Here is a 144,179-nt window from a genome sequence, read left to right as displayed (position 1 = left end):
CCCCTTTTCAAACACTGATTAGCTCCTCAAGAGACTAAAAGTCATGAAACAGCAACATCAACACAACAGCTCAGTGCTACAAACGTCAAATGTTTTCTCTTTCCATCTTTATCAGCAAATAACACATATTTTTATCAAAATTCAGCTACAGATAAAACACAATTTTAGTAATACCTTTTCACTTTTATAACCAAAGTCATGTTTACACAAAGTCGACCATGACAATGATTTTATGGGACATCTGTGTAAGGCTCATGCCTGGTGCAGTGGAGCGGTTTCATGGCTTTCAGATTTTAAAGAAACAGGTTAAATTACCTGTCATCAAGCCACCTGTACTTCCAACTGTGAAATAGTGACCCCTGGGTAATTATTCTCTCAGCTCCTGCGGCGCGTCAGACAATGGCTTTACGGCATGTGGTGAACGGCGTTCTTCTGGGCATGCCAGCATTAGATTAAGCTGTGATTTAACGTGTGGCAAGAGCAGATGAACTGTTTAGGCCCTTATTGAGAGCTCATTTACCCATGAGTTTTAAACTCATTGAAAAACAAAATCAATGAGCAATCAGTCTTTTTTTTATTTGCTTCTTAAAGAGTTAAATAACTATTTATTGGGATTTTAGGAGCTGAAGAGACATTTCTTGTTAACAGGTACATGCTCAAATGTCTGTTAGGATTTGTTAGAAACATACACGTTGATTGCATCACAGATAAACTCAGTGGTTAGGATTACGGACCACTGATTCCATTAGACCAACATGCTAACCTCATTGCTTGAAATATTTCTGCCGTTTCTGTGTAAACATACACAGCTTTTGGAACGTCGCCTTCGTTAGCTTCGCTCAACTGGACTGAGTAATGTCATGGAGGTGACTGTCTATTCGGCTGCACTCTATGAGACTCACAGATTTCATACGGCAGCATCCACATCAAAATGACTGACGGGAAGTTGTTTTGCTTGCCACGCCATTCATCAGGGCGTCACTTTGTGCCAGACATTCTTGCTATCTGAGGGGACAATATCATCTGTGATTGCTGAAATTCCATTTACTTATGGTTAGGGCTGGGTACCATTTGATATTTTTCGGGTACAAGTACTTTTTCGATACCTCACGTACGGTTCCGGTTCCTGAACGATACTTTTTTCGGTACCTGCCTTCACGGCGCACAGACGACGCCATGACTGCATTTGCACTTCATGCCACGAGGTGTGCTGTTTGCATGTTCAACCTTATTTTACACAGACACCACAGAGGAAGAAGGGCGCCGCAGCCGCTGCAGGCTCTCTCTGCATGTTGTTAGAAAAAGAGTGGGAGCCGGCAAGACGTGGTAATATGTTCAATGATGCGATGCAGCGTTTTTTCAGTAAAAGAGAAGAACTGAACGATCATTTCCACACGGGGATTGGGACAAATAGTTGGGGGAAAAAACAGATGCCAGGCTCCCAGCCTGTTTTTTAACCGCTTTAAGAACCAAAACTGATACCCGCACCCACGTCTCTTGTTCGGTACCGGTATATACCGAAGTTTGTCGGTCGGTACCACTGAGGTACCGTTAAACGGTACCCAGCCCTACTTGCAGTTATGTATAGCTACGCCACATCTCACACATTTCGACTCTGAATGCTTCCAGCAACGTGTGTGTGTGTGTGTATCCAGTAGTGAGGCCACCCACTGCCCCCGCAGCTTGACAAGGCAGACTGAAGGGATCCACCCCCTCAGAATTACAGCTCAGAGCAATTGGCCTACTGCATATAATTAAAAGCAAAAGACGGCCTGCCTTGATATAAAAATACCCGGCTCGAAGTAATTACAAGTAAGGAAGTTTGTATACGAGCCAGCAGTCTTTTTGAAGTTCTGTGACTCAGAGGACCCCCCCCAAAAAAAAAAAAAATGCCTCAGCCGATGAAGATCAGCACAATTATCGAACGGGGATTTTTAGAACATGAATTTACATCAAGCGGCGAGGGCTCCTTTCTGTACAAGTCAGTGACAAGAGTGTTTTAGCACTCAGAAACTTCAAAGGGGTTATGTTGCGCATGCACCCCGCTATTTCCTCTGTGTTTCATCAGATAAAGTCCTCAGGTTTCTCTTCATTAAGTTTGGGACATGCTGTGTTGCTGCATACTGTTTGTCAGCATCTTTCTGATGGTCTTCTGGTTGCCTTTGTTGAATCCAGCCAGGAAACACACTCATCATAAATAGCGCGGCCACCGAACAGCACTGGCTGGTTGCGTTGCTGCCATTGCATCACCTTGACTTCCTCACTTTAGACTATTTAATTGCTGCTCGTGCTTGGACTATGAATAAGTGCAGTGGGAATCGATGGCTGCTGTACCATTCTCTCTCCAGGACCAGTCAACACAGCCACCTTCGTACGTACATAACTCAAAGAATGAGAGGACGACTTCAGGGGGTATATGGGCATTTTTATTGTGAAGTGGAGTTGGGCTTTGTTCTTTCAGAGTGGCCAGCTGTTTTAGCGCACATCCCAAGGTAAAGCTGACAGAAACCTGTCATTTGGATGATCTCCCCCGTCTCCCTGTTAGTACTTGTGTCTGTCCTAAGTGTGCTGTACAGCTATCGATCCTGGTGAAATGGCCTTTGACTAGAAGGTGGCGCTGAACCAGCAGCGCATCACTACCCTGTATTGATCCCAATTCCTGCCCTACAGATTCTTTCCATGCTTGTTTATTTAGGGCCTCTGGTGTGTTGACAGAGCAAGGCAATAACTGGCCCGGCACACACTAAAAGCATGTCAAGCCAGGTGGAGAGAGAGCCCAGAGACCCCGGGAGTGATTAAATGTGATTCATTCACTCTTGTCTGGTATTGATTGCTCATGAGGATTGGAGGATAATGCCATAAATAAGTAGCGAAGAGATTAAAAAGATAAATAAAATATGAAATTGCTGAACAAACATTAATAATTTACTCTGGCTGCCATTTGGGTTCAATTAAAGTTGAGCTTAAAAAAGCCAAAATGTAAGTCAGGCTAGGTTGGGTAAAATACCACAGATTAATTCTCAAGTTAGGGGAAAAACAATCAATTCAACAATGTCTGAGTCACTTTACATTTCCTGTGCAGGGAGCATGTGACATGAGTTGTTTATCATCTGTGAAATATACTCGAGTCCAGCCACATGGCTCCTGTCAAGTCGTCACTCATTAATTCATTATCTTCACTTAACCAGTGTAATCTGCTTTTAACTATGCTCTTCCAGCAACTGCTTCCCAGGGAGTCCTTAGCACAGTGCATTACACTGTGATGTGAGGACTGACACTTTGTATGCTACACGCTTCAGATTTCATTCTTTACATTGATAAAAGATAGATGTTCTGACCTACTTCTGCAGCCATGGAATACCCAGCCTAATTTGATGTATATTTTACCTACAGCTGGATTTTCTGTTTCCCCTCAGAGACAGACGAGGCGAGCTCCCTTCCATGATTCCGGTCATGGATTTTGCCGCCTAACGTTTCAACCTGACAGGGATTGTGTGATTCATTCTGAACGCTCAATGTGCTCCTTTCACTCCCAGAAATCCTCATTTCGAGACGTGTCTCACCAGCAGGTGCTTTTCTAAGTTGTCACCGGTGCTGTCAGGAATTGTGACATTCAATTACTCCTTCAGCGCCTCCCATCACAAAAGTGCCTCCACCGGGGCAGAGGAGGTCATTCCATCCTACAACTGATTGGCTGATTTGGCCTGGTCAAGAGAGCAAGTTCTGCCGCCTGAAACGAGACACTGAGAGCATCTGACAGGGATCATAACACACGACTTGCTTTCTCACAATTCTTTCAGTTTGGCGGGAGAAGGTATTGCATGTGGATCAAGTTGAGTGTCGCACATTCAGCCTTTGTAGGTTTCCGGACAAGTCCTATTTTTTAATGGTCGTAGGAGTAAATAACCCCTCCTACACAACGGTCCGTGGTCGCTACATCCTGAACATTTCAAAAGTCTGCCTTTAATCCGTTCAACCATTGTGTCAAATAAACCTCATTCTGTCTTTTTTGTTGTAGTAACCTTCTTCCCTGGAGGTGCTGTGTTTCTTGTCATTCTCTCATCCAAATTCCTGTGTCTGTTTCTCCAAATCAAATAAGTTTTTACAAGTAAATATCAAAGGACGGCGCTTTTTCACAGACTCACAGGCTCACACACTGACCAACAGGAATCTTGGCTACATCTGTACAGTGAAAATGAACTACACTGCTACTCTTTTCAAGTGTCACAAACCAAAAAAGCTTGGAACAGTAGAGCTTTGACTTCAAGCATGTTAAAAACAATAACACGTTTAGTCAGGCCTCAGGTTTGCAGAACAGATTCTGTTGGATGTAGTAGTACTGTCTCCGAGTCCTGCACCGGGCTGAGGAGTGTTGTGGATTTTTACTGATTCAGTGTACATCCCATGTGATTTCTCCGTTTTCAGCTCCCGTAGTCATGTGACTTTGTGCGTCACTCATATTTGTCTTCGAGCTATGAATCCATTCGGAGTCTTGGAGTCCCAGACCACCCCAGACCAGTGTTGGAATCTCTAAACGTTTTGATGTTGTCAGGTCCAGGACCAGTAAATCTGTCGCAGCTCACAACAGATTTCTTGTCCGGGACAATCCGTCCCGATTCGCTCTGTAAGCGATATGCTTTAACAAACTGAAACCATTTCAGAAGAATGGCATTAATGTAAAGTAAAACAGCGAGACTGTTAAAATTTACATTGTATGAGAGAATCACAAGGAATATGAATGTATGTATTTGGTTTGGCGTTCTAGTTTTAAAGTCTGTTTTCCTTGTTGAAAATCTGTTGACAATTTGCTGAACATTTATTAGATAGAAACTTAAACTTGTGAAGTTTTTTTTTTTTAAAAAAACATTCTTTAACAATTTCAGTCAATATCATAAGAGCTTTTATTTCTTTAATATTTTGTATAAGCTGAGCTGGTTCAAGCCAACAAACTCACTGATGTATGACTGACAAAGTGCACAATTTGTTCCCTTGTGTTTAAAATCAAAGTTCACTGTGTTTGCTTTTTGTGGTGGTTTCAACTTTCTAATTGGTAAAATGAGTTAGAGAAACAAACGGTGGAATTCCTTGTTGAGTTGCCAGCTAATGCCATGTGTGAAATTGTGGCTTTGAACTGATGACACATTGATGAAACCGCTTTCCAAGTTTCTGACCTTTGCAAATGTCTCATCCTTGTGGTTTGTATTTGTGTGTGTGTGTGTTAGTGTGCTTTTCGACCATCTTTATAGGGACCAGTTTTAGACCTTCAGTACATGTCACTGAAAGTTAAAACCCAAGCCAGAAATCTTGGTGTGACCCAGACCTGAATTTTTATGGCCGTTCTAAATCTGCCTGTTATTACCTGAAAAACATAGAATAAAGTGGTAAACTTTAAGCTGATCACATCACGCTGGTCCTCGGAACACTACACTGGCTTCCTGTGAGTATAGGGATGGATTTGCAAACATTAATGCTTGTCTATAAAGCACCGACTGGTCTTGGACCGAAATGGTCTTACTCTGTGTTCCCAGAACCAGATCCAAACAAGGTGAAGCAGCATTTAGTTTCCAGGCTCCTCACCTGTGGAAAAAGCGTCCCAAACACCTGAGATCTGCTCAAACTGTTGGCTTATTTAAATCAGGCCTGAAAATTTTTCACTGTTGTAAATTCATTTTTATCAGCTTAATTGAGATTCTTGTCCACTTATTCGCTTGTTGTAATTTCCCATTGTCTTTTAAATAAACCTTTTTTTGTTTTATTGCTATGATTTTAATGTATTTCTATGTATTTCTTTGTTTTTGTGAAGCACTTTTAAACTGTCTTCGGTATGAATGGTGCGATACCCATTCCTGGTCCTGGAGGTCGGGTGTCCTGCGTGTTGTAGGTTTCCCTTATAACACACCTGATTGCAATGAGGGCTCGTTACTGATCATCAACATCAAACATCAGAAAGATGTTTTCTGAACAAGGGAGAGAGCTAAAACATCCCAGACACCAGACCTCGAGGACCATTGAGTAGTCCTGTTCTATACTAATAAACTTGCCTTGCCTTTAGCGCAGCAAATTATTAGGGACCGAGCCCGGAGGGCATGGTGGCCGCAGGCCACCATGCCCGGAGGGCAAGGTCTCTATTGTTCTTCGTTCGTTTGTCGTTCTCGTTCTCCTCTATTATTATACTTACGCCCAAACAAACGCGAATTTGACCCCCTAAACATGCACGAAAACTCACCAAATTTGGCACACACATCGTGACCGGCGAAAAATTTCATAAAATCGAAAAATTTACCTCATCTGCTCTCTAGCGCCACCTAGAAACAGTAAAATTGTCGCCATGGCCCGGAGGAATGTCGTAGAGAGATCAAACCAACGTTGACGCATTCGTCTCACCGACATCTAGAATTCACGCGCTGAAACCCCTGACCTAAATCCAACAGGAAGTCTGCTATTTCCCTTTCAAAGTACAATTTTGATCAAAATCACTCCTCACGAAAAAATTATCTCCTCCGAGACCGTTTGTCGTACAGACATATGAGTCACACGACGTGAAAGAGGACAAATTTCTCTACAAAAGTTGTGAACAACTTTGTCAAAAGTCTAACGGTGTGGATTTTATTAGCGTTCAAAGTTGGAAGTCTGAAATCCTGCCTTGCTCCGGCCCTCATCCGTTATAATAGGGAAAAAAGGAAAAAAGTCGCCTTTTTTCAGCACCTCGAACAAGTGGCGACTGCGGCTAAACCGTGACTCCTATCAACAAACCGAGCACACGCAAAGTTCCAGCAGCTTCTCCCGAACAAGATGTTGTAACATAAGTGGGGAAAATATCAGGTTATATGTATGTTTTCACAGGTATAAGTTGGTGTGCGCTCTGCATTTTTTCCCCTCTCAGTTATAATGGAGCCGGATGGGGAAAAATCTCGCGCTTCTCACAAACTGAGGCCTCTGCAGTCCAAACTAAACGTCTGACTTCTCTGAAAGCCTCACCAACGGAAAGACGACAAATTTTCCTATCAAACGTGATATTTTTTGTTCAGTTTTGCCAAACAGGAAAGGAACAAGGAGCAGTTGTTTCCCCAAAAAAGACTTTTATTTTCTCCTCTCTCCACTCTAACTGAAATGACCATATATGGGCATACATTGCAGTTACACAGCTGACAGCAGCTGTCAATCAAACTCTGCCACTGATTGCCTTCATTCAGTGACTCCCAAAAGCAGCTGGGAGAAGCTAACAACTCCATGTTAGTGGATGGAACATGCTAACAACTCCATGTTAGTGGATGACTGATGCCACCAGCTCCATGTTAATGGATGGAACATGCTAAGAACTCCATCTTAGTGGATGGGAGATGCTAGCTACTTCATGTTACTGGAAGGGAGATGCTAAATACTCCATGTTAGTGGATGAGAGATGCTAACTACTCCATGTTAGTGGATGGGAGATGCTAACGACTCCATGTTAGTGGATGGGACATGCTAACTACTCCATGTTAGTGGATGGGAGATGCTAACAGCTCCATGTTAGTGGATGGGAGATGCTAACAGCTCCATGTTAGTGGATGGGAGATGCTAACTACTCCATGTTAGCGGATGGAAGATGCTAACAATTCCATGTTAGTGGATAGGAGATGCTAACTACTCCATGTTAGTGGATGGGAGAAGCTAACAACTCCATGTTAGTGGATGACTGATGCCACCAGCTCCATGTTAATGGATGGAACATGCTAACAACTCAATGTTAGTGGATGGGAGACGCTAACTACTCCATGTTAGTGGATGGGAGATGCTAACTACTCCATGTTAGTGGATAGGAGATGCTAACTACTCCATGTTAGTGGATGGGAGATGCTAACAGCTCCATGTTAGTGGATGGGAGATGCTAACTACTCCATGTTAGTGGATGGAAGATGCTAACAACTCCATGTAAGTGGATGGCAGACACTAACTACTCAATGTTAGTGGATGGGACATGCTAACTACTCCATGTTAGTGGATGGGACATGCTAACTACTCCATGTTAGTGGATGGGACATGCTAACTACTCCATGTTAGTGGATGGGAGATGCTAATTACTCCATGTTCGTGGATGACTGATGCCACCAGCTCCATGTTAATGGATGGAACATGCTAACAACTCATTGTTAGTGGATGGGAGATGCGAACTACTCTATGTTAGTGGATGGGAGATGCTAACTACTCCATGTTAGTGGATGGGAGATGCTAACTACTCCATGTTAGTGGATAGGAGATGCTAACTACTCAATGTTAGTGGATGGGAGATGCTAACTACTCCATGTTAGCGGATGGAAGATGCTAACAATTCCATGTTAGTGGATGGGAGATGCTAACTACTCCATGTTCGTGGATGGGAGATGCTAACAACTCCATGTTAGTGGATTACAGATGCTAACAGCTACATGTTAGTGAATGGGACATGCTAAAAACTCCATGTTAGTGGATGACAGATGCTAACAGCTCCATGTTAGTGGACTGGGCATGCTAACAACTCCATGTTAGTGGATGACAGATGCTAACAACTCCCATGTTAGTGTATGGACGTCTCAGTCGTGGGCTGGCGCGGAGGCTCGGTCCCGACCAATGCCGCTTGCGGCTTTAATTATTATTATTATTTTTTTTTTTGGTTTTAATATTTCATTATTTTGTGACCAGATTTGTTGAAAGTAAAGGTTCTTGAGTTCTTTACCTTGTTCTGATGTTTTACGGGTGTACGATAGTAAAGGTGTAGCACTTCCAGTTAAGGGCCAATCCCAATTCTTCCACTTACCCCTACCCCTCTGCCCTTGGCCCTACCCCTATCATTCTCCTACCCCTTTTAGAACAGGCCTGAGGGCTAGGGCTATCTTTGCAGCGCTATGAATTGGGATACCCCTTGGCCCTCATCAGAAATCGGGTTTCATCGGGGGTCCCTGTGTCAAACATATCACGTTAAAAACATGATAAAAGATTATGTTAATACAGTGATTAGTGCTCTTCAGAAGTTACAAATTTACAGGGTTTCCGCCAGACCTTTTTAGTCTGGGCGCCCCGCCCGCGCTAAATTCTGCAGCGCCCGGACAATGGACAGGAAAAAAATAATAATAATAGCGCCGCGTTTGCAGCTAATTAGCAGTTGCGCTCAATCGATTGAGCTGGACGGTCCGCTACGAGTGAGCACCGTGGAGCAGCAGCGGCGCGCTATGATTGAGCGCCGTCGGCATTGCTCGGCTTCGCTCCCCCCCGGGCCAAACCTTTATCCTGCAGGAAACACTGATCTATGATCGGAAACGGTGCTATGCACTGTCACGCTAGTATATCTATAAATTTTTGTGAAGCAAATGCACTTTTTATAGCTTTTTAAATAGTATACAGAAATCAAGCTTATATTTGTGCGACTCCTTGGTGGGCGCTATGTTGTTTTTTTTTTCTGGCCTCCGCCTACCCCTATTGAGAATAGGGAGCATCAATGCAGACTTCTCTGAAAGGGGTGAAATAGCCCTCCCCCTCTCCCCTACCCCTATTCAAAAAGTAGAATTGGGATAGCCCTTAAGCCTTGTGAACGAGAATATCATAGGGGTAGGACTGAGGGGGAGGGGAAAGGGGTAGAATTGGGATTGGCCCTTAAAGCTGGTGTCCGGAGTTTTGAAAGAGAGAGGTTTTTTTTAATCCAAAGTCTCAGGTTCCGCCCTCCCTCTGCTTTCATGAGCGACCAAGCCACGCCCCCTTAATTGTGCACGCTATTATCTGTCGGGTGAAAATGAGAGCCTCCGAGTCCTACAGCATCCTCCATGTTTAGCTGTTTACGCTGGATGTTCAGCAGACCATGGATATATCCGAGGTAAGCGTGGCGGCTGCTGTGTAGCTAACTCACCTCTGCCTGGACGAGCGGCCGTGCTCTCTGGCTGCGCGCACACGATGACTGACAGCACGAGAATGCGGAAGCTCGAAATCTATTGGCTGACGCTGACCAGCGCTTTTTCGGATAACATGGGGGTCTATGAGACGAAGGCGGGGCTCATAAATAAATTTTTATATTGCTTCATGCTAATATTATATTGTAGTATCGAACCAGACTGACACATTTAAGCTCTGTTGAAAAATGATACATACGTTGGAAACGAAGGGAAACTCCGGACACGAGCTTTAATGTACTCACAGAACCTGCATTGTTTTCAAAATGCATGAAGGGACGTGACCTGTGGGTGTGTTCTTGTTCTTCTACACTGGTGTTGACAGCGACTTTATTCCAACTTGGCACATGTACAATTGAGGTCCCCTTGGGAGCCAAAAGAATGTGGAGGTTCCTATACATAAATGTATGGGTTCTGTAATGTTTTTCGGTTCGATAAGGGTGAGCGGTAGGGTTAGGAAAGTAGTGGTTAGGGCTATGAATGAGTCCTGGGTCAGGGTTTGTCTGAGTTTACAATGTTAGAAATTAATATAAGTCCATGTATAGTTCATGAAGAAGGATGATCATAAGTATTTCAGTATATGTTAATTCAAACATGTCTCCGTATATCTTGGAAACATGCATGTTGGGACTTGAAGACAACAGCATTGACCTCGCCACACTGATTTATTTGTGATTCTTATACTGAGTCGAGCCAGCTGTATGCCGCGAGTGTGTTCTCCATTAAAAGAACGTAACAAGGTATCAGACTTTTTGAGATAAATTATCCTGCATTAGTTTGAAATGAATTTGGTTGAATATAATTCCTAAAACTGCAACAACCCACTGCCATGCTGTTAGCGGTTACAATGCTTTCATGAGCCAAACTGCTGTTGTGTTTGCAACACAATTTTGGGTTTCAATAACTAGTTGAGCCAAGAATAATCAAGATTAATGAAATGTGATGCAACAACGGGATAAGGTGTTCCCAACAGTAAGGCAGATTTAATGTTATTTTTATGTTCTCTATAGCGCGAGACACACATTGTTCCAAACATGAAATAACATAACAGAGAACTCCATCGCACCAGTCCATTGAGCTCTAGCTGAGGAGAACCAGCATGATGTGGCTTTGTGACACATTCGGTCCAATTATAAAAATGTAAATTTGTGAGCCTAGATCCGATGCGATTGGCTAGATTTGTGAGCTGGGCTGTGTCAGAAATAGACTTCAATCAAACCAAAAATACAGCTCCAGCTGATATCACATGGCATGCAACGCTTGTCAACACCTGACATGTTCAGGGACTCAATCTTTCTGATAGGTTATCATGTGCTGCTGCTGCAAGTCACCGCGGGCATGCAGCTGTCATTCAGTTTTTCCTCTTTTTATTTCAGTGCTTCAGTTCACAACATGCTGTCCATCTGTGTGGAATGAAGCTTCAGATTGGCCAAACCTCAAATCAGATTACTTCAGGCTGGACCTCAGATCGCACGAAGACTGCACTGGTCTGAAGGAACTGTTCCGTTGCTCCCATAGCAGTGAAGATGATATCTCAGTAAAGGATATGGAAAAGTGGTGACAGGTTTGGACTTTTTTTTTCTTTTCTTTTTGCTTTTTCCGCTAGATGAAAAACATAAAAAATGCTGTCAACATGTCCCAAACGACTGAATTGAAAACAAAGAAAATTCAATGAAAAAACAATTTCCAGCAAAGCTGCTCATATTATTTTGTCATTGTAGTCACATGTTAGATTGCTGTGATTTGAGCAGGTGAATTCTTTTGTCATTTCTTTGTTAAATTATAGCGTGATAATGGCATTTAATTGAGCAATTCATGCTGTCAAACAGAAAAAAACGTATTTCTCCTGCCAACTCATTCAGATTTTACACCTAAAGCAACAAATTTCAGCTTAATGGTTGTCATTTTCAAAGAGTATTCTGTTATTTTTTTTGTTTGTAAACTTCTCAGTCACTTTGTGATCACGTTTGAAGTTCCTATCTGATAGGATTACACGAGGAAACCTTTGACCTTTGCCAACCTTAAGTCGCCATGAGCCTTATTGATAAAGATCATGTAAAGTAGGCTGAGTTGCATGTTTAGCAAATAAATTGCACTATATGTACTGAGAACAATACTACGGCACGTGCATTCCTACTTCTGCTCACCAGCTGAAGAGACTTGACCAATCGCACGCATTTATCTTCAGGGCAGCATGTATGACTGCACCAAAATCCGCCGCAATCAAACAGTTGTTGAGACACGAGCCACAACAAAACCGGGTCACAGACTCGGCCATTTGTGGAGAGATATTCTTCAGCTAACCATCCATGCATGCATCCGTCCATCTGCTGCGCCCATTTGATTCAAGTGTGTGTTGCCGACCCGAAGAAAAGTTCTTTTCAGCAGTGGTTGGGTGCAGTTGTCTCCCTTTACTTACCGCTTCCTCCTGGACTAATTTAGATTGTGCTCTTCTCTCTCTTCCTCGAGGCTCCTGAAGACGGAGCTATGTGTCTAAAACGAGGTAAACAAAAGTTTATCTAAATAGAGAAACTCTCCAGCAAACAAGAACTTTTACTCAGAGCAAAAGCTATGAGAGGAGCCAGAGCTGCCAAGCATTTAATAGTGTTGTGTAGGTTTTGAAAAAAAAAAAAAACAAACAAACAAAACAAAAACAAATATATAAATGAAAAATGCATGGCGCTGTGTTTAGCATCGTAATTATCTAAATTCGAGGATAGCTTCTTTCAAAGTTTAAGCCCAAACTCATTTTAGACTTTTGATTAGCCACCCCGAAGCCGACTGTCACAGTCTAATTTTGTCAGTTTAATTGCTTTTCTTTGGCAAGGTTACCTCTTATGTTTGAATAAAAGATTGATTCTTTAAGCTGTTATTACAGCAATGCCCAAAAAATGATAATCCCCTGTAAAGTTGCAGACACTTTGCCACAGCCGGCTGTATCTCCTCAATGCAGATAGCCCAGCATGACAAAATTAAGTGCATCCATTGCAATTTTGTGCATTAAAAGTCTCTTGACATTATGGGGCTTAAGAAGGGGAATTTCCACGCTAATAGCGGCTCTCCAGACTGCCCACTGTTATGTTGACAAACTGTCCAGCCTACAATGTAATTACTCTCTTCCAAACACCAATTTTACAGTTCAAATTGTATATGCAGAGGTCCAGTTGGGCATGTGGGTGATACTTATTAAGTCAATTTGAAGACGACTGACTGGTGGCTTGTTCTCTAGCTGTGTGTGAAAGGGGGCAGGCGGGCGGCGGGGGATTTTAATGGATGACGTGAATGTAGACTGTGACAGGAAAGTGTGGGAAACATATGCATCATGGTCACTGGCACCAACTGGCTCAACGTTCCCCAGAATGCTTTCAATCTGCTCGCAATTATTTAATATGTTTGATGAGAAATTGTGATAATAGCAGCGTAGTGAGTCGAGATAAGCTATTGGTGCAGAACCATCGCTGGAACTGTTGCAGTGACTGCAAGCTGTGTGACTCCCAGCAGGCTTTGTTCCACCACACCCGACGACAGTGCTGTTATTCATGGAGACACTTGTTTTCTTTGGATTGCTTGGTGAAAGGGAGGTGTAGATTCCTCTCACCATCACACCAATGTCGATATTTAAAGTTCTTTTGAAGAAATGTTATTGATTTTTTTTTACTCAATGGTAGGTGGGTGGGAATCACTTTTTGCTTATTTTTGTTTTTCAGTTCTTTCTTTCTTTTTTTAATTTTTTTTGGTGGGGGGTGGTAAGTGAGAGCAGGAGTTATTGAATGGTACTGGAATATTTTCATTGGATGTTTTGTGGTCTTCTTCATCTCCTTTGGAAGAGTGATTGAATTCACCTGTGAGCAGCTCAGCCAATCAGGAGCACTGGGGGATAAATGAACTATGGATGAATGAAGTGGTTTGGGGAGGTTGTCAGTTGTCTTTGCAGAGGCAGTGAGAAGAGACTAGTTGATGCTGTTGAAAGTTTTTTTTTTTTTGGCCATTTTCCAAACATGGAATCCAGGAAATAAGTTTTGAAACCTTGCCCACTCACTGCATACTGTCAATCAAGAAATCCCAGACAACTACAGACAAAAACATTCCTGTAAATTCTTTGAAGATATTAGACAGCGGTCTTCGCTGTGGAGACATGGTAATTCAGCACAACGAATGCGCTGCAGTTCTGAGCATGCTCAATGCATTTAATGCTATTTATAGAGTGCTGTAGCATGATTTCATCACCCGGGGTCAAACCGGCAATGTTGATTTTCTACTGTGACGCTCTGAGTGTCCGTGGGAGATCAGTCAGTGCAAACAATCTGGACAATTTGACCCGCAGCACCACGGCAATCATTGGCGCTCCATCATGATGACCGGGAACACCTGCTCACCGTGCACTGAAGAAAATATATCCCAGACACACCATGCGGTCTGCAGTCTGTGGCTCCACTGGTTCAGAAGTTTCTTCTAATTTCAGATCAGGTTGTTTTTTGACTGACTCAGTGTGAATGGCACTTGATACCCGATGGCTGTATTTCCTGGGATGACTCTAAGATGAAAAGCTGTATTAACTTTACTTCCAACAGGTTTGGTTTTGGTCTTTACTGACTCAATACAGCCACACACTGGTGCAGACTTTGCTGGTATGAAACTAGATTAAGCACAGGGGCTTCTGTATGTTGTGAATATGTCGGTTTTCTTCCGTGTTTACTGACCTGTGTTGGGTCCAGCAGCATGAAGACCTTCAGTTGGATAAAGCATGAGAGAAGGTGGATTAATGAAAACAGCTGCAGCAACCAAGGGAATAACACTTGTTAATAATGCATTTTTGGCCATTTTACATTTAATAAAGTAAATAATATAAAAAAAAAGTGTAATGCCATGATATATTTTACCAATTATTTAATAAAAATGTTTCATTCCTCTCACAACTTTGGACATTTTTTTTGTTTTGTATTGAATTGTTTTATTTCAATGTATATAAATAAGATAAAAATAAACTAACATTCCTGGTTTGCTACACAGTTTTTGTAGCTCTTCAAAAAAACAACCATTGCAAAATTGTGAAAAGAAATATTTAGCTGCATTGCACTGATACTCTACAGAGCTAAATATAGAAGCTTTGGGGCGTGATCCAGCCTGACTGCAATTCTTCACTTTTTCTGTGAGACATTTCTGAATCCTTTAACAGTAAAATGGTAAATTACTGTTTAATCTTGTGTTGTCAGAAGAGACAGCTGAGGTGAGTCAAGTAGGACCGTATCTATTCCGCCTGACAGTCAGCTGAACTGCTTTCTATGTAGACACAGCTTTTAAAAGCCAATTTGACCCTGCTCCTTAACTTAAAGCAACCATTTGTGATCTCTTTTTCCATCTGTCAGTCTTTATAACCCGGCTGTTCATGCTCATCTGCGCCATGCTCGGTGTACAAATATCTTTAGCAACCAACACTGTTGTATTTCAGCGCTGTGTGCCAACCCGAGACAATCCTCTGGCTGTAGCAGAGTTATGTATGCCTTTAGAGTCTTGGAGCCACTCGAGAAATCAACCTTCTAATCGCAAAACTACCTGAGAGGCGATTTTAGATAAATGGCATGAGGTGCCTAATAAGAAAACAACATCCATTTGTTTGTCTTCTACACAGTTTGATTGAATTTCATGTGATGAGTTGTTTGAGCTGATCCCAGCTGTCGATGGGCGAAGGCAGGGTACAACCCGAACAGGGCATCGTTTCATCACACGGCAACTTAAAGACAGGAAATGGCCTCAAATGCATATTTTGGGACTGTGGGAGGAAATTGAGGTACCTAGATAAAACCCATGCATGAACTCTTTGTCTGAGAGAGGCCCCTATATGAAATGAGGACAAGAACGGATGTCTCAAAAAGCCTAAAAATAAAATACTTCAGACATTTCTTTGCTACTATCTTCCTGAACCCAGTACTCTAAAGCTCAGAGGTCCACTAATCGGACTATGAAGATGCTCCAATGCTTCAAGCATGTGCCAGTGGGTGCACTTGCATGTTCACCCTGTGCATTCAGGGTTTATACAGACACCTGGTTTCCTCCATCACCATGCATTTGAGGTTCATTGACGACTCTGAATTGCTGGATGTGTGTCTGTGGTTTTCTGTTTCTCAGTATTGGACTGTTGACCCGTCCAGGGTGTACACCGAGTTTATCCACAGTCAGCTGCGATTGATCCAGCTTCACGGAGAACGGACAGATGGATAGATGTTTGGCGATGGCACCTTTATTGATTATTTATGCGGAAACAAAATCCACATGTAGGCATAATGAGCAGCTGGGCCATCAAATCAGAAGACCTACGAAAATAACTGTTACACGGAGGATTTTCTTTCTTCAGAAAACACTCTTAATGTTGATTAATTAATTAATTAATTAATTAATTAATTAATTTATTTATTTATTTACCTTTGTAAATCAACCAAAGGAAAGCAAGTGTAAGGAATCCAATGTAGTAGGCCCAGCAGATTCCCATTTTAATTAGCTGGCAAACTGGCAATCTCAAAATATCTTGTTGTATTCAAACTACAGCTAATGGATGAGTCAGTACTTCTTCTGGTGTAAGGGCCGTTCAAAACACGAGCACTGAGATGTGTTAAGAACAGTATGTTGTATCTAATTCTGCTCAATATGCATAAATCCTAGCATTAGCACGAGCTTCTGCTTCTACATTCATACATTTTGTTTTTAACGTGTTTTGACTGCATTTTGCCACTTTAAAAGGAAAACTAAATCAGGGATTTATGCCGACACACTTTATTCTGGTTTCACTGATCACTTCCAGGCCAGGCGGGGAAAACGAAAGGGCCACATGTGGCCCAAAGCCCTTACAGGCTACTATAGAAGGTATTCAGAATTTTATTGCATTTGTTCTTGCTCACCGTTTTATGTATCAATCCCTGCCTTAAATATTTTCTACTGAATCTTCCTCTAGGAAATTCCATGCCACCACATTTGCAGCCATGCTTTGGTAAGGTCCCATTTTTATAATGGTTTCACAGTGTCATGTGTGCTAAGAACGTTACGCTAAAAATATTAACTCATTGACTGTCTTTAGCTGTCAATCTAATCCCAAGCGCTCACTGCTCATGACGTCTTTAGATTCACAACTTTGCTATTTTTACATAAATCAGCGTGAATACGCTGTGTTCAATATGATCTGATCGGAACTACCCATATGGCAGCTCTGAGACAGCAGCTCTAGTGGTGATGATACATTCATTTGTGAAAACTTTCAAAATATGTGCGTTTGCTGGTGAAATTAACATTTAAAGTATGATGAGAAGTTTATCACCCTTGGTGTTCCAGACACTTCCGATGATAATGTGCAGTGTGCAGACGCCAGAATAGCAAACAGCGAAGAAAACTGAGTTTTAAAAAGGCTTGATTATGTTAAATCTGCCTAAGGTGAAATAGGGTTGAAGTGTTCGTCTCGATATGATGCTAGAAAACAAACAAAGTTTTTTCGTTGTCAATCTGAGTCTTTGAGGGAGAAATATAGTCAAGTGTACACCTGTATCTCACCGAAGGACACCTTTGAAATTGTGTTGGCCATGGAAAACATTGCAAAAACACTGCCAAAACAGAGAAAGAGGGAACGAGTCAGTGGAAAGAGGAGTTGTGAATCTGTTGGGGTCAGAGGAAAAATGCTTGTTTTGAAGGTTCTGCTTCCCTTGATGTGTTGCACATCTACAATTTTCTCACTGCTTCACTTGACTTGAAACAAGCCCAGTGACCTTGGCTTCGACTTAACTGGAATCAAAGTGAAACAATGAAATATGGAAGGAAGGCTCTGCTGACTGTTCTCGTCTGCTGAAGTTTGTAAGCTGCTGGAAAGATTGTTGCTTCACCAGTCAACATGTCTGGTGTTTTTATGAGACTGAGAAGAGATGGCATTGAAGTTCTGCACAGCCCTGTCTGAAGTGTTCTGTCCCGGTTGGGCTCTTCACGGTTTGTTGTTCTCACTAGTTCCCACAGTTTCATGTTGTTGTGATTAATGTTTCCAGGCTGTTATTATTGCATTTTTCTCTCTAGACCCAGTCACATCATGTTTTTGTTCGTCTTCCTGAGTGTGGTCTTGGCGTATTTCACATGTGCCATTGTTGCTGATGCTCCTGCTGGTTTAGTCTTAATGCACCTGTACGTGTGTGAGTCCCTGTTAGCGGTGCTCAGAGCCACTGGAGCCGAAACTTGTAAACTTTAAAATTGAATTTTTAGTTATGGTTTGGATATTCTCAACCTCCAGTCATAAGAAAACACTAACCTTGAACAAATTGTTGTATGTCTCAGCCATTAAAATAAAAGAACTTAAAGCTAGGGTAGACGATGTTGTCCAAAAGCACTTTTTGTCATACTGAGTGAAATGCTCCTTGCTCTCTGGGAGAAGTCAATACATTATGTGGACGGAAAAAGTTGCGGAAAAAAATCTGACAACTGTAGCGGCCAAAGGACAGTAAAAACTCCGACCAATCGTACGGCGCGGACCGCTCTTAAGAAACCAATCAAATCCCTTCGCCGTTCTACCAGCCCCCTGCACGTTCATTTCAATGGCGTGCACTGGCCCTGGTTCAGTGCACGTGTTGCCAAGGAGCTCTCGGCGCTCGCGGCTCGCGTGAAAAATAGAACGAAGCAGCGTGGGCGCGCTGCGCTCCTATGCGCGTTGTGTGTGGGCAGTCAGAAAGGTTAATGACATTGGAGGCAATCACAAACTCTGTGCGCGTGGCGCTCCCGCGTCCAGTGCGTTCGCTCCCAACGGGAGCTCCTCCAATGGGGTGGGAGCTGGGCGGAGCATTGGGAGATGCTACATTTGTGCTACATGCTAGTTTTCCAAGATTGCAGACCCTAGCTTTAAATGGGATGTAACTGTGTATGTGGTTATCTGGACATTCATAGCATTTTATAGTAATTTATTTTAATCAACATATTTCAGTAGACTGTCGTACATTAGGAATTAAATGGGAACTTCATCAGCACTAATTTGCAGCTGTGATTTCGGAGAGATGTACTGCGGTGGTAGAGATGCTTCAAAAATTCACATCATCATTTCTTGGTAGCTGAGAGGAACAGAAAAAAAAGATGTAGACTTTGACTATGTGAAAATGAATGGGTTTTTTTTTCAGTTTTAGTTTACACAGAAATGTTTTGAAAATGAAATATTTAACCATAGTTAACTCAATAACATTAAAAACACACAAATAACAGAAGCAGTAATGATAGCAGAGATGCTAATAATACCACAAACAAAACCAACAATAACAAAAACTGTAACAATAAAGATGACAATCAATCAATCAATCAATCAATCAAATTTTATTTATAAAGCGCCTTCCAACCGCCAAAAGGAGCACAAGGCGCTTAACAGAGTAAAATAAAATAAATAAGTGAAAACACTTTAAGAAGCACACAGTTACTCTTAATGAAGCGTTATCTGATAAATTGGGTTGTGAGCACAAATATAAAGCAGGAGTTGACACACTTGTTGGGAGAGGAGCAAATATAAATCCATAATATATGAATTATGTTTACTGCAGGAGGAGAAATACGATGTGCCATTAATTTGTTCAGACAAAACTATGAGAGCAGCGGAAAAAACAACCCCGCTCAGCTTTCTTCATTATACGAAGACGGTATCTGTGTGACTACGTAACCGAACATTATAAATAAAAGAACAAACATAATGCAAGTTATTACTTTTGAAAGAGGCTTTAATTTCGGAACCTTCCTTGTGTGCAATGTGATTGTGTAACTCTTTTTAGTCAGATTCTCATATTTGTCAATGAAAAATCAATTATTAGTCCTATATACAGTCATATGATTTCCTCAATTACTTGAAAAATAAATACTGAGCTCACTGTAGCAGATGATTAAATTGCTGTCAACTTTCCATATGAACATTTATTACTCAACTCCTCTAGTTTTTTGTCATTATATCATAATCACAAAATTCTTGTGGCGATAAATCAAACTCAACGATAATCCCCCCGTTGTGTCCAATCTTCAGTTCACGGATGCAATATGCAGCAGGGCCATGGGGAAAACCGTGAGAAAAACTCACACAAACACTCTCAATCGGAGATATGAAACAGCCTCTTATTAATGCAGAGGAATAATGCAGGAACATGAGGCGCACAAGCATTCATTATATCTGTTGTTGACACGTGCATTAATAGCAAAGGGGAGCTGTTTGTCACACAAATTAACATAGAAAGCACTACATCATTCTTGTGCGGGTCTCATTAACACCTTCGCGGACATGTACTCACCAGAATCCAGTCCGAGCACGGCTTACGTAAAGGTTCATCAGGTTCGTGAAGACACGGCGAGGACGTGTTTTCTCTTTCTCTCAGCCAGTTAGTGTCTGTCTTAGACGTTTGTGGAGCGTCTCATGTTGTCTCTGCCGTCGCGCACTCTTCAAACCCAATCCATTTTCTGTCAAGTCGTCAAGGTAAAACGGCCATATTCTGGATTTAAATTGATCCTCAGTTTGTTTTTCATTAATTCTTATCTAAGTTCCCCGAAGAAACTCTTGAAGGTCTCCGCCACCGTAGACAGCTCTGTAACGCTCTGTTCTCAATTCTCAAAGTAAAGCCTGAAAAAAAGTAAACAAGCTGCACAAAACTGGCGAGAGCAATAATACAATAAAATCAAGGATTTATGTGTTCAATTTGATGCATTTTTAACTATTTTATGATCGGCACTTTGATATCCACAGAATAAATGTTTTAGAACAGAATAAAATGTCATTATTTTCGTTATTCATATAATGAATGAATTCTTCACAGTGCAAATAAACTAAATGCAGCAAACAAAACTGCAATTTGATAATTAATGTGGACTTCTTTATTTGTAAATCTATTTCTTTCTGTCAATTTTTTCAGCTGTAATCAATTCATTAGATTACTTGAAATTGTTAGTATTGAATTAGTTGTAAATATCATTAATATAATAGCTCATTTACTTCTCCATGTGAAAGTATAAAGACTTACCTACATGAAAAAAAAACATTTTACACAAACTTGTGCTTGATGGCTCAAACTTAAAGTCAATACATTCCATCCTCTGTGTTAAATCAGCAGGAAAAACTCTCCTACATCCTTGTTTTTGAAGCATTTGATCACAATTTGGCACCCTGTTATTGAAGATCACATTGTCACACCCCCCACAATGATCAAAGATGTCCATTTCTGCTTCATTATACTCAACTGTTTCGGCCGTGCTTCAGTCTCCACTGTTATCTTTATAGCTTTGGATACTTCTCTGTGTGTGTATTCTTGTGCAAACCAGCTGAAAGCAATTATCTGTCAAGCACATGAGAGGAAAGTTGCTTTATAAATGGAGAAGCATTGATGGAGTGTGAGCTCTGTGGGCCGCGGTCACTTGAAGTTTCCATTCAGCGTGAGGGCGACTGCGCCGTTCAGTCGAGCTACAATCAAACTGCTTGGTGCCGACATTTCTCCTCTCTCCTTTTACCGATTGAAATCCTTATGCCGGGCCTTGCAAATGAGGAGGTGTTTGTTTGCGAGTGTGGCACGGCCGCGCTCAGCAGGCACTGGGAGGTGAGAGATATGGCATAGCGGGTGGAAATCAAAACCAATTACAGCTTTTGGTATTGGTCTCCGAGGTTTTACAGGTGGCAGCAGCAAGTGGGAAAGAGATGGCAGACGAAAAGGGGGCTGGATGGAGGGACCAAGTGATGATGTAGATGACAGAAGAGGGAGTGAGCTTCTCGAGGTGCCTGTGAAAATCGGCGGCCCCCTGGGAGACCAGCTGAGCTCAATTACCAGGAGAATACAGTTGCAAGGGGAAGCCGAAAGGATACAGCATCGATCTGTCACACAGTGACAGCAGGGAAGAGAGCGCAGGCGGAGAAAGAGGGGTGGGTGGCGGGGTGGAAACAGGAGTGGAGAAGAAGAAGAAAAAAAAGAAATTGGAAAAGGGAACAAAGCAGAATAAATAGCGAGGCAAAGGAAGGCAGGAGAAAAAATGTCCCCGTTTAAAAGGGGCTTATTCTATTCAAAATATGAAGTTCTGAATTGAGAGTCAAGCAAAGTGGATGTAAACTTCTCTCTCTCCTTTCTATGATAAGTGAATCTATAAAATCTGAAGAGGTTATGGAAATGTGTTGCATTTTACCTTATCCTGTCTTGATGCTGCTGACGGACTGAAAACACCTGACTAAATGACCAAGATTGCTGCTAATGCCAGTGTCCTGTGTGATATCACTGCTTTCCTGCTGTATTTTGTTTTCTTTTTTTTTACATTCCTGCAATTAATCAACCTTCAAGGGAATAATAGAGGAATCATAAAGAAGTTGAACTACTGTTCATGAGTACATTGAACTGTATAAGAAAAAAAACCCATCATAACCATTTGCGGTAAAAATGACTTCATCTAATTTCTGTCTTCTATTCAGCTTCATTCTGCTTTTTTTTCCTCCTTCCAGGTTTGCAATGTTGTTCTATTTCTGAGAGGCAAGTTCCCACACTTTGAAAACCTTTGTTCTAAAGTCACAGACTTCAAAGTCTACCATGCCACAGCGGTCGAAACCTAACATATTGATTTCCTTCATACTTGTAACATGGCGTCTCACTGCATCCCTGTGTGCAGCTGAACTAACACTGATGTCCAAAAACTAAGGATCGACCGATATGGCTTCTTTAGAGCCGATGCCAATTATTGGTACTTAAGGAAACCGATAACTGATATGTCGAACCGATATTCACTTTCAGTAAAAATGAACATTTTGCCGTCAAAATTTAGCTGTGGGTGGGACATTGTTCCACAGCCCAGAGTACTGACTTCAGGCAGAGAGAGACGTGATGTGTTCAGTGGAAAACACTTCTACATTCATTATACTCAGGCCTTTTGTTTTTGTTATGTTTGTAATTTTTACTTTATTATTATTATATTATTATTATTATTACTATATGATACATGTAATTACATTTATCACACACACACACTCATAATAATACAGTCATACCTCATCCATAACTTCCCCAAAACTCCAATATTCAACTATCTGTTGCTGCTGATAACACAACTCTGTCCTTCATTTTCTAGTATTTTGTCCCCTGTATGTCCGTGTACTGTAGGAATAAAAAAATAAAAGAATAAAATAAACAATGGAGAATCCTGGTTGAACTAAAGTTATAGGCTACTGTAACGCTAAAAAATACTTTTAAATCAATGTTATCATTAATCGATGCGTGTCCCCGTCGGGGGCAGTCATTTTTCAGCAGGCAGTCTGTTTTCGGCACGGTAACCAGTCGACCCCCAGTCGCCTCGACCAACTCGGCCCGGCGCGTCTACTGTAACACACTCACGTCACACATTGAAAACTGAAAAAAAATTACCGGTAGGTATGTGTCAGGCTTGTTTGACTCCTCCCGGTTCCATAGCAGCGGCGCACCAGACAAATTTACCGGTAATTTTTTTTTTTCAGTTTTCAATGTGTAGCGTGAGTGCGTGACAAGAGACGCGTGGGGCCGAGTTGGTCGGGGTCGACTTGGCTTGGGGCCGACTTGACTGTAATCCGCTGCCAGCCGGCGGCCGACCGCTCCCGGCGTCCCGGCGAGCGGGCTGTCGGCCGCTCTCCAGCCGGCGTCCGGCCGCTCCCCGCGTCCGTGCTCTCCGGTTGGGAGACTGGAGGACAAACTGTGTGATTATGGTGACTGACAGGTTAGAGGCGGATAATGTGCCTGAAGCTTCATGTTTGCCGTTCTGTTTCAACTGGCTAGCTTAGCTACAAGCAAACAGAAGTTGTTTTCTCATGCGATCACCTCGCAAAGAATTATGGGAACTGTAGTCAAGACAACGGACTGACAACCGGGTGGCCTTTTTTTTACCGTATTTTCCGCAAAAAAGGCGCACCGAAATATAAGGCGGGTTTTGAGAAAATTAGAGGCTTTTTGTGCAGAAAATATGGTAAATTTATTTTATCGGCTATTGGTGGGAAAAAAAGGTTGATGCCGATTATTAGAAAAATGCCAAATATCGGCTGATAATATCGGCCTGGCCGATAATTGGTCTATCCTTACCAAAAACAGCTGAAAATAAAGACATTTTCTCTCGTGAGCTGGTATGTCTGCACTTGTCATTCCAGAAGTGTCACATGCACTAATGAAGCTGTGAAAGCAGCGGCATTCGTCTGCAGGATTGTGGAATTTTGTTCAACCTCGAAGGTTCTTGAGTGGCAAAGCATTCTTTCATCCTCAACCAAAGAACGGAGTCGATTCAGCGGGTTTGACCTCTCTGAGGCCAGAAAAATCAAAACTGACAGAAAATATGGCACAAGCCATTCGTACAATAGTCTTTGTTCCATGGTACCAGAATTTAAATAGCAGCATTTTCAGGTCATGAAACTGACATCAAATATGAAAAAATGTTTTCATTATTATTTTCCCTTGAGACCTCTGACATTAGCTCTGGTTTGGGACTGACTTGAAACCAAACACTTCCTGTTTCTTTCCTGAGGGTTTTTTTTTTTCAAATCATTGCTGCATAAACAAAAGTTTTCTGAAACAAAAACGATGTGTTTAAACTGGGCCCTCATCCCTCACTGCTGAGGCTCAAGAAGTTCTTGAGTCAAATTTTATCTTAATCTTAATAAGTCTAAGGAATCACTTTTTTTTGGAATAGACTGAGTTGAATTTACATGAATTGACTTTGATTTGGTACTTTCGGACTACCAACCCGTCATCAAGAACATCTGTGGATGTGTCACAGTGCTATAGATACCACTTCAGTAAGATTAATGCAGACACTAGTTAGAGTCATATAGGTTGATTTTTCATATCTGAAAAGAAAGGGGCAGATGCAGAGATACCTCATTTGCCTGAAAATACAAATGCAAGTAAGGGTTAATATGAAAAAAAAAAAAAAAACAATATAAAAACAAATTCATGCAGAAAGGACAGACAGTGACAGACTGTTATGTAATATTAAAGCTGGGATCACAGTAGATTTGATCAACTCCCTTTAGCCCACTGAATAGATAAATCTTTCCTCAGCAATGTGTTCACCTAAAAAACAAAACAAAACAAAAAACAAACAAAATAAAGCAAAGTTCCTTTTTTAACTGACAAGTGAAAAGTGAGTGGGCATCAACGAGCAGACCTCTTTTAGTGAATAAACTGAACCGAGATCCAGTATGATGGGGACTAATAAATTCAGCAGTAGTCCCCCTCAGGATGGGACTCTGATTTGAAAACTGACAGTAAGTCAAGAGCTCAAAACCTGCTTTGGCCAGAAATCAGAAACTGGAGTGGTTATTGATATGAATCATAGATTGGGCATTTCCATGAGCAGATTGCATGTTTTTCCTGCGCATGCAGGCACTCCACCGCTCCCCCACATCAAAAACTCTTAGGCGTGACGTGAAAATTCCCTCCAGGTCTTTGTTCGCTGTGGGAAGGACTGGTGACTGGTAATGAGTGTACTCTTCCTTTTGCCCATTTTAAGCTCGGATTGCCTACATCCCCTTTGTGACCCGAGGTGAGATGAAGCGTGTGAAGAGTGACAAAGCCCTTGTATGAGGTCAAATGTTCAGTTTATCAGACCCAGTACTTTCATCCAGGAGACTGGAGGCACTGAGTCGTGAAAACCGTAAACATTAACTTTTTAAAATCCTGCTTTTACTCACAGGGGCAAAATACAGGTTCTAACACGTGGCAAATCTCCCCAACATTTAGCAGCATTAATCATGTCTTTGGTAAGTTGGTGAAGGTCCATTGGTTCCCTTCTGGAATTCTCCCACAGTCTATTTGATCATTTTACAGAACACATCATTTTTCACAGGAGGATTCATTAATTCACTGGAAACATTGTTTTCAGCATCATTGCCAAATGCACCTATTTCATTGCCGTTTTTTTCTTCCAACATATAAAAAAATTGTTGATCATGAATAATAATAATAGTAATCATGTTATTGGTAAGTTAACCACCTGCTGGACCAGTAAATAACGGCATCATAATATATACCTAATTTGAACTTAAATATCTGATTGTGTTTCAGTGTAACAAAGTATTGACATATCATTAAGAATTTCACAGTTAATGAATGTAAAATGAAAAACCAGAAATTTTAATTAATGGACAGAAAATTCATGCATATTTATTATACTACTTACATATGATTTACAGTGATTAGCGCTCTTGCCTCACAACAAGAAGTTCAAATACCAGCCGGAAGTCGGGGGCTTTCTGTGTTAAGTTTGCATGTTCTCCCCGTGTGTGCATGGGTTCCAAAAACATGGAAGTGAGGTTAAATGCCCATAGGTGTGAATGCGAGACTGGTTGTTTGTCTCTATTTGTTGGCCCTGCGACAAATAAGCGACCTGTCCAGGGTGGACCCCGCCCTCGCCCATCTGGACTGGTTCCAGCCCCCCGTGACCCTGAAAAAGAGCAAGCAGGCTAGAAAATGGATGGATATTTACACCTTTAAAGGCATGAAACATTTGGCTGGAACTCAAAAATAGTAGATGAGCTCATATTACCATCAGAATAACTCATCAACAACTAGAAACTCTTCAGCGTCGACGCATTTCTGTATCTGTCTCGTAATCCTGATTACCTGAGCTGATTCACCAAATGCACCCTGGTGCACATTCAGGGGAGTCAAACATCCGGCCCGTGGGCCAGAGCTGGTCCGTCAGAGGGCTCACTTGGGACTGCTTACCATACATTTGACATTCTGATATATAGTTTGATGTACTTGTCGGAAAACACATTTTTCCCTTCCCGCTGTGAAGGCCCTCTGAATGCTCACTTTAATGAAGAGATCCGGGCGCTTTGCACTTTGCACTCTGCAATCTGGCATGTCATTCAGGCAGGTGGTCAGAGAAAGTATCGACTCTGACAGAATCACTTTTTTTTAAATCACAGCGGCAGCAGAAGGCAGCCTGCAGCTGGCAGCGAGGAGGGGTCTCACTGGGCTTTTCACTGCAGTCTAAGAGGGTCTGAAGTGGTGTTGTTGATATCAATGATATGGCCCAATTCTCGCCACTGCTCCACAACAAGTAGGGGTCCCATCAGGGAGGACTGTGATATACCGCAGACAGTAAAGGGTTTTCATGAGATTGTCTTTGATATGGACCAGCTAAGCCCTCTGTATTCCCCGCTCCTTCCTACTTGGGGCCCGAGGCCCACTGACCTTTGGCTAAGCTCCACCCCCAAATGCTAATCAACTAATGGCATTCAACTACCAACTGCCCAGACTCGGACAAACACTTGCAGCTTTATAGAGGACCATTAGAGCTGAAGAGACTTTTGTCTTGTGTGCCTGGGGCGTATGCAACAGTGAGAGGTATCCCAAATATCCCAAAAGGATAAGCAACAGGGTTTATTTCATCTCACTTCCCAAACCCGCGCGAGAGGTAAATGGCTCCTGTGGATTAAGCTGTGTGCAGACCACACAGCCACATCAATGCAACAGCCATAAACAAGGATGACTCTTTCAAAGTGAGGCAAAGCTTGTGTTTAATCGTAGAATTTTGGTCATATAATGATCACATAATGCTAGCAGCAATGGGAGGATCGAACCTTCAGCCAGATCCTAAAAAGTACAACGACGATCTTCAACAAAAAGCTTCTCCACTTTGATGCTTCCACTGTCTGCCTGAGGATCTGAGGGCAAGTCGAGGTATTTAAACCTTTATAAGGAAGCTTAAGCGTAGCACTTCAGCTTGGCTTTCAGTTTATGAGAGTCTCTACTGACCACTGCAGACCCCATAAGAGCTGCAGTTTTAGAAATGCTCTGACTCAGTCGTCCAGCTATGACTCATTTTTCACCTTCAAACAGATCGACTTTGACAATGCAATGTTTACTTGTACAAATATAAAGCGTTATTAATTTCACGCGTCTGTGGTCATTTGGTCGCGGCTGATCTGTGATTATCTGTGTGTAATTTTTAATTCAACATTCTCATGAATGAATGAAAACCTCAAGGCAGCCTATCGAACTGTTAAAAGTGTGTTTCACTTCAGACAAAAGCAGTGCACCTGATCAATAGATCAGCATTTCCATCCACAGCCACTAACCAGCACATCCTAAAATATTAATAAGCCCGGAGAAGTGTGTATTCTCAAAGCTGCAGAATTCATAAGGCAATTCCTCTGGTCCTGCAAACGGATCAATGTCTTTTATAGACATTTTATGAAAACATTATGCAGGTCTTTGTTCAGTCTTTCCTGCGCTAGTGAGACTTGCTTATTGAATCTGAATGTCATGAGTTTCCTGCAGGCCTCGAGGCAAGGAAAAGGCCGTTAGCCAAGGATGATCTACAGCTGTCCGATTCTCTGTGTGTTTGCTCGATGGCCTCTGAGAAAACGTAAAACTCTTTCCAATCTTCACCAATACATGAATGAGCTTCTTAAATTAAACATTCTTGTGTTAATGGGCTCCTGCCGATGCAAACAGTGTCTTGCAGGCATGCGTGTTTCATGTTAGCATGAACACGGAGATACAAATGTTTGCTAATGAGTGTTAGAGAGGCGATGGAAATCTTACAATGTGCAGGGCGAAATTAATTTAGCTGTTTTGAAATGAATGCAAGTGTCATGACCACAGGTGCTGGCTCATGCTCATTTTCATGTGCAATTATTAGATTGGATCAGAGGGGTTCATGAGTAATCATTTGTGTAAAATCTGATTTCATCGGGATGGCAACCCACTGCCATCGCAGGCTGAAAGCGACAAATATTCAAATGCTGACTCGCGTGTTTGAGAAGGAGACAGCTGATTGGTGATTGATCCCCTGCAGCATGTCTTTTTTTTTTTTTTTTTTTTTTTGGGTGACGCTAATGAGCTTTTCTTTTATGCAGGAAATTGTCAAAGCTGTCTCAGTTTTTCAGGGTTTTTGGAACTGCAGTATTGTGAGCATTTCTCAAAGGATCAGTGAAAAAAAAATATACAACGTTAAAAGCTGGAAATGAAATTATATTTTGAACTCACTGGATTTACACTTTAGCAGCAGCGTTGAGATGCTGTGACAGCAGGTCTTTAGAAATTGCTGCCGTCCGTCATCAGTCACTGTTGGGTCCAGAAAGGCTGGTTTCTCCAGCTGCTATTGATGTCAGATCTACAGTTCTCTGCAAGGCTGTTTCATTTCATGCAAGGGAGCAGAGTTTCCGCTCCCAATTTAATAGTTAGGCATGGAGCTTAAACTACCCTATTCTGGAAATAACAAAGGATCTTTCAATTCTGACGGTTCCATATTACACTCATTTCCAAGCTGATAAAATACCTGCAGCCAAGAAAGCCTCCTGTATAAATCCCTAATTAAACTCTGTTTCCTCTTTGTCAGTCCAGGCCAAGGCAAAAATATATTATAATGTATTGGATGACCATTTTCTATCGATCTGTCTTCTATCATGGATTTATCCAATTTCGGGTCGCAGGAGGCCGAAGTCAACCCCAGCTGCCAATGGGTGAAGATATGTGTCAGACAGCTTGTCAGTCCATCACAGGGCAAGCACAGACACTCATTCACGCCTACGGGCAATTCAGAGACGTCACATCACCTCGTATAAATGTCTTTTGACTGCTGGAGGAAATTGGATTATCCAGAGAAAACTCATATGGGGAGATGCAAATTCCACAAGGGAAAGCATCTATATTCAGCATGGAACCAGAAATACCATCTCTGTGAGGTGAGAGTGCCCAAACACACAGCAGTATGTCTTTCTTAAACATTTAGGCCTCATTTACAAGATCACTTTTTTAAGTTAAAGAAACAAAAACTTTCATTGCATTTTGGGGGTCTGTTTACACGACATTGTGCAAGCAGACTGTCATGACTCCCAGTCCATGTTGTCCTGGGCCTTCGTAGTTTTGGAGTTGAGAGTCACAGTAATAACAATCCAGCTTCTTCATCTGTCCATACTAACGTGCCCATTTTGCATGTAGTTTCATTACAAAAACAACCAACAGAATTCACGCAGTACTTCATATCACATTCAAAAATTCCTGATTTTTTTTTGGGCACATATCAGAAAATATATGACAAATACTTGGATGCCATCAGCTGATTTTCTCTGTTCATGTCATAAGATCAGGCTAAAAGATGCTGTCATCGTCCACGTGCAACAAAGGCAAATGGCACAAAAACATTGGGAACAAAGACTAGATCCAAAGTCATACAAACTGCAACAAGAGTTTTCGCCAAAACAGAACCACTAATCTGAAACTAAGACAACTTTATTACAGTTTCACCCTCTGCAGTTAGAAACAATATGTCAGGTTCACTTTAATGGAAATCAGTTTACCCCGAAATAAAATGTAAAATATTAAAGAAACGCATAACAAAACTGTCCAGTTATCATCTGTAAGACAAATATGTGATGTGGTATACCTTCCAAAGAGCTTTCAAGGAGACATTCTCTCAACTGAGTCAACCTCAGCCGGTTATGTCAGGATGAAAATGCTGCGATTCAGAGTTGTCCTTTTGGTGTTTTGGCCCAAAGCTTCTTACTAACATTTCACAAGGACATTCAGGACACCAATGGCTGCTGAGAAAAAAGGGCTTAATATGTCACTTTCAAGCATAAATCATGTTAATGGAAGGGGACTTCGTTTATGCCCGACAGAGAGCTTTGTTCAAGAAAAGAAAGTGGAAATTCATGCTGACTGATGCACGTATTAGCAAACCATTCAGTCTGAAGAGCGCAGACGTCAAAAAGCTCATCACTGACCCTGCTGGTCACCAATCTGAAAGCGGAACTTCTTACTTAATAGCTCATTAAATGGGATTCACCATATTGCAAATTGAAATAACAGTGGCATCGTAGAACTTTCCTTCTGCGCAGATGGACTAACTGTCAGACCAGTCTTGCACAATAACGCTCATCCACACACAGACACACAAAGACAATAGATTTCCCCCCAGTCAGACGCAACTCAATACCTCATCTTGAAATACAAATTACATAGAATTTGGCCTTCCACCTTTAAATCTGACATCATGACACATCCATCTCCCAACTCAGACTGCTTCGGTGGCTCAGATCATCTCCGAGCTTAATATAACGTAGGCGTCAACAGCCAGTGACAGTCCAATCTGCCTTTCATTATAGTGTCCTCAGGAAAGACGTGATTATGCGTGGAAGCAATATGACATCTTCAAAAGGCTGTGAGACTTTGAAGAACAGCATGTGTTTATGCATGAATGGAATAAATGAACTTTAAATGCAACAATAGAATTCAGGCTTTTCTGATAACAAAAGGCAGCAGTGAACGGGAGGAGAAACAGGATATTTTCAATTCGCATCATTTGAATAGCAGCCTCTCCAGGTCTGTGGTAATGAATAAATGTCATCAACCGTCAAAATATTTGAATTCTCTGAATATTGCTGCTTTGGGGATGGAAAATGAGTTTTCTGCGGAGATATTGTTAAAATGTGTCCGTGCAGTGAAAGAATGGTGATGCTGTGAAAAAGGGCTGCAACAAAGGACTATATTAATAATCAATGAGTCATCAACTATTCAAACAACTAGTTGACTATTATTAGCTGGTAAGTTAAGCATTAGTTCAGACACCAGCACGGGTGGTAGAGAGTCTTAATTTTCCTCCAGTTCTTGTTTGAGTTCTGTTGTTTGAATTTAGGCTGGAGATTTCTGGTTGTTCCATTATCTGAGTTTTTATTTTGAGTTTCTCTTTTATGCAGGTGAGAGGGAGAAGCTGGGAGTGGCTGTCCGCTACGTGGTTAGCCTGGCATCTTACGTCTTCTCAGCCCTTTTAGTTTCACTTCAGTTCGTTTGTGCTTTTGCTGAACGTGAAACGATGAAGCTTGTGGGTAAATCGTTGCATTTTGATGTGGCATCATCTTTATATGTTGCAGCCTCTCGCCTCTTTTGGGTCATGACGGAGGCCGTAACACTATGTTCGTTCATTGTAAACTCCCTTAAAATTCTGAGTGCATTTTTTTCAAATATATGACATCTTCCGACTCTAAAGTCGATCTCTGTTTAGTTTTGGTCAACATCAGATTGTAAGTGTTCACAAATGTCCTGTCGCACCGCGCTGGGTCCCAAAACTCAAATGCATTGACCTAAAAAGAGGCAGGGATGAAAGCAACCTTAATAACACTGCTGATCTCCAGAAGTCTCCAGTCGTCTCCATATTAGCAGTTCTGGAAAAAAATGGAAACAGCTTGAGAAGTTTAACAAAGTACAGTTTCACTCTTTTTGTCCAGACTGAAGCTTCCAAAGGCTTAGCACACACTGAAAAGACTGCAGCAAAGTTTTGTGCAGACATTCATTGTCAGCGGATGAATAGTACTGACCTTCGTGCGTCTCTGACCTTTTCTGTTGCATCACCAGAGGATTGTGTAACATTTCTGACACAGGAAATTGGACTCAGCGCCACGGCTGCATGATAAAGGCAGGTAGCAGTCACTGAGATCTTCTGCTCGGTTTGGACCGGCTCTGCTGCAGGCAGCCAGGTAATTAACACAGACAGCTGACAAGAAGCATAATATGTAAAGTGAGGTTCACGTCGGGGTCAAGGCGCTGGAGACTACAAAGAACCATGAATGAATTTCAGTGGCATGCATGCAAAAGACGAGCTGATGAAGGAGTGCTGTGGAAATACCACTGATGTAATGTTGAAGTATGATAAAGAGAAATTCTAATGACTTTGGTGACTCCCTTGACTTTTTCCTCTTGTCCCAACTAGTTCAGAGTATCCAGTGAACTTTTACTACGTTTAATGGAGTGACTAAACCTACATTTTGCTCAGACATTAATTGTTTTGGTCCCTGTGCTCTCAGGCATAAGGTTATATAAAAGAGTTTTGGGAATTTTGAGTCCATGTTTGATCCTCCTTAATGATGTGATGCTTTATCTCATCAGTTCTCAGTAGGGAAAACTGCATGAGGAAGCATTAAGTTTAACTTTAACAGTCATTAATAGGTTTTAAAATTAGACAAATGGTACTAACCTGACAGGCAGTGTTAATTACCTGCAGTAATAACGTTGCCCCCACTGCTAGTGAGCAAATCGAAAACGCATGCATTGATTCAAAGTTTTTGCATGCCGCATGAGGAAATGTTTCTGCAAATTGGTAGTATTTCCTCCTTCTGTTGAAATATCCTCCCGACAAGCATTGTCACCTTCTTTTCTCGTGAAATTACATTTTGAGCGTTTCAACAAGAACCGCTTTTCGATTCCCATCACTAAATATAATATTGAAGACATGATGACGAGAAAACTATAAAAACTGTAGCGTGAACGCAGAAGTGTAGTTTAAATTTTGTTTGAAATTTGAACGCATCAGATGAAACTTAAACAATTTGAAAATAATTGTAATGGCTTTAGATCAATACTTGTATCAATACTCTGTACTGGTAGATAGCTGAAGGTGTGTACTTTCCCTTTCGTGATAAACACCTTCAAAATGAAAAGTCATAGATCATTCATTGTGCAATCCTATCATTAACATTTACCACAAAATAATTGCTAAGACTCTGAAGAGGATTGTTTTTGTAATCCCCGTCCTCATACATGGACAAACAAAAGGAGGGAACTAATTCCTAATCAGTTTTCCTCTTTGTTTCACTCACCTCATCTCCTCCTGCAAACGCATACGCCCCACTTTAGTATTATTATTTTGTAAAGAGAATCAGGCGCGATGAAAAAGGTATTTTCATCTGTGTGTTTTATAAAGACGAACCCTCTGGCTTTTCTGCTCTTTGTCAGTTTTTTTATCCCACCTTTTCCGGCTCCTTCTGGAACAATTTCTCATAGCAGTAATTACAAAACTGAATGCTTTTTGGAGCTCCTGAGCTTCTGGCCAGCAGCAGATAAGAGAGGGGTTTTGGACTGCATAATGGTCAGGATTAACCTCTCAAACACCCAGATTTTCCCCAAAAGCAATCCGGTTGACAGGAATAGAAAGACTTCCAATAAACAGAGGATAACAAACTATTTGAGTTCGGTTATTAAATCATGCAAAGGTTTTCTTCCTGAAGCCTGAATAAATTCCACCTCGACACCTGAAAATGTTAAACACTTTTCGTTCAAAAACAAGTCATTAATTAAGAAAATGGTTATTAAATATTTAGTCTCACTGCTTCAGTCAAAAGCGGTCGAATCCTACATTTTGATTAATGAAAAAGCAAAAAATCTGATTATTACACTTTCTCCTTTTTTCTTACAAGAATACATCTCTCTAAATTCTGTTTTGGTTTGAAAGCATAAAAAAACCCTCAGTGAATGATAAAATGTGATGGGACTTTCATTTCTTCACATACACACAAAAAAGTCATAAATTGGCCGAACTACTTTGAAGTAGTTCAGGTTTTTAAATGAAAAATGTGATCACCGGAGTAGCTAAAAGTAACTACAGTTACAATTTTTTAATTGAGCAGGAGTTCAAATACTTCTTTACTTTAGTTAAGATTAGAAGGAAAAAACAAAAGAGGCTCTGAAATGTGCTCAAGTATAAATGTAGAAAGTAAAAATTAGCTTTTATTTGTATTTATTTTCATACCTTAACCCAGAGGTGTTTAGTTCAGGGGCTACATACGGCCCAGTTTCATCTTGAGTGGGCCGCACCAGTAAAACAGAGCCATGGCAACCTTTGGACTTTGTTGTCGTTTTTGCAGCACAGAGTATCTGTGGTGTAAATGTCTGTTGTTGTTGTTTTTTTCTAAAACCAAACAATTACTCTTGAAAATTGTAATTTTAATGACAATTTTTGGAACAAAATGCAGTGAAATGTTTGATAAACCTTTCCTACAGCTGTTGAATGATGCATGATGCTGTCCTTAATGGCAGCGTCACTGACATATCGGCTCCGGTCTCACTTCTTGTGTTGTGTTGTTGTGTCCAATGCCCTTAAAAAAATGTTTCAACAAGGATACAAAATCTCAATTACTGGTAATGACACAGATTGCGATTCAACTTGTATTTTAAAATTGTGTCACAAATTACGTAAATACTGATAATAATGACAAAATGGCCTGGTGGAGTTCAAAATGAAGTCGGAGGTGGAAGCAGATTCTCCAGGTGGAGGAGTTTAAGTATCTCAGATTCTTATTCACGAGTGATGGGAGGAGCGGCGGTGAGATCGGCCATAGAATGAGACTGAGCTACAGTAATACAGTCACTGTACCGGGGGCGGAGAGGAGCTGAGCTGGTTCCTGGTTGGTCTGCATCCCTACAACCTCTGTGGTCATGATCTGAGCAGCTGAAATGGGATTTCGCAGCAGGGCAGTGGATGTTCCTCTTCGAGATTGTTCAACACGTGACTCAAAGTGGAGCATAAACAATAACACAGAACAATAAATATGATTTACAAACTAGTAACCCTCAGGTTCTTTAAGTTTCAGCCTGGTGTCTGTCTGCTCAGCCTTCTGTATAAATGTTGCTGTTTTTGCACTGAGAGGCATTTCTTCAACTGGCTCACCATGACTTTTATTTGCAGACCTGATTACAAGCTATTTTCTGAACTGTACTCCTTAAGTTCTGTTTGTCTTTTCTCCATCTCTTCTGTGTCTTTTTCACCACATATCTTTAAATTTTTAACACATCATCCAAACTGTGGTGTTTGTTTGCTTGTTTTTTATTATTTTTTATTTGGTCCTCTGTTTGATAAGTTGTTCCACTGATGAGTCGAACTCCATGATATGACAGTTCAGCTTGTGGGGGGACTCAAGCCGACAACCTCAGAAACAAAACCATTTTCAGCCAACTCTTCTCTTGTAATAGAATGAAATATATGCAGAACTCTTGGTTCAATATTCCTGTGTGCTCAGTGTTTTTCCTAATCGTCTAAATTAAAAAGCATCTGAAGGCACAATCTATTTTTGCGTGAATGCAGGGTTTTCTTTTTTTTTCTCGACATGATCTTAGTAAATCAATTGTATGAATTTAATTCAACTGTTTGTTTCAGATGTGCCATTTTTGAGGTAATATTTTTCAACTGATAATCTTCAGTAAGGATAACTGTTCCCATCCGCTGCTTTGATCTTTTTACTGTTGCCCTGAATTACAGCTATAGGAGGGTTGTTTTGTACATTTTCCCGTATTTTGCATGAGAATGTATCATTAAAATTGGCTTCGTCTTGAGATTGTACACATTCTCAATAGTAGTTGTTCGGTTTTGCAAAAACATCGACCTTTTTATCACAGACAGTCTGAGCCACAACACAGAACATTTTTAACTTTAAAGGTTATTATGGCACTGTTCTACCACTCCGACCCACTGAGGATGAAATTGGGCTGTTTGTTCCCCTGAACTAAAATATGTGTGACAGCCTTGTAGAGGTTAAAACCAAAGACTGAGACAGTTTGAACAAAAGCAGCAGAAAGTAAAAAAGATTTGTGTTTAAATGGAGGAAAGAAAAATAAGACACAAGCAGAAAAATAAATACTCAAGTAAAACACGGATACTTATGTTAACATGCGTACAGATAAAAAGGTTTTTGCTGTTACAAACACTGGTTGGACACAATCTGTTTTTGAAAATCACTTTCAATAAGCTTTGTTGTTAAAGTTTATTTCATTGTGGCGTCCCAATGATTAATCTGTCCAGGAAAATGATGCCCGACTGCGTCTCTGACCTCAATCATCGACCGAGACAATGTTCCTGAAGACAATGAGCATGACTTACAGATAACATCATGTAAAGACACACACACACACACACACACACACACACACACATACACACAATACCAGCCTGCGTGTCCACGTGGTCGATATTCACCAGTGCGTGTCACCGTGTCTGGGGAAGGCAGACAAAGGTTAATGATGGGGTAAAAGGGCAACAACATCCCTCCCATGTGTGCAGTTCTGTGTCCACTGGAGGAGGGAACTGGCAACACAACACAGAGGGCTGAACAATAATTGATGTACAAAGAGCATGTGTGGATTTCCCCATGATGTCTCTCCCACAAACCGCTTACGCCAAGTAACGTCTCGTTAGAGCAGCGCTGAGGTTGTTTGACATGATTGTCTGCTCTAATAAGTGAACGCATGATGCAAATACCACCAAGATGTTTCCAAGATCATGAATCAGAGGTTGCATTGTTCCTAATTTGGTAATGACTCAAATGTGAACATTCTGCAAAAGTCACTTTTTTTTTTTAAGACTGTGCTCATATTCATCCTACTGTGATGGGGTTTTTTTTCCCCTACATTGCAATGACAAAGTTTTACCTCAAAGCTGCACTGAAACTGTACCCAGTCAAACTACATGCAACCCTCCCACAGCTGAGTGAAACGGCACTACTTCGAATTTAGGCTTTTTTTTTCCTGCTACTAACCAATACAGAGAACAGATGTGGTCATTATGTTCATATAATTTATTAGTCTGAAGTCAATAGGAGGAGGAATGCAGGTGCAGAGCTTTTGCAAATAGGAGTGCAAATGATTACCGGGCACAGCAGTTCTTCATTTTCCTGTTCAACGCCGGCCAATTAACTCAACTTTGAAAACGGCCATATGATACCAGGTGCTTTGGGGATGTTTAGTGATGCTGGCCGTTAGGGTAAAACCCAGGGGTGTTGCAGTGTCACTGTGATTCTAATTATAAGCACTCCAGTAATATCTCGTACTAAAATGACCTGAAATTACAACCAGTGCGAATGAATCAATAAGTCATTTAATAATGCTGTACATTCTTTAATGTCATCACTAGCACAAGTGGTTGTTTCACAATGAACATACATGAGAAATAAACATTATATTTATTACATTATTTTCATGTCAAGTTTGAGTCGAGCAGTTCTTTTGTTGCAAACATTTGCATTAAAACCATAAAATCACCATAATGATGTGATTGACGTGATTTCAAGGTGTTTTCGTCAGTCAGTCACTCTCACCCTGTCACCAGCGGTGACAGCAGCTACACCTTCACCTCCTAGCTTGACCTCCATGAGGGCTTATATGCAGCACTTCATCTACAGTCCACACGGAGCAGTGAGCAGCTTCTAGCAGGCTTCTGGAAGTTCTGCGTCACGGTTGTGTCGTGAAGCAGCTCACTTCCATAACATGACGCGTTAGAAGAAGAAGCCTGTAGAGGGATCAGGCACCAAACTGCATGAAACTCACTGATTGTGTTTAATTTCGGGTTATTTGGCTCAAGGATCGACACTGACAGAGGAAATTTTACCTTTTTGCACAAACCAGCAAGCTGCGGCAGCGAGCTACAAGCTACCTTCCTGCCCAGTGATTTCCATACTATTGGAGATGTGTAAAGCATTGTGAACAGCACTGCTACAGAATTGTTTTACCCTGTCCTCTGTGTATTGTTTGCATCTGGAGTATAAATTAATGTTTTTCCCTAGCATACCTTGACATATGGACCAAAAACTGACCAACCAACATTGGACTGAAAGATGAAAGAGCCCCGACAGAGCCATGCCCAACATCATGCACTTTGATTTAGCTTTTTTGACAATCATTATAGAAGGTGAACGAATAATTTGCATCATCTCAAACTTAGTGTATGACAGTATTCAGTAAATTGCATGTGTAGGTAGTTCAACTCTGAAATGACTTCTAATGGGTGACCTTCCACACAGCCAAGGTGGCAAAACTTTGCAAGAAGTTTTAAGTTGCCAATCATCTTTCTCACAGTGCAAGTGCTAAATGCATACTGAATACATATAAAGAAAAACCTAAGTATAGTTTTCTATGATATCTCTGTTCTACAGTAATGACTCCGAGACTACAGTGAGAGCAGACTCCAGTCGAAAGGTCCTTTAATCCTCTTTGACTGCACCCTGCTTCTCTCACCAAAGAGAAACTAGCAGCAGAAAATCATTTTTCTACTCCGGAGCCCATCAACAAAGACTTACATTTGGCTCGCAGCTTTGCTGAGTTTTCTCATGGAGAGCGTGAATTAACGAAATGGAGTGACAGAAGGAGGAAGAAAGGACGAAGAAAAACACCAACAGATGGTCGCAGAGTGTCATGTTCCTGTCACTGTATATTTTTATCAGATCACGGTAGAAATCATGTACTTATAAGAATGTGTTGCTCTATCAGTCAGGCCCTCCACCCATCCGTTCTACTGCCTTGTCCAGTTTAGGAACTCACTGAGACTCGATGTAGGCTTTGCCCTTTGCTTAACTGCAAAGGCTGCATCACCAGTTTATAGATAATTTAGGTTTAGGGTTAGGATTGCACAACAGTGTTTTCAAGTCAAAACGTAAAACTGTTGTAGTGTGTTGGGTGAGGAAAACACTTTCACTGCACACATGGCAAACATGCAAATCCTTACAGAAAGAATAACCAGGCTTGAACAGGAGACAGTCTCACAGTGATTCTCTCTGCATCGCTAACTTTCTGACCTTGGAACAAAAATGAGTAAAGACGGACTTACAAAGTTTTTCAAAACTTTTCCTGAATGTAGAAGGATTGAATGCTACTTTAGCAAGAGATACCTGTTAGTGTTTTCTATTATTTCAAGATGATTACTGCTTTGGAAAAACAAAAAAAAAAAAAAAAAAGTTGAGTGATCTCATCCTAGATTTAATATTGAGGTTTTATGTTGCATCCAAAACTTGAATTCAATGCAACCATTTCCGTTTAAACTACAGTATTCTTTTTAAAAATGAAAAAAAAAAAACAACAACCCACTAATCTAGACAGATTTGACTTTATGTGCACATTCAGAGAACCAAAATAATGGAAACATGAAGTGAAGTAAAAACTCAGTGAAACTCATTATCAAAATGTTGCCATGTACGCACAAATCTTTTCTGAAACAAAAACAAAACGATGCATTTTCACTTAAAACGTTGTCATGTAACCGTGACCTAATGTGTTAGAGCTGATAGTCTTGCATCAAGGGCCAGATCGGGCCTTGCCGTGGGCCACTTTTGGACCACATGCCATATGTTTGCTGTTATTGGTTTATCAGCTTGCCTCAATGCTAAAATGTAGAAAACAGAGTCCTGCTCAGATGACGTTTGCTGTTGTTGTTTTAGCTTTGTAATAGGATTCATCTAGGAGTGGCTTTGCTGTTTCCTCTTATGTGGGCAGCATGAAGCAGAGGCTGGTGACCTGAGTCAGAGCAGGAAGGCAAACAAGTGAATGAATGCACACAAAAAAAGTTAAAAGAAAAAAAGGGGGAAATTCATAGAAGCAGGAAATGAAAGCAAAATGAGGGAAATACGAACATTTAAACATTTAAAATCAAAAGTCCATTAACAATGATCCTTTCAGCCAGATGCCTTATGTGACATATAACAAAACAGGCAGTTACGTGAAGAAATTCAGTTTTAGCTGTGAAAATAAGAACAGTTTGAGGCCAGGTTTTGATGGAGAAACATGCATTCAGGTTGGCTTTTTGCTTAAAGGTTAACAAAACCTGAGCTTTATTAAATATAATGTACTTATCAGTTGAAAATGTGATTGTGAATACTACAGTTTCAAGGAGACTTAAAGAGATCAGAACTTAGACAATTTTTTTTTTCACTAAAGAAACACTGAGGTGATATCCAACAGCATCATCTCAATCTTTATCTTTCATGCTTAATTGAAATCCCACATTCCTAGAATCTCTCAGGTGAGGCAGATTCTGCTTTATTAAGTTTCCATTGCACTTTGTGCTTTACTGAAGTGTGCTCCACGAGTAGGCAGTGGGTTACGTAACAGTTAAAAATGGTTTTCTGGGAATCTTGCCACTTAAACCAAAATATACAACTACGAGCGATGAGCACACATCGACACGAGAGATGAAATCAGTTCAGCCCGGATGTCACATACTGTTGTTTTCGAGTACAACACCGTGTTGGACTGTTGTTCAGCGCCGGCCGGCGTTTCTGCTGCAGCACTTTCAGTTTGATTTATCTCTCTGTAGCCCTTTTCATGCACCTATGGGTGTTTTTCCTGCTTTTGCTCAGCAGTGCTGTTGGGATCAAACCGTATAAATGATTCAGAATTTCCTATAGCTCTCAACTCGAACCATGCCTCTTATTCCCTCAACACCCCTTTTTGCACACAAAAAAACAGCCAAATAAAAATAGAGAAACACACTCTCAGGCACTCATGAGAACATAATGCCACCCCCAGAATAACTGCATTTGGTGGTTAGAAGGTATCAAATGTGCTTACAGGCCAGCACATTGTGCTTGAAAGGAAGTGGCTGTAAAGCAGAATTGTGCATGGTTGTTGTCTCTAACACTGGTTTGTGCACAATTTTTAATATATGGAGAAATTCAATGGAAGCAAGTGTTGAAAATGATTCAGAAATTATTTCATGTCAAAACTGCATAAAACGCGTGCAGGATGTCACTGATCGATATTCTTTTTTTTAGTTTTATGTCAGATTTTGATGAATCTGCAAGCTGTAGCTTCAGTTTTATATTTCTATATCCAACAGGAGTGACACCCAGTGCTATCTTCTGCTGCTGCAGCCCATCTGCTTCAAGGTCCGATGAGTTGTGGCTTCCAGAAATTATCTTCTGTATGCTTTTGGTTGTAATCAGTGTTTTTTAGTTCCTTTCTGTTGCCTCTCTCTGTCATTTTGAACCACTCTGGCCATTCTCCCCCTGGCATCAACAAGGCAGCTCTGCCCAGAGCGCATCTGCTCGCTGGATGTGTTCCCTGCCTTTGGATCATTCTGTGTAAACACTAGCGATGGGTGTACGTGAAAATCCCAGGGGAAGAGCGGTTTGTGAATAACTCAGACCAGGCCATCTGGCTCCAACAACCAACCGCACCGTGATCAACTCACCTTTCTTCACCCATCAGACGCCCAGTTCAACATCACTTGTTCCTTGTGTCTAAATCTGATGTCTCACTGACCGAAATTCACCAATTAAAAATGGAATTTGCAATAGAAGTTTCAAAATATCTTGAATAATTGCATACTTGCAGCACTTCACGAACGTCTTGCTTGAGTTCTGAAGGTGCTGAAAGGTCTGAATGCATATTTTTCTTTCAAAAACATTTGCGCAGTCATGGCTAATGTCTCAAAACCTTTCTGAAAATGCTTCTGCAAATAACATGCAAGACATCAGCCTTCAACAAATCAATTTCATGACAAAAATACTGCTAAACTGTTTAAGGAACCTTATTATGCCGTTACACGTTCTCGATTGCATCTCAAAATGCATGGAAAACCATGAGAGGAAGGTGAAATTTCAACCATTTTTCACCATGAATTTGAAAATAATCTTCAAGTTAATATGATTCAGAGATTCAACTGTCATTATCATTTATTTCCTACTACCCATGAGTTTCCACTGTCCAGAGAAAACATAATCATGTTAAACTTAACTTGATTATTACACAAAAAAAACGAACAATCTGAATCTAAATCTGAATGATTCGCTCCATTTGTCTGTTTATACAGGAGTGAGCGCTGCCGTCCACGCTGCGGTGAGCACCTGTTTGAAAAGCAGGTCGAACTCTCGAGCGGTTCGATTGATGTATGATTAAAGTCTTGAGGGAGCCTGGACCAAAGACCTCTGAACGCACCAGAGACGGGACGTGATGGACTTCAAAAGTACTCTAAACTCGCAGCTCAAGGCAATTGATGTGCGTAACGTGGGTATTCCCCGCCGTTGTTTCAACACCTGCATACATTCTATATAAGTAAGCCGCTGACCGGTTCAGATCCTAAAGCAATAATTCAACACGACACGTATTCATACATACCAAGACTGTCAGTGACTGTAATGGCCACAAGATTTTACACCTTGATCAAAGTCGGCAACCTCCAATGTCCTTTTGTAAGAGCCTATGATTTATTTTAGAATATATCATGGGTTTTTTTTAAACCACGACAGGCGAAGAGATTCATATTCAGATGGCAGATTAGTGAAGCTTTCTCAGGAGAGCACAACTCCTCATAAGTCTTCACTCTCCTGTTCATCGCACCTGATAAATGGGGAAGTGATCAAACATCTCAAGGACCAAAGGACTTATGTTGTGAAACCAGCAAGTTATAGCGCTGTCCTTGACATACATGAGTGCATGCCAGCCTCTGCAGAACAAGAAAAGGCATTAGGTCCACAGGTTGACAGAGTTCTGTGGGGAGAGAAATTAAAAATCAATGCCTCCTCCTATCATCTGCGCTATTCTTCTCTTTCATCACGGGCCCAGGTGACCGCTGACCTCTGCAGATTGTTCATCACGAGGCGTCAGGGGAGAACAAAGTCTCAACAAACAATACGTCGACCTTGATTTCCATCATAAAGCTCCTGATGAGACCGGCCATTCATTTTAGGGACGTTAATCTCAAAAGACAACCAAACCATAAAATCAACCGAACTTTGTGGGTTTGAACTTCGAGATTTAAACTGCTGTTTTGGTTGGTTGTGTTTTTTTGTTTTTTTTTTTGTTTTGTTTTGTTTTCTTATAACGGCCATTTCAAGGACAATTGTTGGAAAGGAGATTATAACTTGTCTCCTATGCAGTTATATAATAAATAAGAGGATTTGAGTTATCCTTTTCTCTGGGTGGAATATGAAAACTGCGTGGCCATACTTTTATGAGGTACTGAAGGCTCTGCCGAACTGGATAAAATCCTGACAGACGAGCTGATAAGAGAGAAAAATTGTATTCTTCTTCCTTAATGCAGAGTTCACATGACACTAGCATGGCTACCGTTACTGTATATCACTGATGCAACAATCAGTCCTCAGCCACTGTCCTGTAATCAAAAACAAACAACAGGCGTGGCATGCATGGTTTTCAAAACGTTGTGGTGTGAATGTAAAACTTCTCTGAAACAAAAATGCAAAAAAAACGTTTTCACTTGAATTGAAATCTTGATCTATGTAGCAAGCGATGTCAGATGCAGGCTGGGGATTGGGAGTCCTCAGAAGACAGACTGCATCTTCATCCTGTCGGCGCCGGGGAACCCGAGGCTGTTCTCTGCAGATCCGCATTCAACGTTCGCAGGAGGATACAGCCGTCAGCTCCCCGCTCAGATAATCCAGAACAGGCTGCAAGCAGCCAATCTCTGGTCTCCAACAGCTGCCCTTCACCGTCAAGCCTGTTCGCTCTGATGTTGGCAACACTTGCACTGGAGCCTGAACATGTGGAGGAATGTTATGTTTAGTGATGTGTTCTGATTCTGCCTACAGCACGTGGATCACACAATGTGGAGAAGACCTAGGAAGCATTTTTTTGATGAAGCAGAATTGTTCACTGCAGTGTTTCCCAACATGTTTTCCCTGGAGCGCCCTCACCAATAACAGAAAGACTTTTCTTTATCCCAGTCGGTGTGCCATTACAATTTTGTATTTAACATGCAAACATGTAACTCTGGCAACCTCACAACCTAAAGCAGCCAAACACTTGCTCACTGTGGCGTCCCCCTGACGGGGGCTCGGACTCCAGGTTGGGAAGGGTTACAACTGCTTCCCATTTTGGAAAATCAGCCTTGAATTAACTGCTGGAGGTAGTTTCAATGCAAGCAATTGTAATCCACAGTCTGGAAATAAACTGTAACTCCCAAGATGACAAATCTCTCCCCTACAGAGTGGAGACGATGCTGACTGTGGAATAAGAAGCCATCCAGTGTGAGGAGGAGGAGGAGGAGGAGGAGGAGGGGTCATTGTTGCTGTATATCGCTCCTTGGCATCCAGCTTAGGCTGCAGTTTCTCAAATAAATACTTCATGTTTCTTCAGACTTCAATCTCACCAAGTAAGTGTCAAGAGCAGAATGGGCTGTGAGGGATTGGTAGAGAATGTTTCACTTTTTTTTTTTCAAAGGTACCACAAAGAAACTCAGCTCTGCTGCTTATTTCCACCAAAGCATGTCCCGAACAAGTGTAACTCTGTTTGAAAAGGGAACTACAGGCCTTGTGTTAGATTTATTACAACTCAGCCTGGATGAGACTGAAACTGCAAATAAAACTCAAACAATCGGTGATGGGACGAACCTAATCGAAGGGCTGAAGTGAAAAGTCCTGGAGATGAAGGGTCTCTTTACACGACGTTGCTGCAAGTGAAAATGTGTCGTCTTTATGTTTTCGTTTCAGAAAAGCGTTGCGCTTACAGGAGCAACATTTTGAAAACAATGGTCATTCACCTGGAAATGTCAGAAACACTGAATATGATGTAGTTTTCATTTTGAGCCTCTGGAGGATGCTGTTATTTGTTTTTGTAAAGAAACCACACACAATATGCTAGCAGCATTTCAAAAAGTTTCATTTTCGTCTGTACAAAGAGTCTGATCATTTTCAAAAGTTTTCCCCATTTTCACGTAATGAAGTCCCAACTTAAGAGCCATTTTCTAAAAACTTCCTTTTGAGTGGCTTGAGCAGCTTTGCCATGTAAACAGACATCAATGCAAAATGGTTCATGGTGAAGTTGATTTATAACAGTGCAAGAAAATAAATCCGGAAACATGAATGAAATGGCAAGATATGAGACGGTAACGCCAGAAGACTCAGAACGAACAAGCTCAGAATCGGACACTGGGAAGACAGACAAAACAAACCGTGAAAAGCGAAAGTGAAACATAAGCGCACAGTGGTGTTAGAGAGGCGGTAAACTGTGTCTGTACCCATGACTTGGCCAATAACTGGATCAACCTTCACATGAATAGATGTGCTGTGAAACAGCAAATGGAACAACAATGCAGACATTCAGCCTGTTGACTTCCGTTCACATGGCGGCGCCGGCGAAGCATTCAACATTAAGTCACGTGCAAAGCATGTCGGTTCACTGTGAGGTGATTAAGACCCTTCACAGATGCAAATATCTGCTATATTATGGCTCCATTAATCCATAAATGTCAATTGCTTGTACTGTTTGTTAGCGGCTAATTTCCTCGGTCAGATGTTTGCTGCTCACTGAATCGCTTAAAGCAAATTCATCAAGTTTTTTGACATGTAGAAGAAAGATGTGTCAACATTCAAATGTGAAGCAACTTTTTAAAAAAGATTTTCCATCTTTTTTAAAGATCTAAATTTAGATAACGCAAAATTAAATTTGAAAAACAAACTCTGAATGGTTGCTTTAACCCATTAAAAGCTGTAAATATGGCTCACATCCCCCAAGAAGCTGAGTGTAAAAGTCTAGATTATCATCATAACGTGCTTCTCAATTAAATGGATGAATTGATAATACGGCTGTCAAAAGACTGCATTTTTTTATCGAGCTTAATTGCAGAATTTCCATAGTTAATCACACTTAATCCCGTTTTGAATTGTATATGTAACATTCTGTTATTTGTCTCTCGAAGCAGATTGAAGCCCATAATGTAAAGTATTTCATACCAGTTCTAACAGGGAATCAACTGAACACAAAGAAGGAATTTCTTTTACGATCTTTTATATTTTCTTTCAAAAAAAAGTGCCATAGATACACTGGTCTACTCTGAAATAAAAAAATCAATTTTTTTTTGAAACATTTTTAAGCTTCAAATTAACAATTACATCCTCATAGAGGACCATGAAGGACCTTCAAGGACCTTTTTTAATAGATACTGTAGTTTTAGAGACGTTTGCCTCAAAGTAATCAAGTATACATAAAAATACATTTTCTTTCTAACTACTGTCAAAGATTAAAGATTCATCTGAAGAAAATTGCATGGACGATTCACTCATTTCAATGTTTTCATAATGTTTTTGAACACTAGACCTCCTGGAGAAAACCTGCAAACTATAAGAGAGACTTGGACCTGCTTCTGCTCAACACTGCACAATATGTACGCCTACTGCTTCTGACTGACATATACGCTTCTTGTTTGGCTGCCAGAAAGGACAAAGTAGCTGAAAATGCATTATGTGAAGTATTTATCTGTGCTGTACTGTCCCACAGTGTTTGTTTATAGATTTGAAAAACACAGTGCTTTGAGGAGTGGAGGATTTCAGGATTGCTTTCATTCGAGTGCGTCTAAAGAGGATGCTTACATTCTGCAGATGCAGCCTCCTCTCCCGTGCTGTAAATGGGTATGGGCCTTGGAAAAATGTACAAAAAAAAACCTCTCGACATCCACAAATAAACATCCCTAAACAGTGGCTTGAGTCCAGCCAGCTTGCAGCCGCCCTGCTGTACTTATTGACATGAAGACAAAGGATCGACACGCTGCTTCTTCACGTAGTTCAGAGGTGAATGACAGCGCCTCTGCTGAGTTCGACGCTCAGCTTTATTTCCAGACATCCTTGGAGAGACGTCTTCCTTATCTGAATGACAAAGAGAAGGGAGAAGAACATGGTTGTTGATTGCCGGAGTAATATCCAAGTGTTTGCGATGCATCTTCTATTTTCTTTCTTCTTTTTTTTTTTTTGGTGTAGAATTCATACAGAAAATGAGGCGTGAATTGGTTCTGGCTTATTCAGATCTTACTTGTAAACAGATTAATCCCACAATTTGTCATCTGAACCTTTGAGGATAAAACAAAGAGCTTTTTTCTCCCTTTGCTGACAGATGGCAACAGATGGAGAAAGTAACACAAGCTGATACAGAAATCTCTTGTAAGATAAAAGTAATATACAGTTTATGTGGATAAAACCTTTTCTAGGGTGCATCCCAGTGAGGGTAGCCTGGATAAAGCAGATATTAAAGATAGATGGACGGACAGATGGATGATATTGTTCTGTAAATGCTCTCCGAGCGTTATCTGCAGTGTGGTTCTTTGTCACCACCCAGTGGAAAACCCAGAGGGACAGCAGCAGCAGCAGCACCTTCTGGAGGACAAACACAAACACACCGTCCCTGTTTCGTTTCAGGGAGAACATGCAAACTCTGCATTAAAAGGGTCTTGGGGCAGGTGTGAACCAGAATTATCCACACAGTGAGATAATAGCATTAATATCAATACCAATATTTCAATTTCTTGAGTTTGTAGTTCATATCTTTGATCTGACTTCTCTTTACTATTCAAGTTGTTTTGCAAGAGAGAGAGAGAGAGAGAGAGAGAGAGAGAGAGAGAGAGAGAGAGAGAGAGAGAGAGACTTCTGGAGTGGTGTTACAGACACTGTATTTTGGTAAAAGTTTGTGATTTGAATAAGTTTGATTAAATCTTCAATAACTCACAATATAACCTTCCTGACAAGATCAACTTTGTCTTTATTGATTCATCAGCTTAATAATTCTAAATGAGACAGATCATAAGATTGTTTCCAACATGGTTCATAACTAAACCCTTATCATGTTTCCAAGTCAAATTGAATATTTATCTTAAAATAAAGAGTGCCGATAACCTGACTGAACCGCACAGGAATGAATTTAATATCAAATAAATCTTTCATTTTGAGGCCTTTAAGAAAAGATCTTACTGTGTTTCATATGAAAGACGTTGTGATGAACAACTTCAAAGATATAAACAAGAAATTGTGACAGTGAAAGTATATCAATGTATCCTGTCTGGATATTTCTTTATTATATTATCATAAAAAGTTTATTTATTTATATATTTTTTTACAACACAAACTTTTTACTTATTGTTCACCAAAGTTGGCTTCCAGTCTGTGTTTTTACGTCTCTTACATGATGCTGTCATCTTTAGTCTTAAAACAGCAGAGAGTAAATACTCAAGTAAAGTACAGGACTTGTCAAAATACACTTAAAGACAGCAACAACGTTTCTCCAGTCTGAAATCAACTGCCTGACCTCTACACTGATCGCGACAAAGAGAGAAACAGGAAACCACTGACTCACTTCCTTTGATCACTTTGCCTTTCGCTGCTCCTTTGATCGGTCTTAACGTGCCCCTTATGGGAGGGGTGTCAAAAATGAGGCCAGCGGCCCAGAATGGGGCCCAATCCGGCCAGTGGGAGGACCTTACACAGTGTTGGAAAAAAAAAAAAAAAAAAAAATCACAAAGAAATGAACAGCAGTCTTTCATAGAAGGTTACTGCTGTTACTATTTTGTCCACTGGGGGTCGCACTGCAACACATCAGTCTGAAGGTGAAAAAGTTTCTGCCCTAAACACATTACTACATGTTTATGTGCTGCAGGTTACAGAATTCTCTAAATAAGTGTAAAATCTGCAGTTCTGAGTGTGAGATTGTGAAAATCCAAAAAAAGCTTAAATACATTTAATAAGCAACAGACTTTCGCCATAAAGCTGCAATTTTGTTGCTCGAGAAAATCTCATGTACATTTTCAAGGTGTACACTTGAAATTAAAATGCCGGCAGCATTCTGGAGCTTTTGTTGTCGATGAGTTGTTATAACAGTTAAACTGGACTGAAAGAGGCCTCTGAAGCACAAAGAGTCACCTCCTGCTCTTCAGATGTTTAAAAAGCTTCAGAAAAATCTTTGTGTTGTTTTATTAGTTTTATTCTGAACAAACACCTTTAGTGGGGGACTAAAGGTGCCAAAATGAATAATAAACATTTAAATATTTACTTAGATGTGTCATTAATTAGTTGAAATTGAAATTAAGGACTGAACACTGCATAAATGTTATGGTACACGTTTAGTTGTATGTTTTCGGAACTATCTCACCAGTTTACTAAAAAAATACACAAGCATGAATAAAACATTTTCTTTTAACAGTTGGGAATAAATACAAAGAAAACAATAACGAGCATCATTGGTCATCATTATAAAGTTGACAGTTACAGCAACAATAATTTATTAATCCTTTGTCGTTAATTCATATATGACTTATTTAAAGAAGCATGGGACTACTTAAAGAATTTTACGATTTTGCTTCATGAAAAATTATTTTATCTCTAAGTAAGGGGTCTCTTTAGGCCAGATGGCCTAATATTACAAATGATTTCTTCTTTAATTGCTTCACTCTTGTGCTCATGTTGGTAATGTGGTTTTAATGTTGCTTTGAACATCTTTTCTTCAATCACAGCATCCTTCGTCCTCACCATACCTCCATGAAGAGAACGATTCAATGTTGCCATCTAGTGGACAGATATAAACACTTCAGGTTGGCTGTCCTCCCTTCCATCATCTCTCTTCTTACACAACTGTAAAACAGTTTCAGGTCACAGGGTGTTTGATCTGATTCCAGCTGTCGACAGGTGAAGACTGCCTGACTTACAGCTGAGAAAAACCTTCAAATGCAGGTCTTTGGACTCAGGAAAGGACTTGAAGCAGAGCTAACTTGCTATGAGGCAAGAGCTCATATGTACATGTAGCTATGCAGGGGTGTCGAAACATAAGGCCCGTCGGTGAGCAGAGCCAGAGGAAAGAAGATGAAGCTTCAGAGTCAGATCATCTACACAGATGATTTTCAGATATGAGTTTGAATCCCAATTGTGGCAGAAAAGACATCCCAGCAAAGTCTGTGATGTAAAAACAAAAGGAAGAAGCAGGCAACTACAAGGTTAGAAGTAAACCATAGTTCATTAAATCAGCATCAGCGGCACGCGGTGGAGGCACATCGAGCTTGTGCTGCCAGCTCAAGGTGAGCTCCAGTAGCTGTGCAGAGTCGGTGGACCCAGCGAGTCCATATGAGAGGGCTGGAAAGACCCTGCGTGGGGAATCCCTCCCTCATGGGGATAATCCTCTTATCTTCTGTTTGGATTTAGCATCGATAAGAAGTATGAACACATACAAACACAGGCGTAATCTTCCCAGGTGGTGTGACAGGAACTTGACTTATGATTTGTTGGAGTGTTAATTAAAGCACGAACGTTATTCTTTGGTCTGGTTTTAGAGATAACCTTTTAAGTGCATCTTTATAGTTGATTGAAAATTATTGTAATTTGTTAAGTGAAAGAAGTGGGATTTTCTTTCATTACTGTTGTATCTATAATGCATGAACATTGAATATCACAGCATTAGGAGCTTAAAAAGAGATTAAACATTAAAAAAAAAAAATTTACCCAAGCTGTTAATGCCAACAAAAACTAAATAAAACCCAATTTGAGTTAAAAGTAACTTTAAAGCAGAGAAAAAAAGCCACAGCACATAGTGAAAATATATTGTGATGTTTTTCTAAAAAGCAGCCGTAAACTCGTCTATTTAATTTGGGTTGTTGGCGCTCTCTTTTCTCGACTCAAATAGAATTTTCCCCTGATGCCGCTCATTAAATCCTCTTAGACAAACACTGAGCAAAGCCTTCTCCTGACTTGGTCACCATGGAGCTGCTATTTGTAGATCCGCCCGACACGCCCTCGTATCTATTTAAGACTCGGGGTGTTTATCCTTCTCTTTGTGGGCTTTTGTGTCTGTAATTACATTGTTTTTTAACCATAAAGTGATACAGAGCAACACAAAACACTACAATAACAGGCTCACTCCGACCTTTTCACTTGTTTTGTGGGTCTGGGGTCATTTTAACAGGATCAATTAATTATTTTTGTTTTAATCCTGGAGTGAAGACACCAGTATGCATATTTTCAGTAACGTGGCATTTTCAGGTCGTTTTTCGAGCTCAAAAGTGCTGAAAACCTTCAAACAACCTTTTTAAAGGAGGGTCTGGGATTTAGGAGTGACGCTTTACTGAGTCCAGCTTCACTGGCCAGGGTTCATTATCAGGTCTTAACCGACTCCTGACCTCAACAACGCACTGATACTTCTGGTTCAACAACACATGTAAAACCATCCAGGGCCAGTGTGGTCAGACACAACCAGAATGCTTCAGCGTTGTTCAATGTGTGGGATGCACCACCCTGGGAGGCCTCATAGAGTTTTAGTGGGGGGCGGCAGGAAAATCTGGGATCCCAGGCTGCATTATCTCAGCATGATTTATTTCTGCTTTGCACTTTGACAAGAAATTATGATGATATAATGCGACAATACAATTATAAGATAACACTGATACAATAAAGTAATCTCCGTTTTTTTTAAAAGACACAACTTTTAAAACAGTGTAAGCTGTAAAATAATAAAATGCATTTAAAATTATATCACTGAAAAAAATGTCAGTTATTTCTACACTTAATAAACGATTAAAAGTTTCAAGTTTTTTTTTTTTTACAGAAAAAAAGGTTAGTTGTGATAATAATGGCTGCAGGTTAGGAAAATTACAGAAACAACTGTTCTTATAAGCTCTTTTAATATTCTGAGCTTTAGCATTTTTGATTTTCTTCACTTGTGAGGTAACTGAGTACTAAAACAACAATGGTGAAAAAGCTCACAGATTTTATTGAATAGATCTGAAAGAAACGGAAGGTTCTTCTTTTGAATTTACAATTTTATGAAAATGCTTACTGCTTACATTAGATTATAGGCTGAATATAACATATTGTAAGTTTCAATCATATCGTGTAAGGCATCATGTGAACCCAGTTTTTCTGTATTGGTTTGGCTCAACGTCTTGAAAAAGAAATAAGTAACATTCTCATAATAGCATGCACAAACTACTGAACAATTGCTCTTAGCAGAATAGTATTTCTCATTAATTAAATTAATCAATTAAACTGCAAATATCTTAGTACATGACTCAGTGTGTCAGAATATCTTTGCAAACTATTAAGTACAACAAGTCTATATTTAGCTCAATTTCCACGAGAATAAATCACATTGACCTAAAGTGATTGATTGATTGATTGACTGATTGATTGATTGATTGATCGATCATTGATTCTGAGTCTAATGGCTGTCCTCTCCAAAACATATCAACATCATATGAGTCATCACATGGTCAATAGTCTGTTGAATTGTCAAAATCAATCAAGAACAAACTGCAACACTGTGAATATCAGACATGGATCTGGTTACATGAGGGTGAGGAGGGTGAGGAGGAAGGCGACCAGGAGGATGAGGAGGGTGAGGAGGGCAGCCAAGGGAGGGACGGTGAAGAAGTGAGCTGTGAAACTCCAGCTTTATTGACAGCACTGCAGGCTACATCCAATGTAGTGTTTTGTTTGTGTTTATATCACAGCATGTTGTCCTCTGCTGCACGGAAGTTACTTTGTGTGTGAATAAAAATAATTAGAATGTCCTTGGCTTGACCCTGAGGAGGTGCAGTGGTCAGCTCTCTCTCTTCACACAAGGCCTTTCTGTGTCAACTTTCCCTGTTGTCCTCCCTGTGTGTGTGTGTGTGTGTGTGTGTGTGTGTGTGTGTGTGTGTGTGTGTGTGTGTGTGTTCCACAACCCTGAACAGGATGGATGGATAGATGTAGGAGGGGCGGAGACAATATTAGACGATGCAGTAATTCCATGTTTATATAAATCTAATGCATAATTCAAGATTTACTGCATTTCAGAGTCGTTTTTCCTTGATAATAAATAAAATTGGTCAAACTCATCAGTCCAGCTTAATAAAGAAAAAAAAAAACTAGAGAAAATAAGTGTGATGTAGTGTGAATTTAACTCTTCTTATTTCTTAGAGACTTTTCTAGGACCCAGACAAACATTTATTTTCATGTCATTTTGCTACAAGGAGCCACTACAGGAAGATTTTTGGGGCCAGAACTGAAGGCTTCAGACCTTACAGTCAGAATGATACTCGAGAAACTGCTGGAAAGCAGGGAAAAACAAATGTAGACCTGTTTTCACACTGGTTTTCTGGCCGTCTGCAGCACTGCCATCAGACTACCTGATTTTCAACATGTTTCTACTTGTAACACGAGCTAGAGGGTTGAAAATATTTATTTCTACACAACTGCAAACAAGACAATTTCACAAATTTCGCACGCTCCCAAAAAGAGGAAAACATTAGTTTATCTCTTTCACATAAATTTATGTGTTCATTTCACTTTTAATCAGAATTTAGTAATTTCAACTATCATTCACATTTGTTCACAATTACTTTTTCCATTCATTATAATCAACACCATCATCATTATTTAAGATGTCATATATCAAATACTATTATTTCAGGTGAGTCAGTCATTGAATCGAATGTGCTTTTCAAGCAGGCGGCTGCTCACTCTCATCCCCACAAATGTACAAACAGATAAGTAAACCTTCACAAGTACGATCATTAATATCTTTCCTTTTGTTGAACACAATCAACACATTGGAGAGAAAGCATATTAATTTACAATCAGTTGAAATGTCACCCGAAACACTGTGCAGGTTGTTTTTCTGGCCCTCCTGTGGTCTGATAATCCTGAGTGACCTCCAGTCTCCTCCTGGGGCTTTGAGTTTGGATCAGCGTTCATACGGAACAGAGACATCAGCATCAAAGGGAATTCAGCATTATTTGTATGTGAGATTAACATTTTGTAGTTCATTCATTTAGGAAATCAATCTACTTGTTGGTGTTATTTGCTCTCTAAATCTTGTGAAGTATTTCAGAAAGTACAATACTGGTCAAAAATATATTTTTTTCCTTATTACATGCATAAAAATAACTAGATGGAATAAATTTTCTCTTTTAATTTTTTTTTAAAAAGCAGCCAGAAACACAATCTTTGGTCAATCTGTTTGACATAGCATTTGTTTTGGAAGAAAAAAAAATGGCCTGTTTTGCAGGAAATACTCTGAATATTTAAAGCATATTGTCAATTGAAGTAGATGCATGAGCAAAAAGCAGAGAGGGGTAGTTAGACTGTCCATGATGAGCTACATGATTATAAATTAAAATCTGTTCTTTTCAATATTTCTATGTCTTTGAATAAAAATTTGTATATTATATGGATTTAAACCATTTTTTTCATTAATGGTGATTAAAATTGTAATCTCTGAACACATAAATCACTTTCCCACAAAGGTCAGTAAACAGATACTTTAATGTCCCCATTTCCTGAAAACACAAGCAGTTTTTGCATGAATAATTCTTCACTTTTTATAAAAGATAATTTTTTAACCAGATACCAAAGGTTAGATTTAATAGCTAATTCTGGAAATATAAGTAAAGTTACACCTACAAGCCTAATCAATGGATGTTTCCTTTATAAAAGATATTTTCTTGAATACACAGCACGTAAACAAGGATCTTTTTATTCACTGACCTCCCAGAGGAAACTGATGCGTTTCAGATCAATTTGTCTCATTTCTTCACACATTCTGCCGTTAAAATCATCAACCAACTTGGTGCAAAAGATTCATGAAATTTCGCTACTCCTAGACAACTTTCCATTCATAAATTCTGTCATTTTTATTGATTGACTTTTGTTGGTTTGAAAGAAATATGTTCACTAAAGATCCAACAAAAAGTGCACATTTCGTTGCACCACTTCCTGATTGGAATCAATTCAAGACTCACAAGGAGTCGGCAAACGGATCATTTCTCATCTTTTAAGCACCTACACAGGTTTTCAAAAATTGTGTCCTTTTTCCTCTAAAAGTGCACTTTTGTCACCAGAATTGTCATCAAGGAGATACTATAGCCGAAAGATTCTAATAAGTCTTTTGAAAGTGTACAAGGTGATTCGATGAGAATATGGTTCTTTAACCGAAGAGCCAACGCTCCAGATAAATGCTTTCCTGCTCTGCTCCGAAAGCTGATTGACAGGGTGCAAACTCATCCAGCAGGTACTTACCACAAGGACTGCTTAAGCCTGCTTCATTTAATATGTGAGGGCATGAGTCATTTTCAGGGGAATGGATGGAACTGTCTCGAAAAAGCCATCAAAGATTCAGAACACTTTACAACATGCAGTAAATCAGACTGAATAAGCAGTAAATAATCATAATACTGGAATAATACTCAGCAGCTGTTTTCTGCAGGCCAAAGGTTTGAATTCTACACATACAAAACTCAACAAGTAACTTCGGACACTGTTGGACACTCATAGTTACTTCAGGCACATTGAAGGATCCTTTCATTGCATGCACTCTGTCGGATTTGTCTCACGAGCCTATCTCCAGCCCTAATGCAATCTAATTAAAATAGATTGATACACCAATTCCAAATTAGCATGACCTAGAGTGCCTTAATCTCTCAGCTTGTCCTTTCTGAAACACTAAAGCAACATGGAGACTTGTAGAGCGCAGCCATAACCTTGGGCGTGAGCCATTTGGAAGACAGACTCATGAAGACAAAGCCATGTGTTAAAAGCTCTGAGATGGACCTGAAGTCACTGTCCTGGCATTAAAATCCCAGTACAGTTCATGGTGGTGAATGTCATTAACTTTGCAGCTGTTTGGTCAAAAGACAAAGAAGTGGAAAAATCTAAAGTTTGAAGCTGATGATGGTGATTAGAGGAAAATAGACGGTGCAGTTTGTCTCAGCAGTCACATGATATTGAGACACTTTATTGAAACAATGCATGTCTGATCTGCTTCTGGTGCCAGAGGCAACATTACCACAGCACAGCTTGATTCTTGAAATGAGTCCCTGGAATAATCTCATGCAGCAAGAACATGCAACGTCACCTGAAAAAGACCAAGTTCCAAACAGTGGACCTAGAGTAAGAATTGGTAAATTTGACATTGTTTTTGTGGAAGTTTGGATTTTCTCTGTTAGCAGTTGGTGGTGCAGTTCAGGCCAGCACTGGGCTGTATGTGGCCTCTGAACTAAACAGTGTGTATTGCCAGATTTCCCAAAGTCAACTTTTCACTAATGCTCTCCTTCTGCAGGTCGGTTGTAGTTCTACATATGTGTCTGATGCACATTTGTGTGTGGTGCTCAGAGCTGATCAGGAGCTGAGCACACTTCACTCATTTGCATGTTGAAAAACTGCTAACCTCATTCACTAAGTCTGGCCTGCACTCACATTAAGCTGTGAACTTAATTAACTCAACAAGAGGAAACCCTACCAACGTAATGCTGCAGTAATCCCGCGGCCGTGCTAATCAGCTGTCCCGTACGCAGGCTGGAGCTTTGGGATTCCACGGGGTTATAAAAAAAACAAACAAAAAAAAAAACACTTCACCTGAGCAGATACTCATTTCAAGTGGAGCCACTTCACGGCAGAGACTGAGCGCAGCACCTGAAGGACGATGGACGGGTGAAATTGGAAAGTCAAGCCATGGGGCAGTCGCAGCAGACGGAGAACAGCGAGGTGATCGATGTCAAGTCCATTCAGGAGATGTATAAAAAGTTCGTCATGGAGTGCCCGAGTGGACTGCTCTTTCTTCACGAGTTCAAGCGTTTCTTCGGAGTGGACCCAACAGGAGAGGCGTCCGAATACGCGGAGAACATGTTCCGGGCGTTCGACACCAATGGGGTGAGAAAGAGTGAAAACTGATCCCACTTGCTGTACCTTCTGCCACATAAAGCATTGTAACTCTTCATTTTCTCCCCTCCTGATTTATTTGCCTTTCAGGACAACACTATTGATTTCCTTGAGTTTGTGGCGGCCTTAAATCTTGTTTTCCGGGGAGACCTGGAGCATAAACTGCGTTGGTCCTTCAAGGTGTACGACAAAGACAGCAATGGCTTTGTGGACAGAACCGAGCTGCGGTCAATTATGGATGTAAGTTCAATAAATCTGCCACTGTGAATGTCTCTCTGGGATTGGATGCAGGTAAAATAAGGATCTAGAAAAAGATCTCTTTCATTGCAGTGTTTTTCTTCTCACAAAGTGGAAATTTACTTCATTTTTCAAAAACAAATAGCACATGTATTGTTTTCTACTCTTATCATGTGTTCTATAGATTTTCACATTTCCTGTTTCTCCGCTGAAAGCTTCAACATTCGCTGTAGGACTATAAAATGCAACAAGTACTTGTCTTTTGGCACTCGGCTGCTGTTACCTGTGAGAGCTTGATAATAGGCCTTAATCTTAATCCTTGATAGGCCTGTTCCACAGTCGACCTTTTGATTTGTCTTCCAAGAAACACCAAAGTGTTTCCAGCGAAGACTTAGTCAACCCAATGTAAAGTTTTAAAAGGGTGATTTTCTGTAAGTAACACTAAATAAATGGATCAAAATTCATTAGGAAGATTCAGAATTCAGTGTTTCCTGTTGCGACTTGTCTAAATCTGATTTAGTCGGTTCGAAAAATTCGAATGAATCCACCTGTTGACAGCTGTAACTTTAATTAACACTTTAATTTTGTTTCATTCTCAGTTCGATTAATAGCATGGACAGTGTTTTTAGTTGTCAATTCAATTAGAAGAGGACAACAAAATATTATTCCTTGGACCAACCTGTGTATCCCGTCTGCATAGGAAGAGTATAATCATCAGCAATGTCATTTTATTTTGCAAAGACACCATAAAATGATGAAGATACAGCGAATAGTTAGTGTCAGTCGTGTGGATTACTTGAGTAAGTGTTGAATAAAAAGTAAGGATTCAAGTTAGAACAGGCAACATGTGCTTTCAAAAGGATGCAACCAGTTATCTGTCATTTATTCTCAATCATTATGCCCACATAAGTCTAACTTCCTAATGCCAAGGCCTTTATTATAGTGTTTGTTGATCTTATCCGCTGTTCCAGTATCTCTTTTTAAAGCCATTCATTTTCCCCTACCAACATTTTGGCCTGTAATAATTAATCTTCTTCCAACCAGTGATGTCTAGCTAATGGATTGATGGATATTAGTTGTCTGGAATGGATTACACATGAATGACCTGAGTGCTTACAAAGTACATTCAAACCATTCAACTGCTCAGACACTCATAATTTATTTTCTCTGTGCAATAAATTTAACGTCCCTTTGTGTGTGCTTTTTGTAGAGTATCTATAGGTGTAAAATAGGTTCGAAGGCCGACGCGACCGAAGCGCAGCTCACAGTAGACGAGGTTGTGGATCGGATATTAGCAGCGGTCGATAGCGATGGAGACGGTGAGCATCGAGTCACAAATTACAGTAAAAAAGAAAAAAAAGCACCGTACCAATATTTTATTCCACTCAGATGATACTCCTTTTCATCTCTTCCATTATTCTTTTCCTCCAGGCAACATCACCATGGAGGAGTTTCTGAGAGGCGCCCAGCAGGACCCGTGGGTGATGAACATGGTGAAGCTGGACATGAACCCTGCAGGCTGGGTGCTGGAGCACCGGAGACGGAGCGCTCACTTCTGAAGTGGACTTCACACGAGGACAGTGGATCCTGGTTCAGATGCGCAACTCTGTGTGCAGCATTCGAATGCTTTTAAACGCACATGTGAAGATCAGACGCTTTACTGCTTCATGTTGACGGCGTGGAAAACAAGAGGCCTCAGTTCATTATCCGGCACTTATCTGCTCCCATCTGGAAATAAGCTACACATATTGGAACATTTATAAATCCTCCTGATTTCTCTGTTTTCATGAAAACAGGTTTGATTAAGATTGTTTGCGTTTAACTGAAATCTCAGCCTTTTTGTTATCGAGTGTCAATGTGTAAATATCAAATAACTCTCATGTTTTTTTAATTGTCGTGTTTTGTTTGTTTGTTTTTTACTGTTGATACCTCTGCATTTTTTTAAGCAATTGACTCATGGAATATCAATATAGCACAATTTCCTCACTTAAATAAAGCTTTGAGTAGTAGTTCCTATTAACATCTCCAGATCAATAAATATAAAATATGCTAAAAGAAATGGGCATGCTTTCCTTGCAAACTTTTACTGACAAAAGATTCTAGTGTCTTAAAGTGGAGTGGGATGCACACGAACAGGAACTCTCTCTGGCTGGAATTATTTTGAAAAAATAACTTGAACTTTCTTCAGCAGATGTTTGTGTATGTCACCTTGGTGAAATCCTTGGGTGGAAGTGGGATTGGATCAAACTTTTAGGTGAGGAGAGAGATTCTGTTATCCAGCATCAGTTCTTCCATGGAACAGGCATGTATCGCAACAGAGCAGAATTTATTGAAAAAAAAAATCCTGAAATGAAAGTAACCAACATTTTCCCATTATTTTCTTGATTAGTTCCCTTTTAGATTTGAAGTTGGTTCACAGCAGGTTGGTTCACAGCTGTCTGTCTCAGAACTGAATGTCAGTCAGTCCGGAAACACTTTGTCCTAAGCGCGGTGAAAAAAAACATCAAGCATGAAAACACAACTGACTCACATGAAGACCAGGAGTCGCCTCCGTTTCTCAGAGTTCATCCCACTGATCAGCCACAGAAATCACAAGTTAACAGCACCTCAGAATAGAGCCCAGATAAATGCCAGGAAGAAAAACCCTGTTAATCCCTGGGTAGAATAGCTCGAGCTATTCTGGCTCAACTTAGTGACACAGTGTGGACGTGCCGGAGATTTTTATCCTTTGTCAAGGGAAATGTCATTTAATGATTCAAGAATACTGCATGAAACGTTTAATTCCTACATGAAAGTGATAATTAATTAAACTGTAACATAATGTAGTGAAAGTGTTGAAGAAGTAATGGGATGGTTTATTTCTCTTCCAGGAAGCAGTTTACTGCCATGACTGCTGAGCATGTGGGTCATACTAAAGATTAAACTACAAGTAATACAGTGGGAGAGATCAGATGTTAAAATGAGGGTTTTGTTGGGTTTTATTACTTGAGTTTGCCATAGAGTGAATGGATGGAGTGCTGAACTCCCATAATCAATAAATGATCCGCTCCACTGAGTTGAGGTCAAAATCACAGCTGTGTGCAAAAAAGAAACAGTAGAGTAGACATTAGGAAATGATTATAAAACCTAAGAGAATATCCTTTGAATAAAAGACACAGCTGAGGAAATGCCTTTCATCACAGTAGCGGCAGCACATCTGCTGAAGGCTGAGCAGGCTTCTGCCACCTTTTCAAACATATTAAAAACAAACCATAGCAAAGCATGCAGATATTTTCACAGTGTAAATGAAAGTTCACCGCTCCGTGAATCCGTGAGCAGAAGGGTAAAAATAACCTGTCTCACGACGGTCTAACCCAACTCCCGTTCCCTATTAGTGGGTGAACAATCCGACGCTTGGGTGAATTCTGCTTCACAATGACAGGACGAGCCGACATCGAAGGATCAAAAAGCGACCTCACACACGTTCAGTATTCTTTAATCATGAAGTCAAACACACTTCCTGAATTGTGCCTCTCGGACGTAATCTTCAGTGTGCCCGGTTAGTAGATTAGATTTTGACTGTGGAAGCGAACGGCATCGGTGACGGTTGTAACCTGGGCCCTGAGGTTTTGTTCTGATATCTGATATTTGAATTGGATAAGTTTTCTACATTGGAAACCCTTCCTGATGCACATTCGTTATTTGTCCATGCCTGGAATCAGTACTCGAGCCAAGTTGTCTCTTCAGAGGCTCAGTTAGTAAAGTAGCTAATAACTGGAGGATTCTCATATGAGAGTGTAACACTGGGGGTGGCTGTGATTCAGAGGGGAAAGCAGATGTCCCACAAATGGGAGGTTGTGAGTTTGAGTCCTGTCTGCATGTCAAAGTGTCCTTGGACAAAAACACTGAACCCTGAATTGCCCCCATTGTTGTACGTCACTTTGGAGAAAGTGTCTGCTAAATACAACTGTAAACAACAGATTTCTTTATTAGCATATGAAAATATATTAGACGTACCAGGTGTTACTGCCTTCCCACAGCCTTTGAGCTGTAATTGTAATATTGTGGTCTAAATTTGAATCTTTGAGCATTAAAGCGCTGTTTTGATGCTTCAAGTTGTGTTATTTAAGTGACTGTATCAGAAATACTTCATTGATCCCCAAAGAGAAATTCCTTTCAGTCACAGTATGATAGAAACAAAGCCTTTAAGATAGGCTCTTTATGGGTCATGCCACCGGTATACCACGATTCAACACACCGAAACTTAGCATGCGATTCAGACAGATAAGGTAGTAATGAACCACACAAGTTTATCATCGACAGATCTTTCTTGATGCAAACTTAAAGATGGGAAATTAGAGTTATGGCGTGGTCACGGTGAAATATTACTTCAGAAACAGTATGAAGGGGGCTTTGACCTTAGGTCACAAGGAGTTCAAAGTGGGATCAGGTATGTGGATTACTGCTTTAAAGTCAGCTTGCTGCAGCCTTTGGCTTAAAATAAGCATCTTGCTGGGGGTGAAGAGTTACATGAATCAGTTATTCATCCACTGCACTGCACTCAAGTCCTTCAGCTAGGAGAGAGAGAGTGAGAGAGAGAGAGAGAGAGAGAGACGTTTGGCAGCAGCCATGAAGAGGAAGTTCTGCAATCTTTCAAAAGCTGAATCAAGAAGATCAGGTCACTGAAGCATCTGGATCCAGCTCATTACTGGGCCAAACAAGGATTCTGGTGTGGTGTTTTTTCGTGGAGTAGTTGGATTCAGGATGGGTCAGAATCAGCAGGTCCAGGCACCAGATGAGGAGCTGGAGCTGAACAGCATTCAGGACCTGTACAAGTCGTTCATCATGGAGTGCCCCAGCGGCTCGTTGTACCTGCATGAGTTCAAGAGGATGTTTGGAGTTCAGGCGGGAACACCAGAGTCTGAGTACATGGACAACATCTTCCGAGCTTTTGACATGAATCATGTGAGTAACAAGGCTCCGATGTTTCAGTCTTTAATTAATCATCATGCAACAGAAATGTGATTCCTGATCAGTGTTGCTTGAAGAAAAGAGACTAAAACAGATCGACTGGGAAATGTTGCATTTTCATATTGAAAATAAAAAATACCGAGCACAGACTTTTACATTGTTGTTTTCAGGACAACACGATGGATTTCATAGAGTACGTGGCTGCATTGAATCTTGTTCTTCGTGGAAAACTTGAGGACAAACTGCGGTGGTCTTTCAAAGTCTTTGACAGCGACGACAATGGCCGCCTTGACAGACGGGAGCTGCGGAAAATTGTCAGGGTAGGTAAACTTTTCTGTGAGTGGAACCATCGCTACGACCGAGGGCATTGAAACTCTTCCACTCAGGATTTAGTATCAATAAGCACAACTAAAGAAGGTTAAGGTTACATGAGTAAAAAACATAAAAGCTAAAGTGTGTGTCTTCACATTGTCCCTGCAGCCAAGTAATCCACCTGGCTACCTGGTCCCACTGGGCCATGTATCCCACTTGAGGCACCAGTGTTGTAAATAAAAGGAAGCAGGATATACTGTATCATGGACAGTGGCAGTGTTTAGTTACAGGTCAGGGGATCATTTATTCATACAATCGGCAGTGTTTTTTTGCCTCTATTTGCCCATTCCACGAGTTTCTGTGCAAAAAGCCCACGGATGAGGAATCCCACAGCTTTTACAACACACAACCCTCACTGTTCTGCGGCAGTTAGCCTACTGGTGAACTGTCCAGGTTGTAACCTACTGGTGAACTAGTGAACTGTTCAGGCTGTAATCTACTGGTGAACTGTTCAGCTTGTAGCCTACTTGTGAGCTGGTGAACTGTTCAGTCTGTAATCTATTTTCATTCATAGTCAGGTGATCTGGGAGTTAGATAATGAGCCACATGGAGACGTGAGGGACCACTGAGAGGAGTCTTTCTGTGCATATATTGCTTTTCTCCAGATATTCTGTGTCCCTCCTGAAATCCAGACACATGTTCATGAGACTGAATTGATGCGATTGGTGTGAATGTGTGTGATTGTTTGTTTCTCTTTTATTCCCTGTGCTGCAATCACCACCTATTCATAGAGTGTCTGCAGACGTTCATGTGTCCAGAAATGAGGAATGCCAAAGCAAATTGAATCAGGTCAACTGGAATGGGAGGCATGAGCTGATAGAGCCACTGGCATACAGGGTGAAAAATGTGAAGACATATGACCAAGACCATTTGACCTGATTCAGTTTGTACTGAGGTGCTTTCTACCTGGATGAATGAGAATTGTGTTTTAGGCCAATAAATGAGAAGCACTCTGTTGAATCTGTCCTTTAGATCATCTACAAGATAAAGAAAGGCTCTGTGAGCAACGAAACAGGCACAGAGAACCTCACTGTTGACCAGGTGTGTGACCGCATCTTCAATGAGGTGGACGTGAACAGTGACGGTAAGTCGAGCTCACGCTCAAAAGATGAGCTTCCTCAGTATTGGAGCACAAATAATTCATCCTGAGCCTTTCTTGCTCACTCTGCAGGTCAGATTACGCTGGAGGAGTTTGTTGAGGGGGCTCAGAGATCTACATGGGTGCAGAACTTTCTCCGTCTCGACGTCAATCCCAGTCCATGGGTCCACAAGTATTTGTGTGACAGGAAACTCCTCAGTCCCAAAGATTCCTGATGGAGGGAAAGAAGCCTGGGATACAAGAAGCTTCAACAAACTTCAACGGAAGGATTAATTGTTGTTTGATGGCTACAAAACACATCACAGCAAGTATGCTGAATAATACTGAAATTCACTCCGGTACTGATGCTTCTGCTCCTCTGTTTGGGTCATCACAGTGTGAGACTGAGAGCTGCACCTTCATAAAGCTCATCATGGTTCCTGTGCCTTGCTGCCATTTATGATTTCTGTTGCCTTTCATGTGGTAATGTCTTCAACTTATCCTCATTATTTACAAAAAAGAAATTTTTTTTCTCTTGGTTCATTGTGATTGTGAAGTTTTACTTTGAAAAGAATTGTGAATGCATAGTTCATTGTTTGTGTCTGTTGTGGAATATTCTGAGGCTGAATGGTGCTCTTCTTCTTTCCCCTAGTTCATGCTAACCAATAATTAACCACCCTCTTCTTTTCTAATTAAAATTTGCTTGTTTCAGCCCGTCTTCTACAATATGTATATTGTGCATTTTGATATTGTGATCATAATTATGAGATTTTATGTCGCCATATCATCAGGCTAAGAAGCAAGCACTGTGCTTTAAAGCTTCTTCTATGACATTAAGATCAATAAAACTATACAAAAAGCCTCATTTGGGTGTGCAATCGTGTGAATTCACTGTGTTTGGCTTCTGGATTCAAAAAATGTCGGTGTCATTAATGCCCACATGTATTGAACATGTGATTGCTTCAAATTACTTCAGAGGGGAAATAAAACAGTTATGTAAATAAAGACTGTTTGTGTCTGTGTGGTTCACAATCTTTCAGTGTCCAAGCACAAACAGGAAGTGTGCAAGACTTATTTCCCTCTCTGGTGGATGGGAACAATTGAAATGCAATAAAAGCACAAAGCCCTTCTTCTTCATTACACATCATCATTAAAGGAAGAGACGGAACTCACAAATGGAAGAGGAAAGAAAAAACAAAAAGAAACTGGCCTCTGTAAATGATAAGTAGTACAGTACATACAGTAGTCTTACATTTTTTAGGGAACTCACAAAGAACACTTTTTGAAAGGTTTGCTCAGCGCTTTTAAAAGTAAAAAAAAAAAAGTTCTAACTCATCAACATGATCACTTTCTATCTCCAGTAACTTTATGTGGAAAAAGTTTAAAACTGATGGCCTCAAATCTACTTACATTCCTGAAACTGCAATACTGAGTTCATCAAAGTCTTAAAGGGGCTGTATCATGCTTTTTTAGCTAGTCCAAACCCTAGAAATGGCATTAACATGGTAATAGTTTATTTTTGGCGCTAAGGAAAAGTAATTTTGTGTGAAATGAAAGATTTTCTGGGGCTAATTCTGAAACCCGGAAGAGAAAACGCTCCGTTTCACTGAAATCCCGCCTCTCCCCCTGTGGACTTTGACTGACAGCGTACTTCAGCCAATCAGCGCTTCAAAACAAATACGCTAGCTAGCTTTAGCTCTTTAGCGCTAGCTTCTCCACACGCAAAAACGTCTTTTCCTGTGAGAAACTCACCAAGCGCAGACCCTTCAGACCCTTCAGACTCTTGCTCTTGCTTGACTGTTGCTTTCAGACGATGGTCAAAGTTTATCCTCGATATCGGAGTTACAAAAAGCAGCAACGCTGATTGCCGAGAGCCTGCGAGAGGGGGGCTCAGGGGAGCCATCTTCACCGTGTGACGTGAACGTGGGAAAACAGAGCGTTTTCACGGGTGCGGGAGGGGCGCTGCCTCTCTGAGCAGCGCAAACACTGGGAAAGCTTAAACACGAGGGCACAAAGGAAAAAAAACGCTTTGGGGGTGTTTTTGGTGAGTACATAACTATATAACAAGGTTAAAACATACAAAAAGTGAATTTTGCATGATACAGCCCCTTTAAATGTGCAATAAATATAATTCACATTAGTCGTGTTAGATTGATCATGCTCTTTGTTAAAGTATAATAACGTTCTCCCTCTGGCAGCATCCTGCTGTGGCTTGTTTCTTTTCGACAACACCTCAAAGGGGAAGAACCGTGGAGAAATCAGAAGTAAGGACCACGTCAGGGAATTTGACCAGTAAATGCAGAAAGATGAACAAACCCACTTCTTTTATCACAGTCATGTGTGTCACATTAAAGCTTTGCAGTGACTTCAGGGTGTTATAGCCTCTATTGTTGCAATTAAGGAAAAAACCGAAGTATCTGAAGTTGTCATGGATTGGAGGAGAAAAAAATTTGCAAAGACTTTTAGGGACACTTCAGTTGGAAGTTAGAATATTGCCAGGATGAGCAACTGTGAACACTCATGTATGAAAAAAAAAAAAAAAAAACGTATGGGAACTTATGACAACATGTATCGATCTTATCCTGGATCCTATGTCCATGACTGTAATGATAAACTGCTTTATAAAACAGCTAAAGTGGTTGCAGTGTAGATAATATGAAGACCTTTCAAGAGATTTACTTGAATATGTATAAAGTAAATGTACTAAATCTAAAAATCATTCTGTCTTTACTGTGAGTTTTTAACAATAACTCACAGTTTATTTGTAGCATATCATGCTTAGTAGCTCATTTAGTGGACACATTTTGACTTCCACATGCTGTAGCATGGATTTGATGGATTGGACGCTCACATTTAAATCATTTTGTGCTGTTTACTTAATTTTTTTATGAACATTGTTTAAGTTTTTAATGTAGTCTCCTTGTGTAATACTACCCTCTGGTGGTTTAAAAGAGCATAACACACTGCAGGGACTGCAACTGAGGGCTGTTTCACACTAGAAAGACGTTTAAATTCAACAGTGTTTATTTCAAACACTGTCAAGTATTTGCTTTCCGTGTTCATATGATAATTGTTTGATGAACTGCAGGTGGAGTTACACCTCTTGCAGAATGTTAAGCAGATTTCACATTTTAGACAAATATTGAGTCAAGATATTAGATTTTTCTATCATCTGATATTGCTGATTTCCATCAAACGGGTATTTACTCCTGTTTTATTTCATGTCTTTCCATGTTTTTCATTAAATCTTGTTTATCATCGTCCTCCTCTCTCTGGGGGTGTCTAGTGTTGCATTCATGGTCATCTCGTAAATTCCGAAGGATTAATCTGTTGCGCATTGAATGCAACACAAGAATGCAACACAATCCATTCAATCCAATCCAATCCATTATTAAATCCAATCCAACTCCATTATTAAAAACTGTAATTTGGGTAAGATATTGATTGATCTATTGATTAATTCAAAATTTGTTTGTTGGCAACATAAATTCTTCATAAAAATACATGAAATTCTTCATTAAAACATTGCTGTAATTTTAAGAAACTTTTACCAACAACAACAACGAGGCTGCTTGAGCAAGCATAGAGTGGTAGAGTAAAGGAAAACATTTTAACTGGAAGAAGCCTGCTAAACCAGGCTCCAAGGTGGAGACTTTCTGCAGAAACAGGTTTAGAGGTGGAGACTTTCTGCTTTCCCGGCTGTAGGTTCAGAGATAGAAAAAGGGGGAATTGCAGAGAGTGAAACGAAGAAACAGACACTCATAAGTCTACTAGCTGCAGTATTTGAAAAGTATATTAGAACTGGATACAATATTTCAAAATAGGAGAAGGTCTCAGAAGTACACATTGCCTTGGCCCACGGAGTGCATAGAAACGCCCTTGGCTTATTTGCTTATTTTAATATAAAATAAGCACATTCTAATATTTATAGTTTTTAATTATGAGGAACATGTCCGTTGAATAGAAGAAACAGTAATCCTTCACTCCCTCGTCAAAATAAGCCGTATTTTTTGCGAATTCAGGAGTGTAGGTGATGGTTGCGCTGCTGAGTGTCCATTTTCCCAACTGGCCCTGAAGGCGTCACGCCGCTCCTCTCAGGTGTCTGCGGCGCGCGGCTGCACCGCGAAGCGCAGCCGAGGTATGAGCACTGGGCGGCATGGCGGAGCGAGACCAGAGGAAAGCCACCCCTCCGCCCGGCCGGAGCGTCCAGGTCAACTCCCCGGCCAGCTTCAGGTAAGCGCGCCGGGCGGACGGAGCGCCTTGGGCGCGTGAGGGAGCGGCGTGGCGCCCCGCCGGGCTGCGCGCTGCGGGGCTGCGCGTCGAGCCGCCGCGGCTCTGCAGACCTGCAGCCGCTGATCCGCTGATGTAGGAATCCTCTCGGTTGCAATGTGTTTTTGAGTCGCATGTTTGGTGTTTTTGGGCGTGTCTGCTCCCGGAGGACCGAGGCAGGCTGCGCGCTTTCTTTGCAGTGTGTCGCAGACTTTGTGGCTGTGTGTCCCGGTGTGTAATTCACACACACCAGCTTTACTAGATCCAGCTTTGCATGTTGGATTTAGTTTATAATGACCTTGCAGCATCTATGTTGTTTTTCCTTACATAATTTTGAGTTTGTAGCCCCCCAAAAATCCTATCTAGTTCATCCTTCATAACTTAAGTCTTGTTGATATGATTTATTCATGAGTTTTCTCTTCTGAAATTTAGAGTGGATTGAGTTGAAAGTTTGCCAGCAGTACCTTCAGATTTGGATGTTCTCCATTTGATTTCCAATAACTTTGATTCATTGTTGATGTGACACCCAAAGTATTAATGTATTCATTTCTTAATGACAAAAAAAAAAAGCCTGAAAGTATAACACGATGCACATTTCCCTAAAACAGTTCAGCTCTCAAGCTGATCTGTGAATGAATTCCAGTTTTTCCTATTACCTGGCCTAACTCAAAGATTAAAAGAATATTTTTTTTTTGTTGCTAAAATTCACTGGTGATGCCTATTGGGACTATTATAGTGGCAACCTCATGTTTGTGTGTCAATTTGCCCTTAATGATATCTGTATGTTAGAAATGATGCTTGTTTGTATCTGTACACCAGTATGTGTGGACTATAGACTGAATTACATGCATGTGCAGTTATATATGTTTGTGCATTAAGAGATTTGCTGCTTGTGCATCATGAGACATGGAAATGCTCCTTTAATGGTCAGACAGGACTCTCACCCTGATGGTTTTAGTATTTCTCATAACTATCAGTTTCGTTTTCCTCAGTTTAGACTCCCAGGCTCAGTTTTGTCAATCCTCATCCTGCAGCAAGGAGACATAATGTAGATGAAAAGGCACTCAGTCTGAAAAGAGTGAGCACACAGGTCTACATGTAGGGCAAATAAAAGCTGCAGAAAAGAGATGAGTCTCTGTTCAACAAACCCAGACAGACATTTACAGATCCGTGTGGGCTCGAGCAATTCTAAATATGAATGCACCATTTATATTGTATACACAGATACTTAGCTGCACACACACAAGAATATGTCATTGCAGAGTGACAAATCATGCAAACTTCCAAATATCAATATGCACAAGATCCACAGTTCTCCACAGCTCATATTGCTTCCATAATAGTCCAGTAAGTCACACTGTAAAAGGAGAAGACATAAGTCAATGCTGAGACTCAACCGGATCAGAGGAATGCACACAGCATCTCTCTGGTGGGGTAGTATTAGTATCAAAGCCGTATTGTGAGGGTGAGCTGGTATGTTTTTGGCCCTGATGAGTGAGAATTACAGTTGGGGACAGGATTTCTGAATCTCTGGCAGATTTTTCAGATGGATGAGTCATTTGTAGCCCTGTTAGATGCAATAAAATCAAAAGGAAATGCAAAGTACACGTGGATGACATTGTGGAGATTCAATTGTATTTTGGACCACTAGGCTTTGTTTGAAGTTTGAACACATGGCACTTATTTTACAATGCAAAATATTAGTTTGTTTGAGTTGGTTCTCGATTGAATTTACAATATTCGGAAAATTGTATACATGTACACAATTGGAATTGTTTTTATTTTTAGATTGATAAAACACAGACCTTTGGCTAAAATTAGTTTGATGCTTCAAAACTGGAAGTTTTCAGGTGAATTAATCCTGCTGGATCACTTTTGATGTATTTTCAAGTATGAAATCGAATTCTTTAGACCCAGACTCAATTTAAATACAAACACTTTGTGCTTTAATAACCAGAGATGACTTCTTTTATTGTGAGGAATTGATTAAAACCGGACTGCATTTTAAACCTAATTGATAGTTGGGTCGGCAGTAAAAGGAGAGTTGCAGCTCTGAGAAGCTGCAGCTCCTGGAGACGAGTTCAACGTGTCGGTGAGCTGAGCGCAGTGGGGGGAAGAGCTGCATGCTGTCGTCTCATCGTACACACACACACACACACACACACACACACACACACACACACACACACACACACACACACACACACACACACACACACGGCACTGCAGTGTCCCCTGAAGAGAGTCTGTGATTCTTCAGTGGCGTTAATGAGTGTGTGAAGGCTTGTGATCAGTATTCTCCCAGTGGGACAACAACACACACACACACACACACACACACACACACACACACACACACACACACACACACACACACACACACACCCCAACACACACTCACCCTCAGGCTCAGACTGTCCCCGTCTCATTAGCTGAGCTGCGAGCAAACACATCCACCGCTTCGAGTTTTTATCGCCGTCACATCAGAGCCTCTTTGATTCTATCAGTAAAAATATGGATCATTTTCAAAGTTACAAACAACAGAACTCCAGATTTAGACCAGGAGGTTTTCTCACCGAGGTCAGAGCTCATGTCGCAGAGGCTGCGTCTCGCCGTCAGTTGTTGCTTTTGTCTAAATGTCAGAGTTCCTGATATTTGTGTGTGTTGTTGGTGTTAGAATGATCGTGGTCTTTCTGGAGCAGGGGGGGGGGGGGGGTCCTGGTTCTGTCTGGTTCCAGTGCGTTCTCACTCCAACACGCCTGACAGGAGCAACTGGATCACTGCCAGGTTTTCTGCATAGCTTCATGATCCAGTCAATAAATCCAGGTGTGTTGCAGCAGGGAAACGTTGAAAACCTGCAGGACGGGGAGCACCCGGCCCTGCCCTGGACAGTTCCACCTGAGCCTGCATTTCTCTCTCAATATCCGGATTATTCAAAGAAGCTGACAGAGCAGATCACACCTGACCTTAAACAGTATTTATCAACATCAATACATGACATCACTTTTTTAGATCCACTAATGCTATAAATGTGGCCATAGCATGATAGAATATGTAAAGGACAGTCTGTTTTTTTAACCTAAAAGATTAAGAATTAAATAATTCACACTTTTCACTGCTAGCATCTTAATGCCATCTCACTCATAAAGTCCTTATCAGATGTCTTTCCCTGAGTCAAGACTTACATGTTTCATAAAACGTGCTGTTTGTGATTAAGGTACTGATCGATATTTGAGTGTCGTGGTTGCCTGGAGGAGAGTAAGCCCAGATTATCCACCACCTCGGGGTTGGCTCGGCTCCAGCTCAGCCATATGCTGACATGTTTCCCTCCATCACCTCCCTGGCTGCACAGGCTGTGGCCGGAGCCTCCATCGCTCTGCAACCTGTGCAGCTTTTCAGTGTGGAGGTATTCAGAGACTGCAATACGAGGGACGCTTTTCCTCCAACCCTTGATTCGGTGCATGAATTCTTTAGCATTTTTAAATTTGACCCAATTTTCAGGCAGCTAAAATATTTAGGAAGCGTCAACAGAGAGTTGACAGGTTGTTGCGTGGATCTGAGTGAACGCTCTTCCAGAAATAAGGATGCGTTGCTAGAATATAAAACGAGTAAATGTTTAATTTCTCATTCAAGTAAAAGAAGAGTAGGGTTGCTTATGTTGATGGATTTTTTTTATAAACCCTATGCAAAGAAACTGCAATATACACTCAAACTGCCTTTGGCAGATGAATGACTCAGTATATAGACTTACACTTATTTACACAAAAATATTAATTCATCCATTTAAAATGTGTGCTAAAATGTACGTACTGTTAAATAAAAATATAAAGGTATCAAATATGACTGGACTTAGTATCTTAACTTAGCTCAGGCATTCTTTCGTTTAGTATTGACTGATACTAATTGATACTAAAGATTTGGATATCTACGATCTTCTGCTAAATTTATCCAAACTCCCACCCTGCAGTTTATTTTAAATTAAACTTCGTATGGATTGAGCTGAGCAGTACAATCTCATCTGTTTTCACATCTGTTAGCTTACTACAGTTTTTACGTTTCTGGTCCTTTGATTAGTGAAATAACAAGGAATTCTCTCCTAAACTAACACTTTATTAAAAGAAACGAGTATTCTCAGCTCACTCAAACCCTTCACAGCATTTCTGTGGCTGTTGTTCAGGAAGCTTCGGGAGGGTTTACGTTTCACACAGACAACAGCCAATCATTGGAGGGAATGATTTCCAGCTCCGCCCACATGCTGCAAATCTCAAAAACGGGGCGTGGCTGTCAAAGTTTTGGTGCATGCTCATAGGAGGATTATCACAATATTATACACAATTGGATATATACAAAATATTCTGAATGGAAATAAAATAAAACTTAAAAAACCTGCAAAAACGAATTGCTTTCAGAGCTCCTTTACAATCCTGCATGTGAATCTTAATTGCTTTCACAGATTTTGATAGATTTTTAACTTGCAGCCAAAGTCATAATTAAGGTGTCAAATTGAAAACATTTTCAATAAAATAGTAAATGATTTAATAAAATATGGACTTATGCTGAGTGGATTAGATTAAGATGAATGTTAACTTTCAGTCTAGTCAGAACTTGTGGATCACATTTTCCAGGAAAATATCTCAAAGTGTCGATAATCCAGACTCCTCCCAATGAAAGCAGGACAAATCTGTAATATTTGGCTCTTTGTCACTCAGTGAATCATTGACATAACACCTTCCTCTTTCATCTTTTCACTTCCAAAGTGCCGTGGCTCTGCTGTCGAGATGTGCCGGGGCAGATGGATTCACAGTGTGAATCCCAGGAGGTGAGAAAAGACGAGTGTGAGAGAGGAGCTGACAAAGGTGGAGCCGATGGCGAGGTGTCGCTTTCCCTGATTCTCTGCTTTTTTTCATCCACTTTCATGAGTTCGAGTCGGGGAAAAAGAAAGGATCTCGGAGTCTGTGTTGAACCGGGATTACCCAGATGTCTTTTATCCATTGAGAGAGGATGAATTGATATTGAGCTCATTTGAATTCCACTCCCGGTGGAAGCTGACGGAGTGGACAGTAATTGCTCCGGTTGCAGTTCTCCTCTGCTGATTATTTACTGCTTCCTCGCAGTTCTGATGACGGTGCATGTTTCACGTGACTGCACCTCCCCTCTGATCACACAAAGCAGAACTCGCTCTCTCTCTCTTTCTTTCTCCATAGAATCCTAGATATTTGCTACTGTGCAAATTCATTTGAACAAGAGACAGTTATGATATGGCAATATGGAGTTAATCAATGTCAAAATCTAATTAAAGCCAATTTGATATCAATATTTAGCAATTTTCTAACAATAATTCTCCCCCCAGCTTGAACTGTACTGCACCTCTTTAACCCCCCCAGATAGAAGCTTTCAGTGTGAAATGTCAAGGAGGCCTAAGGATGGAGGGTTCTGGGATGGTAGAAAATAAACCAAAACACTGAACAGAACCGGAACCTTACAGAACGGGACAGAAACCGGACAGGCGAGTGGGACATGACTGGAAAAAGAGAGTGACTGACGACTTGGAAAAAAGGAGAGAAGACAGTTTAAGTCAGTTCTATTGTGTTATGTTTAACTTTGACCGGAAAAATCAATATTTAGATAAAAGTTAACCTGATATCTTTAAATGTCATCAACAAGCAACAGGAATCATTTAAAATTGACAAAAATAATTATTTGTTGTATATTTTGATATACGTCGATATCGACTGACTGCTGTGAAAGCACTTTTTCCCCACGTCGTCCCGCCCTACTTCTGTCCCCACTGGCCTGTTCTCTATTAGAAATGAGTGAGAGTGGATTGCAACATTGCTCCCTGGTGGCCAAAGGTTTAGCAGTTAGTTTGTATTTCCAGTCAACATGTTTTCTCCCTTTGAATTGGAAACGATCTGATACTGTTGGGTGGATGATCTCTCTGCTGATCTCTATGCACCACTGTGCCTTTCTTGTTGTGGCTGCAGCTGCAAATTCAGGACAGTGGCAGTTAGTTTACACTGCAACATGGCCGAGAGTCTCGGAGAGCAGCAGTTTGTGAAATTGACTTCCAGACTACACAGTAAATACTTCACTCATGAGTATATTGAAAATAACAGCAATAAGCAGATTCTAGTGTTTGAGCTGCTCACTCTTGAATTGCTGTAGACTACTGTTCACTATTCACCATACCGCCATCTGAGTCCGTGGAGAAGCATTCAGTTTTCTTAAATACACTAGATACTGGGTCACCTGTAAGACTGACAGGCAGGTTAAAGGAGAAGTGTTTCTGTCTGACTGCTCTCTGTATGGATGCTTTACAAAAACACAGCACATAGACGAGCATAAGCGTCTGTTGTCGTGGTCCTGATTAACTGTGTATCTACTGTATTTTCTGGGCCATAAATCACACCTCTGTATTGATTGTGTCTGGCAAAAAAATGTTTTCATAAAACAGCAGAAAACTATATATAGGATGCACTAATGTATAAAATTCATATTTCTTTCCACCATTCATTTCACAAAAATATGTAAGAAAAACAAAAATGAAGAAATGTTTCTCTTCTAATCTGTCCAAACTATTCTGTTAAAAACAGGTCTGAAGAACTTGACACATTTAATTGTGTAACAACACACACTTTTGAAGAGCACAATCTGATTTCACACACTTTTGCCTCCCAATTTTGAAACTTTGCTAGTATTATATTTTTTATTCTAAAATTTTTTTGGGGGGTATCTTGCTCTCTGTCTAATATGTTAGGAATATGTTTTTGTTTTTATTTCATACTGTAGCTGCGTTCCGTTACGATAGAGCGACATCTAGTGGTCCCAGTGGGTATATACCAGTATATTTTGATATGCAAGTCAAGTTGCTCGACTATAGCCAAACAACTACAAACTGGTGCTGTAGTACAAGATTTATGCTGGCGTAGCACAATAAGTCGCTCGTTCGTGCCAACTTGGGGATCATTTACGAAATATTTTCAAGTGAAAATGCAGAATTTTTGATGCATTTTCGGTGTCTGTTTACATGACAGTGCTTCTCAGAGGCTCTTTTTCATCATTTCTGACATCTCTGTATAAATGGACACATCCTTTTCTAATCATTGCCATGACAACGTGACACTTTTCTGAAACGAAAATGCAAAAGCTATGCATTGTCACCTGAAACACTTTCCTGTAAACATTGTCTAAGACAAGCACGAGGAGCTTTATTATTGACTTAAATTCACTTCCACAAGTATTTTACGACATGCAGATTTAAAAGCAGACAGCCTTCACTGTCGTCGTAGCGTGCCGTGGGCGTCTTTGCCATGTCAGGATTTCTCGTTATCAGCTTCACCGTCCTGCCAAACCTCAGCATTAGCGTTAGAGAGTGCAGTGCTTAAGTGATGGAAGACGATAAGCCCCAAATTTCCTTTTAAGAAGATGAATGAAGGGAAAGAAGGAGAAAAGAGAAAAACTTGGAGCCTTCTGTAATCAATCAGTCTCATAAATAATTGAGCATGACAAGGCTTTGCATAGAGAGACAGAGAGAGAGAGAGAGAGAGAGAGAGAGAGAGAGAGAGGAGTGTCCTCTGGTGCTGTTGTTTTTGCTGCTTGGGCTTCCCGCGGTGTTGGGTGATCTGCTAACACCAGCACTTTCCTGCAGTGGCGTAGTAAATCTGATTCACGCAGGACGGAGTAAACAAGAGGCAGCGACAGAGAGAGAGAGAGAGAGAGAGACGGCGAAAGAGAAGCAGAGCAAGAGAAAGGAGATTATATAACACTACTCCTCTCTGGCAGGTTCGTCTCTCCACGCTTGAAAAAATTTTCCTCCATCTTTCCGCGTCCCCCCGCGGACGGACGGACGGCAGCAGCACCGCTTCGAATCGGCACCTCTCCGATCGACCCGGACGAGCTGCACCCCTCCTCCCTTCTGCTCTTCCTGCTCGCTCCTCCCTCTCCGTCTCTCCCACCCACCTTCACTTTTCTAACCCTCCCGCTACTTCTCCTCCTCCTCTCGTCTCGGCTGTGGATGCCCTCCTCACTTACAGCATGGACTCGGGAGGGGAAGGAGGAGAGGGCTGGATGGAGGACCAGTGGGAGAAATGGTAGGGCTTCTCTCACTCTCTCGGCGTTTCTCTCCCCTGACTGGCTCGCGGCGGCATGGCTGTGTGTGTGACCTTGTGTGAGTGCTAACATCTCTTCTTCGAGCTGCATGTCATGTCCTCGCTTCTTACAGCTCGGGACAGGCATGCCCTTGAAGGAGAGCGGATGCATATGGCCGTGTGTCTAAAGTGGAAGGGGAGAACATGCAGGCTGATGGTGATCAATAACAGGAGCAGAGAAGCCACGGGGGTGAACTCGGATCACATCCTGTGCTTGTTGTATGTGTTTTATGGCAGTCTTGTTGATGTGTAGAAGCCCTGTGCGGGTGCGTTTTCTTGTTCTCAGAGTTTGCTGTCAAACTGCCGTCGGGGTTGTTTACCTGAATTTCCATGGAGCAGTCCTGATCGGGATGCTCCAGCTGTCCTTGCAGGAGGGCAATGCCAGCGATTGACCTACAGCGTGTCGTCTTGTAATCTCTTCGTAGGAGCAAAAATGTGCAAATTATTGGTGGGAGAAGAGGGGAGAGAGAAAAAAAACCCAAGCTGGGAATAGTTAAATCTGCCATTCCGGGTGAATGCAGGGCTTGAAATGTATGGAGAGTGAATGTGAGAGCACAACACAGATGCTAGTCTCTTGAGCCTGGAACATGGATGTGCAAGAATATGCATGTTTGTGTGGGTAGCCCAGTTTCTCCATTTTCTCCAATGCATTTGCAAATACTGCAACAATGAAGGCACTTTTTCTTCCTTTTCATTTGTTATCAACCTTTTTTTTTTTTGCCTGGAGGGGCTGGGTACTTAATTAGCAGCTTTTCTACATTATTCAGCTCTTTTTCTAATCCTGGGAGGCATATTTTCACCACAGTGTGACCTTTTTTCCAGAAGTCACTCTTGATCGCAGGTATTATTACAACTTCTGTCTCTGCTGGGACATGAAATGTTACCTAAATCTGACACTGTGCGCTTGCTGCTTGTGAATAAAAACCCAACACTCACATTGAAGCAGTTGATAACTGCGTTGTTGTGAAAAAAGGATTCGTATAGAGACTAATGAGCAGGCTGAGGCTATCTTGCCCTGAGCAGGAGGTCATGCTGTCCTTCATTAGCACCAGCAGAGACGCAGGCCAGGGAGACACACACATGACAGTGGGCGGCCGTGTCACCTCCCACTGTCAGAATGAGACCGCAGTTTATCCCAAATCCGTCCTGATGCGAAGTTCAACATCACCCCTGCAGAGATAAACTGTGAATCGCTGGAGGTTTCTGACGGGACATTTGTGAAGGTGGCCAAGGGATGAAGAAATAGCAATCAGAATCACTGACTGTCAATATTCAGAAGGCTCAGACCCTCAGACCCTCTCCTGTTATTGCACCGTACATAAATGTACAAGTCGTTTGCTGGTAGACGTCATTCGTCCATGATCACGTTCACTTCTTTACAAGATGATGAAGAAAAAGGCCGAACAGAGTCTCAAAATATCGTGTTCACTCAAACCAGTGTGGACACGCTGAACTTATGGCCTCTGACATGTTGTTGAGACGATTTAATATTTTATGATGTGTTTGACAGCCGGCTTGGATTCCCTGGAGCTGTTCTGCTTTCTGTTTCAGAGACCTACTTTTAGGTTTCCTCTGGAGAAAAACTTCAGATTTGAATCACATTGCTCACTTTGGATGTAAAGATTTCCCACAACTCCAAAATTATGTGATAATGCACTGTTTGATGCAGATTAGGTTATGGTTGTGACATAAAATGCATAAAAAGATGGATGAAACTCATAATTCCCCATGCATTCTTCAATCAGTAAATCATCCCTCTTTATCCTGACCACAACTGAGCGGTTGGCTGGCATTTATATGAGCCAGAACTGGTAAAAAGGGACATTTATGCCACATTCGGTGTAACTCATCAACTTAAAGTGTATGTCTTTGGATTAAAGGAATAAGCTGATAAACCTTATGAAAACTGAAACATGCACATGGGTCAGGAACCCTCTGATGGCAATCCTAAATCCTAATCAGGACCCTTTCTCTACAGAAAAACACAGAATGTGTTTTTGTAAACAATATGATAGACATGTGCTATGTCATTATTTTCCCACATCTGTATAACACATAGAAACATACACCTTGTGCTAAAAATCTGTGTTCACAACAGAGACATGTGCATGAATCAAATTATCTTCAGACGTACAGATGGATTGCAGCATGTACCAAGATTACTTATAAAAGTTTTGCCAAAACAGAAAAAAACATATTAAACATAATGGATCCCTGGGTTTTACAGTAACCAAACCATTTGATATAGTTTTGAGGTGGCAGTGGTTCTCACCCCACCCCAGGCGGACTGTGGGTTGATCATGAAAACAGGCCCTTATATTTGGAATTTGCTTGGTCTCCCTTTGCATGTGTGGGTTTTCTCTGCATTCTGTCCCTCCATGCTTCAATCAAAAGATATTTTTGTTAAAATATTTGGTTATTCTTATACGTCTTTTATGCATAAATAATGCATGGCTGTGGGTCTGTTTGTGTTAGCACTGGTATTGATTAGTTCACCGTCCAAGGTTTACTGTGCTTTACGCTCAGAATCAGCTGGGATTGGCTCAGCTCTCTAACAGCCTCAGTTAGAACAAGCAGGTATAAAAGATGAATCAGTGTTTCTTGTCTCTAAACTCTTTGAACTACTGCTGAGACCCTTTACACTTTGTTGAAGAAAAATCCATTCAGTTTTGCAAATATAACTTCTGTTTGAGCTTCACAATATATTGCACATTATTATCACAATATCAGCATGCACAATATGCATGTCGTGAAAGGGTTTCTGAACTGCAATCAATATTTTAATGCAACTGTTGATGTTATTTGCATGGCAAGTTATTTGGCCAATCAAATGGAACCCAACTGGCTGAGATGCCTGGCTAATGGGTGTGTGTGAGTGTTTGAGATCAGAGTATGTGGACAAAAACAACAGTCCAAAGACTATAACATCATCTGCATAAGTGTTGATGCAGAGAGTGCCGCTGTCGATATGTAAGTCTCCGTTAAATACCTTGTGAATTGGGAAACTCTTCACGTATTATCTATATCACACATCTTTAAACCACACCATGTTGTTCCTGTCTTCAGCGAATCATCGCTGGATGAAGAGAGTAATGTGACTACTGAGGTGTGTCTCTGGTATTCAGGCTGCTGTGAGGTGACGGCGATGTTGTTGCCGACGTCGACCTGTTGTCACTCCATCCCGGCTCGACTCGCCGCTTCTCGTTTTCAGTGGTGATGACACAGTGGATGTGTGTCAGGGATCCCTGACCCGAGCAGCGCAGCCAGTCTGCAGAGTCAGCCTGCATCGATCACCGAGGACCTTGTTGTGTGTGCAGGACGGCGATACACTCCCAGGAGGGAGCCGCCACAATAATGTCAGTGTTTGTTGTAGGATACATGAAATTTGATAAAGATTATTGATGTTGGGTGTTTTGAAGCGTTTTAAGAGATTTGATGTTTATCCAAAAAAAGCAACAACAAAAAATGCAACAAGATTAGTGTTAAATACAGACACACACGCACGTGCATACATGCATAAACATGTTAAAAAGTCAGCCAGTAAATGAATGCTAAATATACTATGAGATGTAGCATTTACTTGCCTTAACTATCTCTCCAATGATACAAATATATGTAAATACATACTTGAAGCAGAGCTGGGAGATGTGAAATAAAGCTGTTAAATCTCAGTAGTATAACAGTACTAATATGATGCACAATATGAGTTCATATTGCTCACAGTTCTCTTTGACATTTGAATTTGATCACTTTGTGTGAGGAAATAAAGTATATTGTATTTGAACCCTGGTTGGATGAACTATAGAACACAAGTTTAAAAGAAAAGGTTTTATTCATTAGTAATTCCAAGCTCACTCAGATTTCACAAAACACTTAATAAATATTGAAACTGAAGTATTGACACTTTAATATATTCTTGGTTTTACTTCCTGACTACATCTTTAGTTTTAAAGCTGGAGCCTTCGTTCTGTATTTATGAAGCATATATGTTGTTATAGCCTATTTCTATTGTAAATTGTATATAATGTATTGTTTAATTCAGTTAGATGCTATCAGCAACAGCTTTCCTTCTCTCTCTCTTTCTTTGTGGCTCTTCACAGACGTTTCTCACTCTACATCTGTTCAGTGATAACTTCTTCACTGTTTGATGTGAACGAGCTGCACGCAGTTGGTCCTCGGCGCCGCTCTGTGATGTCCGAGCCTTGATGTGCGACAGCGTCATTTGTTCTGAATCGTACACTCGGCTGGTTTCCTTCTTAGCCGCAGCTCACTGCGGTGGCGGGGTCACGGTGTCCCGTCCGGGCGGTTTATCTCCCGGCACCTCATTTTACCCTCCCTCCATCCTCTCACTGTCCGCTGCCTTCACGTGCGCTGTATTCAGGCTTTAATCTACAGTAATGACTCCTCTCACCTCTTTATTTACTACCCTGTAAGCTCTTGTCCTCTTCTTGTCCTTCTGAAGTCACACTTTGGAAAACCGGCTAATCAGGCCTGAACACACAGCGCTTGTTTTTTTATGGTTACGGTTTTTTCCTTTATTTTCTTTTGCTCTACTCTCGTAAAGGTCAGGTCCATAAATGTGTCATGATCCATCCGTCTTCTCCACATCGTCATCCAACTAAGGACTGAGGGAGGTTAGAGCTGACTTTAGGTGAAGGCAGGATGCACCACGGACATATTATCAGTTCAAAGTGCAAACAGGGAGAAAGATACACACACAGACACTCACATTCACACCCAGGAGTAATTTAGGATCAGTTTATACCCTCTTACTGCCCTGCAGCTATAAACCAATTAATAACGTATCTCAAAACATGCTATTAACATTTATTAATTGCACAGTATCAGCCAGGAATAGATATAAAAATTGAAGCAGGTGGTGGTAATTTCTTTATGCACTTTGTGTGTTGGATCAACTTTTTGCTTTCCACTTCTGCCAAGTGGCCACAAGAAAAGGAATATTTCATTCTATCCATTAATTAAGCTTTTTTTTCCCCCAATTGAATTTTCAGATCGTGAAAGGAAAGAAACATAAATTGCACAGTGTAGTTTTTACCCTTATGCATTTGCACATGTAGCAACAGCAGCAAATTTGAGTTATCCAGCCTTGCCTACTGAACAACATGAGCTGATGAAGCAATTTGGATAAAAAAGGAAATATCTTAGACACATGAACAAATCCACTTGACCTGACTTTCAGTTTGCCTTTAGGAACTTGTGGTTAAAATATATCAATTTCTTGCTAAATTTAAATGACAACGCACATTGCATTTTAAAAAAGGTACAAGATTTGAGAAAGAATAAATATGCATGATATGTTTAAAATTAAATGTTTAGATATTTAAATGTAATAAAAAATAAAAATGTTTGAAACAAAAGACTGTTTAATTAGAGATAACTGTGCTTTTTTTTTTCTTTTTTTCACTATCCAAACACAGAAGTGGCCCTCCAATTATTTGACAGTGTCTCCCAACTCAGTGTGAGTTTAAGGCTCCGTTTACATTAGCCTGACCAGCCAGGTCCCTTCTACATCTGTCACATGCTGCTTGGATGTCGAAGAGACTGGACCCGGAGCATTAGCCAATAATCTACCGTCCTGTAAGGCGTCCTGTAATGCGTCACACTGAACAGACGGAACTCCCCAGTTTATAACATTCAACATGGCGGACTACGGCGATCGAGATTTTGCGTCTACCCTTTCTGCAGTTTTGAACAATTTAAGTTTAATTAAGTTAATTTAGTTTAAATCCCCAAATGCTGCGTGCAGCGCCGCGCCGCGTGAGTACAGCGCCTCTCATTTGTTGACATACCCGGGTCCGTCGCATGTTATTGCACGTCACGCACGGAGGCTCGCATTGGCCCCTGCTCAGCCAATGAGCTGCCTTCATACACAAATAAAAAAATTGTGAGAAACTGAGAATAGGCGCTGTGACCTCAGACCAAACCGCATCTTTGTAGAGTACTGGAGAAGCATGTTTTGGTCATGGCTGGTCAGGCTACGTTTACATGACGTTTCAAGTGAAAACGCATTGTCTGCATTTCAGAAAAGTTTCACATTTACACAGCAACATTTTCAAAGCAATGACTGTTTACATGAAAATATCGTAAATGGCCACAAGTTGGTGCTGTTAGTTGTTTTTGTAATGAAAGCATAGACACACAAAGAGAACAATACACTGTAAGCATTAACAGTGGCAAGTACATGGTGTAGCCAAGGGCTGGAAGGGTCCGGTTCGGGGACCACAGGATTTCATCTCTGCTTTTTGTAGATGATGTTGTCCTGTTGTCTTCATGGAGCCTGGACCTGCAGCATGCACTGGGGTGGTTCGCAGCTGAGTGTGAAGCGATGGGGATGAGGATCACCACCTCCAAATCTGAGGCCATGGTCCTCAACCAGAAGAAGGTGGTCTGCCCTCTCCAGGGGTCGGTGGAGAGACTCTGGCCCACGTGGAGGAGTTCAAGTATCTGAGGGTTTTGCTGATGAGTTTTGGTCAGGTGACCACAGTGAAAACAGGTGACTCTCATCCAAGAAGTTACCAAGTCAAAGTAGAATATGACATGGGAGTCATCATGACACTCTGAAGGCTGCTGTCCGACCGCTTTTGAAAACTTCCACCTTGGGAGCAGTTTTCAAAAAGTTGTTTTCAGTGGCTCTGAGTGCCGTTGTTATTTATACAGACGTTCAAATGCATGGAAAGGCTGGTTTTTCCACCTGAAAGCGTTGCTTAAAATCATTGATTTCACCCCTTCATCGAGTTTTTTGAAACTATTTAAAAGAATTAAAGATTTTTGATTAACTACGGTAAGTCTTAGTGACTCAAAGACTCAACTTTAGAAAAATTCAGCAATAGCTGTGGATTCCTTTTTTCTATTAGTGTCAGAAAACAATTCCTTCTCCAGAGTCTCTGTAGGTATAAATTTCATTTACAGCAGATAAGCTCTGCTGTTTAAAGGCACAACAGTTTCTCTTTACCAAAGTCCTTCGTGTGCAGTTCGACAAACAGAAGTTCAGCTGGTGCTTCAAGCCGTTTGGCATTTAACTCTGGTGGTCGAACAAGATGAGCAGGAGACTTTTTTTTTTTTTTTGCTCATTTTCTGTCTTCAGTATGAAATGTTTGTGTGCTGATGGAGATATAATATTGCGTATTCTATGTATCTAACGTGGAATCTGTTCAAAGTTACTACTGTGTCAAATAACTGTCAAGTGAGTCATGTGGGACAAAGATTCATGAATAAAATAAGTATTACAAGCTCTAATTCATCAGAATAAAGCTGATTTGGCAGTCTGAGTTGCACAATATGTCAAATTAATTATGGTGATGCCAGCATGCCTATTTTACATATGATTAAAGACTGACTGAACTAGAATCAACTATGTTCTATTGCGCTGTGCAAATGACAAATTTTATGTATGAAAGAAAATGGTGAGTAATGACCTTTAATTTGTTCTGAGAAATCTCTTCCTTTGTTGTTTACTTTTCTTCCTCTGTGGTTTTCCGTCTTTCAGCTCGTTCCTGTCGTGTCCTTCTGGACCTTATTACCGAGGTGAACAGATGCTTTTCGACCTCCCTTTGCAGAAGGAGACGGGTCCGGTGTGGGTGTTTGATAGAAATGGCAGTGGCGTTGTGCAGTGGCGGGGGCGCAGGGGGGCCTCAGCTCTCCGGGTTAAGCAGGTTTCTTTGACAGCTGGCTCCTGTGTGATCGCTGTCATCTCCTAATAACATTTTCCTGCTCAGACTCTGTCTGCTGTGCCCACGAGACTGCAGCACCAAGAGATAACAGGCGGACATGATTGCAGATGGGCAAAGTGAAGCATTGTTTACTGGACGTTAATTGAATCCTGCCACAGACAGCAGGACACCACGTTTCCCAGCCTCACTCTGGACTGATGTCCAGGCTTTCTTTGGAGAGAGAACAGCCTTATGTTCTTTATCGGGATGGACAGAGGGGCAGACACGGGGGTCTGGAATCTCTTTGGGATCAAGTGAGATTTGAGGATTTGTCAGCTCTGAGATTGACTAAATTAAAGTTGCATCTTTGAGATTTAACCATAATTCCAGAATTTACAGCAGGCCTGTTGATTAGCTCTTTTGACCTGCACAATATATAGCAAATTTCTCAACAATTTCGAGTTCAGGTGTTGAAGTGACTAAAAGAAATGATTTTAGATTTTTGAATAAGATTTATAACATGCATTTAGTTTCTTAACATTAGAAATTGATTATATATGGACTGAATATGCACAATGTCAAATCCATTGTATAATAATGTGAATAAAAACAATGCACATACATGACTGAACTGCAAGAAATTATGTTTTCACCCACTGTGAATTTGAGCTCTGCAAATTAAACATGTAGGAATTTTAGATGTAGAAGAAAAATCTAGAGAAATTCCAATGAATTCTCAAAGAAATGCCAAGAATTTAAGCAATAATTGTGGTCTGGAAGTCAGCAGCTTAAAAATATGGGAAAAAAAATAAGAAAACAGCTGATTTCAGGAAAACCTCGTCACAGCTGGTCTAAAGTTTAGCTCAGAGAAACAGCTCTGGTTTTTGGAAGAATGAATCTTAGGACATTAAAATACTCCACTTAAGGTTTCTGTTTATAGCACATGATGCTGTTCTCGCAGTACTTGATTACTGCAAATTGCAGGTTAACTCCTGAACTCCTCCAGCTGCTTGGTGTTTGTCCACGATCGTTTAGCTTCACTGTAATGTTTTGACAAATCAGATACCAGAAAGGCTCCGGGGGGAAAGACGGATTACATTCTCTTCACATTATCTCGTTCTTCTTCTGCCCTCAGTGTGCAGAAGTGCTGCTTGAAGCGAATGTAGCCGGAGGGTTGACACATTTTCTCAGGAGCTTGCGATTCCTCACTGCTGTGTGCTTGTCTCAGTTACAGGAGAAGGACACTTCCTCGATTATCCGATGATAAATCCAAAGCTTTTCCCTCACAAACGCTCATTTTCAAGCTCCACTTCCGTCTAAGCATTTTCATATGTTGGCATTAGAAGGAATGCATTCTAATTTAAAGGGTTTGTTCAGTCTGCTCTGAACTCTGCTATGAAACAGGAAGCTCATAAACTGATCAACCATCTGCGACTGAGTTTTTTTTTCCTTTTTCCTTCCTCACAGCTCTGATTCAGTATCTGTGTGTGTGTGTGTGTCTGTGTGTGTCTGTGTATGTGTGTGTCCATGCTGTGAATGCTTCACCAGCAGCCCGTCACTGAGAGAGGGTTGCGTGTGTCCTGCTTATGATCAGTACTATCGATATGAAGTTGAATCTGTCTTTTCTTAGAGATACAGAACAGGCCAATACAAACTACGAAGCTGAAGAGTTATCCACTAGAGAGGAGCTGATAAGTGCTGAACTACATACTGTGTTGAACGTAAATCAACTCCAGACTACAGTTGGCTTTCAGTGTTTGAGTAACGGTTTGTGAAAATAACAGGAATTCACTTCAAGTTTCAGTCCCTATCTCGTCTTTTAAAGTCTAACAAAGGTACTGACCATTAACTTCTTCTGTGAGCCATTTTCATGTTTTATGTTCAGACTCATTGAATAGGAGAATAATTAGGTCGGCGAGTCGCTGTGGATTAGAGCTGAAGGATTAACAACAGTATTTCCTTCTTTTTCCTCCCTATCTCTCCCCTCTTCCCTCAACCGGACCTCGTCTTTCAAACAGGCTGACCCACGACATCAGCCTGGACGAGTTTGAAGATGACGACCTGTCGGAGATCACGGAGATCACAGACGAGTGCGGGATGAGCCTCAACTGCAACGGCCCCGATATAAAGGTAACGGAGAGGAAGGCGTGCTTTCAGTTCGATTTGACTGGTGACGTGTGAGATGCAGTCAGTCAGCATGCACGCAACATGAAGCTAAACTCACATGTATTCAGAGCTTCCAGCAGATGACAGCTGCTGTATTTTATTGATGCAGATGGATTTTAATACACACAGTATGATTGTTTGGGGGGCAGTGTTGAAAATACATGACTCCTATTCCAAATTGTGACTGTTGTCTGAGCGTTTTCCCATTTAAATGGTAAATGGATTTCACTTATATACCACTTTTCTACTGCCTCAGTGGTCCCCAAAGCACTTCATCCTGTGTTCAGTTTTCCTTTTTACTTGAGTATATTTAATTCTAGTTCTTCTTGAACAAGAAGGCACAGATATGCAATGTTGTTTGCATGTGTTGGACCACCGGAAGATTAGCGATAGCATTTGCTGCGGCTAACGGGGATTCTGTTAAACCGAACTTATCACTTTCACCATTGGAGATGGCTCAGTCCATCCTTTGGGAGCAGTTTGCTCAAGGACATCGGGAGATGGGAACTCGAACCTGCATCCATCGCATTGAAAGTCAACCACTAGACCACCGGAGCCACAGCCACCTGTTAATTAGACTTGATGACATTACTGCAATAGAGATTTGTAGATTCAGGCTCATGCTAATGCTACAGTCGGGCATCTTTCATGCTGCTGTCAGAGGACTAAGTTACTTCTCTGTCAAAGATGCATTCCTTCTTCAGTAAACAGGAGTTTAGTGAAATCGTAACGGCAAAGGCCCCGTTTGCAAAACATTTTCTAGTGAAAACTCAAAACGTTCGTTTTCCCTGTACACAACGCCGGCGCTTGAGGCCACTGAAAGCTCACCTTTCTGATGGACAATGTCAACAATATCATCTCGGGTCATTTTATCATTAACGGTCTCTCATAACAGTAATCCAACTTTGTCGTCTGGCCATACGAATGTCCGTGTACTCGTCAATGCTAATGTTGATAGCGGATTGTTCTCTGTGTCGTTTCTAAAACAATCAGCGCTCACTAGTGGCCCTGCAGTGAAACTGCGTTGTTTATCAATATGCTGCTGAGTAAACGCAAAACTTTTCTGTCACAAAAACGTAAAAAAGATGGGTTTTTCCTGGTCACACTGGGAGATTTTTTTTTAAAGTCATACTGCATTTTTACAACTATTGGTTACAGTTGATCTGATTTATTGAAAATGATTAGCTTAACTATCTCAGAGGCCCACCACAATATAATGCAAGCATATGTTTAAGAAACAAAGACAATTCTTCAGATATACTGTAAAATAATTTTTAGTGTCTCTGCTCTTCGGCGGTCCTCTTCGGGATGCTGAGCTCGTCTCCGGCTGTCGTCTCTGTTTGGTCCTGAACAGCTGCTGCTTTCAGCTTCCTCCCAGCTCAGGAACGAGGCCAGAGGCAGAGAGGCGGACAGACGTTCAATAATAACCTTAAGTCTGATGTCATATGATTCCCCCAGATTAACTGGAGATTTTCACTCTTTATTGTAATCATGCAGGAGTCTCACTTTTCGCTGTATCTGGACTCTTTGAAGCCATCGGCTCGACTGTTTCTCTCTGGTTTTCTCTGCATGGAAATTATCTGGTCATTATTAAAACTGGAGCGAGTGTGACGGGAGGAAGAGGGAGAGGTAGAGTAATACTGAGGGAGGAAAAAGGCGGAGGTAAATTTATTATTCTGTCAGATCTCCCGTGCTTTTTTTCTTTTTTTCCTCAGTGAAAACCATCATCACCTCCTCTTCCTCGTCTCCTATTCAGCTCAGCCGTAACCTTGGCAACAGCAGGGTTGAGGGCTTTTTCTCACTGACATTTAAGGAACAGATGAGATGTTGTTTTTTTCTTCATTTTGGAAAGATGGAGTGACTCCGATCTGATGTTTCTACTGAGGTTGTGTTTTATCGGGAGATTACAACTCACAATATTTATTTATTTATTTTTTTAATAAATACCAAGCCAGTTCACTTTTTCTCCTTCTTCTTTCTTGGCTTCGTATCCAGGGAGCTAATTATAGCTCGGATCGCTGAATGTGTTCACTCTGTGATGTGTGTGTGTGTGTGCGCGCGCGTGAGCGTACGTGTGTGTGTGTGAATGCTGATGACTCATAGCCTTGCAGGGGCTTCACAGAAATCCAGAAATCCTCCTTGACTGTCAAACACAAGACAGGTTTGACAAAAACAACAACAACAAACCTCACGTGTCACTGAGTGTTACTGTTCTCACAAGACGATGCGAACTGCCTGGAAGCTGTTTGTTATTCAGCTGTAGGATCGTTTAGAGGGAAGAAGCAGCTTCCGCCGGGTCGTCTAAATAAAGCCTCATGTCAGTGATCTTGTAAGTATTGGTTAGTGGTGTCTTTGTCTTCTCTGGAGCTTCTGATAAGTTGCCTGCAAATTAACTGTTACTTAAACTGCACTGTAGTTCTTTTCAGAAAAGTTTCGATGTCTGTTTAGGCGGCAACATTTTGAAGACGGTGTCCGTTTTCACGAACATGGCAGAAATCATAAAAATGTTTTTTGTTGCTCAGCAAACTTCAGTCTTTCAAACTTCTGCAGTTACCTGTATGATGCCTTTTATTTAGTCAAAGACTATGAAAAGAATACATTTGGAGTTGAAAACGTATAAAATATTTTTTTCTGAAACAAGAAACAATTTTCACATTAGAAAAAAAGGAACCACTGACTAATCGATTCCTGACCCGAAAAAAAACAAAAACAAAAAAAAAGGTTCTATCATTCATTCATATTCATTCTAACCTTTGCTGCAGAGTCTGGATGATGAGGTGGAAAGAAAATATTCATGTTTTGAAGCCAGATCGGAGAGACAGCTGCTTTTCTTTCATCCCCTGTATCATCCCTTTCTTCACCTTCATTGTTTTTCTCATTATTTTCCCTTTAACCTCTCTGCTTTCGCCTGCTTTTACAAGTCCCATGTTGGCTCAGAGAAGAAAATATTGAGATAAACTGCTAAAAGCAGATTCCATAATGAGGAATGAGAAGTGTTTGCTTCACAGCAATTCAAGGCAGACGAACAGCAGATGGACGAGCTTGGAGTAAAAGTCCAATATCTCCAAAAAATTACATCACAGAGATTTTTTATCCCTTTTTCCTATTTATACTCATAAAACATCCACTAAGTGCTGCTCGCAGCTGCACACCCACTCAGCTGCTGCTTTGTGATGCTTTAAGATTATAGTCTCAGCTCTTTTCAACCTGCGTGAAGAAAGAGGGAGGCAGGAAGAAAGCAGACACGACATCCAGCAGGTTTTTTTTTGTGCAGCTAAAGACGAGTTCATGTGGAGTCATCAAGTGGATGCAAGGGCAGCGGAAAATGGATTAATGAAAATTACACTTCCGAGCATTTTAACTGAATTTCCCTGCAAACAGAGCCTCTCTCATATATGGAAGAATCACAATCAGCTGATTGAGACAAAATATCACCATTTTCATCATGAATACTCTTCAACATGACAAAGAAACTTTAAAGTTCAAATGTAAAGCTTTTTTTTTTTCACTATTATACCGACTTGGCCCACCCAAGTGTCCCCGCAACTGAGATTTATTTGACAACAAAAACTACATCCCAGTGAGAATAATCTAGAGGCTTTTATACGTTTTCAGAGCAAAGTGCAGATTTTCTGTCAGATTATTTGTTTTATGAAGAAACATAAATGAGGCTCAGATGTGGATCATTCTCTCCTCTCTCCTGTCGTTTTTTTTTCACTGAGGCCGCCGCCCTCGGGGACCAGACTCATCTTGATGTGTGCAGAGTTTGATGGGAGGCCGGTCTGTTTAAAAATGCAGGAGGAGGCGGTGCAGCTGCCGAGCGTTTAGGAGGAAGGCCGCCGTGGATGGGTGTATGTACACAGTGGCGTCCTCGTCATTATCCCACCCGAGTGTCGGGATCAATCTCGTCTCATCAATAAATGAGTCGACGCATCGACAAACCGTCACACACTCACCGGAGCAGAGTCGTGTGCCTCTGCAGGGGAAGTGTGTGAACAGGTGTGTGTAGCTCAGAGGGAGGGGTCAGGGTGTGTCCAGGCTGGTCAAGGACATTAAACCTCGCTGGAGGTCAGACTGAAGTCCAGTCATATTTTCTTGTGGCTCTAAAAGCGTTTGGAAGCTTTAGTTGTTGGGCTGATTGCAGCAGAAAGTCATTTTCACTGTCATTTTTCAAAAATTGCATATATTCTTTATTTTATGGAATTTATAGATTTTTTTTAATGGGTTTTACAGGTTTAACTGTTTATAGTGTGTTTATATCGTATGTCTGTGTTGAATTAGGTAGAGAAGACATTTATTCTTTCATTGGAACGTAATATAATTTTTTTTACAAGTCATATAAAAGAAAATGACTGTATACTTATATAACCTTTGTCCATGATTCTTACCAGTGGTACACAAGCCCCATCAGTTCATACATTTATACATATTTTTGAAATAGAATTGATTTGAAAATATTCAAAAATATCACAAAACTTTTCCTAAACAGTGTGAAACTGATATTTGAAATAAGTGTATCAGTAATAAGTCCACAGCTGACTGGGTGAGGCTCCACTACTGTATGTTCAGACCAGCCTTAACAGAGACACTTGGAGACCCAAATACTTTCTCAAGTGGTTTTTTACTGTGAAAAGTTTGAAAACCACCGATCTATGAGAAACATCTTGTGACCCAGCCTGATGCACATACAGAGTTCTCTTTGTCTTCACTGGAACGCTCAAGGGAGACATATAGGCCAACTTCACCTTTCCCCTGCTGGATGTGATGGTCGTGCTCATGAGTGTTTTTTTTTTTTTTAATTCTTCTAATTTTCTATTGAGTCGAATCAAGAAAAAAATCTACAAATTTTCAGAAAATGATTTGTGTATTTAATGCATTCATTCAAACTGAGGCTACCACAGCAAGCAGTGACTGTAAGTCTGTTTCTGCATCAAATTTTTCTTCCTCACCTAAAATCACAGATTGGGGGGAAAACACCTGAACGCACGGAATTCAGAGGCGTCCTTTCAAAAACAAAGAAGTGATGTGATTGAGTGCAGTGTGCACGTGGTTGTTACGAGGGGTGACTGAGGAGCAGCTGAAGCTCGGAACTGAGCACAAAGAGGTGTGCTGGTCCTCAGAGACATGAAATGACAACATGCATTATCAGGACCACTCAGAGAGAGGAGAGTGCTTCACCACATGTCTGTTAGTGTCAATGGATTTGATTAGCAGACATTTGTCGCTGGTGAAAGGTTGAAGAAGTCATATGTGAGGATGAGGTCAGAGAAAATGGACAATTACTCTGAAGTGGCAGCAGGAACGTACACATAAATACAGCATCTGCACACACAGACTTCATTTACGGGAAACCAACAGGTCAAAGCTTTTGTCTTCACATTGACTAAAATTCTAGCATGTTCTGATGTTTTCCAACAAGATTTAATCTGTAAATGTAATGTATTTGGAGTTTTCTGTGATTTTAATTGTAATGCTATGGCCTTGAAATCAGCATAAGTATATTTTTTTTAAAACATCAAATTACAGATAATTCCATGATGTGTAGAATATGAACGATGATATTAGTCATAATAATCATAACAGTTGTCGTAACGTTTGTGTGCCTTGAATATTGTTTATTTAGAGTACATCTCATGAATGTTAAGTTGTGACACATACAGTAGGACATTTGCTAGAACCATACGGTAAACGGAGTTTTTCCACAGATGTAACAGCCTTCACATGTCAGTCACATTCACCAATTCACACACCATTAATGGAATCCACCATGCACTGTGCTACAGCCCTCCGCTGGGAGAGATTTAGGGTTCGGTGTCTTGCTCAAGGGCACTTCAACATACTGAAACCACACTGAACACCTTCCTGAATAGACAACGACACAGATTAAAAGAGCCGCTGCTTTTATTCCATGTGTTACATCCAAACATCACATACACCTTAGAAATAATTTAATGCAGAGTATCAGATCAAAGCAACACTTTCAGCTCTATTCTGCCCCTTGGAGCCTCATGCGGCTTTAACTGCATTAAACTATCAATTATCACTATTACTTCGATGGGAAAACTCGATCCTCTCGATTCAGAGTCTTGCACAGAGTTGCAAGACGTCTCAGGAGAAGAGAAGAGATCAGAGCGAGAGAGACAGATGGTGAGAAAGGTGAAGCATCCAGAGCAGACCTATATTTCCACAGCAACAGTGTTCCTCTCACTTCCTGCTTGTATGGAAGCTGAAAATACATGCAGTATTTCTTTCACCTCCTCGTGCAGGCGCACGCTGCCCCCATGGATACTGCTCACGTCATCTCATCCGCTCATGGTAACAGCCGAGAGGAAGCCGCCGCTCCAACACAAACAAGAGAACCCCTGTTTACCTTGTTTATCTCGTGACCTGTTCACAGCAGCTCATGTCCTACGTTTAACGACTGTTTACTCATATTCAGCGCTGGTATTTATGGGTTTCAAGAGCCACAAGCTCCGCTTGCTGTGAATAATTTGATTAGCAACCATCCAACGCATCTTCCCCCTGGTTTGCTGTGATGTTATTGAGAATTTTAATTAGGTTGCATTCAAAACACGTTCGTTTAACATCTGACAACAACAGCAACAACGTGGTCCTTCTGTCGATAAGTTGTTTTTAAAAGGTTGCCACATAATTTTTGGAGCAGTGTAGTTGCAAATAGCACATATTTTGGCAATTCTTAATCAATAATTAATACCAAGATAAAAATAACATAATAACTTTCCAATATTGCAACAAAGAAAGTTGCATTTTGTGTCCTCAATGAATGAATATGAAGAAGATCTCATCAGCAATACCTATTTTTGAGAAGAAAACTGCACAAAACCTGCAAACAAAGCATTTTACATTAAATGTATTCATGTATTATTACAGCATTTTATATTTGAAAGGTTTTTCTATGCTCATTCACTCATGTAGCAATGTATTACATGATTGTCAAAATATTATGAGTCTTACACTATTGGTAAGGTATTGTGGTTTTATTACATTGAAAAAGTCCAAAATGATGGTATTATTTATTCGTTGTTCCAGGTTAAGGTGGAGGTGTGGGGTTCAGCAGTCAGACAAAAACAGCAAAAACTTCAATTCATGTGGTCAGCTAACTTCTCAAACAAGTTAAGGTAGATTACGTAACATGCATGCAATGCCACATATGTGCACTGGGCGGCAGTAGTGAGTTTCTCTGAGCTTCACCGTCTTCTTCGTACTGGAGTCCTCACCTGGTGATGTTACTCCGTCTGCTCTCGGACTGGATGTCAGAACAATGGCAGAATGAGTCACTGCACCATCTTATGGAACAAAGTGTTGTAGCCACAGCGATTTGTGTCTGTCGCCAGTTAGCTTGTTTGTTTTGTTGAAATGACCCTGTGCAGCGTCTTCATTATGGCAGTGTTTGTTTTCGCTTGGGCTGTCAAATACAATAATGCTAGAAGTTTTTTTTTTTTAGCAGAACTGTGGCTCCATTCTGTTGTCTGTAATGTGCCATCTAGTGGTCCCAGATGGTACATGCACAAATGTATTGATATTTAAACATCTGCTTAATGAGTCACAGGACCACTCAATTAAAAAAATAAATAAATAAATAAAAGAACTATAGTCTGGAAAATATGGCAATAGCAATGCCACAGTTATGTTCTGAATAAGCACATTTTGTAGAAAGTCATTGCAATTTTAGTTTTACAAGAAAGCTCTTTACTGGTTGACTGACACATAAGATGCTATCGACTCCCACCTGACGGATGATATAACTGTTTCTGGTATTTTCTTTGAGCAGATTACAGTCGATCCATTGAGCTGTATTCAGAAAAACCCCCAGGACCTGAAGGAAACTTCAGTATGGGAGAAAATTCTGTGCATTTTTATAATTAACAGCAGCTCTCATGTGGTACAAACCATTTGTTTGGATTAAAATGTTTGACCAGTGCAGCGTGTGTCAGATTTTCAGCTTGTGTCATATTATCTTACCATCGCCTTTGATGTTTTTACACCTGGTGAGTGTAAATAAGGAATTGAACCTCTGAGCTGGTTCAGTGTTGTTTTTCGTCACTGTCCTGTGTTGTTGTGTTGGACCTGTGTGGTGTGTGTTTCTTCTGCTGAGGCTGATCCGATTGGAGGGAAGCTGAGCGTCACGGCGTCTTCGGGGGCAGCCGGCTCTCCTTCACCGCTCAGCCCCCTTGTCTCCTAGCAACAGGGGGCAGGTCTCTCTTAAAGGCGCTGGCGATCATCTGTGGCCATAAAACAGGAGAGGAAGAGCAGCCCGCTACATTTATGGGGATTGATTTATTGATTAGTCGCAGGTGGATATAGATGAAGAGAACTAAAAGAGAGGGGGAGGCTAAAAGACACTGTGAGAATGTCAGACAGACAGGTCAGTGTGAGACGACTGGACTGAGGATCAAAGGAAATACATGAAAAGGTGACTTTTTTGGTACAGTTAATCACATCAAGGAGTAATTTCTGAATAAATAATGGTTTGGTGGACATGTAACACCTAATTCTGGCAGGAAAAGCTGATTGGATGTGAGACTTTACTTTAATGGACAGCAGGCCATGCACAAGGGCCTTTTTACAGAGGAGAAAATGATCAAGGATCAAACAGATTAGACAGTAGACATTCCACCAGTGCCAATTGGAAAAGAGACGTGGCATTACTGCTGAGTGGACAGAAGACACTGGGAACAAGAATGGAGAGCAGACATTGCGTGAGTGTCATTTGGAAAAGAGACTTTGTTAGAATGCAAATTTTCCATAAGACATAACAGGATGGCTGTTTATAGACAAGAGACCCTGAATGATTCCTATTGACAGGAGACGTTGCACAAGCGCTGATTGGTGTTGCTACAGTTGTTAATTGCATCAACACCAAGCGGCGTCTGTCTTAACGCTGCTTGCATCACTTTATTTTTCTTCATTTCACAATAAATAATGGAACTGTATAAATCACACATAATAAATGGATATGTAAATGTGAATATGGTGTGCAGAAGAAGCTTTGAGCTGTTTACAAATCCTTTTTGTGGTTTAATAGTGAAATTGCTTTTGTTGGATGAAGTAGATTGTGTTGTTTTTTTATGGTATCAATTGATGATCCGCAATTGTGTAACTGTATCAAGGAAATATCCTGTTCAATTATAAATGACTTACCCACAATATTTCGATATTTAGAACAACAGCATGAAGTTATTGAACTTAAGTTTCGCATTGAGTGTGTCTCCCTGGCTTAGTGGATTGTGTATGTATCAGCTGCTACACAGTAGTAGCTGTAATATCTCCTGAGCTGACTGCTGTGTATCATAAGATATTGTGCTTTGGAAAAAGGTTCTCTGTGCTGCTTTTGTCCTCGATTTTCATTCAGGATTTTTGGGTAAATGCCCAGCTTCCATTACCAACACATTCAGTAACAATACAGCACGTCAGCTTGTTACTGAAGTGCAAATACTGCTTAAATGCACCATCTGAAAAGATGATGCAGCTACTCCATGGAAAATGTTTGTGATGCTAAAAGTGGAGGATAGTGAGCGTGAATAGAAATGCATCTCCGTGAACACTTCTCACTTTTGTTCCAATTCAAAGGTTTCAAGCGTCTCAGGAAACCATTACTGTAGCCTTCTCTTCTCTTTGTTTCCTCCTGAGAAAGAGAGGGACCTTCTGGATATCTGGGATGAGTGTTTCACTGCATACAAATGTGCTTGAAGGCAACACTTAGCCCAGAGAAGTGGATTAACCTCCATTCCATTCACCCGCTGCGAGTTTGCTTCGTGTCTGCAGCTGCACGTACGTGCGCGTGCTGCAGACGCACAGATTCACGACAAAACAATGCGCAAATATAGAAGCTGTCCTGTGTAACAAAGATTGAAATGCTAGGCTTAATTTTGTTGAGAGAAGAGGGTATTTACAGTTCCCTGAAAGATACTATATTGTCTTTTTGGGCTCGTGAAAGAAGAAGGTTAGCTTGATGTTGACATATTTCCAGATTGGTAGCTTCAGTAGGTCAGGCTGAATATCAGTCAGTCCATTTTTATTTTTTGTTTTTAGGACTTTTTTTTATAATAAAAAAATGTATTATATTACAGCCAGAGTAAAAAACAAAACAAAACAAAAACAAAAAACTACTATGTATACAGGGCGGCTGTGGTTCAGTGGGGAGAGCGGTCATCTCACAATCAGGGAGTTGTTAGTTCGATTCCTGTATCCCCCGGTCTGCATGTTGAAGTGTCCTTGGGCAAGACACTGAACCCTAAATTGCCCCCAGTGGACAGACTGAGCGCCTTGCATGGCCGCCTCCACTGGTGTGTGAATGTGTGTGTGAATGTGATAATGCAGTATAGAGTGCTTTGGACTCTGTTAATGCAGGGTAAAACGTGCTGTGTAAGTGTAGTCCTTTTACCATTACTAAATAAAGATTTGAAAACAAACATGAAAAAAACTGAGAAAATACAAAGACTATAAAAGAAATGTAAACATCTGATAAAGAAATACTTCTCATAAATTATTATAAAAAGTAAAATTAGTCAGATGAACAGTTAAATGCACGTGTAGGATGGATATATATCATATGTGAAAATGCTCTGACTCCGTCTCTATGTAAATGTTTTTCTGACGTGCTGTTACTGCACGAAATAGTTATTTTGCAGATATGCGAGTAGATGAACAGTAGCACTTGCCTCCAGAACGTCATGACTTCCAGCTGTGATAGCAATCCATGTTCTTGTAGCCACCATTGTTTACGTTTAAAGAATGTGTGAAATTAAATGACAAAAGCAAACAGCAGCACCCACTAATGGCCCAACATGAAGACTACATCATTTATATTGTTTCAAAAATGCAAAAATGATGCATTTTCACCTGAAACAAGACCTCAAGTGTGCATATATTCTCTTTTTTACATTTTTCTAATGTGATAACTGAAAATGGATTTAAAAAGTACTGTGTTCATTTTGTCAATGATTTCTAACAGTTACAATTACAACAAAAACGTGTTCAATCACCTGGAGGTCATGGGTCAAACCAGGGTTGTGTCGATACAGATTTATGGAAATTATGAGTTTCATTTAGTTTGTATGCACCGTTTTCCCTCCGCTGTGCGTTTCTTTATACATGTGAAGTTGAGGCAGATCTAAATACTTTAATAGGCTTATAGTGACTCTGGTGTTGCTGTCAAAGCAGTTACATGTGACGACAGATGGAGTTACCGTGTGTGTGGTGTGTGTGTGTGTGTGGGTGGGTGGACGTGTTCACCTGCCTTTATGAGGACCGGTTGAACATTTAACACTCTCAGGAAAGAGGGCAGAGCTTGTTTTGCCAGCTTATTTCTGTTAATACACCCTTTCATGAAGGTTTAGACTGGAAAACAGCTGGTTTTAGGATAGAATTATTGAAAATGTTGGTTGAAGTCAGTGTCCTCACAAAGCTAACGCTCCCGACGGAGTGTTAGTGGGTGCGTCTTCAGTCGTGGTGATAGTAAGTGAAGCAGACTGTCGTGGCCCAGTGCCCTCTGACTGTCTAACGACGCTCGTGCATGCTGCTTGTAGTGATTTCAGCAGGACTGCCAGAGACGGTCCTCGTAAATGTCATGATAGAATTTAACAGCTCTCTCCAGCGAGGGACCCGGCTGTGCTACATGCTGAGCGTGTGAACCATCAGCAGTTCACAGGACTGCAACCAATCTCATCAAGCCAGTTAGATTCAGCCACTGTTTAACATGTATGTGAATATCAGCGACTGAGGAATTATTTTTTTCAAATGTTAGACAAGATTAGACAAACTGTAAATAACAGTCGTGCTTTCAATGATCTTAGTATACTTGATATAATAACTTAAAATTGCATTTACAGTGAACAACAGGACGTTTCCCATGCCCATGGAATCACCTCGACATGTCTGTAAATCAGTTGAAAATGAACAAATTGTGATTGTTTTCATTGACTTTCATTCCAAATTTGCACTTAAATTTATTGAAATCCTTGGTTGGATTTAAAGAAAAACTTTTCCCTTTTCCTCAAACTGACCTTTCAAGTAACATTTACATTTTGGAGAAATTTTTTTTTTTAAATACGTCAGTTTAATATTGCCAATTTTCATTAACTGTTGAGAGATAATAGGTGAAAACTAGGTGGTTTGAAGGAATTGTGGCTCATTTCCAGTTGTTATTTCTATTCTGTCCTTGTCAGATTAATGCATACATGCATCAACATTCAAATGACAATGCTCATGTTGTTTTCTTACAGCCAAAAAAGTCAATAACACAGATTCACAACTCTATTGATCACCGATAACCACATTCAATATATTACCAGCCCGGTACCAAGCTTTTAATGAAGCTCATGCATGAAACAAGAATCATGTTGTGGACGTGAGATTAGTGTTAAAGTACGACCTCTAAATGAAAAACATAAACAGAATTTGTGATCGAGTGGTGAGTCTTCCTATCTCTCTTGGTGAAGATCATACTGATCATTAGAAAGACACTGACGCTGGGTGAGAAATGGATGCTGATAAACACCACAGAAGGGTTTTTCCTTCACACTTCATCACCGCTGCCGACTGTTGTCGTGTTTGGGAGCCGATGCCAGATCGAGTGTCTGCTCCGTGCTTCGGGCTCTCTGCTGGCAGTGAAAGTGTTACAGGCTGGAGACAGAGCCGCCTCTAATTGGCTGGCTCAGTCTCCTCATCTCCTCCACACACGTTCTCTCTCTCTCTCTCTCTCTCTCCCCGTCTCCGTTTCCGTCTCGCTGACTGACGCCGCCTCCCTCCAATCTCTGCAGGGCCGTGTGAGGCGGGGGACCAACAGCATGTCGGGGAGGGCGGAGCTGGGAGCCGTCGGTCAGCTCCAGGCGGAGATGCTGCATTTGGACCTCATCGACGGTGCCGACTGTTACCGTGGTGACAAGGAGTCGTCCAAAGCGTCCGCCGTCGCTCCGCCGCAAGTCACCAAGGACCCCGTGGCACCTGTTACGATGGACACTTACCGGCCCAAGAGACCCACGACCCTTAACCTCTTCCCCATTGTGCCACGCACACAGGTATTTACCCTCTCTCTCTCACACACACACACATACACACACAGGCAGTTTCTAGCTGAATATTGATTTTTTTTTTTCAAATTGATTTGATCTTTTTGTGGTGGCGAGCATTTGTCTCTTTCTGCTGGTCTCTCTCTGCTCCTCTCACACACAAACATGACATTTGGAAGTGGACTAGCGGGCGAGCGAGCGGCCTGACCTCACCGCTGGACTCACTACAATCGCTCCTCTGACAGGATGTGTTTTCCAGCCCCAACAATAGTTTCAATTGTGATAACCCGGATTGTTGTTTTCCTTGGTGCCCGTCTCTGTCTGTGCTTGAAGGCTGCTCGAGCTCGTGACTGTGTGTGTGTGTGTGTGTGTGTGTGTGTGTGTGTCCACATATGATACAATATGAACCTGAAAAGCTGTGTGGCAGTTTTTGAAGGCATTATCTGAAGGTTAGGTGGTACAGATGGTAAGGAGATGTAATTCTGAGTGTGGTATTTGTTGGTGTCACCACTCTCGCTCTAACATCTCAGTCTATTTTCTTCTAACTGAACATCATCGTTGTCGGCTTTCCCTTTCAAGTGTAACAAATGAGTCATTCTGAATCACTGCATCGAGTCTGAAACGTGGCGTTGCTCTGGTTGGAGGTCTGACCACAGCTTTAGTGGAAAGCGATGTCCATCCTGCCAGCCATCTTCTTTATATCTGTCATCCAAATGATTGTGGCTCGAAGTTGGAGCCAATCCCAGACGGCTCTGGATGAAGGGTGGGTTAATACGGAGAGAAAATCTCACACACATTCATGCTTCTGTTTGATTTAAAAGCACAAATTAACCTTAACAAGCACCTCATCATGGAGAAAATGCAGAGAACTAAAAGTAGAACTTGCAAACCCCTACAGAGACACCCTGTACTGCTTGGTAGGATGGCGGTTGGTTTAACTGTTCAATGTCTTTCTAAGGAAAGGAAAACTAATTTCTTAATAACCAGAGAAAAAAAATGTATCTGTTTTAGGAATGGATTCTCCAAAGACCATCCAGACTCTTCAACCAAATCATGTGGATTCATCCACATACAACTCTATGATACCTGACCCATGAAAACCACACCACTGCCCTGTTAACCTAAACCCAGACTCATTGAAATATACCTCAGTCCTTCACATTCAACCTGGACTCTCAACAGGACTTTTGGAGGTACGCATGGGCTGTTTGGCCATTTCAGCGGGCACCCATCATATTTTCCATCTCATAGGATAACATCACTTTCTGTGGTTGTGTTAGGCCCTATTTACAAAACAACGTTTCAAATGAAAATGCACATAGGAAGCATTTGAAAAAAGTAACACTTGTTCCATTTACACAAAGTTAGGACACAGAAATGGGAACAAGTTAAAATTTTGGAGTCATCTTCTAAACATGGTGTTTTTTTGGGGGGTGTTTTCAGGTGTTCAGGGGGTCTGAACACGAAACGGACACACAAAATCCATCAAAAAGCTTTTGAAAATGTCATCTCAACAGGGTCTAAATCACACACATACTGTTGTGTTTTTCCCCATCGCTTACTAAGTAATGCTTTAGAATATGGAACAAAAATGATTGTGACAGCTTCAACAGAGGAGAATTAAAGATTATTCTCAAAATGTTTTCGATGAGTATCTCATAAATTCTATTCCTTGATGTGAACAAATCTTTTTCTCTGCACTTACGCATACAGATATTTATGACACAATGCAGCGTGTTCACCTTCATCCATTAGTTTTTTTCAAATAATGTGACTTTTGCAGGTTGAAAACTTGAATCAAGCAGACACCTCCTGGCACCTGCACCTTCTACTTTTAGCCCCACTGTCTTTGACGGTTCCTTTAACACAGGTCACTGGGTTCATGCTGGGTTCACTGAGTTCAGCTTACATTGAAAACCAAGTTGAAAACAGTCAGTAAATATAAACAGGGACAGAGTAAATTTAGAAGAAAAACTTAAAAACATCTCAGCTATCGATTAAAAAAAAGACTTTGGTGTAGATGAGCTGCTTGATTTTTTGGGTTGTGGTCTCGTAACCCGTGGTTATTTGTAATGAATCAAATCTTAGTCAAAAAGAATGAATTCTGATAATTTACAGATATTTCTGATCAAAAAAGGAATCTAGCTTGTCACAGTAACTATAATCTTGACACATTCGACACATTTGACGGTATGGAGGTGTTTTCAAGGGGAACAGATTTAATCAGGGTTGTCGAACATAAGGTTCCTGGACTGAAACTGGTCTGCAGTCACCTGCGATTCAGCCAAGCCATCAAGTAAATTCTAAAAATTTCAGCAAAAATGTATGAATTGTAGTAGACATTGAGACCACAGCTGAGATATCGGTGATGTTTGTATAAAATCTATCGACCTGCTTGTTAAAATGTAAACGAGCCTCAAAGTCATGCCGTCAGGGTCAGTTTTTAAAAACATGCATAATGCAGCAGTTACAGGAATTCTCTTAACATTTCACTCCATTTTGCACCAGAAGATTTCCTTAAAATTGACTTTATGTTGAAATGGTTGTCATTTTCAGCAGTAGATGTTTGGCCCTGAGTATAAAGGTTATTATGTAATAACAGATTATGTATTATTAAGTATTTTACCAGTGCGGCCCACTCAAGATGTTGTGGTCACTGGATTAGATGCATTTGTTTCACATTCGATGCTTCCTGGTGAATTTTAGGTTCTCAAACAAATAGACTGTTTCATTGATCAGTTTGCATAGATATACTCATGGTAAATGCATGTATGGTAAATACCCTCATGCATGAAAGACACTGATGTTAATGATTGTCCCCGACTCGAACATACATGCAGCCCCCCCCACAGTGCAGCCTGTCAACATGATCAACCAAGCCGCTCTAAATATCTGCGCTTTGTTCTCTATGCGGCCTCCATGAGATGGAAACAGCCCCACTGTACTGTGTGTGTGTGTTGTCTGAGCTGTCAGAACTGGAAAGTATAAAGGGAATAATTGCTCTCAAAGGCTTTTTTTTTTTATTATTGTTGGGAGGTCTTCCGGTCTGCTGGGACATTGTTAACTTTCTTCTCACTGCAGCTCGCGGAAACAAATATGAAGGATTCCTTGAGATTATCTTTGCATGAACTGTGAAGTTGAAAAAAAAAAAAACCAGAAAACAAAAGACTGCAAATTATTAACATAAATTCATCAACGGAAGGTGGCTGGCTGCGTTTAGCTGTTTATTGCCACTGCTTCTGAAATTTTAGACAAGTAGGCATGTATAGGATTGAAAAGAGTGCCGTGTTGTGGTTATAGTGTGTTGAGATGGTTCTTTTTTGATGATGAAAACCATCGGTTTTCACAAATCTTCCAGTTTAGACTTCAAAATATGCTTAAAGCGCTTTGTTGTTGTTGTTGTTGTTGTTATTATTTCACTCAAGAATTATAAAGAGGAAAATCACTGAAGTCATTTCCAGGTTCATCTCGGACCCAAATGCAATGTTGACAAGAACATGAAATGATCACCACAAGACATGTACAGCTTTTTTGTAGTTTTTTGCTGCCTAGTGCCCAGATAAATGCAGCACTCATCCCGTATGTACAGTGAAGGCTGAGATTTTGCCAGATCTTTGATCAGATATTTGATACTGGGTGAGTGCTCGAGAAAAAAAAAAAAGGGAAAAAAAAAAAAAGGAATCTCACACATCTCGCAAACTAAAAAATCAAAAGACGCATGTAGTTCTGCATAATTCAGCCTGAAAGATTTGTAGTAACACAGATCAAAGATAAGCATTGCATTGAAAGATGGTGTTAAACCACTGTTGTTTTTAGACCACCATTTAAAGAACAGCATGTGAAAACATGTTATTTTCAACAAGTTTAGTTTCCCATGGAGATGAAATCAGAAAAGTTCCACCTTGTGACCCATTTTCAGTGGCTCTTTTCACCATTGTGTAAACAGACACTCAAAACACAAAAGTTTTCGATTTTCACTTGGAATGGGCCCTTGGTCTCTTCCATAACAGCTCATTGTCCCATCTTGTGGTACAAACTGGTACTGCAGTCCTTAATGAATGGGAAACTGAGCGAAGCTGTTAGCTTGATAATGTTTGAAAAGAGGTGATGTGAATAATAACTGTGAATATTGTTATTCACTTTATTCATATGTGCTTGATTAGTGCTGATGCTGAAGGTAGACACACCATTAAGATCCTGCTTCTTTATTATTATTTTCTGTTGTTTTAACCATAAAAGTTTCTTAATACATTCAAAGACACAAATCGGGAAAGACCAGCTTTTCTTTGTCTGACTTAGTCTGTTTGCACTAACCTCCTTATGTCTCAGTGTGTCTGTGTGAGCAGAATGGATCTACATGGGATATACCGATACATACCAGCTAAATATAAATAAATGCAGATGTAAATTAGCCTTGTGGCTATAATCTGTCATATTTATGCCTGTTATTGTCTGGGAGTGCAGATGTTCATTAATGTGCACTGTCCCGATCAAATAAATAACTACAAAAATCTGGATTGAGAATTTCATAAAAAGCTGGCCAACAAAATTTAGTTTATACTTAGTAGTTTACACACATATCTTTAATTCATATCAGTGAATTTACTTTATTTTGGTTATGCATGCTATAATCATCCTTGATGGAAAGGTTCTTCTCCATTACAATCATATAAACACATATTTGATTGTACTTGGAATGTCAGATGAAAAACCCACATATGCACAGGAAGAACATGCACATTTTAAACACAAAGACCACAAGTACAAATCAAACTATAGACAATTCACTTTTATGTATTTTCTACAATTGGTATTATTGCAGGAATTGTAGTTTCCTTCATGCAAAGATGTATTGACAAAATGCAATTTGCCTGTACAAATATGCCATAGAAAACAGTAATTTCTAGGTACTTTGACAAAGACACCAGTTCCAAATGGAAAAGAAAAACTCCCTTTCAAAAGGAAGAAACCTGCAGGCTCAGTGGAGTGAGGGGATCGAAAGAGAGAAAAGGATAGGACAGACAGATTGATTCTCTGAATCACAGTGAAAAATGCTTTTTTAGAAATTTGGCAAATTTATTAAAAATGGAAAACTGAAATATCACACATACAAAAGTATTGATTCCTTTATTCAATACTTTGTTGTGGCACTGTCAGCAGCCATTACAGCCTCAAATCTTCTTGAGTTTGACACTATAAGCTCGGCTCACCTGCATTTGAGGTATTTTTCCTCATTCGTCTCTGCAGATCCTCTCAAGCTCTGTCAGGTTGGCTGTTTTTGAGGTCTTTTTTTCAGGTCTGGACTCTGGCTCGGCCACATATTCACAGACCAAAGCCACTCTCCGTCATCTTGCTGTGCTTTGGGTCTTTGTCCTGTTGGGAGGTGAAAAGTTAGATCTTAGTCTGGGGTCCTGAGTGCTCTGAAGCAGGTTTTTGTCCAGGAAGTCGCTGTACATTGCTGTGTATATCTTTCTTTCTATCCTTATTCGTCTCTCAGTCCCCGAAAAACAGCCCCACAGCATGATGCTGCCTCCACCGTGCTTCACCATAGTGATGGGATTTTCCAGGTGACAATCAGAGCCTGGTTTCCTGCAGACGTGACATTTGGCATTCAGGACAAATAGTTCAATCTTGGTTTCATCAGACTAGAGAACCTTGTTTCTTATGGCCTGAGAGTCATTTAGGTGCCTGTTAGGTAAACATCAAGCGGGCTTTCATGAGCCTGTTACTGAGGAGAGGCCTCCGTCTGGCTAGGTCCACCATAAAGACCTGATTGGTAGAGTCCTTCTGGAAGGTTCTCCCATTTCCTCTAAGGAACGCTGGAGTTCTTTCAGAGTGACCATCAGGTCCTCGGTCACCTTCCCGGCCAAGGCCCTTCTGCCCTGATTGCTCAGTTTGGACGGGCGGCCAGCTCTTTGAAGGGTCCTGGTGGTTCTTAACTTCTTCCATTTCTAAATGGCGGAGGCCACTGTGCTCTTCGGAACGTTCAATGCTGCAGAAATGTTTCTGGACCCTTCCCCAGACCTTTGCCTCAGTACAGTCCTGTCTCAGACGTCTACAGACTTTTTCCTTTGGCTTCATGACTTTGTTTCTTCTCTGACGTGAACTGTCAGACAGGTGTGTGCCTTTCCCAATCAAGCCTAATCAATTAAACTTACAACAGGTGGACTCCAGTGACGTAGTGAGTAGAGACACTTCAGGGACGATCAGTGGAAACACGATGCAGCTGAGTTCAGTTTGGAGTTTTATAGTAAAGAGAGTGAATAATTATTTCCATGTGATATTTTCAGTTCTTTATTTTCAATCAATTTGCTGAAATTTCTCAAAATCTTTCCCACTTTGACATGATGGGGTATTGTGTGCAGATTGATGAGGAAAAGGAATAAAGCTGTAGCATAACAGAATGTGGAAAAAGTGTAAGTGATTTATTCTGGGTCTTTCATTCCTCCATATTTAAATCACTTTAAAATATCATGATTGGGTCATTCAGACCCCTGTCATAGATGGTGGGACTGCTCAATATGTTGAAATTTATCATTATCAATATCAACATGTACCATGTACGTATAGAAAAAGATTGACTGAACTGTGATTAATTATGCATTCATGCAGAATTTTGAATGTCAATAAATTAATCTGAATTGATTGGCTACATTTTGTTGTTAAACTGAAGTGTTTGTATCTCAAATCTCACAGGTTCTCATAATATTGTTTTACCTTTGCCATCAGTCAAGATAACCTCTCGTATGTATAAATATTGTCTGATCGTATTTCACTCTGTCTGTGGTAATTATGCAGATTGCCGACTCACGTCCATTTAAATCTCCATTATTAATCCTCTGACACTTTATGATTCGGTGCCTTTAGCAGTGATCTTTTTGTCACTTTGGTTGAAAACACAGATCAACGCTGATGTTTCTCACCTGCTGATTCACTTGTTACCGTGGCGACGGCTCCGTCTCCGCCTCGTCCACGTCAATGGGAAGTGAGTCATGTGTGGTGGGTGGACAAGAGGCGGAGGAGGAGGACAGCATCTTATTTTTGGACTCATTGTCGTCACAGGAGTTTCCAGTTCTCCTTAAAATCTGTCTTTTACCGTTTTGGTCTCGTCTCATCCAGAGATGGAGAACAAATCTCTGTTTTTCCTCTGAGACCATCTGATGTGCAGCACTGAGTCACAGAACGCTGCATTTGACAGGTTTTTAATCCGCGATCCTGCCCGTGACCATATCTGATATAACAGGAAAAATGATGATAGAGAGAAACGTTGCTTGTGTATGACAATGTCTGTCATTTCTTGTTCCGACTTTGTTTTGTTTGTTCGCTTTTCTAGACACACAGATATTTGTTACTGCTGCTAAATGTTTAACTAGTTGTATCTACACGCTCACCTGTTTGTCGAACTGGTTGAATTCTTTTTGATGGAGAAGTCATGTTATTCTGTTTACATGTCGAGATTGATGAGTATGATTATATGCAGCAGCAGTATCTGACTCACTCTTTTGATACAACCCATAATGCTTTGCTCGGTGACACTGGCTGCTTATGATGTGCACATGATTGTTGTTAGCTGAGGAGCTAAAGTTTCATATTAAAAAATGGGAAGTAGGTAGAGAAATAAGCAACAAAAAAAGAAGCTTGAAAACTGATAAATAAATATCTTTTTGAAAATGAGGGAGATATAATATTCGATTAAAACTTTACAATCTGACCGCGAGGTGTACCAGACAAAAAAATTTTCTGATACGAAACCACTGGATTGTTTGACTGAAAATAGTCCTGCTGCTGTGCTAAATGTTGAATAGATTTAGCATGGATGAGTGCAAAAACCTTAAAATACAACTCTTGTCACAAAAAGTACAATATTTGGTTTTAAATGTACGGACTATACAATATCAAAAGAAGCATTTTTTATTTATCTGTGGTCGTCATTGATCAGTCAGATTGCTATTGGATTTTTTTTTTTTTAAAAAAAGACAATCTTTAAAAAGGCTTTTTCAGATTTTTGTTCAGATCAGATTCAGTTGATATGAGCTCATTTCCTCTCTGCTTTGGCTACTTCAGGCACATCAGATTTCAAACCTGGAAAATGCTAAATGGAATGGAACCATCTCATCTGGCTGCGCTCAATCGTACGCTTCGTCCTAAAAGTCATAAAAATGTGTGTGTGCGTGCGTGCGTGCGTGCGTGCGTGTGTGGGTTGAGTTTGAGGTCACAGTTCCTGACCACACCCTGCAGCGCCTCCATTCATCCCTCATGCTCTCTCCACAGCATCATTTCTGTCATCCACTGTTTAATCTTTTATGAATTCCACTATTTTAACTGTGTTCATTGAAGAACTCACTGCAGGTTTTCTTTAAGTTCAGAGAATTTCTGTCTATTTCTACTTGTTGATGTGATTTGATCAGAGCGACTGTTTTCATCCAAAAGGAACAAATTTTTATTAAAAAAAAAAAAAAAAAAACCTCCCTATAAAAAGGCTAAGAGGGAGTCCTGCTGTGTGTGTGTGTGTGTGTGTGTGTGTGTGTGTGTGTGTGTGTGTGTGTGTGTGTGTGTGTGTGTGTGTGTGTGTGTGTGTGTGTGTGTGTGTGTGTGTGTGTGTGTGTGTGTGTGTGTGTGTGTGTGTGTGTGTGTGTGTGTGCACGCGCGTGCGTGCGTGTGTTCCCCGGTAGCTTTTGGTAAAACGTCTGGTCCCTTTAAATGCACACCACGGAGCACGGACAAAAGAATCCCTGCCCATTCAGCTGAATAAAAGGGGTGTGTGTGTTCTGTCTCTGTGTGTGTGTCTGTGTGGGAGTGTGTGTGCGTGTGTATTTGTGCGTGTTGGGCAGCTCAGAGCGAGAGAAAGACACACAAAAAGTTGTGCTTTTCAGGGTCCAGAACCCGCTGACTGAACGCCACACACCTCCTCTGTTTTCCTGGCAGTGCTTGTTTCTCATCACTTCCTCCTCCTCTTCCTCCCCGTTCAGGACACGCTAAACAACAACTCGCTGGGGAAGAAGTACAGCTGGCAGGAGAAGGTTTCGGGTTCGTCGTCGCCCCTCAAAACAGGTGAGTTCATCTCTTCTAACAGAACCCATCTGGAACCATCTGAATTTTTCCTGCTGTGTGCAGAGCAGGTTATTGTCTGTTAATGTTCCAGAGCTCGTGTGATTTATATGGATTCTTCCAGGCTGTGTGTCTTCTGGATCCTGAGAAATAATGATGAAGCTCAGATTAGCTGCTTTGCAGAGTGTTCTGGAATTGGTGTGTGTAACTGGGGACTGTCAGAGCTTATTGCGACTGTTTTCACTCTGGAAGGAAATGAAGGAGGAAGACTCGTTTCTTCTTCGTACATTTAGAGAGGAAATCAGGATGACAGAAAAGAAATCCTATCAAAAGTAACAAAATGGGATTATCTGATGATTCTTTTCTTAAAACACACATATCGAACTAAATCTGATGGAATTAGGATGAAAATGACTGATAATTCTGAAAAAAGAATAATAATAATAACATAAAAATGTTCTAACCAACAGCCTGTAACTACCATGAGTGAGTTATGCTTTGTATTGCGGAAAGTTGAAAGTGTAGTAAAGATGGCATTTAACAGAAATTTACAACTAAATGTATGTCATTATGGTTTTTTTTAAGTTCTGTGAGATGAAACTTAGCCTCCTGATTTTTCATCCCCCAGGTGTAATGTAGTGTGCAGTGTAAAATTTAAAGCCAATTCAAACTCTATAAACAATCTGTTGTGCAAACGTGTGAAGGTTTAAATGGAGCAAGATTTCAAGTTGTGAGCTATATGTACATATATATTCTGAATTTCAAAGAAACAAACTAGTAACACATCAGCAGTGACTTTTGTGGAAAACAAAAATTTTAATTGTAATATTTGCACGTAGCTTTATTAACCTGTGCAGTATTGACCCTGCCGCCAACCATAGTCAAATGAGATCAGCTCCGGCCTCTAATGACCTTAATTTTGATGGAATAATGGATAAAATAAAGTCTGACATTTAAACAAAAAAGCAAATTAATGTGGTTTAAACCTGCAGATCCTTCATGTGTCTCATGTAGAGGGACTTAAATCAGCGTCTGAATCCACCGTAGCCTCAATGTCTTTAGTGCTAAATAAGATTATAACTAATTTTACATTAAACGTCTTGCTCAGTAGTTTTATCTATCTGGCTAAAGTATGCTAGTGATACCTGGCTGGGATGAACAGAGCAGGAAGCCACAATCTCAGCCAGTTGTTGACCCTTATAGATGTGTTTTACATTAGCTGTGGATTTTATACCCGAAAGATTACCTTTGTTGAGTCATAAAACCCTAAAACCCGTCACATATGGTGACGATTCAAAAGACATCAACATTTAAACCATTCCAGAAGAAAAATAAGCTAAGCTTTAATTCAGACAGAATCAGATTGTGGATTAGGAGTTTTGAGCATTATTTTTGCAATAGTTACTTCTTTACAAGGCGTGCACAGATTAAGCTGAAACTTTGCCAAATGCTAAACAGAAACAACCTATTGTCACGACCATACTGTATAATTTGTGGTATTTAAGGATCATTCACAACCACGCATGTACAGTAAAATTATTTAGCAGTTTTTGCTCCTAACTCCAATAAAATATGTCTGTTTGTTACTAACTTTATTTTTCCAGTTCCACAGCTAATTACAGTATAATTTTTTTCCCCCTAAATTTGATTGATAAATCAAAATTGGGGAATATTTTGTGGTATTTAAGGATTACTCATAACCACATCTTCAGAAAAACTGTTTAGCAGTATTTACGCGTAACTCCAATTAAATGACATGTGTGTTTGTTGCTAACTTTATTTCCCAGTTTCACAACTAAATTTAAATTTTTTTTCCCCCAAATTTGATTGACAAAACCTGCAGACAGGGATGTACAACATCATGTAATCATGCAAAAATGTTAGCAAAAAATACAAACACTGCCTTTTCGTCTGAAGTTCTGCCTTGTCTGGAATAATTACGGTATAACTGTGAATCTAAAGAAAGTATTTCTGTCAATCATTCTCGCCATAAAATTGAAAATCCTGCCCCTGTAAGAGCAATAGAATGAAGATTACCCATTTTTGATTGATTGGTAACTATTTAATGCGATATAGCACTTCACGAGTTGAGAATATTGAGAACGTCGAAGGGCTTCTACAGACAAAGTCAGAAATTTTTTTTTTCCCAAAAAAAAGTGATAATGTCAGTTTGCTCAGTGTTAGACCTTCCAGCAGACTTCTAGAACATATAAATGACACTCAGTTGTGTTTTTGAGTCTTGAAACTCTAAAAACGTCCAAAAAGGAGATCTTGAAATGTTCTTTTTAACTCTTGATTGCTGAAATTCTCCATTTCCATGTGCTTTAATGGCGGCGCTCTGAAGGGTTCGAGGCTCCTGATGGGTTTAAGCAGACTTAACCCGTTAAGTCTGCTTAAAGCCTCACCTGTTAGTGAGCGTCGGGTCTGCTGTCGGACGCCACGGCGAAAACATCATACATGGATTTCCCGGCGGTGGATTATGACGTAACGTGTCAATCGCCTCCTCCTGGCTGCTCGCTGTATTTGATGAGTAATGGGGGATTTAGCGGTGTAATCCTGACGTGTGTTACCTAACCATTTCTGCTCCTCTTTTCCCCCCGTTTGTGCTTCACTTTGTCCGGCTGCGCGCTCGCCGCCATGCCGGCCTCCTCGTCCTTGTGTCCGTGTTTGTGCTGCTCATGTCTGCGTCCCTGCGTCATGTGCGTTTACTGCGCGTGTGTGTGCGTCCTGTGTCTGCGCGTGTGTCTGTGCGTGTGTCTGTGCCTGTGCGTGTGCGCGTGTCTGTGCGCGCTCATCGCAGGTGACCTGACGCCGCCGCGGGAGCACAGCTGCCTGAGCGACGAGGACAAGGTGCACGGCGGCGGGGCGCAGACCAAAGACCGCGGCACGTCCACCGACGCCCCCTGCAGGCACGGCCACACGTCGGGACACTCGCACGGCCCGTCCACGGCGGCCGCCACCCGGTCCAAGCTCCAGGAGAAGCCGCCCGCCCCGCCGCCGCCGCAGAACTACACGCCGGCTCCCCTGTACCCGGCGGGGAAGGCGGATGGCGGCGGGCACCACCGGGAGAGGATCCGGTACCACACGGACGTCCATCTAGAGCCCACGGAGGAGATCTACCTGACGCCCGTTCAGCGCTCGGCCGACGCCCTCGAACCCGCCAACACGCACGAGCGGCCCTTCCTGTCCCAGCAGACTGAGCAGGGCCGCATGTCCATCAGCTCCGACACCGAGGGCCCGCCCCCCTACCAGCCCCTCCCGGACCGGACCAACCCGTCCATCTACGAGGAGGACGAGGTCTACGTGCCGCCGCCTTCCTACGCTTCCTGCGTGGAGTCGCTCATCACGCCGCCCAGCGTGGCCGTCTCCGCCCGCTCGTCCCTGGCTCTGGACCTCAGCCTGAAGGGGGCGGGGACGGGGGCCGGGGTCATGCTGAGGGCCGGCTCGTCGGTGGAGTACGTCGACGCCACGGACGACAGCTACTGCGGCGAGGACGAGGACGTGGACAGGATAATAATGGACGGGAGGATGAGGAAGGTGGGAGGAAAGGGAGACGGCGGCGGCGGTGGCGGCAGATCCGTCCCGCTGAGGACTTCCATGAGCTCGGAGGCCAGCGGCCTTTCCTACGACTCGGTCAAATACACGCTGGTGGTGGACGAGCACGCCCAGCTGGAGCTGGTCAGCCTCCGGCAGTGCTACCAGGGCTTCAGCGACGACAGCGACTCCGCCACCGTCTACGACAACTGCGTGTCCTCGCCGTACGAGTCGGCCATCGGCGAGGAGTACGAGGAGGACGACGACGACGAGGAGCAGGACGCCCGGATAGGAGGGGTGCGGAGAGAGGCCACGGCCTGCCTCTCCGAAGACTCCACCCCTGAGGCTGACCTCCACTTCTCCAAGAAGTTCCTCAACGTCTTCATGAACGGACGCTCCAGCTCCTCCAGTAAGTCCTGCCAAATAACGCTCATCTGATGGAACGAACAATCACGCCTGTTTTCCTTCTGTAGCAGAAGATAACACTCCATTCAGCCTGTTTTCATTCACATCCCACATTTCGGGGCTCAGAAATACAGTTTTACTGAGTTTATTTTGTAATTCGAAATTAGAAACATTCTCTATTGAGTCTGATCTTTGATCCATAACTGTAACCCCCCCCCCTTTTTTTTTTTTTTTTTTTTGGTCATAGCCAGAGAACACAACACATCAACAGTAAAGACCTTTTGTTTTCTTTGATTCCTCTTAAACACACAAAAACACGGCAGTGAAAGCCGTCTGGCCAGACTGGCAGCGCGAAGGCTTTGAACAATGTGGCTGATGAAGCAGAACCACTGAGGAAAAAGCCAATAATCATCCACATGAGTGCTTTAACTGGGGGCACCGAGGTCCTCTGCACCGAAACGGAGTTGAGCTTTACTTTATACTGAAGTTAGAGGTGGAAAAATGAATGGAAACGTCAGGTTCTGCAAGTTGATAGCGAGCAGTAGTTTATTTCGCTGTGTTTTCTGTTTTGCCAGCTCAGTTTTTACAGAGAGCCTTCAGGATTTGCTGCTGTCTTGATGTTTTTATCACATCCTGACAGCAGCACAGACACAGCAGGGCACCGACATGAAAGGACACTGAGCCAGAAAAAGCTTCCTAATTTGCTCGCCGAGTCTCCTTTTCTTTTCCAAACACACTTTAAGAAGCCTTTTTGGAAGCACGTGTGGTTCGTAATGATAATTAAATCACCATCCAGGAGGGGGTTCAGTCATTTCTTTAAATTTATAAATGTAGATATGAGGCTACATTTGGATCACTGGGTAAAACTCCGATCTCACTGGATCTCTGGATTTCGAATATATCTGGAAAAGTTAGCAGGGGATCCAATTTGATCTTTGTAAACTTGTTTGGCTTTTTTTTTCATGGCATTCACACTTCTGTCACAGCACCAGAAAACTGTGCTTCAGCAGGTGGATGCTCTGTGAATCTCCAGGGAGGGTCAAGCAAGTGTCATGTGACATACATGCAAACGTCAGGCAAATTTTCACCTGGATTCCAGCAGGAGTCGCTCCCACTTTCATGCAACACACGTCTCTTTATTGGAGAGTTGTCTGGGTTTAGTGAGATAGAGACCAGATGGGATATTTTCTGTGGAAATCCTTATGCTCTCATTGTTCTGATTCAAATCCCCAGATGAAGAACTGTGGCATTTTCCTTCATTTGTCAGTTTACCACATTGATAGCGAATGCCACCCGTTGTTCTTTGACCCTCATGGTGTTTTGTTTTGTTTTGTTTAACATGCATAAAACATCTGACATTCACGGAATTAGCGCTTTGTGAAATAATATTTCTTCTTGTATTCCTCACGCTGCTGTGATTATGTTATCCACAAATTACAGTCATTAGAAGCACACTGCTGTTTTATCAGGGAAGTGCAGGACGGGATGTCTCAGGGGAACGCAGGTAGAAACACACAAGGCGCATCTGTCCCACGCCTAATTTAAGCTCAGCACCTAAAGAATGCATTAAAATAGGCTCACTGCACCTTAATTGCATTTTCTCTTTGCTAATAATGTCCTTTTGCCGCAGTGTGAAGCCAGTGTCATTAATCTTTTTACCTGCGTAATGTTTACTCTCATTTCTTCTGTGTGATCCAGGTGCAGAGTCCTTCGGTTTATATTCCTGTGTGATAAATGGTGAAGAGAAGGATCAGACCCACAGAGCAGTCTACAGGTAAATAACATCATTATCCACTTTATATTTAAGAAAATGAACGTTTTCACTATGATTTGACATAAAATCATAGAAAAAAATACCAGCTTTATGCAAGTGCTTCTGGAAAACAGTTTAATGTATTATTCCAACACTTTTTGCAGTATAACTTATTATTCCATTGTGCAGATACACATTTGCCAAATGTCTTCAATGCTGCTTCCACGTCACATTTCATACTGTTATTTATCAGCACATATTTAGAATCATTTCACCTTGAATTGACGTGTTCATCGTTGAGTTTCAAAGCAGTCTGATTTCTACCTTAGTGTTTTTAACGTAGCGTCATTAAAGATTGTCTAAAATCTTTCTGAAGAACGGCTTTATATTTCACAAAGAAATCATGCTCTTTTTTGTAATTTATCACAAAGTCAATCTTTCTTATTCCTCGTTTACTAAAATTTAGATTTAATGTCTATGCATTCATTTATTTTGCATTTTTTTAAAATAAATATTATCAGTTCATCATGATCATGATTGATTTGACAGAAAAGTGGCTTCGTTTTTGCAACCTTCATCAGAGAAATGTGGTTTTTATGGAGGGGGGGTTATACAGTGATACATTATTGATAGAAAAGCAAGAGCAGGTTTTTTTTATGTCTGCACTGGTAAAAGCAGTCACTGCAGCTGGCGGGTTGAAAACACACACAGGCTCATAAATGCAGTGAGGTGCGGGAAAGACAGAGCAGGTCTCATGACTTTATGGGACATTATCCATGCAGAGGTTCGAGTTTCTCATCAGACACGTCCATGCTGCTGTTTCACCATTAGAAACTCATGTGACGTGTTTATTCTTCGCTCTAACTCGTTCTCCAAACGCCTGAATGTCCTTGCAAAACTGTTGACCAGCTGAACTGTCGGACAGGTTCGTCCCTCGACACGACGACGAGCTGGAGCTGGAGGTGGACGACCCGCTGCTGGTGGAGGTCCAGGCGGATGACTACTGGTACGAGGGCTACAACATGCGGACGGGCGCCCGAGGGATCTTCCCGGCGTACTACGCTATCGAGGTGACCAAAGACACCGAGAGCTACAAAGGTACGGACACCGCTGAGATCCGGAGGAGGTCTGGCCTCAAAAAGAGTTTGTGTGTGAAAATCAAATTCACTGTGGACTGTAGGATTTGCTGTTTGTTATGAATACTGTGCATAAATAAATAATGCCCAACAATGGTTAAATGGTACAGTCACTCCAAAGCTTTAGCTCAGATTTAGAGAGGAAACACTGCATTTGACCCATTTTATTCTTATATCTTAACTCAACATGCTTGGATCAATAGAAGGCTGCAGACAATGTGTGTCATAAACTAAAGGAGGAGAAATCCTGGGGAAGGCCATGCTGGGATTCATTATCCCTGCAGCGACTGCGAAGCTACTGGAGCAGCAACTGAACCCGACACATAAAATAAATAACTGAACTGCTGGGCAAATAAAATCAAATCACCAAGTCCAGCTCACTAGATGTGCAAGACTGGACCTTTATTCAGTCCTAATGGAAAGTGAAAGGCGTCATTTTATGCATGACGTACAGCAGCATGTCAACATACATAAAACATATTCGAAATCCAGTGAGACCAAAACAGCCTCACTGTGTGTGTGTGTGTGTGTGTGTGTGTGTGCGTGTGTGTGTGAGACACACATCAGTCATCCTGCAGGCGACTTAAACATGATTGCACTTCGACTCATGAGGGTTCATGTCATCTTGGGGAGAAAATGGAGGTCCTCATCAGGAAGATCAATAAGTCTTTAGATGGAGTTGTGTTTTATGGCCAGGCTGTGGTTGGAGTTGAGGCGTGGTTGGAGTCAGAGTGTGGTTAAAGTTGGAGCGTGGTTAGAGTTAGATGCGTGGTTAGAGTCAGAGCTTGGTTAAAGTCGGAGCGTTGTTGGAGTTAGAGGCGTGGTTGGAGTCTGAGTCTGGTTCAGGTTAGGTGACCAGCAGTTAGGATGAGGGGAAGTCTGCAGGAAATCAGTGTAAAGGAATGCATGTCCCTATAAGGCAGTCAGTTAGAAATTATTTGAATTTATTTTGTATTTGTGACATGTTTTCCTTTTCTGTAAATTCCTCAGAATATCCTGCTTCGTAATTTATCATAAAGGGACTAAATACAACTTGTGCTTCATAAATACTACTATGTTTTGTTATATCTGGCCTAAGTCAAGTAAATTTTGAGTACTGTTTCAACATTTTTTGGGGGAAATCAAAAGATGATCCCTCCTGTTGGGAGCATCATAAACAGATTTTTTTTTCACCACCATGGAGAGCTCAAAATTCACTTTATTGAAGCCACCAGATGGCACTGAATGAACGGGAGTTCAAAACTAATAATTAAATAGAGACATTTTTAGTAATGAATTTGAACATAATGGCATCAGATAGTTATTTCTAGTGGGCTCAACAGGCATCAGCAGCTGAAGGTTTCAGTGAAATTTTACCTAAGTTTATTTCTAGCATAAATTTTACAGTTATCAGAGTGAATTTCCCTCGAATTTCCCTTTGCAAAAGCAACGTTGTCATAACACTGTCTGCAGTAAGCAGTAAATGGAAGTAACGTCTTGTAATGTGACTTGAAAATCACCGTTTGTCATTGCTGAAGCTCAGATCTACAAAATTGGGTCAAATAAGCTAATAGAGCAGATTGATTCATTTCATTTCATGTTTGTGCATGAAAACACAAAAAACTGAAGTTTAAGGATTTTAAGTTTCATTAATATACGGCTAATTGAGTATAAAATCAAATATTTCCCTCTTTACATTCACATAGCTTGTAATGTTTTTGTGCTGGCATTTGGAATCCTCTTCAACTGTCTCAGATCCAGACTTTAAAAGCCCGTATCTCAATTCAGTGCACGTCAGAAGTTGGATATATGTTTTTTGGTCTTGGTTGTGATTTGTGGATTAAACAGGTTTCGCTTTATTTTTTTTATTTATTTTTTTTTTTTACACTGAACAACAATCCCCTCACACCTTTCTCTCTCCAAAGCCAACAGATTTTCTGCTCCGGTACTTTCTCAATCAGTTAATTTGTTTGAGTTATTATGAGTCTTTTGTTAAATGACACCTTTTCACACATAATCCGACATAATCCGTCTGAGCGCTGCACAATATTATCCCCGGCAGTTTGTTTTCATTGAACTTTGATCAGCATTTCTACAATACATGAACTTAATCTGTTTACTTTTTTTTTAAATATTCATTTCCCTGTCTCCTCTATGCAGAGAAGAGTGGTGAATGGATGGACAGGTATCGGATGAAGTTCCTGGGCTCGGTTCAGGTCCCCTACCACAAAGGGAACGACGTGCTGTGTGCAGCTATGCAGAAGGTACGACTGTCTGGTTGCTGCTTTTATTTTTTTTTTTTTTACGAGCTGAAACCACTTAAAGGGGAAAACCTGGCAGAACACTTTTGGTATTTTAATAAAAGTCTGTGGTACTACTAGACTGAGGGGGAGGGAGCAAAGCCTATTAATTAGTGTTTGCTAATACAATTATCCGACCAGTCTGAGCGAAGAAAATGGATCCAACTTGAGGTCACGAAGGAGTCGATTGGTGAAGGCAGGGTACCTCATGGAGAGGTCACAAGGCCATCACAAGGCAAATAACAAATGCTCAAAAGCACACATGCACATAAAGATATGCAAAGTCTTCACACAAAAAGCCTGGACTCAAACCAGGACTCCGTCCTGCGGGGTTAGTTCAGCGGCACAGTGAAGAAAATAATAATACGGGGGAAGAAATGCTATAAGTACAGTTTTTAACAGCACACACAAATCTCCCATGATTCATTGCTGCCTCCCAACATCATCAAGTCGTTTCAGACACAGACGTCCTATACGTAGACGCCTCATCCACGCTGCTGTGGACTGGAGCTGAAGTGCCTGCGTGGCGGCCATCTTGCCGGGGGGACCAGGCTTCCACAGCACATTGAGCAATGATATGTTTCACCATAGAAGTGATCATAAATCTGATTGAGGTTTTTACTGAGAGACTTGGTTTCAGGATTTATATTGTACTTGATTGTTATTGTTAGGATTGTATGACTCTGATCATCATTATTATTATATCCCATTGTTATATCTATTATTATCACCATTTTTCTAAATATTGTTATATTTTAAAACCGTCAGGACTCCATTGATGCTCCAGCGTGTCAAATGTGCATGTACGTCATTTGTTGACGTCGCGCCGTGACGCAAGCACGTACGCGAGTCGTTCAAATACCCCAGGAACCTTAAGTTCGGGGGCTTTCTAACAGTTATTGAATCATTTCAATTGGACAAACGGATCGGGAGTTATATGCATTAGAAAATCCATGTTTTTTTGAAACAATTTTCGTGGTTTTTTTAACTGCGGAGAAGAGACTTTTCATTACTTTGCTCCATAACGGAAGCACGTATGACAGGCGTTGAAGTACCATCGGAAACTAGAGTTTCAGCGCTTTCTCTGAGTATTTGAAGGATCTCCAACGGTCGAAGAGAACTGGAGTTATGCCACAGAGTGGCACAGGTAAACCACTTCCATAAAATGGAAATGAAAACTGAAAAAAACGCCTGGAAGTTTTTTGTTTTTTTGTGAAATAACAGCATAATTTACTTTTTTGATAACTTTGTTCATTGGTTGTTGTTATGTGATACTTCTGTGTGCTTTTTCGATTGCCAAAAGCATTTGTTATTCACATTTGTGATTACCACAGCAAAAAAAAATCAACACATTTCTAATCAGATTTTGAATTTTTTTTTTGCATTCACAGATCAATTGTGTCCTTACATAAAGTCAACATTAATTAATGTTTGTGGAATCTCATAGGTGAGGTTGTGCTTAGAAAAGACACCAAGAAAGGCAAGTTTTATAGTTTGTTAATGTGAAATATAAGAGTAAAATGAAAAGTGGTAAAAACGGCCATTTTTACCCTCGGGTTAGAGAGGGTTAATTTTAGAATCACTATTATGATTATTATTGCTATTATTAGCTTTTAATCATCACAATATTGCTATTTCCATATTAATTACGATATTTTGATTCATGCTGAGTTTCAACATGATAAATGCCATAAGCAGGAAAACCTCGGACGCAACATCTGTCTCATTAAAACCATCTGCATATCTACAAACTACTACAAACCACGAAGTCTATAAAATACCGGTTTATTGATGATCTGTTCTGATGATTTCATGTCAGCTTTGAGATCGATGATGTTTCATTCGCTTATTCACTGCACACTTGTTTCATACAGACTTGACAAACATGCAGTTTTGGATTTTATTGATGCATTTGAAATTTAGATGAATTGATGATGAATGGTGAGTCAGTCAGCTTGCTGGGTTGAACTTGTCGGCTCTTTCTGTTCGGCTGGCGTCTCTTGCCCCATGGCTGCAGCCTCTGAGTCTGTGCAGTTCAGATCAGGGTCGAGTTCAGAGTTGAGATCTGGAACTGGAACATCTGACAGTGCTGGAAGTGATGAGCCGTGGCCTGTCTCTCTGCAGCAGTGTCCATCTCTCTCTCCTGCCATTGTCTCAGCCAATGTTGGTTGCAGTCTGCGATGGCTGCCTCAAGAAATGCTGCCATCTGGCTGAATTGGGTCTTGAGGTGTGAGACCTCATTGTGACTGTCCTGCAGAGCTTCTTTCAGAGGTGTGACCTCTGAACTCAGCTTCTGCTCATAGTGAGACAGCAGACCAGCTTTCTCCTTGGCTGTCTCCTCCCGCTGAGCCAGGATCAGGTTCTGAATGTCGTCCATGGCTCCCTCCATGTAGGTCCTCAGACAGGCCAGCTCATCTGTCTTCTCCTGGACTTCCCTCTGCAGACGTTCACACTTGGCCTCTTTCTGCAGCAGGAATACAGTCAGGGCCTCCACCTGTAGCTCTGAACTCGGTATTTTCATCTTGCTAGCTGGCTCTAAAGTGAAATACTGCTGTGGCGTTGAATTAAACTTTGCTCTTGCAGTCTCCTAAAGGAGAGTAAAGAGGCGAATAATGAAGGAATGGCTGCAGAGGTGTGACCCTTCACTCACAGGGAGGTTCCTTTATTCAGTTCTACCGGAGGTGAGAAGTTCCAGGGAAGAACCAGGAGCGCTGAGGAGGGGAATGTTCCTTCCAGGCCAAAGGTTGGCCATTCAGGGTTGGATAAGACACTGGATTTAGTTAACAGGCATCACTGTGGGCTGTGTGATCACTCTGGAGCTGAAGAGTCAGTGGATCATGAAGTTCTCAAATATGAGAAACACTGAAGAGAAGGGAAACGGTTCAGGAGGAGAGTTTCACAGAGGGAAGGAGGAAGGGAGCTTAAAAAGTTAGTAACTAATGAGCGCAGCGATCGACTGAAGCACAGACGTCGTATACATAGACGCCTCATCCACGCTGCTGTGGACTGGAGCCGACGTGCCTGCGTGGCGGCCATCTTGCAGGGGTGGACCTCCCTTCCACAGCACATTGAGGAAGGATATGTTTCACCATAAAAGTGATCATAAATCAATCAGTTTTCAACTTCTATTAAGTTTATTATAAACATCAGCCATGGAGGACACAGAGACATAAACAGAATAAAATGAACTCATAAACTGTTCAGGCTGATTGAGGTTTTTATTTAAAGAACTGGTTTCATAATATATGTTGTACTTTGTTAACAATATTATGATTATGTTTTCTTATTATTATATTTTGATTCATACTGATTTTCAACATGATAAATACCATAAACTTGAAAACCTCGGATGCAACATCTGTCTCATTAAAACCATCTGCATATCTACAAACTACTATAAACTACTACAACTATAAAATACTGGTTTATTGATGATGTTTTCTGTCATTTCATGTTCTGGCCATGGCGTCCAGCATCAGTGTCTCTCATCCAGATTTAGTCTGATCTTCCTCCAGTCTTCTTCCCAGCATCTTCTTTTGGTCAGGTTTAGCATCCACTGAAGTCAGCCACCTTTGGGAAAAATGAAAGCTACAATTTTTACAATTTTAACCCAAAAATAAAATATCTGAAAGCTCAAAATGTATCAGAATGAATCATGTGATGATGCAATCAATGATTTTCATTAGTTTGTTATAAAACATGATCAGCAATTTGTGAATTTAATGTATTTCAGCCAAAACAGGGTCTCGGGTTAGTTATTTCACCAGAAAGCAGCTGTAAGCAACAGTAACATGTTGAATAATGTGAAGGGAGCTTTATTTTCTGTGAAGAACCTGGAGTCAGAGTGGAGGGTTTCAATCCGCCCCGTCTGGGTTTGTTTCACTATTTACCAACCAGCTCTCTCCATGTTATTCTTTTTATATACGTTTTGCCAATGAAAATTGATTCTACAGTATCTGGTTTTTAACAGGCTTGTTAAATTTAACGTTATTCAGGTGGTCAGTATCACTGTCGAACACATTTTAGTTCAGGAGCCACATACCGACCAGATTCAGCTTGATTGGGCCAGACTGCTGAAATGGTTCCATTTAAAGATTTTCTTTGTTGCAGTGCAGATTGTAAGGGATAAAAATGTCTATTTTCACAAAACCAAACAATTACTACAGAGAATGACAACAATCTCAACATAAAGACACTTTTGATGAAACCTTCAGTTGCAAAAAGCAGTTGGTTTGGAGCTGCTTGGTTTTGGCCCACGGGCCTCATGTTTGACACCTCTGATCTAGAATCGCATTAAGTTTAATTTTCTCTCATCTTTTGCGATTTGTCGTCCAGATTGCCACCAACAGAAGAATGACGGTCAAGTATAACCCTCCCTCCTCCTGCATCCTGGAGATCAGTGTGAAAGGCATCAAGCTGGCAGTTCAGGAGGATTATTACGCCTGCGACAGAGTAAGACTCCGACTCCGCCTCCGCCTCGGTTCGTCTGTGAAGCCTCAAAGGTGGAGCAGAAGCTTCGGGAACAAACAGTTCCTTCCAGCTTTAGGTTTGAAGAGTTCAAACGGTCTGAGTGAACTTCCAGTTTGTTTTCATGCTGAATGTCGACTCACAGGGAAAACACCTTCATGCAGCTTCTGGGTAGCTTTGATGCCGAAGAACTCGACAGCAAACATTTCAACACAAGACAGTTCTTTTTTCAGTCATAGTAACCTTGATAAGTCTACAGAATACATAAACTACATTTTATCCCAATTTTAAAACATCGGTGAAGCCACATGTGTTTCTGTTGAATACAGAGTGAGAAAAAACTGAAAGTGCAGGTAACGTGGGGGTAAAAGTCCGGATTTTCATAAGAAAATAAACCAATTATGTTCTTTAAAAGTCTTTTGTTGAATGAATGAGCCTCCTTACATCAAAGTCTGATTGAATCAATGATCTATGTCTCCCCCTAGTGGCTCTCACCAGCAAGAACATTGCACCGTTGCACCTTGTGGATTAAAAGTAGTCCGTGTTTTCTTTCTTTAACCAAAGAATTGCTTTGTGAACACAAACTGTGTTGCTATATAAAAGACTATCTTAAGGTAAAATGACCTGCAGTTGTAAAACGAAGATATTGTTAGCATTTGTTATGTGTATATTTGTGTTATGCATGCAAATAAACCACATCTCTTAAAAATGATCACCATCCAGTCGAACAATGACTTTCAAACTAGTGCGGACCAACAGAGAGTTTCAGGAATCGTCGTTTCAGGAGTTAAAAGTGGAGTGTACACATTTAATTTTTGATAAAACACACATTTGAACCTAGAATTATGAAACACTTTTGGAGCGTTTTCAACACTTCACTGGCAACAGAGGAGTTTTCATGTTTTGTATTACCTGCTTATCTCCACATCTGTTTCCAATGATATCTTCTATAGGGGGACACATCAAGAAATGCTGCATTAAACCATAAATGATCGCTTATCATTAACGTTAGAGCACATGTTTCACAGATTTGTAAGAAGCGCTCGTCTTCACTGCTTTAAACATTTATCATTAGATTTTCAGTGATATTTGACAGATGCAAACATAACACTCTTGAGAAAACCTGGCATAGATAAATGACAGCACTGCCAGAAAGCGCCTCTGCTCACATATTTACAGGTTTGTTTTTTTTGTGTCTTCTCCGCAGAGTAACGAGTGCAGCCACTTCTTCCAACTAAAGAACGTCTCTTTTTGTGGATATCATCCCAAAAATAGCAAGTAAGTATGAAACACTTCTTATATTTTGCTGCTGTTCATTGAAAAAGATGTAAAGTATCTCAAGAAAGCTAGAAATGATGTGAAGACAAAACTTTGTGAAGTTTCACTAAGTTGCAAGTAAAGATTACAAACATGAAAAACAATACTGACAAGTCAATTTATTGGATTTTTCATGCTATAGGTTGAACTTCTTTTTAGTGATTATGATGTAAAATATCTATGAACATGCATTATACCATCTGGGACCTCTAGATGTTGCTCTCTGACAACAGAATGTTGATGCAATCCTACATCCTGCATCCTTTCTCTCAGTTTTGACCTCATTTAGATCAAAAGCTATTTCAAAATAAAGACTTTTTAATAATAAAATGTGTCTATGGCACAAAAAAAATCTTAAGCAATATTAAAACATTCTTGTGAATTAAATGTTGGATGAATAAATAGTTTTTTAATCCTTCGTGTGCTTTTTCCTCGCTTTATGACACTTTTTGACAGATGTGACTAATGCCCAGGTGCAATTTTCTCACAGGTGCAATAGTTTCTGGACAACTTTAACAACTGCAAACAAACTCACCAGGGCAACTGTGAATATGAAAACTGTCACTATAATAGACAACATCAACCTTGAAAGCAAATAGATTTCAGTTATCGTTGACAAATGAAAGTTAGTGGCAATGAAAGAGATTATATGCAGGAGGCGTTTAATGTAAGTGACCCAAACAGAGGGTGAAAACGGCTTCAGAGTGAACTAACACCCCTCAGCATCCAGCAGCTGCTCTCAGACCAGCTTCTCGACTGTGAGGGACGCAGCATGAAGTGAACTTCTAACTGCAGAGCGAAGCGTTCCGGTGGGGATGTTTGCACTCAAGATGTGTTTCTCGTGTCACGTCTGCCCCTGCAGGTATTTCGGTTTTATCACCAAACACCCGGCGGACCAGAGGTTTGCCTGCCACGTATTTGTGTCTGAAAACTCCACCAAGCCTCTCGCGGAGTCAGTAGGGTGAGTTGATTTATGTCGACATTAACGCTTTGTTGTTAGATGACATACTTTTGGAATATGAAGTAATGTTTGTGCATGTTCTGTATGTGTAAAGGAACATATTTACAGCCGATAACTCCAATACTAGATAGTTATTTAGGTCTGTACTGTAAATGAGAATCACTTCTCAATTAACCTACCTGGTTAAAAATAATCATCCATCCATGTGTTTTTTCTTTCCCATCTTATTTTTTTTTTCTGAATTTTCAGGTGTAAAAAAGATTTTTGTGTGTTTGCTTGTTTCCAGGAAAGCCTTCCAGTTGTACTACAAAGAGTTTGTGGAGTTCTCCTGCCCGACAGAAGACATATACCTGGAATAACCCTGCCTTTAACCACAGCCCTGTACAGTCCACTGTATAATAATATAATGTTGCATGAAGGTCTCACAAACCTAAATTTAAAAGGAAAAAAAAAAAAAAAATTAAAAGCTAACAAGTTGTAAAAGGAAGGATCTGGAACGGGAAGTGTGGTGAGAGCTTTGTGCAGCAGGAGGAGACGATGGAAATGAGCCAAAAGAGGAGAGTCTCTACAAGACGAAAATATGCAAAAAGGGCATCAGTGAGGGGTGGAGAGCGCGGGCTGTCAGTAAATAGCACAAATATAGCATCTGTCTGTTAGCCTGTAGCTTCATCTCAGCCCGGGAGGCGACCGAACTGCACTACCTTGTTCTTGCACTGGAGAGAAGAAACACAGCAGCCGTGATTCACCGGATGGGCTCGCTTCGCCGTCACACCGGTGGGCTGCGAGCATGAAGGAGGTGTAAATTACATATAACAGCCTCACACTGGAAATGTACACTAAGTGACATAAAAATAGAAAAAAAAAATAATCCATGTTAGGAGCGGTGAGTATTATCTTTGTAGCAACACTTGAGAGAAAGGTGATATCCACATTGTTCAGCAGCAACCGAACAAAATCCACCCTGAAAAAACCACTCTTATGAAGCTGAAGTGATGCTCTCTGCATGTTTGGAGTTCTTTAGGATGCTTTACTGAGGTTTAAAGCATCGTGTTATTCATGGTAAGCCACAGATTGGGGAAAATCTTCACAGGTTATTGATTTGAGCGAATGATCACTGAGTCATGTAGTTGTTGAAAGAAAGGCACGTTTTGGGATTTATGCACCCAAAAAAGCAGGCTCACTGTTGCGTAGTCTCAATGGAAATGCCTAAATGAGTTATGTTTTTTGAACTTCATTTTTCTGGTTTTAGGTGTCTGTACCTTGTTCAACTTAATTTGAGAGAACTGAATTCGAGAGAAGTGCCCTCGCTGTAACTCTTCTTGTCATGTTTCTCAGTTATGCTGGGATAAACTGTGGCAATGCCACAGTCCCATTCCTTTAATTCATCCAGCTCTCGTGGGGTTAATCCCAAACCTCTGCCAAAGCAACCAAAGGATTTAATCTCCCCACTTCTGGACTAACCTCAGGTATTTAAGTTTGCCTACTCGTACCGAATAGCATTCATGATCGTAGGTGGCGGGATGGAGAACGATCTGTAAACAGAGACCTTAGCTTTAAGGTTCAGAAATATCTAATGATCATGATCATGAATAATGAAATGCAAAGTTCATCACTTCTCAGAGCTGAGAAAATAAAAACAGCAGGTTGAAGGTGTCCCAGTGTGGATTTCACCTTTCGGGTGTTTTACTGTTGGTACCGTAGTGCTAAGCTAACCAGCCCCCACCACATCGCCCTGAACAGCCTCGGTCCTTTACTCCTAGTGGTAAACCAGACACTCTTCCTTCGACGTGTGTCCTCTTCAGGTGTGGAAACAGGAAAAAGCTCAGTTCGGCTGGTTGAGGACGACATCCGACATACAGACTCTCCTTCATGTGGTGTTTTACAAACTTGCTCCTTATAGTTAAACATCAGATATTTAAAACATGCTCTCAGTGTAGCAGAGAAAAGGTAACAAGGCCGATCCTCGGTACAGTGAGTACAGGTGCTAACAAGGGAGCAAAAGTTAAAAAAAAAAAAAAAAAAATCTCTGGTGTCTTCAGACCTTCACTAGTAGTGCCTCTTTTTCATCGGGTCATTGTAACCTTCCTCAGTGAACATCTTCGCAACATTTAAAGGGATTGCCATCGAGTGTGTGTCGAGTTCGAATGCAAATCGAAGAATATTGGAGTGTTTTTGCTGTGACTTGTGTATTTCACTGCACTGGATGGGCTTTGATGTACCCCTGCTGAGAAAAGATTCAGCTTTTTTTCTTTGCTGTAGAAAACAAAAAGATGTTAAAGACTGAACAGTTTGATCAAGATCCAGGAAAAAAATTACTTTTTGAAGGACTTAAAACAGCTGTGGGCTGCCACATGTTGGATGATTTAAGTCAAATACAGACCTACTTCCGAGAACAGATAACTTTCTCACAATTGTACAAATGGACATTTCAGGCAATTAAATATATTCAAATCATATTCAGTAATTTTAGAAGGTGCAATACAAATACATACAATTATTAACGCCAAAAGAAGCTGAAAAATGTAAAAAACGTAAAGACTCACAGTTTAAAAATGTCTGATGATACTAAGAAAACTTAAATTAATTAAATGAAACCTTTCTCTATATAAATCATCAGTTTTACTTATATAGTCCCAATTACAATAAAGCCAAATCATGGCACTGTCCATTCAGATATTTTAAACATAACTGGAAGTTAACAAGCAAAAGCAATAAAGTGCCATTTCTCATTTCTGCAGACATAATTAAACAGAAAATTAGGCTTTTATCTTTAATTTTTGACGACTTTTTGATCTGTGAAGAGTTTGCATGTTCTCCCTGTGCCTTTTGAAGGTTTATCTCCAGCTTACTGCCACGATCCTAAAACGAGCTTGTGAAGTTAACTGGTGACTCAGAAGTGGTGCAGAGATGTGTAAACATTTTAATTTACTGTTCGCCGTGGTGGGATCCAGCCTCCGGGTGCCACCATGAAGTTGGAAGGATGTCATGTAAAATGCTATCATAACATTTTTATAATCGAGACGTAGACGCCATTGATATAATTATTGAAGTAAAGTCATGTTTTGTGTAAAATTAACGTCAGTGTTTGCAACCAGAATTTGGCTTAGGTATAATAAATGTGACGTGACCTCTGCACGAACCAAACATCTCAGTCATCGCTACAGGAAACCAAAGGATGCCATATTTCTCCCATGCTCTCCCAGCATGGGTGCAGCTCAGCTGCTCTGCAGTGAAACATACAGAGTGATCTTCCTTCATCATCATCACCACCATCTTCATCTATCACTAACGCTGAATTTAACACATTTTACCTGGTCTATATTTAACAGAGGATGAAATGTCTGTAAAAGAGTGATTAATACGTCAGCGGAGGACATAGATATTTTCTATTCAGCCACCTCAGCCCTCCCCACAGTTTGTTTGAGAGGATACAGACGAGTCCGCGTGCCGCTGTCCGAAGCCATCGTGTTCCCATCGACACTCACTTTTATATGAATCCCCTTCTGGAGAGCAGAAGACGTACTGTCGTGGGGGCTATACAAAGGGTGTACAGACATGCCATATATAAATAGATAATTTAATATCTGTAATTATGAATATGACAATGTATTGTTTCAACCTGTAGTATGTGAATCTTTCTTTTGGGGGATTTTTTTTTTCTTTCTTTTTTTAGCTGTGAATTATTCTTGATTTAAAAATTTAATGCAACTCTCGAAGTGTCCTGTCATTATTATACATACACACACAGACACACACAGAAATGTCCAAATTTGATTGGGTATAGTCATAATATCATCATGGGCAATGACATAACTCTGCAAAAATGAAATCATTTGCAAATAATGCAGTCTTGCTTTTATGTTATTAAATGATTGGTTGCAGTTACATTTTCAAATGATTTATCTCATGCTACTTAAATCATATGAAACCCAGCCAATAACTGAATGCCTCTGATAAGTGGTTTGGTGGGACGGATAAAGCGTCTTGCGAGCCTTTTATGGCCTACAGGCCTATAGGTTTGTCACCCTGCATTAATGAATTAATTAATTGTAATCTCAATAGGAAGTGTAGCATTTAAACATCTAATACTTCTACTAAGGAAAAAAAAAGGATCACCTTGCAGTCTGCAAGACAGATTGTATGTAGCACGATGAAGGCATTTCACAGTGCAGTAAAAAGTGCAATAAATAACTTTAAACTGAATAAATAAGATCAAATGAGAGGAATTAAAATCAAGGAGACGAAAACATGTAAAATGTAAATGTATTATCAAAATGTACTATTCGTTAGAATGTGTGGAAAAATCAATAAAGCATTTTTACTGTTAAAATGTCAAAATTCTAAGATTTATTGGAGCTGTGAGCTCAAAAGTTGTACTTCTGCAATGAGAGAATTCCATCAAGTCTTCTCATGACAATCTACAAATAAAGTATCATTTAAAAAATGTCCTGTGACCCACATTAACACATTATGATGTTGGTTGAGGCCAAAATGAAGTTTAATTGAATCAACAATGAACCTCATTTTAGTTGAAAGAACATGAAATAAGTTTATGTGCCTTCTCTTGATCTGTGATATTTATTTGCAGGAATTACATAAAAAGGAAGGATTTTGTTTGATAACTTTTGACTTGCTGCTGCCTGCAGCATTAAGGCCTGATGAGGGACAGCTGGGCAGAGACCAGCTCAGACCAGGAGGCTGCAGCAGTCTTTTCACTGCAAGAGGCACACTGTTGATTGAAAGTTAATTTCATTTATGATCTGCAGTTTTGTTTACATAAAATTTCACATCAAAATGAATATTTAAGTTGAAGCAACATTTGACCTGCAGCTGTCTTTTCCCTGGATCACCTCAAATCGCTCTGAAGCTCTGACTGAATGGAGGCAACAGCATTATTAAAGTGGATTACAGACTTCTACACTGTTTCTGCAGCTGGAAAACCAGGTAAGCAAAAACTATACCTGGCTTTCCTTTTTTCACTTTATTTGCATGAAAGTTGATTCGTTGCAGACTGCATCATCAGGAAGTACCATGTTTTAATAATGTTAAAATGATTCAGTTTAATTGCCATTCATCATAGAACATGTAGTTTGGGCTCTTTAGTAGTATTCCTCCTCCAGGTTGGGTGTATAAGGATTTCCAGCTTCTGGTGGGAAAGGAAGAGGGAAGGGCTTCTGGCCATAATCTGCACCAATGGGAAAGTCAGTCAGGCATCTAGAAATAAGCACTACAGGAGTGAAATCCACACATCTCAAAAGCTGAAAGCAGTAGTTTTCTTAACCATCAATAAGGCTGAGATGTTGTTTGTGTTGTCTGAAGAGATCCGGGTCAAACAAGAGTTTCAACTCTTCTGGGTCGTCTGATCTGTGGAAACAGAACAGGTATGAGTGCCTTTATGCTATAAATCAATAAATATCAGCAAAACTAACGGATGGAAAGAAAACTGAGATGTTAAGTAACAGTACAAAGTCTTGTGCTCACAAAATTGTGTGTGATTTTTTTTAGCCAATAAATGTTGATTTGCTTGCTTGACAGTAGAAATTGTATTTAATTGATCTATGAACATTTTGATTGTGTGACAACATAATATATTTTAATTAAACATTTGTAAACTGCTTCATCTTTACATGCACATAATGCAGCTAATAAACTGAATTCAAATTATTGATTACTTAAAGAATAAAAACTGATCAACTCAGTTATCACGGTAAGAATGTATTGAATGCTTTAAGATAGTGTTTAGATTTATATAAGTTGAGGTAACTCAAAGCACTGACATTTATAAAAGTTCCAGATAACTAAACGAGTTAAGTCTCAGAACAAGTCTGAACACAAAAGCCGAATGAAAAAGTTGTGAAAGTTGTCATTCCTAAAACTAAAAAACCCGATGGCACACAGCAGTGAGGTGAAATGTTCAAATTGATATTTTTTTGGCATGAAACGAAATTTTTCTTCCAACCCCTTTTTGGCTGAAATTTGTCCAATCTGGCAACACTGGGTATAACTGACGGGTGTGGAGTGGTTCTTCAATCAACCTTAGTGTAGTACAGAAGATAAAAACCCTACCTGAACTGCAGAGGTCCTGCCTGGCAGCCAATCAGAAGACAGATCACGAGGAGGAGAGGTGGCATCTTCATACTGTCTGACTTTACTCAAGACATTGAACTGAACTGATTTAACTGAAAATCAATTTAAATGCAAACAAACATCTTCCTGGATAACTCCTGTTGGGCTCATCAGCTCAACACTACTTTATTTTCATCCCGTTTTAAATTGTGTACCACAGAAGAACGCCATCATCCAGTCCAGGCTGTCATTCTTCAAGTTTTTAAACAAATCTGTCATGTTAGAGGTGATAGGTTTGATTTTTTTTCTCTGTATTTTGCATCTCTTAATTAAAATATTCAGGGTATAATAGTGAAAAATGCTTATTGGGAGGTTATTTTTATTCTAATTTTAATTATTATGTTCAAGACATTTAAAGCATAAAAAATACAGCCGTTAAAACAACTTTGAACGGCATAAAGTTAACACGACAATGCTCAGCAGACCCCATCCACCTTTGTCTGAGAATTAAAAGCATCCTCTACATTACATGAATAGCGAGGGCTTTCATGTCGATTCATATCGCCTCCTGAACGAATGGAGCAGGAAGTGGACCGGAAACTATTTAGCAATAATTAGCGAAAACCGGAAGTGCGTCCCGGACTTGCGCACGGAGTGTATTGGCATTAAATTTAATTATAACGTTAAATTTTCTAGACTGTACTAGTAGTGTGGAATGTGAATAGATGGATCAAAACTGGGCCATGGAGCTGTTTCGACTCACTTTAGTGAAGCTTTTCACTGTAGCATCACTGTTCAGACCTTATTCTTTCAACAACCATGCTGCAGTCAGGAAGCACACAAACCTGTCTGAGTAGTTTCCTGTCATGAAGTCTTTGGGTCTCTTCGGCTCAATTCAACCTGATTTTATTATGCCTAAACCTTCTCACATCTCGTTTTCTGAATTTCGCATACTGTGCTAGAAGTAGGCTATGTGATGACTATGAATGTTATACTGCACTATAATCCTCACTTGTTAAGTCAAAGTATTTGCTGAGTTGTGTTTGGTTTAATAAAACGTATGTCATCTGTCATTTTCCTGGGTTGATTTGACCTGAATACACTGAGCCATGTGATTGGCTGATGAGTATTCACACAGGACTATACCCCAGTGTCCAGTCAATGTAAATATTGATTTATTGAACTGAGTTTCTGAGCTCATGGTTTCCCACACATTTTATTGCAGGAATAACTATTTAAATCAGCTCCTGATTATGTTTGTACTAAAATGTTCAACTTAATATTACAGAAATACAAACTTAGAAAACTTGAACTTTAACTAATTGCTTTCTTAATTTTGCAAATTTAATTAGAAAAAAAACTGCCTTAAGCACACAATAAAAGACTATTTATATGCACATTTTCAACACTCCTTTCCTTGTAAATTGCACAGGCTGGATGTTTTGGGCTGAGATGAATATTTGTGTTGCTTGGCTTGTCTCGGCCCTGAGTGATCGACCCCTGCACTCAGCATGAGTCTGAATCTGTGTCATTCAGTTCACCTCAGATCAGCCTGGACCTGTCTGCCTGAAGGCAGAGCTGCATTATTCATAGACCGCCACCATCTGGCACATCAGCATACTGACATACTGCAACCTTCTTATCACACAGTGTGAACACAGCAGAGAGGGGAGGACAGAATAACCCGGGAACTGCTCGCCTGTCAGCAGCGCACAGGTGAGAAAAAGACCTAATGTTCCAGGTTATATGGGTACTTAAAAGTAAATATTAATGTGTCTGTGAGAGATTACATTGTAAACACGGTTACAATAGGTTGTACAGTATATTCTGAAGCAGTGAGATAGCGGTTTGTAAAAAAAACAGACAAAATTACAATTTAATGCAACGAGTACAAAATAAGGGACAGAAAAAATCTGTAGTTCAACAATTCACCACCAGAGAGAGCTATAATATAGTTCTACTATCTCCTCCAAGGTTATTACCCAAAATTCAGAGTGACACAGCAATTCAGATGTAGGTGTTGAATGAAGATTTTTTGTTTTTGTTTTCTAGGCCTAAATTCAAAATGTGTGTGTGTTCCTTCTGAGCTGGAAAATAAAGCCGCATAGCTGGTTATGGGCATGAATGATTAGTGTAATCCATTCTGCATAATAGGACAGTGGTGAGCGCTCTCACCTCATGGGTTCAAATACCAGCTTTACATATGTGGAGGTCGTTTCCTCCCACAGTCCAAAAACAAGCATGCAAAGTTCACTGGTGACTCTAAACTGGAGTGAGTGTGTGTGTTTGTGTGTCTCTCTGTGTACAGTTTGGTAGAGCAAAGGTAAAGCCAAGACATTAAGGCTAAAATATTGGCTGTATTCATGTCGAGAAGAACTGTGGAGGTGTTGTCCTCGGAAGAGATGAAAACACAGCATGTGAGTGTGTTCATGAGCGGGGAGTGTGTCCGTCAGAATATTGAGGGATCGTCGTCCACAGAGACCGAGGAGGCAGGATGGCGTCGAATGATGTGACTGTCATAAAGAGAGGATTTATGTTCCTCTTCACATTTAATCCTTCCTGACTGACGTCTCAGTGGAGACTTTACAGCTTTATGGACTCGTTTGCATCTGATCGCTTCTGACCTGCTGCTCTTAATCCCTGTCTGAGGTCCGACTGCAAATTACTGCCAAATCTTCATCAAGACAAGTTTTTTCCACAATCATCACAAAGTCTCTATTGAGGCTTTTTTATTTTATGTATGTTATGTCCTCTGGTTTTATTCATTTAACAATGCCATTGAAAGTCTAATGAGACTGAGATATATCTGAGTGTGAGTTATCACCACAGTGAGAGGGACCCTGGTTTGAGTCCAGGCTATAGGAGATTTTATCTTTGAGAGTTTTCTTTGTTTTACTTCACTCCTGTCATCTAAATCCTTGTTTTAAGATGAATTTGTATCGGCTGTGTTTGTGTAAGGGACATGGAAATACATGGCTTCACCTCCCTGAATCACAGTCTGAACTGCAGCTAATCCGTTTCAACAACAATCCATGAAAATTCCACAACAATTTAAAGATTTAATGACTGACTGAAAACTGAGCACATTATACACACATTTTGCATTTGTTAAAGACTTCGATGTAGATATTCAACTTCCGGTCTGCTTTCTCCATTTTGGTGTTTTTAGACTGGTTGGTTGTAAATGAACATTCTCAGCCATAAGTCGACTTAAACTTTGACTGATGACTTTCACCTGCAGTCACATTCACATCTGCAGGCATTTTTTTGGGACTTTGAGAGCAACAAACCCATGCGTGCACGGAGGAAACATGCAAACTCTGCACAGATGGACAAACATAATCTTCGATCTTCAAATTAGTCTTGTTTATTTGTTGAATACATTTTGAAATCGAAGGGAAAAAAGCAAGAAAATAATTGTTGCAAATCGAGTTTAACTGTATTTCATTTTTTCCCATTAGTTTGAGTATTTTTTCCAAACTATTAAATGTTCTGCACTATACATACACATACAATTAAAAAAAACATTACAATGCAAAATCATTCCCCTCCAAAACAACAATCTGTAACATCCGTATAAATAACATTTTGAAAAGACTTTGCAAGAAAAAAACAAACAAAAAAGAAAGTCTTTCATAACCACAGGGTGGCGCTCAAAGCTCATGGGGTCAACTATGGAAGGCCCACAATACATACAAGCACCAGAAATAAGTACAAAAAGAAAATTGAAGTATAATTGATCAAAAGTCTTATAGTGTCTTTTTTATAAAGGAGATTAAATTATCTAATTAAATTAAAACATTATTTAATCTAAAGTATTCTCTAAACTGGTCTTCCAGGTTTTCACTACACAGCAGTAAAACGTGCTGATGTATGCTACAACTGTCCCCGTCTCTCTGACTTTTCTTCAGAGTTTCATTTCCAACTTCCAGCCTGTTTACCTCCAAAACAAAGACTTTCTAATGAAGCTGACGAAGTTAGCTGTCGTTCCTCTCGGTGTCAGCTGTGTCGGCCATAAAAATAAACATGAAACGTGACTTTGTTTCACATGACTCCACCAAACCTCAGCTCCAGAGAGGGAAGCAGCTCGCAACAAATATTTTTATCCCCATTGGTGCTGGGAATAGAAACAGCCCAGGGCTGGATGGGGCCAGCGTGGGTCATCTGTTTTTAAACAATCAAAAGCCTAATAAAGAAGCTCAGTGACAATACCAATGAGAGTATTAATAGATGCTTATTTGGGAAAACTGTGAAGCGGTCTAACAGATTATTCAGATAGAACTTTTCTATTTATAAAGATATTTACCAGAAAAGTTCACCTAACTCTTTAAATAAGATTTTGTTTAAAAGTATACTGAGTCCGTTAAACTGTTGCATTTGGTAAAATTGGTAAAAACATAAAATGCGCCTCCCTGTGAATGTCCTATTGAATGTGTCGAGGCCCTCATTCAGCGCCACTGTCGTGTTGAAGTCTGATTCACATTCACAGCCAGCTGTAGTTTAAGGTCAAAGGGAGTCACACCCCCCAATGGAAAACCAACTTCAAGACAAAACTGGCTCAGTTCTACTGATCAGTTAAATGAAAAGCGACAATCTAATCACTTTATCAGTTTTGAACATGTTTAGACAGAAAACTGCTTTTATAATTGTGTATACCACATACAGTACGTGTCTCTTGGCCCACCTGCAATGACTTCTTAGATCACCAGGCTGTGAGCCACTCTTTGGTCGCCACTGACTCAAGGCCCGGATGTTTTCAAGTGAAAATGGAAAACTTTACATAGATTTCGGTTGTCTGTTGACACGACAATGGTACCAATGAAAATGCAACTTTTTGAAAAAGTAACCACAGCAAATAGTTTTTCTGCATGTGCACAGGAAGATGAATAAATATCACATGACAGCCTCCAGAGTGGAATGACTCTCAGTCAAGAACAATCCAACTCCTTGCTCCAATTCGTGGTCCTACATGGTTGCTACATTGTTTAGAAGGTGTTTGGAAATTACTCACCAAAACACAACTAAACTCACAAAAACTGCATATTGACTGGGAACTAGACACGCTCGTTACTGCCACCTATTGCACAAAAACAGCATTACTCTTTCAGTCCTGAAAAGTTGTCCTATTATTTTCTGAACAGCTAAAGACTGTGAAAGCAGATTCATTTGAGAATCAGGCTGATGTCAGACCACAGCACGTTTTAAAAAACAGACTTCTGAGACTGACCGGTGCCCAGCAGGGACCTTCAGGAAGGTATCGTGTACTCTCTTGCTGGTTCTGCTCAAACAGTAGTGCTCTGAATCAAACGCGACTGATTTACAACTTTTTATATCTGAACCAGGCGGGGAGCGTTGCGTTCAGCTCTGCTTTGGTCTCTCGGCGTCACTCAGAGAGAGAAATGTCTGCGCGTTAGCAGTGTTTTCATGGCAGCTCGGCGGAGAGCAGATCCGGTGACACCAGAGCTTTAAAGTTTAATGATGAATCCAAAATGAGGCGAATATGTTCTGCCTGCAAAGTCCTTGGTAATTTAATTTGTAGCCAAGTTTCTCTCTCTGAGACTATAACCTTTCACTCCCACTCTGATGTAGCTGTAACAGATGACTAAATAAATCCATTAATATAGAGCCTGTGGAGGACCTGTCCTTGGTTACTGTCAGTGGAGACAGCTCACCACTTAACAGGAGCTTCAGTGTCAAACCCAACAATTCACTGTGTATCCAAGCTGTAAATCCTCCATTTATTCTCAACCACAGCAAATACAAACTCACTGTGGAAGATTGAGCGTCTCTGAAGAGACTCCTGCACCTCAGTGGCTTACAGAAAAGACTTGACTAGATTTAAAGCCGTTATGTTTTCTGTTTAGAAAGAAATATTCATATTTATGGCTCTGTAAAGTCTACATGTCAAGGTGAACTCTTATCTCTGGAGGGCAACATGTGGTACAGCCTGCAGTAAAATAATGAATAACAGACAACATTCAAAGAATAGATCAAGAAATGTGTACACTGTACACAAAAGAATAGTAAAGGTGCAGATTAATTCATAATGACTTGAAGGTCATCAGTTTTCACGGATTTAATCAGGAATATTTTCCTTCTGCTTAATTCTGATTTCAAACAGCAACATTTATAAACAGATTTATAGTTTGTTACATATAAGAACACCTTAGTTATTTGTCTTTTAAGTTCAAAGTTTTCGTTTCTGTTTAGTTTTCTTGCCTTGTTGGGCTTTTCAATGGATTTAGTGAAACTTCGTCAGTCATGCAGGTTAACGAATTCAAAGGTACTTCACAGATTGTTGACAAGTTCATCATAAAGAAAAACCAACATAAAACTGAAGTTAAAAAATTAACAGAGTGCTGCAGTCTCACAAAAATACACTTCATATGCATTGATAAAATGAAAACCAAATATCAAACCTTCAATTTGTAGATATGTATTTGAATCACCTTTGGTATTTCCAGTCTTTTAAATTGTTACACAGAACATTGCGTAGAACTATATTAGTAACCTTTCCTTTTCTTCCTTCAGTATTTAGAAAGGGATTGAGAATTAAAGTTCGTAATGACGCAGCAAGTAAATATTTAAGGTCTGCATAGCACGCCTGCTGCATTACATGAATGAGTGGATTTAGCGACTACAGCTCATCCTGTGATGGGGATAATATTAGCAGGGCCTGGATGCTGTAATCCATGGATCACAGAGCTGACAGCTTTTTCTTATGAATTCCTCCAACACAGAAAACCCTTGATTCATGTGTGAGGTGTGTGTCTCAGGCAGATACACTTCAAACAGAGAAAAACTGAACGTTTCCACAGGTGGTTTTTTAATAACAAGCTGCCCGATAGTTTTCTACTGACATTGACTTTACGTTTCCTTGCTCGGGGCTTCACAGACTTCACTGCTGGGAGTGTGAGAAAAAAAAAAAAAATAATTTTTTTTGACTCGTTTCTTCTGAAATTGGTGAAGTCATGTGCTGAGAAGTAAGCTTCCTTTTGATGTGTTGTAGCCTTGCAGTGCATGAAACCCATAAATGTCCGCAAGACACTGAGGCACTGAAAATATTTGGTTAGAAATGAAAACTTCAGTCGTTTATGGTGATGGCTGCAGACAAACGGTGGGATTTAATAAGCATCAGATATTGCAATCCAGTTTCTTGTAAAAATTTAGGGAGAATATTTTGTGCACTGATCATTAAATTTTAGATTTATAAATAAAACGCAATCCATTCATGAAACATTTCCATCAAAGTATCAACCTGAGATAAAGTGCATAGCATCACATTTTAATGTCACGATGCATAAACTTGTTACATCCTGAATCATTGTCCTCATGTAAAAAGTTGTGCATTTAGGGCCCATTTGCATGATATTTTCAAGTGAAATTGGAAAACTTTTGCTGTGTTACAGGTCTTGGGTGTTCCTTTACACAGTGGTGCTCAGAACCACAGAAAATACCTTTTAGAAAACACTACCAACCTGTCTCCATGGAAACGGGGGGCGGAAGCGACCTTTCCGAAATGCTACTACTGCGCATGCTCACTACATTTAAATTTACAAATAAATCGATATGTTGTGATGCATTCTGGGAAAGGTGTAAGGCTTAGGATCAGTGCCAATCAATTACAGGGGTTTGCAAGCTATGGCTCTGGAGCCACATGTGGCCCTATCGTCCCTCTGCAGTGGCTCCATGAAGCTTTCACAACATGAAACATGAACAAACATTACACTTATTTTTATAATTACACCACCACAGTACTGTTCAAAATGATTTGTTCAGAAGGGATTAAAAAAAATGTACTAGTGAAGTTGGGGAAACATAGCTACAACCACAAGAAATTGGAAAAAAAAAAAAAAAAATGATAGAATGGCTTTAAAAAAAACCCTGAAATGTCAAGAATTTCTAAAAGATGAAAATTAAAAATGGCTGAGAAAAAAAATCATACAAAACTGCAAAAAAAAAGGTTAAATGGCTAAAACAGGTAAAATTTCAAAATTGTCAAAGAATGCTTGAAAAGAGGAGTGAAACGGCTAAAATCAGGTACAACAAAATAGAATTACTGTAGTTAAAACCTCAGAAATGCATCATAAGATACAGTTTCTGTATGTGAATCTAAACTATATATAAAACTTCCTAAGCTGCATTAGGCTCATTTTAAAGGTTTAATGGTTAAATGTTCTTTACTGCTCCAAACCAACTTGACTTGATAGAAAGTGACAAAATGGCTGTTTTGGTCAGAAAGGTTGCAGACGCCTGATCTATTATAATCACGGCTAAGGCTCAGTTATCTTCCCCGTCCTGACCTCGCCTCGACTTATTCCACTGCTGTCTCCGATCTCAGAGTGTCGCAGCCTTTACCTTTACAAGATGTGTTGCACAGTCTAGAAAAAAGGCGTCTGTAAAGGAGCAACTACACCTCTGAATGATGGGAAGGTCATTAAAAGGCGAAAACCTGCCACCTGTGTGTTTAACCGGCGCAGTCATCAATCTCCTCCGGAGAATCAATAGTGAGAAGTGTTCTTAACCAGCGGCTCTGCTCATTTCCTCGGCAGACCCTGTTTTCCCAGGCCGCCGCTTTGGGGCCGGGCCGGGAAGACGTCACTCTGCTCTCCTGTTTTACAAGAGGTGACATCCATGTCAGAGCCCAGCTATGAAAATATGGAGGCGAGTTGGAATTATACAACCCACTGGCATGTAAACGTCACGGCGAACATGGAGTCAGAGGCATGTGTGCACCTGCATGCATGTGACCCGAGAGAAAGCTTGACAAAACGAAAAAAAACCAGACCGTTGTGACTCACACCTCATTGATGACCAAGATTCTTCTCTGTCCAAACACTGCAGTGAGAACATCGCCTGAATGAGATACTGTCGGTGGAACAACTGGTAGAATGCTGAAATTATAAGTCAGGATCTGGAATAGAAAGTTGCTGTGTTTTCTATCCTTAATAAGATTTGGACTAACCTAACTTTTATTGCCAAATTACAACTTAAAGGGGACATCATCAAAAAGCCACAAAAATATGCCATATAGTTATCAAAGTTTCAGAAATCCCTTTCTTTAGTGTATTAAACTGTCTGAACTTCCATGGTTCAAGACATTAACAAGCTCCTGAGCACAACTCTGGTTTGATTGTTTCCACTTGATGCCAACCTCGGTGACTTTGGAGCAACAGCGTGAGCAAGAGAGGTACCTGTAAAATCGGGGATTAAACTTTGTTTTGAGTTGGGAATTCTGTTCTTTTTGAACTAGGCAAGGCATTTTTCCAAAAAGCTGCCCTCACTTCATCCTCACAAATGGACTTCACTTTAACCTCATTTGTCTCTGTTCCAAGTGATTTCTTGAGCTCTTTCACTTACGGGTTGTAACTTTAAAGTTGAATAACAGAGAATGACAAAGATAAGTGTTTCTCCAATCAGTCTTTTCAATTGTTTATAACTGCATTCTTCTTATTAAAACTTAAATATGGTGATTTAGAGCCACAAGAGGAAAAAACAAAATCACACCATTGTTTCCGTTTCTGCCTTTTAATTCGTAACTTTAATTTCCTTGGAGGTTAAATTTGGCACATGTTGCTTGGATTTGTTTTCCATTGAAATTTTGGCAGAGATGTTTTTCCTTTTTATCTTTTCATTTGAACATTTTTTTTTTCTGAGTGTTTCTGGGGAAAATATAGTTGAACATCAAAATGGAAATGTGGCAGTCTGGAGGCAGGATGCATCAGACTGATGGTCAGATAATCAGCATAAATTCAATTTAATGTCACTTCAAAGCACAGTGGATGTTTATTTTAGGACTATTATGGACTATTCATGTTTTGGGGTGTCACATGAAATGACACCTTATTGAAAGTTTGTCATACAGATATTAAAATGTAGCTTCTCTGACTTTTCACTGTTTTTGTGGCGGCAGGTGAGACAACTCCTGCCGCCACACATATTAACATACTTTCAAATTGTTAATTACTGTTATTAGGCCTGAATCACACTACATGCAGTGATGACTGATGAAATTCCTTCACCATATTTGCACATCTTGGGAATTGTACGTCAGCGAGCTATTCCAGCAAGGTTAAAAGGTCTCAGTAAAGTTTTAGCCTCCAGTCTTTAGTGAAATGTGCTCATTCATGCCCAAAGTACAGTGTAAGTACAATTAAACGGCACAAAGCAGTACTTTTCCAAAAAGACACTGGAAAATCATTGAGATTCATTTTGAATGTAGTTGTTTGAATTAGAATTTTTCAATGTTGCATCAAAGTTTATTAAAAAAAAAAAAAAAAACACCAAAACCTTGATGATCCATCCTGCGAGGTCAGTCTTGACAAAAGACTATTTCATGTTTTTTGACAATTCTGTTCTGCCTCAATTATCTTTCTCCTTTAAAAACGTGAACAAAGATGTTCAGTAAGATATATAAAAGTGAAGCTTTGTTTGCTGAAAGGAGCGGCAGACTCCAGAGGTTCACAGATTTTACCCCCATTGACTCCCAACACCGATGTCTGACTTTGATGAAAGTTGCTGTCACAGCGCCTTAAACACAAAGGGCCCCTCCACCTCTGCGTGTCCTTGTGAGGATGCATGTCAGAGCTGTAACCTCATACTGCAAAGTATCACTCCAGCTCTTCCCAGGTCACATTCCTTCCTCTGGGTTGAGGACAAAGTGAGGGGGGATGTGAGTGGGTGAAAAGAAAAAGTTAAACGAAAAAAAATGGAATGGCTTTTTTTTTTTTTTTTTTTTTTTTTTTTCCTGAAAGAAAATACAGTTATGATGGAGAAGTTCACCAGCAGAGAGCAGCTTCTGGCATGGCTCATCCTTCCCATCATACACATTCCTGTCTGACATGCTCACAAAGCACCATTGTACTGAACTGGATCTGACTCATATCCTCACTGCTACCTACATTATAAGCCACACACACACACACACACACACACACACACACACACACACACACACGCACACACGTTTGGCCTTGAGCCACCTTCCATTGTGCAGAGTTATGGGCTGACAGTTTTAATACCAACTGTAAATGATTCTCCACTGTAAAGAGAGGAGGTGAGCACTTCAAACGACAGTGGGGGTGGGGGGGGGGGCAGCGGAGACATGATATGGTTTATCTTTAATGCCACATGACCTTTGGACGAAGAGGTCACAATGTCCATCGAGGGGTGTGTGTGTGTGTGTGTGTGTGTGTGTGTGTGTGTGTGTGTGTGTGTGAATGTGTGTGTTCTCTCTCTAATCTCAGCTGTCTTCATTCCTGTCAGCTCTTCATCTCTCGGTGTCTTCGGAGGCCTCCAGGACATCAGGCGATGCCAAACCCAACTCTTAGAGGGAAAAAAAAAAAATCCTTTAATGAGCTCAACCAAGGCAGGAAATGTTAATTTAAGTCAAGGATATGAGGTGCTGCAGCCGTGGTGCACATACGGAGCAGCAGCATTTCCAAAGCGTTGCATTTCCCCCGGTTTCTATGGAGACTGACTGGAGCTTTTTCAAAAAGTTTTCAGTGACTCGGAGCATCATTGTCGTGTAAACAGACGCCCAAAACTCAATGAAAGTTCTCTGTTTTCGCCTGTAAACAATGTGGTGTATGTGTCTGCAGCGTTGTTTACAGGTGAAAAACCCAAACAGGCTCAGGGAGAAAATGAAAACAAAATGAAGTGTGCACCAGAAGTGGTAAACGGTGAACGAAAAGACCTGCGCAGCATGTTGAAAATGTATCGTCATTGCGACAATATGTGACTGAAAATAATTAGCTTACTGTGCCAACCAGGTGGAGCCCTGCTGCATTTGATTGTGTTGACAATGGAGTGTTATATAACTTTACCTGAAAAAAAAAAAAAAAACTCAAAATGGTTTAGTTGAATTTAATTAAAATATCCAAGAGACTTCTGTGACAAAACTCTAAAACATCATCATTATCATATACTTATTGTGATCACTTGACAACAACATGACAAATTAAAATTAATATCCTCCAGCCCCATTAAGCAGTATCCATTCACTCCAGTACTTGCAGTTGAAGTGAAGCATGCTGGTATAGATGGCTATTACCGAAGGCAAGCCGATGGGACGAGGAGTCGCAGAGCCGCACGAGCAATGCCGCTATTGTGGACACACAAACAGACACGAGTGCCAACAGTTCAGTGGAGCAGCCATTCAAGCTGCACTCGGTGTGCTTAAGGTATGCACGCAGTGCATTTAATGACTTTATTATGGCTCTATTATCATCAGGAAGAGGATGCGGCTCAATAGCTCTGTAATTACCAGCCGGCAAACAAAACAGCTTTTCATAAAAGAGCAGGACACACCTACCTGACAGTCCTCGCTGCGAACCAACCAGGAAGACTCATTAGGCTGAAATGTTTGGTTTCCATGTTTTTAATTGGATGTATTCAGCTTCGACATGCAGGCAAAATAATAATAAAGTGTAATTTGATTAAATGCGTCAATTTACATTTTTTCCATATATATAGATGGATTCAGATGAATTTGTAGGCCTCACTATAAATAACTTTCATCAGCAACTGAAAACTTTCCAATCTCCAAAGAAAGCAAATGTTTGAGTTTGAGAGAAAGTGGAACTTCGTTGCCTTGGCACAGACTACAAAGTGCAGACACGGTTGTTTTCATACGGTTGCTTGCATCGTCAAGTCAACGGGTTTTATTCATTCATACTGAAGTTCAAAGCAAACACGAGCAAACCAGCAGCGCTTCAGCCAGTTGTTTTTCTGCTCATCACATTAACTCTTCAGGAGACGCCGTGTGAGCATTGGCCCCACAGTCATTGTAAAAAGAGTGGGCAGAGGCTTTTTTTTGTCGGGGGGGGGTTGGGTGGGGCTGCACCCACAGTCGAATGTCCCAGGGGCAGAGGTATGTGTCCGCTAAATGGGACAGGAGAGAAAAAAATCCCCAAATTCCCTCTGTGAATGGCACTGAGTAATTAATCTCCGGCAGGGGTTTGCCCTCTCCTCTGACATATGAGTGACGCGCTGGTGTGTGTGTGTGTGTGTGTGTGTGTGGGGAAGGTGTCTGATTGCCTCTCCCCCGGGCCTGCTCCATCATGTCTGCCTCTTCTTTGAAGTTCTCCCTTTCTCTTTCCTGCGTTTCTTTCCTCTTCTCTTTATGCTGCCTGCTGCGCTCCATTATTCCTCTAAAGATTTTTGGTCTTTTTAGAACTATTTAAACCGATCACAGTGGGAATGTTTGCAGTGACAAGCTGGAGCTGACAGTAAGCTGATATGTATAGGGTGAGGTACAGTGCATTGCTCATGGGCTTATAGCATCTTTATTCCTTTTAAAAGGTGCCGTTCCTCCTCCAGTATGCGAGCCACTGGAGTTTCAAACTGCTGTGATTAATATTTTCTTTTCATGACGGCAGTACATCTAATTCCTTTGAAGACTGTGGAGGATTGCCCATAACAAGTCCAAAGAGAATAATCAGTCATCTCTGCAGTTGCCCCACAGCCAGGCATGTGTGCAGATCTACCCCAGGTGGTGCTCAGGCACCTGCTGTTTTTTCTTCTTGCAGAGGATTATCCTCCTCTATGTGAGGCACATCTTCTTATCTGTCGAGTTCAAAGATGTGATCTACCCGTCGTTCCTCTGGGCCAACTTTATTAAACTTCAGGCCGCCGGGGTCTGAAGGAAAGGCAGGGCAGATCCTGTGGAGGTCTCCAGTCCATCACAGGAGAGACGCACAGTCACACAAACGGAGTCTGGCACCCTGTACGACAGCCGATCGGTGTGCGCTGGGGAACGCGTACAGATGCCGCTGGTTTGTTGTACATCGTCATGTTGGATAACAATCTGCTCCTTAATGTTAGTTATCACAAGTTACAGCTGTGCATTAGTTTTAAAAATCTTTAATTCCTATATTAGGATCCTTTGTTTTACTTTGCTTTTCGATGGAAATGTGTCATCACTGTCAAACTCACTAATTTACTGCAGTCACTGATATTTTTTGGAATTCATGGGGGGTGAAAAGCTTTCTGAACGCAAATGCAAAACTGATCCTGAGACAAGTTTTAAGATTCAACTCGACTTTTATCATCATTTTCAACTCTTGTCTCTATGGACTTATAGCAGATTGTCATTTAGATTTATTAAACCTTTCAGACTCGGATGCCAGTGTGGAGTTCTACTCTTCTGGCCTTATGAGATATTTGATCATATTCTATTGAAATCTTTTCGAACTGTTAAATTATTAAATGAAGCATAGAAATACAGCTTCTAAATTATGGTTTAAAGTGGACCTATTATGCTATTTTTCAGTCACGTCATATAGGTCACAGAAGCCTAAAAACATAGTATATAAGTTTGTTTGCCCCAAATTCATCTTATGTTCGGAGTTTGAGCGGTCTAAAAAGTGGCTCTGAGGAGCCCTCCTCCGAACAGCCTGTTTTTAACAGCCTACTTTACGGGATGCACTTGAACGCATCTGGCCACTACCACTCTCTCACGCACGGTGGGGGCACAGTCAGAGGC

The 144,179-nt window shown here is 40.7% G+C and overlaps 3 protein-coding genes across 5 annotated transcripts; all 3 read left to right on the top strand.

Annotated features, from left to right (window-relative positions):
* Positions 1-56,573: 56,573 nt before the first annotated feature.
* Positions 56,574-76,393, top strand: LOC115386481 (guanylyl cyclase-activating protein 2-like). Of its 2 annotated transcripts, XM_030088770.1 has the most exons (6): positions 56,574-56,799; positions 56,899-57,048; positions 58,256-58,364; positions 58,477-58,605; positions 62,842-62,844; positions 76,383-76,393. In XM_030088770.1, the coding sequence occupies exons 1-4, from the start codon at positions 56,602-56,604 to the stop codon at positions 58,602-58,604; spliced, it is 585 nt and encodes a 194-aa protein (XP_029944630.1). In that variant the 5' UTR covers positions 56,574-56,601; the 3' UTR covers position 58,605; positions 62,842-62,844; positions 76,383-76,393. The 2 variants fall into 2 exon arrangements, with proteins under 2 accessions (XP_029944630.1, XP_029944639.1); XM_030088779.1 differs by lacking the exons at positions 62,842-62,844; positions 76,383-76,393 and having other exon boundaries at positions 58,477-58,630.
* On the top strand, positions 61,786-63,681 carry LOC115388318 (guanylyl cyclase-activating protein 2-like). The gene is made up of 4 exons (XM_030091434.1): positions 61,786-61,989; positions 62,166-62,315; positions 63,340-63,451; positions 63,539-63,681. The coding sequence occupies exons 1-4, from the start codon at positions 61,789-61,791 to the stop codon at positions 63,679-63,681; spliced, it is 606 nt and encodes a 201-aa protein (XP_029947294.1). The 5' UTR covers positions 61,786-61,788.
* mapk8ip1b (mitogen-activated protein kinase 8 interacting protein 1b) lies at positions 67,547-125,670 on the top strand. 2 transcript variants are annotated; one of them, XM_030088748.1, is made up of 12 exons: positions 67,547-67,678; positions 85,550-85,661; positions 98,480-98,737; positions 107,698-107,779; positions 110,577-111,719; positions 113,414-113,489; positions 114,394-114,566; positions 116,744-116,847; positions 121,219-121,335; positions 122,558-122,628; positions 123,530-123,628; positions 123,915-125,670. In XM_030088748.1, exons 1-12 carry the CDS (start codon positions 67,602-67,604, stop codon positions 123,985-123,987), a joined length of 2,385 nt encoding a protein of 794 aa, XP_029944608.1. In that variant the 5' UTR covers positions 67,547-67,601; the 3' UTR covers positions 123,988-125,670. The 2 variants fall into 2 exon arrangements, with proteins under 2 accessions (XP_029944608.1, XP_029944617.1); XM_030088757.1 differs by lacking the exon at positions 67,547-67,678 and adding an exon at positions 75,702-75,804.
* The last annotated feature ends 18,509 nt before the right edge of the window (positions 125,671-144,179 follow it).

Source organism: Salarias fasciatus, chromosome 1, assembly GCF_902148845.1.
Source record: "Salarias fasciatus chromosome 1, fSalaFa1.1, whole genome shotgun sequence".
Classification (NCBI taxonomy): domain Eukaryota; kingdom Metazoa; phylum Chordata; class Actinopteri; order Blenniiformes; family Blenniidae; genus Salarias; species Salarias fasciatus.
This window is presented reverse-complemented; position numbering and strand designations above follow the sequence as displayed.

Excerpts from the sequence above, each read along its gene's own strand:
- LOC115388318 (XM_030091434.1), top strand. The coding sequence starts at position 61,789 with ATGGGTCAGAATCAGCAGGTCCAGGCACCAGATGAGGAGCTGGAGCTG. Across the intron at positions 62,316-63,339 it reads AGCTGCGGAAAATTGTCAGG|ATCATCTACAAGATAAAGAA; the intron begins GTAGGTAAACTT and ends TCTGTCCTTTAG. Across the intron at positions 63,452-63,538 it reads GGTGGACGTGAACAGTGACG|GTCAGATTACGCTGGAGGAG; the intron begins GTAAGTCGAGCT and ends CTCACTCTGCAG.
- LOC115386481 (XM_030088770.1), top strand. The coding sequence starts at position 56,602 with ATGGGGCAGTCGCAGCAGACGGAGAACAGCGAGGTGATCGATGTCAAG. Across the intron at positions 57,049-58,255 it reads AGCTGCGGTCAATTATGGAT|AGTATCTATAGGTGTAAAAT; the intron begins GTAAGTTCAATA and ends TGCTTTTTGTAG. Across the intron at positions 58,365-58,476 it reads GGTCGATAGCGATGGAGACG|GCAACATCACCATGGAGGAG; the intron begins GTGAGCATCGAG and ends CTTTTCCTCCAG.
- mapk8ip1b (XM_030088748.1), top strand. The coding sequence starts at position 67,602 with ATGGCGGAGCGAGACCAGAGGAAAGCCACCCCTCCGCCCGGCCGGAGC. Across the intron at positions 113,490-114,393 it reads ACCCACAGAGCAGTCTACAG|GTTCGTCCCTCGACACGACG; the intron begins GTAAATAACATC and ends ACTGTCGGACAG. Across the intron at positions 122,629-123,529 it reads TATCATCCCAAAAATAGCAA|GTATTTCGGTTTTATCACCA; the intron begins GTAAGTATGAAA and ends CTGCCCCTGCAG.